Genomic DNA, 136,594 nt, shown 5'->3' with positions numbered 1-136,594 from the left:
AACCATCCGATGTTTTTCTTTTTCCTTCTGGCTTATTTCACTGAGCATAATTCCTTCTAGTTCCATCCACTTTGCTGCGAAAGGCATGAGTTTATCTTTTTGATTGCTGAATAATATTCTCTTGTGTATATATGCCACATCTTCTTGATGCAAGTCATCCATTTTTGGGCATTTGCGTTGTTTCCAGGTTTTACCTATTGTAAATAGTGCTGCAGTACACATAGGTGTACAGGTGGTGTTTTGAATCAATGTTTTTGTGTCCTTTTGGTAGATCCCTAGCAGTGGAATTGCCCAGTCTGTGGTAGCTCCATTTTTAGCAGGCTGAGGAATCTCCACATAGCTTTCCATAGTGGTTGGACCAGTTTGCACTCCCACCAGCAAGGTAGAAGAGTTCCTTTTTCACCACATCCTCACCAACACTTGTTGTTGAGCAGGCTTTATTTTGTAATCCAAAATGTACTACGTAATCAATACATTAGATTGTTACTGTGTTGATATTTAGCCTAAATCTTGGTAATATTTCCTTGCCATTTGGATTGCTATCTTTACTAGGTCTTTGTATTATGTCAGAATAGTGTTTAGTCCAAGTTATTTATTTTCTAAGATTTATTTCTTATTACAAACCCAAATTGTTTTCTTTCCCATAATAAATAAATGAAGAAAATAATAGCAAATAAAAGATAAATGAGACATTGATATAAAAACATCCCAAAATATTGAGGAACATTATGTGCTATAAACAAAGGAGAAAACATAATATTTTCCTTGAACAAAACATTGGTCAGAACCTATAATATTTATTACAGTTCTGGTTTCCAGATAGTAAAAAAACATGAAACTGGAAATTGTTCCCCTTAAAATGTGTGACTAAAATGAATGAGGTGAAATAACTCAAGGTATTACAAAGACTTGATGCAGAAGTTACTATTAGAAGAAAGTAATACCATCTGCCACTGAAAAGACAGACTGCCCTCTTCATGGTTGTTCAGAAGATAAAGTAGAGGCAAACCATTAATGTCAGTGGTACTAAAGAATTTTACATAAAAGTTATGATAGTTTTAAATGAGCCATTGACATAACTGTTTGTTTTCAAATTTTTTCAATTATCAACTAGAGTTATTTAAATAAAATTTAAACATTTTATTTTGGAATAAATTTTAAATTTACAAAAAACATTAGAGGTGACCCGAAGAGTTCCCATACATCCTTTACTCAGCTTGCTCTAATGTTAACAGTTTATGTAACCATTTATCAAAACCAGTGCACTATACTATTTTTTTTTCTTTTTTTCTTTTTAGTAAACCAGGGGAGAGCGCGAACACAGTCCCCCACTACCACAAATTATGCAGTCGGGTTTCCCACATTTGGGGAAATCGCAGGGGTCAGCACATCCAGAGTGCAATGGATAAGCCTTGCCCTGGGAAAATCACCTCCATGATCATGGTATCTCCCCTAAACTATATTATTAACTAAATTAGACTTTATTAACTGGATGGAACTTTTTTCTGTTCAATCCAATCCTGGACACTCCATTACATTTAATCTAATAAACATTTGAGTGTGTGTTCATTAATATGCCTAAAAATTAACAATTAACAGTGCTTAGAATTAACAATTCTAATATATTATGATATTGTAGTGTTTAATTTTCTCAGCAGCCTAAAACATAAATTGTTTACATTGATTCTCTGCTCTATAGACTACTAAATTGATCTTCTGTCTTCTCATCTTAGATTCCCACATTTTGTCTACCATGCTTTTGGTTCTACCTAAGAGGAGTCAACATAACCAAGATAGAAGATTCATATGTGAAACTGCAAAGGTAAAGTCTGTCATCAGTTTCATACTGCTCCTTCTGGTGTTCACTCACTTCCTGCGAGTGCCAACCCCTTTCACACCACATCAAACATTCATGTTCGAGGGCCCACAAAGAAAGTTCTCATGTGATTTTTCTTCCTAAACAGGCATCTTTAGTTCCCTCCTTTTCTAGCATATCAAAACTTAGCCCAAAAAGATTAGGAATAAATTCATATCCATTTAGGGCAAATGTTTCTAATTAATTAATTTATTTTTGATTAGGGTAATACCCCCATAAGGTATTGTCAACATAGTGCACCTGCCACCATAATGCACCCACCCAAATTATCCATAGTCCACCATCACAGTCTATTGTGATTCCTTCCCTTTTTGTTCCTATCCCTCCCCCATTTCCTCTCCTGTCTGGATGCTTCAGTTCCATAGTCAGCTTTCAAGTGTTAGTTTTTAAGTTTGTCTTTATCTGACCGGTAGTTTGGTTTCTCTATATTCCACATATTAGTGACACCATCTAGTATTTATTTTTTTCCTTCTGACTCATTTCACTTAGTATTACCCCTTCTAGCTCCATCTATGTTGTAGATGTTTCCTATAATATTAGGACCATAGACCTAAACTAAGAGTTGGAGCCAGGAGAGAAAGACGGAGGTTAAGTGTATAAATAAATAAGCTAGGATACGTGAGTATCAGGTTTCCTTTTATGCGATAACAACTATTTTCACATTCTAGGAAGTTTCATATACAACATATAAATGAAAGTACAGCACTGCATTGAGAACCATAAACGTTTTTATTATCTTATATTATTCCACTTGTCGCTATTAATATATTTGCTCAAGAGGTAGTTTACTTCAGCATTTGCTAAGAGATTAATTTCTGATGTTTCAACATCTACAATTTTTATTATGACCATTATAGATTAGCAAGAGGTAATAATTAAATTGGATTTGCTAGTACTAATTAACAAAATGCTTCCTCTCCATAGTTCCTCTGCTAGAGCCACCCCAAAGACAAAATGTTAAAATAATAGCTTGTTTTTATCATAAATAAACTTTTTTTTAAAGATTTGTTTATTTATACAAGCACTGGGTACAGTCAGAAGCACGGGAGGGTGAGAGAATTCACCAGAGCCAGAGCAGAGAACAGAACAGGCAGACTGATGAAATACACTGCTGAGGGGAGCAGCAGGTGCTGCAGGAGAGGTCTGTGCACCATGTGTACCATGTGGGACCCTCACTGGTGGCTGGGGATCGAACCGGCACTACAGAGACTGCGGGCAGCTTCGCAGCCCAATGCTCAACTGCTGCACCACCGGGAAGGCCCCATACATAAACTTTCTTTTCTGCAATCTGTCATTTCCACTTAAAATTACTTTTTGCTACAGCTACTAAGTCCCCTTCCCCTTCTGTTGTCATTTCACAGTACCCATCAAACTGGGTCTCAGTCATGGATTTGATGCCTGCGTTTTATAATATGACATGAGTATAAGTCAGTGTGCTAACTATCTCAGTGCATTTACTTTGGTTTTGGTTTTTTTTTAATCTCTAATGTGGAGTGAATAAAAGATCCTACTTTCTACTGAAAAAATTTCAATCTTTAGAATAGGAAAACTTCAGTGGGGAAAATAAGTGGAAACAGAGGGACCTTTTTAGTATCCTTAGTACAACAGAAGGGCCAGCTTACAGAGCTTCTTTAGGATTCATTCTAATGTTAATTATTTTATTAATTCTATAATCTATTCTATAATCTATCTAATTCTATAATTTTTTAAATTTTATTAATTCTATAATCCAGTTGTTATCAGGCTTCATCAGTTGTCATATACAAAGAAAGTAATATGACCCAAAAGTACTGTTCACCATAACCCTTTATCCATATTATCTTCAGAGTTGGTTTTCACCTGTTAAATATGTAAATCTGATCATATCAGTGTATTGAAGATCTTCCTACGTTCTCAGCGTAACTGCTATAGTTCCAACCATCATATCCATGTTCCAGACGGAAACCTTTAGTAATTTTTTTCTTTGACATTCCATCTGATATCTCATTACCACCTCAGTCTTGAAAAGATCTTTTTCTTTAAAAAAAAAAATCTACATACATTGCCATCTCCAACTATTTGGATGCCTACATCTTTTCCTTTTTCATATTTCCTCATAAGGTCCATCTGCTCAGGCTTCAGACTCAGTAGATACTTTCTGAATATTTGTTATTTTTAAGAAAGATGAAAGCTAGATTGCTAACGCTATGACATATGAATAACCTTAAGTGGGAAACAGAATTATTTTCACACATTAGCCTTAAATTCCCAAAAGTAACACAAAATATTCTTTTAGTTTCATGCTATTCAAAGTATTGTGACTCTGAGACCCATTTTAAGATTGGGTCTTACACTCTACAATTAAATCGAGTTCTCTTACATGATAAATTAGTTAATAAATAGGACTGTATACCAGCCAAACTCGTCATCTCTTTAAATTAAAATGTAGCCTTGTAAAAATGAGGGTTTTATGCTATATAATTAATTGTCTAAAACAGATCTATGTGAAGGGAAAGGAAGTAGATTTATCGTAATGCTTTTATTCCCAAGGATTTACAGTTTGTTCATTCATTCATTCATTCATTCATTCATATTTTCATATAACAATTACTGAGTTCCGGATTTGTCCCACACTTAATTATGTGCTGGGACTCTGCTGTGATTTCTGGACTAACTGAGCAAAAATAAATTAAGCAGAGTAGTTGTGTTTTTGTTTTTATTTATTTATTATTTAATTTTTTTTAGAGTAGTTGTTTTAAGGGAAGAAAGAAACAAATTTTAATGTTTAATTCAGAAGCAAACCAGAATTCATAGAGAATGAAGAAAACTTACATCTATTAAACATGGTTTTTCTGTGCTCTTCGTGCACCCCATTTTTAGTTTAAAGGATATCATTGAAAGGTTACTTTCTTAGAAATAGTTATAGAAATCCTAAGAATTAGCTGAATCACTTTTTAAGATCTCCTTGTAGACCTCTTATACTAGAGGAATAAATTTTTTAAGGGGCTTCTATTACACTGTGAGTCATTGGTTGCTCTCTCTCTCTCTCTCTCTTTTAAAGATTTAATTATTTGTGCATACAAGAACTGGGGTACAGGCCAGAGGTGTGGGGGGTGAGAGGATTCACCAGAGACAGAGTTGGGAACAGAACAGGCAGACTGACTGAAATACACTGTTGAGGGGAGCAGTGAGCGAGACAGTAGAGGTCTGCTGCACCATGTGGGTTGCTCCCTGGCCGGCTGGGGATTGAACTGGTGCTGCAGAGGCAGTGGATTGCTTCATAATGTGGTCCTTAACCTCTTGTGCCACCAGGAAGGCCCCCTGATTGCTCTCTTTTTTATACTTTCTTTTGATCATCTAAAATTCAAATGGCCAGAAGTATCTTTGATAATGATGCTACCTGCTTGTCCAAAACAAGAATATTCATACATCAGGAAAGTTGGTATTCGGGATTCTCATTTACTTAACCATTTTTGTGGCTTATTAATGACATTTCGTAAAGCAATAATCACTTATAGTAAAATAGAATTCTTAATTTGAATTATAATTCAGAATAAGAAAATGAATGTTTATAGTAGCATATTCATGTACAGTTTTTAAGTCTTTTTTTTTTAAAAAGATTTATCCATTTATGCATACAAAGACTGGGGCATAGGCCAGAGGTGTGGGGGTAAGAGGATTCACTAGACACAGAAAAGGGAGCAGAACAGGTGGATCTACTGAAATACACTGCTGAGGGGAGCAGCTGGTGAGACAGGAGAGGTCTGCTGTGCCATGTGGATTGCTCCCTGGCCTGGAATCAAATTAGTGCTGCCTTAATTGCTTATAGCTTGATAGTGCTGGGACTTAACCCCTTGCACCACCAGGGAGGCCCTCATAGAGTTTCTGATGAAGCAAAAAGAGGTATCAGTAATTGAACAAAAGAGAGGACGTATCTATATTAAGTGAAAAAATAAATTGTTTATTCTCAGAAGCTTTATAGGATGCAGTTGGTGTAAGGTTTGCATATAAGTACATTTTTTTGTTACTTTTACATTGAAAAACCCTAAGCAAGAGACCTAATAAAACATGTTTTTTTTCTTTCCTTTTATCTCTTTAAATCTTTTCAATGGTGGAAGCTTTTCCTCATCTCTGAATTAGAGTTCCAACATTTTCTACTCAGTTTTAGATAATAAGCATTCCAAAAGCCCAAAACACTGCCTGGACTCAGAAACTAGAGTGTCGGTCCCTAGGTAATAATTATTGAAAGTTATATATTTTCCCTCTCTCAGCTAGTGCTCACCTTGGCTTCTAGCCTTTCCAGATTTTGAGCACTGGCAGGAGGGAAAGATAATAAGAAAAAAATTTTTAAAATTTTTTTATTATTTTTTTATTTTTTACAATCATTGTTCCTTTTTAAACAATATTTGCTTACCCCCACCTCCTCAGGTGTAGTCCCCATAGAGTTACCTTCCCCAAGGCACCCATGCACCATCACCTCAGTCCCCTGTGTTATTCCCTCCCTCCCTCTGACCCCTCTCCCTCCTCTTCCCCTGCAGTATGTCTCTGATTTATAATTGTCCATTTTTGCTTTGTTGTGTTTTGTACTGTTATTATTTTTTACATGATGTCTTATTTGGTTCCCCTATATTCCTGCTATAAGTGAAACCATCCTATATTTTTCTTTTTTCTTTCTGGCTTATTTCACTGAGCATAATTCCTTCTAGCTCCATCCACATTGCTGCAAATGGCATGAGTTTATCTTTTTTGATTGCTGAATAATATTCTATTGTGTATATATACCACATCTTCTTGATCCATTCATCCATTTTTGGGCATTTGAGTTGTTTCCAGGTTTTGTCTATTGTAAATAGTGCTGCAATAAACATAGGGGTGCAGGTGTTCTTTTGAATTCATGTTTTTGTGTCCTTTGGGTAGATCCCTAGGAGTGGAATAGCCAGGTCATGTGGTAGCTCCATTTTTAGTAGACTGAGGAACCTCCACAAAGCTTTCCATAGTGGTTGGACCAGTTTGCACTCCCATCAGCAATGTAGGAGAGTTCCTTTTTCACCACATCCTTGCCCACATTTGTTGTTGCTTTTTTATTTTAAAGATTTATTTATTTTTATACAAGAGCTGGGGTACAGGCCAGAGGCATGGGAGGGTGAGAGGATTCACCAGAAACAGAGAAGGAGCAGAACAGGCAGAAGGACCAAAATACATTGCTGAGGGGAGCAGCGGGCATGACAGGAGAGGTCTGCTGCACCATGTGGGAATCTCCCTGGCCAGCCGGGAATCGAACCCGCACTGCAGAGGCTACGGACAGCTTCATAGCGTTGTGCTCAACTGTCTGTGCCCCCAGGGAGGCCCTGTTGCTTGTATATATATATATATATATATATATATATATATATATATGCCATTCTTACTGGTGTAAGGTGGTATGTCAATGTAGTTTTAATTTGCCTTTCCCTGATTATAAGGGATGTTGAACATTTTTTCATATGCCTATTGGCCATTTGCATTTCCTCTTTGGAGAAATGTCTTTTTAAGTTCTTCTCCCCATTTCTCGACTGGATTGTTTATTTTGTTTTTGTTGAGTGAGTTCTTTGTGATTTTTGTGATCACTCCCTTATCAGTTGACTGGTGTGCAAAGATTTTTTTCCCATTCAGTGGGGTGTCTCTGTTTTGGTTAATCTCTCTTTTGCTGTGCAGAAGCTTTTCAGTTTGATGTAATCCCAGGTGTTTATCTTTTCCTTGACTTTCTTTGCTTTGGGTGATGAGTCTTTAAAGATGTTATTGTGATGTATGTCTTGTAGTGTTTTACCTATATTTTCTTCTATATATTTTATGGTTTCAGGTCTATGTCTAGTTCTTTTATCCATTTTGAGTTGATTTTTGTGCACGGTGAAAGGTAGTGGTCTAGTTTCATTTTTTCGCATGTGGTGGTCCAATTTTCCCAGCACCATTTGTTGAACAAACTGTCCATGTTCCATTGCATATTCAATGAGAAAATTTTTACTTGAATTTATCTTTAAATTCCTGGGGATCACAGATATTTAGGACTGACTATCTCATGGATAGGTGGAAGAGTCCCATCGCTGGAAACTCTAGTAGATACATTTTTATTGAGTAGATGCTTTAGACTATCTACATCCTTACTACCTCCAGAACTTTGGGGTCCACTTAGGTCCCATCTTTCCTTGTAGATGGGTCCCCTTTATCCCTATTGCTTGTCCCTTTGGACTAAATTCAGGGCAAGCACTTTTTCTTATACTTCCTACCTCCTGCCCATAGAAAACCTTCATGTAGATATTTCCTGGACAAATTTGAAAGTGAAGTCTAATTTCCTAACAGTAGAAACTCTCCTCTTTTAGCATCAAAGCAATTGGTGAGCCAATATCTTGACTCTTAATTTCTCTGGCTAGCAATCAGACTACAGTCATTATGCCTCACCACTGCAGAGGGAAGACAGTGAGCTTTCTTAGTGGGCTTCTTGGAGGCCTCTGTACATCCAAATGAGAATGAAGAAAGGGAACAGGAAAACCTTATTCCCTATCCAATGGGTATGAAGGACCCGAGAAGTACAAAAATTCTGGGATTGTTTCCTTTAAAAAATCTGAATTTGATCCTCAGGGAGAATGCAAATGAAAACCACAATGAGATGCCACTTCACACTGTTGAGAATGGCCGTATCAAAAAAAACTGGCAACAACAAATGCTGGCAAAGATGTGGAGAAAAAGTGACCCCCTTACATTGCTGGTGGGAATGCAAACTTGTCCAGCCACTGTAGGAAGCTGTGTGGAGGACCCTCAAATAACTAAAAATGGAGCTACCATATGACCCAGCAATTCCACTGCTTGGAATCTACCCAAAGAACACAAAAACATTAATTCCAAAGGAATCCTGCACTCATAGTTTATTGCAACACTATTTACAATAGCTGAGACATGGAAACAACCTAAATACCCCAAAACAGAGGACTGGATCAAGATGTCGTATATATGCACAATGGAATACTACTTAGGAATCAAAAAAGGTAAACTCATGCCATTTGCAGCAACATGAATGGAGCTGAAAGGGATTATGCTCAGTGAAATAAGTCAGAAGGAAAAAGAAAAATATTGCATAGTTTCACTTATAGAAGATATATAGGGACATCGAACAAAGGCTCAGAAATAAAAGAAAATACTAGCATGCAAATTATATATCTGAGACTTAAAGCAGAGGAGGGAGAGGGAAAAGGGTTAAAACAGGGGAGGTGTGCCCCTTGGTGACGCAAGTGGTTAAGCACTGTGAAGCAATCCTCAGCCACTGCAGCATGACCTTGATCCCTAGCCAGGGAGGCGACCCACATGGTGCAGCAGACCTCTCCTGCCTTGCCCACTGCTCCCCTCAGTGTATTTCAGTCAATCCACCTATTCTGTTCCCCACTCTGTCTCTGATGAACCTCTCAATGCCGCACCTCTGCCCTACACTCCAGCTCTGAATGCATAAATAAATAAATCTTAAAAAAAGAAAAACGGGAGGGAAGAGCACAAGGGACTATGGTGATGGTTCATGGATGACTTGGTGGTGGGAGATTTATGGGGATTACACCTGAGGGGAGAAAACAAATATTGTACAAAACGAACAACAATGTAAGAATAAAAATCTGAATTTGGTTCTGGCATCTTTGGTGTGAAATATTTATATATGTATCATCTGTAACTTTTCATTCAATGTCCTGAAATATTCCCTTGTTGGGAAGTATGACACTGGGATTGGGACTGAATTTGACTAAAACATGAACGTATTATTTCCTATTCTTACTTACCTTCTCTGAATGACCCGAAACTCTTATAATTTCTTAGTAAATTAATAATTTATTTATGGGGATCTAGAGAAGGTATTAATATGAATTTTCACTCTTTATAACTTTTCTATTATAATAACTCACATTTATTCAGGGATGATTTTTTCCCACCTCTTTTTTCATTTCTTTTTCCCTTTTGAAATGTAAATGAAATAATAATCCTTCAAGTAAACTTCTAAGTAATGATCTTGGACTATGAGAACTGCTCTCTTGTATTCCATTAAATTAAAATTTGGACTTTACCTGCTGTGTAAATTGTTTCCTTCTTCATTAAGGAAATCTGCTCTCACATGAAATGTCATCTTTCTAACATTTTTCTACAAAAAGTTAACATTGTCAGTCTTGCCATGCAAGACTTCTGACATACTTTTTTCAATGATAAAGGATAGTTTCTTTCCTTTTATCAAAGAAAAATGCTGTCTTATTGGTCAATGAACACTCATTTTGTTGAAAGAACATGAGATCTATGATGTATGGGAATTATAGTTCACAGAGAAAAAAATCAGTAACTACATCAATTTCCTACTTCATTATAAGACATTAAAGTGTTGCAACAAGAAAGCAAGCAAAGATTACTTATAAGAATATTATTGTGGGGCTAGATATAAAAGGATGTAGTAGAATAAGTAAGAATATAAAATTATAATTTTGAACCATTTTACTTATAACCATGTAAGAATTACACTAAGTCAAAGCTATGATCCACGTAGTCCCACATTTCATTAACAGTAGCTCAAGCTTATAAAACTACAGTCATCGGAGATTTTTAGGTGAAATTGTTGGGTACTAGGAAAGTTGAGTCACTGAGGTGTTTCGTAATTTCATGTACTTAGGTCATAAATACATTCAACATAATTTCATTTTTTTTTAAATAGTGCTATTATTGGGTCAAGGTGAATCCTCTTTTCATGATATGTTTGATGAACAGCATGACTGATAATATTGTACTGTGCAAATTAAACTGTTTCCCAAAATTTCCTTTCCTTTGGTAGTTTCAGTTTACAGTTGGCCATTAGAGAAATTTGTATGATATTTAGAAGGTAGAAACAGCCACCATTATGCTCTGAATATTGGTGTAGTGCCCAAGATATTGCTCATCACATGCTGTGTGTATGCACGTGCATGTGTGTGTATGTGCGTGTGTATGTGCGTGTGTGTGAGCGCCTGTGCTTACTGATGTTTTGGTTCCCCTTTTCACATGAGCAGCATGCAAGTCCACATCTTCTCTACTTTCCATGCATTTCCTCCTTTAGCACTTTTAATTCCTGGGCCAGTAACAAGATTTTGGTAAAAGGTACCAAATTTTTCTGTAGTGACCTGCGTCCTTGGAGTTTGATGTAATAAATGATCAATGTAGGTTCCAGTTTGTCCTTGTGGGAGAAAAATGTGACCTTGTCTGTCCTTCCTGACTCTCTGACCTGCTTACTTAGAATGACTTCAGACCCATCACCAGGTAGAGAGGCCTTCTGTAGACTTCTCCACACCTTTTGTGGCCTGTTGTTAGTGACTTCTATAAACATAGTCAAGGACATTAAAAAAGATATGTGCATCATGAGTGAAATACAGAAAATATAGCAGAGAAATAGAAATTACCAAAAAGAAACAAATGGAAACTCTAAATCTAAAAAATAAAGTACATGGAATAAAAACTTACCAAATCGATTCAGCAGCAGAATTGTGATGGCAAAAGAGTTAGCAAAGTTAAAGAAAAATCAACAGAAATTATTTAATCTGGGGAACACAGAGAAAAAATATATTGGAATTATAACATTGTACCATGGGGTTTAAAAAGTGTGTAAATATAATGCATTTGACAACTACAGCAAAAAGGGTGAGAGTGAGTAAATATACTCATCCCTTGAGAAATTTCTATATTTTGCATGAGTGGATTCAATGTTACTGCTAAATATATGAAAATTTGAGGATATATGGCATGATTCTTAAAGCAACCATTAAAAATTAATGCAAAGATGAAGGGTCCTAGGCTACACGATGCTTATATTATTCAATTTCTGTTTCAGTTAAACTAAAGCTAAACTAAAGTTTTATTTCCACTCTTCTTAAACAACACACAATGACAACAAAATATTTCCTATTAATGGTCTTTTTTGGCAGGAGTAAGGATTAATGATCTTTTTTTAACTTCTCATTTGAACTTTTTCCTTTTCTCCTGTCTCTGAGATAGTATTTTGTTTATCTTGTCTCCTGTGTCCCAGCAAAAATAATGCCTCTTTCCCTTCAATTAATTAGCAGTCAAGGAGTACTTGTTTTCTCTGCAGGGTACTTATTTGTTTCAACTTCATTTCCTGCTCTCTTTCTCCCAAGGTCATTGAATCTCACTTTAGTAAATACATTGTTATTAAGCTTTACTAGAGGCAATTGCAACTGTAGATATTTTAAATTAATGTCTTTCATTATAATGAGTCAGAAAGTCAGTGAATTGAAAAAAAAAAACATTCTTTCTGTTGATAGTAAGCATTAGTCAGTCAACATGTTCCTGCTGTGTATGGAGTGCTCTTCTGAATTCTGTGGGGTGTGATGATAGCAATATTTCCTGGAGAAGCACGCAGAGAGAGAGAAGTTGGATAAACACAAGTGACAGAACTGAAACTAAGTGATGGAAGATAGGAAGCATGAACAGCCTCACTAAATCAGGACTTCTTTGCAAGCAACCTTACAGTTCTAGAACATTTGGATTTACCTTGTGGGAAGCTGACAAAACTTCCTAAGTGTAGTGAATGTCATTGATATCAGTAGAAATTAGTTAAAAATATTTATTGTGTGCCCATTGTATTATCTGCCAGCCACTATAATAGCATAAAATAAAGATCATAAATTTAAAGCCAATAAGAAAGATAACATTTGGAAATAACAACAAATGGATGCTAAGTAATGTCGTGAAAATAAAAATCTAATTGCAGAAGTAAGGCTGAATTAAATGGAAGGGACAATTTTAATATTTTGGGGATGCTCCACACTGTTTTCTATAGGCTATTCCTGTCTACATCTGTCCTTTCTTCACTGATTCCACTTTTACGTCATAGACTCCTAACTTTGCAGTCTTCTGTCAGCATCTCAGCTTTCTTTTACCAATGTATATGTTTATAGCAACAATTGATGACGGTGTAAGACAAAGATCTCTCAACTTAGTTATATGCTGCAGGAGGCCTTGTTGCTCCAGCCAGATAGGATACTGACAAGCAGCTAAGAGAAAAGGCCTCACACCATGGGGCTGAAGATCTGGCATCCCTTTGCTTTTTGTTCTTGGTCATAGAGAGAGAAAAATTTATCAAAAAGTATATTAGGCAATAAATTATATGTATCAGCATATTGTAAGTAAATAGCATGAAAAATTGTCTGTTTAGAAATTAGTTGTTGGGCAGTTTGGCCCACTTGACAATGGAAAATGGTTTGTGGTGCATGCCTGACAAGCAATTCAGCACAACAATTGTAGTAGGTCCTTCTATTTTGTTTTCTCTTGAAGTTTCTTGGGAAAGTTTTTAATATGAAGCTATTTGAGTTAAGGAGTTTCTAGGTAGAAAAAGTTCTGATAGCTGAACAGCAGCTGGTCTCCGGCTGAAGGTCATGTGAATAGAATAGTCCTTTGATGCTTAGGCTTTAGCTGATAGGGATGCACTGGTGGTTATTCACTGTTTTAAATAATTGTCTAAATGAAAAAATAAGTAGCTTTAATGTTAGGTCTGGTTTATTATCTATTAACCTTGAAAGCTGCCGTCTAGCTGAGACCTGTAGGGGCCAGTAGTCTATGGGAAACATAATATACTAATTGTTTTTGCTTTACACATGATAATGTATTTCCTTATTATTATTCCTAATAATGAATAAAAAAAAGACCTGCTGAGTCTCTCAGCAGAAGATACTAGCACCTCACCAAGTGTCAGTGTCTCCTCATTCTACCTCATCCCCTTCCCCTCAGCCCTTAAGTTTCAGATCTTTCGTTTTCGCCGACGCCGTCTCATCCTTTCAGGAACCCTGACACGACGTTTTGCCGGAGGCTGGTCCCCGGCAGTTATATTTCTAACAAATTTTAGATTCTCCAGAAGATCTGGAATCATTTCTAATACAACACATGCTGAATCAAATTTATAGTCCCCACTAATCATCTTCCTTTCCAACTTTCATATGTGCCATTGTTAGCCCATAAGCAAACATGCTTAAAATGTTTGTTCTCTTTTTTCTCTCCATCTAGTATCACTGTGACCAGTCACCAAGTTTTGTCTTTCTATGATTGTAATATATCATTCTGTTACTCCCTTTAAAAGTTTGTTGTGCATCATTTGATAATAGAAATATACGTAACATATATATGTTGGCATATGTAATCATAAAGGAGTAGCCATTCATCAACGCTCTCTATGTACTTTTTAGATATCCTTTCCTTATACACCCAATCTTAACCACTCTCTTGAATTTTCTGTTAATCACTTCCTACTAAAAATACACAGCCATATATCTGCCCAAAAAGTGGTTTTATTTTAATTATCTTTGAAATTTATAAAAATGCTATCTTCTGAGATTGTTTTATTCATCTATAGTGAGAATAGCTGTAGTTTATTCACTTTCACTATTGAATGAAGGCATTTTATATCACAGATATATGTATCTGTGATAAATATATTTATCCATTCTCCTGTTAATGGTCATTTTGATTGCTTCCATGTTTTCTGCTTTTGTGAACAGTGGTACTATCAGCATTCCATTCTAGTATATATTTTCTTGAGAACCACAGAAGAGTTTTTTAATATATATGCCTGGGAGTGAAAAGACTTATTACAGGTTACATGCTTCTTCAGAATTATAGGAGAAGTCAATTTGTCTTCTAGGCTAATTGAAATGTTTTACTTTCTTCCTAGCACTAAGTAAGAGCTCCTGTTGTTGCATGCAACAGTTAATTATATGTGCTAACTTGGCTGAACAACAGGTGCCCAGATACTTGGTTAAAACATATTTATGGGTGTATCAATGAGAGTGTTTTGGATAAGAGTAGCATTTTTTTTTTTTAAAGATTTATTTATTTATTTATTTATACAAGCACTGGGTATAGTCAGAAGCGAGGGATGGTGAGAGAATTCACTAGAGCCAGAGCGGGGAACAGAACAGCCAGAGTGACGAAATACACTGCTGAGGGGAGCAGTGGGCGCGGCAGGAGAGGTCTGTCGGCAGGAGAGGTCTGTCGCGCCATGTGGGACCCTCCCCCGGAGGCGGGGGATGGAACTGGTGCTACAGAGGCTGCAGGCAGCTTTGCAGCCCAGCACACAACCGTGCACCACCAGGGGAGGCCCAAGAGTAGCATTTGAGTTGGCAAACTGAGCAAAGAAGATTGCCCTCCCTGATGTTGGTGGACATTATCTAATCTGTAGATGGCTTGGACAGAACAAAGAGGCAGAGGAAGGGGGAATCTGCTCACTCTGCCTGACTGATTGAGCTGGGACATTGCTTATCTCTTGATTTGGACTGGGACCTACACCAGGGACTCTGGTTTTCAAGCCTTTGGGCTTGGATTGGAATTATAATTCCAGATTTCCTGCTAGCTTGCAGATAGCAAATAATGGGACTTCCCAATCTCCATAATCATGTGAGCCAATTCCTTATAATAAATCTCTGTAAATATATATCACATATATTTTAATGTATACATTTAATTTTACCATATATTAATATGTGTATCAAGTTTAATACACATATATTTTAAATATATTTTTAGATTATATATGTATTTTAAAATATATATTTTTAGATTATATATCACACACACACATTTTCCTCCTTACTTTTTTGGAGGAGCCTAATCTACTTCATATGCTCTTGCTATTGCTGACTTCTTCATTTTTGACAACCTGATGGGTTTGAAGTTATATCTCATTGCCATCTTAATTTTTACTTCCATGTTTACAATGAAGTTATGAATGTTTATGCATTCATTCATTATGTTTCCACATTTATGAATGCCTCCTTTAGCCTTTTGCCCAATATCCTATTGTATCTTTTTCTTGCTGAGTTCATGAAAGATTCTTGGATACTAATTCTAATCCATTCATGGTTATATGTGGAATATCTTCTCTCAGGCTATGGTTATCTTTTATCTTTATTTCTACTGTCTTGTGATTAACAGGACATTAATATTTATGAAGAAATTAATTTTGATGTACTAAAAGTATTAATTTTTCTCTTACAGTTAGCACTACTTACATTTGTGTAAGTATTCTTTGCCAACCTCAAGATCAGAAAGATCATCTTTTGAAATTCTTCTTAAAATTGTAATGCTTTGCTTTTCATTATTTTTTTTAATTTTAGTGGAAAATAAATGTTTTTACTATTTTTTCATTCTGCACACTGACATACAGGTAAATGAAAATGACTGAAACTTACATATGAAAAAACTCTTATAGTTAAATCAATAAGGTTATACCTTTATCTTACTTATATATCAGTGAAAAATGACTGTTATAAAAGTAAGACAAATTATGTCATAAGGAGAGAAGGGAAAGAAGAAAAAGGAGAGTGAGGAATAACCTGAGCGATTGTAATTTCAAGACTTTCAGGTGTCGGGGTGCCCTCAGGTCAGTGGACTGGTTTGGTAAGCCAGGTGAAGGCGGGGCCTGGGAAGTGTGGCCACTCACTCTGCTCACGCCGTCCCTAGGAAAGGAGCGTGGTGCCGGCTGCGGGGCTGATTTCGGATCCCGGTGCATTCGTAGCAGCGCGGGTCGCCTTGCCCTTCCCAAGCAAGAACCTCCCAGCCCCGAGCGCCGCGCGGCGGAGACAACTGAGCCCTACACGCCTAGGGTGCCAGGTGACGCCGCCGGGGGCAAGGCGCTGATTCCCGCCTCTCGCGGACCTTTGGAGGCGGGTTTGGAAGGCAGTTTGTGGGAACCGAGAGCATCAGAGGTGGTACAGAGCGGGCGCTGAGACCTCTTCTCGCTCGCGAGCAGGAGCCGTGCGGGTCCCCCATCCAGCGGAGCGCACGCAGGACCCCGCGCCCGGACGCGCACGCCCGGAGAGCCGGCGAGAGGTGCTTCATTCCCGCGCGCGCTTCGTCCCCTTTCTCGTGACCGATCGGGCTGGGGGCGCTGACGGTGGAGTTAACCTGAAGTTCTTGCGGAGAAACATTCCTGTTCCCATCCAGTCCTTTCGGAGATTTTAGAACTCGTATATTGACCACTGTCAGTTCAGTTTGGGGAATCTGCACAATTTTTGACGATACGAAACGAACCGAATAACCAGAGTTTCAATTTGTATCCTTTGATTTGTCTCGTTATCCTAAGTTTTTTGTTTTTTTTTTCTCTCTCTCCCGGGAGCTTGAGGTGAGGGAGGTAGTCGCCGGCGCTATACCGCGAAGGTGTGTCCTATCTCTTGGCTCTGCCATCCGAAACCCACGCCTCCCCTGTGACTGCCAAGGTTATATTAGAGACTTTTCCAGTACTAGCCTGGAATAGTAGCTAACTCTGGGCAAGTCAAACCCAATGTAGCCCTTGACTTACATTTGTGAGCTTGAGACCGGTTTACTGAGCTATCAAATGCCAGAGACAGGTGTACAAAGAAGTATTAGAGAATTGAGTGATTGACTGACTTAAGTGACCTGCACATTCTCATAGTAGGTTAAACCACCCTTTTCGTCTTCGTGCTTCTTGTATGTTATGTTCATCTCTACAACCAGCTCCTGAACAACCTGAGAGAAGCCAGGGATACAGCATGCACATCAGAGCTTAACAAATATTTTTCTAAGAATAAAAATGGAAGCAACAAGTAATTTTTATACTTAAAACTGTGCTTGAGCAAACACCATATGTGTTAGTAGATCTGTACTATCTCAAATTAAAAAAAAAAGCAACCTTTTCTCATTTTGATTCATTTACTTGAAATGTGCTAAGGAGTCTTGCATAGGAAGGTAAGAGACTTGAGAACTCGCTGGGACACACATCACTGAAATTTTTTTTCCAATCTGTAAAGGAAGAAGGTTGGACCAGCATATGCTATTAAAAGGTTTCTTCCAGCTCTGTATGTCTATGATAAAATGTGCCCATCACATCTTGATAAATACATGTTGAATTTCAGTGACTCCTGGAGACTATCAGAACGTTGGAAAACAACTTGGAATTTTAATATCCTTTCAAAAGTAGGTCAGAGAGATAGCAACTTAGAAGAAAACCAACAAATACATAGTAGGCAAGTTTGGCTTCATCAAAAACATGGATGTATAATTTTCCAGGCTTAGGTCATTGATTATTTGAATTAATTTTTTAATAAGTTAATAAAAAATTACTTCTTTTTTCTGTGTAGGATATGGGTTTTGCCACAAGAAGATGGTTCTACCTAACACTGGCCTGTATGATGCTGATCAACCTGATAAATGCTGATTTTGAATTTCAAAAGGGAGTACTTGCCAGTGTGAGCCCAGGGATCACAGAAGACATTGATCTCCAGTGCTGGAATGCGTGCTCTTTGACATTGATAGATCTCAAGGAACTCAAGATAGAGCACAGTGTGGATGCTTTCTGGAATTTCATGTTGTTTTTGCAAAAATCCCAACGACCTAGACATTATAATGTCTTCTTAAGCATAGCTCAGGATTTCTGGAACTTGTATGTAGACTGCTTGCTTTCAAGATCTCATGGAATGGGCAGAAGACAGGTGATGCCTTCCAAGTATAATTTTCCACAGAAGATAGCAGGAGGTAATCTAAATGTGTACTTAAGAGAGTAGCAATTTAGTTCTCTAAAAAATAAATATTTAATCCCTCTAATTTTTCATGTTCATCCAAATTAACAAATATTGCTATTTTAGCTTTTCGTGTCATGGGCTTTGGTTTTTTCCTTTTACTTATTTTACTTTACCTAGAAACTACAGTTCTTCTGTATAAATACTTGATTTTGAATGATCTTGGAATATAATACAATTTGGTAGATCATTAAAATTGTCTTATTTTCCCCCCATGTATAGTTCATAAGTAAGTTATTTAACGCTGTAATTTTTGATTTTGTAGTTGTTGGAAGAGATTTTTTGAACATTGGACCTGTATTTAGGCTTTTGAAATTGATTTTTATAAAAATAAGCCTACTTAGAAGCAGGAGTCTTAAAAGTCATATTAGAATAAATATTAACAATCTCTCTTCTTTAACCTTACAGGACTGGGTTTTACAAAACGTGAGTTTTACATTTAAGAGAGAACATGGAAAGTACCTCAAGCAAGATGACACCAACCTGAGTGTTTGTCAGTATTCCTGAGGTCAAATATTTCCTGAAGCACTTATCAAAATTATTATTTCTAATTCTTTAATATTGGTGAAGGTTGTATTTTTGTTGATGTATAATTGCTTTATGGCTATTGAATTTTCATTTCTATTGAGGTACTTTGTTAATTTTTTTTATTTAGAAGGCATCTTTGTAAAGCATCTTTAAGAAAAGACCACTTATGATGCAAATGCAATATAGTTTTTAATATAACAGTCAATGCAGTAAAATTGTAGCCAGTTTTATAAGGTACCTTATTAGTAATATTGAGTTTTAAACTGTGCCAAAACTAAAGTTAGTATTGTCTCAAGAAGTAATATTTAATCTTGAGGTAGTGTGCTGTGTGGCTTCTTAAATGTGCATTTTATCACCAAACCTTATATATTAAAGTATTTTTATGCATTTTAAGGACTAAATTTTTTTATTTTCTCATTTTTATTGACTTTGTCTTGAAAATGGAATAACATGTAAGTGAGGAAATTGGGATGATGAGAAATGAAGATAGGAAGCTAATGATATTCAGTTATAACCTATATTAATACTTTTAAATGTATGCCTATACCACAAGGCTATATCCTAAAGGGTAATTGTAAATTTGATCTCAATTTCCTACTTCTCAAGGTAGAGAGGAATGCATGAGCAGTTTCAGTATTCACAATGCTGATAAGAACCAAACAATATGTTTAGGAGAAGTCCTGTCTTTCCTAGAACTAAGAACCAATAGATAATATCTTAAAATTTTTCCCATTTGGTTCCCCTATATTCCTGCTATAAGTGAAACCATCTGATATTTTTCTTTTTCCTTCTGGCTTATTTCATTGAGCATAATTCCTTCTAGCTCCACCCACGTTGCTGCGAATGGCATGAGTTTATCTTTTTTTGATTGCTGAATAATATTCCATTGTGTATATATCCTACAGCTGAGGGGGTGGGGGGGGGAAGCAAATGTTGTTTAAAAGTGAACAATGATGTAAAAAATTAAAAATTATTTATTAAAAAAATGGGAAAAAAATAGACAGCAAAAAAAAAAAAAAAGAATTTCCTAGTGACAGCACGGTTTGTAGCACTGTGTTTCTAAGTATCTCGACAGTGACAGATTTCCTGCTCTGCAAGCTGATGTCAGCATACCCAAACGTTATGAAATACAAGCAATTTTAAAAGCAGCAAAAATAATACTGGTCAAGTGTGCAACTCTCTTATGGTTTGACTTGATCAAAAACATAAATTTTGAATTAAAGAAGCGGCCTGACATTCTTTGAGTTATGAGCCACCTTGAAATTCTGATGAGGCTATAGAATCTTTACTAGGGTTTCACATATACATAATCTCCATTTTGTGTGTAATTAAGAAGATCTGTGAATCCCAGGTTGAGATCCCCCAATATTAATGAATGGACTACATAATTTTCAGGTATTCTCTTACAAATATTTTCTATAACTAGTTTTGAATAATGATAGGTTGTAGATAATATAAGGTTATAAATCTAATGAATCCCTACATTGAAAATATTTTATCTTGTCAATTGAGAATGGATCCTTAAGCTCAGAAAATCAATTGGCTGAGGGAACAACTAATATTCTTTTTAAAAAAATGACCAGATGGGGCCTCCCCTGATGGCGCAGCAGTTAAGCGCTGGGCTGCAAAGCTGCCCCCAGCCTCAGCAGCGCCTGCTTAATACCCAGCCTCCAGCGAGGGTCCCACATGGCGCGCAGACCTCTCCTGCCACCCGCTGCTCCCCTCAGCAGTGTATTTCGCTGGTCTGCCTGTTCTGTTCCCCACTCTGGCTCTGGTGAATTCTCTCACCCTCCCATGCTTCTGACTATACCCAGTGCTTGTATAAATAAATAAATAAATAAATCTTAAAAAAAAAAAAAAAAGACCAGATGTACCACAAAATATGCCTAATTCATTTCCTGCAGGCACACTGAAAGGTATCTAGCGGCACAGTTTCATGATTTTCTTTAGAAAACACTTGTTTTTTTTACAATCTTTGTGCAAATGATTGAAGGTCAAAAGTTCAATGCCATAAAGCAGAAACATGTAATTTTATTTTATTTTGTATTCATTATTGAGGTAACATTGGTTTACAATACTGTATGTGATTCAGCAGCGTAGGATTCCACCTCCTAGATGATGTCACCACGCCACACCCACCACTAAGGCACCCACAGACCTTCATAATCCATTGTGCCCCCTCCCCACTTTGATCTCTTTCCTCCCTCTCCCTATCTTGTAGTCGCAATACCAGATTTCTAGGGTTTGTTACAGATTTTGTCTGAACCTTGGTTTTTGTTTCTCTATATTTCACATCTAACTGAAACCATTTTTTTTCTTCTAACTTATTTTGCTTATTATTATCCCCTCCAGTTACATCCACATTATTGCAAATAGAAAGATTTCATTTTTTTAATGAGTAGTATGCCATTGAGCACATTTTTCTAATTCACTCTTCTGTACTTGGTTTCCATAAATTGGCTATAGTAAATAGTGCTGTAATAAACATAGGACTGCCTATAACCTTTCAAGTTAGTGTTTTTTCTTTCTTAAGGTATATACATAGGAATGGATTGATGGACCATATGGTAAATCTATTTTTAATATTTTGAGAAACATCAATACTATTTTTCACAGAGACTGGAACAGTCTACATTCCTACTAATAGTGTATGAGTGTTCCTTTTCCTGAAAATCTTTGCCAACAATTATTTCTGGGTTTTTTGATAGGGAAATTTCTCATGGATGTGAGATAACTCATTGTGGTTATGATTTATATTTTCCTTGACAAGTGATGATGTACATTTTTTCATGTGTCTCTTGGCCATCTGTATTTTTTTTTTTTTGAGAAATGTTGATTCAGCTTTACTGCCCATTTTTTAAATTGGGTAATTGTTTTTTTTGTTGAGTTTTATGAGCTCTTTATACATCTTGATATTAACACCTTTTGTGATGTATTATGTAAAAAGTTTTCTACCTTTTAATAGGGTGTCTCTTTGTTTTACTGATAGTTTCTTTCACTGTAGAAGATTTTAGTTCAATATAGTCCCATTCATTTGTTGTTCTCTTGCTATTGGATACAAATTCACAAAGACATCACTGAAGCCAATGTTGTGGAATGTTCTATGTTTCTTCAATGTATTTTATGGTTTCAGGTCTTACTTGTTTTTAATCAATGTGAATTAATTTTTGTGTAAGGTGTGAGATAGTGATCTAGTTTTGTACTTTCGCATGTGATTGTAACACTATTTGTTGAAAAAAACTCTCCTTTATCTAGTGTTTATTTTTTACTCTTCTGTGGTATAGTAACTGTCCATAGATGTGTGGGTTTATTTCTGGGCTCTCCATTCCTTTCCCTTTGTCATCTGTTTGTGTTCCAGCACCATACTGTTTTAATTACTATAGTTTTGTAGTATAGTTTGAAGTCTGGTACTCTGATATCACTGCTCCTAACTCTTTTTCGTCAGGATTGCTTTGGCTATTTGGGGTCCTTTGTGGTTCCACATGAATTTTAGTAATGTTTGTCCTATTTCTTTGGAGAATGCCACTGAAGTCTTGATAAGGATTGCTTTTAATCTGTATATTGCTTTGAGTAAGATGGCCATCTTAACAATGTTAATAATTCCAATCCATGAGCAAGAAATAGCTTTCCATTTTTTTGCACCCTTTTCTTTTTTTTAAAAGATTTAAAAAATTTATTTATGCATACAAGAACTGCGGTACAGGCCAGAGTTGTGGGGGGAGGTGAGAGAATTCATCAGAGACAGAGTGGAGAACAAAACAGGCTGATTGATTGAAATACACTGCTTAGGAGAGCAGTGGGTGAGTCAAGAGAGGTCTGCTGTGCCATGTGGGTAGCTCCATGTGGGTAGCTTCCTGGCCAGGGATCAAACTTGTGCTGCAGTGGCTGTGGCTAGCCTCATAGTTGCATCTTAACCTCTTGTGCCACAAGGGAGGCCCAGCACCCTCTATTTCTTTGAACAAGCTCATAGTTTTCATTGTATTTAGGTCATTCACCTATTTTGTTAATACTCCTAGGTATTTCTTTTTTGATGTTATTGTGAATGAAATTGTTTTCTTAATTTCTTTCTCTTCTGATTCACTGCATATTGAAACACAACTGATCTCATAAATTGATTTTGTAATCTGCTACTTTACAAAATTGATATATTATTTCAATTATTTCAATCAGTTTTTTAGTGACATCTTTGGGAGGCTTTACATATATTATTTTGTGATATGCAAATAGCGATAGATTTTCTTTTTCCCCCCCAAATTTGGAGTCCTTTTTTATCTTTCTCTTGCCTAATTGCTCTTGCTAGGAATTCCAACATAATATTGAATAGTAGTGGTGAAAGTAGACATCCTTGTACTATATCATAGAGGAAAAGCTTTTGGCTTTCACCACTGAGTATGTTAGCTGTGAGTTTGTTGTATATGGCCTTTATTATATGTGCCATTTATCCTCATTTTATTGAAATTTATTTAGCATAAATGCTCTTGAATCTATCAAATGTTTTCTCTGCAACTAATGATACAATCATCTGATTTTTATATTTCCTTTTGTTGATATGGTAGATTACATTGATTAGTTTTTGGATGTTGAACCATCTTTGTGTCTCTGGAATAAAATCCTAATTGGTTATAATGTATGATCCCTTTGATATATTGTTGAATTTAGTTTGCTAAGAGTCTGTTGAGAAAGTTTACATCTATGTTCATCAATAATAATGAGGACCATGTAATTTTACCCTAAAAATTTGTTCAACCAGTTGTCAACAATCACTCATGAGTGTCAAAAATTTATTGCAGTAATGAAGAAATTTTAATTTTAATCAATAAAATTGTTTAACCTTTCAAAAAGTAAGTTAATTGCAAATGGTTTTCTAATTCTCCTAATGGAATTTATATGCTGCATTGGATTATTAAAAATATTTAAAATAAGGACATCTGCCAAAATGGGCTTTCTGGTTTTTGAGGCTTTTCGAATTAAAAAGTCTTTTTAATGGTACTCAGATATCATGTTCTATTAAAATTGCATGCAGTTTTTGGCACAAATCATGTCATCTTCATGTAGAAAAAATATTCTTTGTTTTCATCATTCACTCATTTAACAAATATTCATTAAGCTGGGAGATACACTGGAAGAACAATCACAACTCCTGTAGCGTCATTGTAGTGGGAAGTAATTTAACTCAAAAGTAATTCTATGACACGAAAATATAAGTAAAAAGAGAGATGTGGTGGCAAGAAAGAGGTTGAATAGGGGAACATTACATACTTCTTTTTCTCCCTATTCAAAATCATCTGACTACATCAGTCAAGAGACCATTTAAGACAAAATAAACTACCAATTCTTACTGTGGTATTGTGATCAAGATTCTCAGAATTGGGTTTATGCTAAGCTCATTTAGCTTAATTTATAGCCTGTTATTTTCCACAGAACTTAAGTCTGAGCAGAGGGAAGGCAATAAAACATAGTATTATTCCCCTAAAATTTCTCCAAGAGGTGATAAAATGAGACAATTGAGAATCAATGCCTAATGTTCCTGTGTTCTTCCTATATAATTCCTTACTTTTTTGTTTCACTTTAAATAAACCTTTTATTTTAGAATGGTTTCAGGTTTGCAGTAAAGTACAGAGAGTTCTTGTATAGGCCTCATCCATTTTTTCCTTTTGCTAACATGTTAATTGGTATGGTACATTTGTCATGACTAATGAACCAATATGGATGCATTATTAACTAAATTTTGATTTTCATTTGGATTTCACTATTTTTTTCTCTAATGTCTTTTTTTCTGTTCCAGGATCCCACTGAGGAAACTACAATGTCTAGTCTGTCTTCTTAGGCTAGATGAAGCTATTTTTGATGACTTTGACAAGACTGGCTAATGACAAACATTGCACAGTGTTTGTCAGTTCGAGTTTGCCTGATGTTGTTTTCTTGTGGTTATCTAAGGGTTATAGGTTTTTTGGATGAAGACTACAAAGGTAAAGTACCAGTCTCAATACTTTCTATCAATGTGACTTACCACTTATCATGTTTAACCATGCCTCAGGTGGACTTTGACAGGTTTTCGCACTGTAAAGTTCATTTTTCCCCTGTATTCTTTTGAAGCAAGTCATCAAGATGACTGACTCTTTTGAGAACTGAGAGTTATATTCTATCTCCTTGAGGAGAGAATGTCTACCTCTATATATAATGTCTACATAAATAAAATGTAATTCTTTGTATGGGCAATTTCTCTATTTTCCTTCCCTCCTTCCTTCTTTCATCATTGTTTGTATCTGTATGAACTTATGGACATTAATTTATATTTTGGGCTATATCCAATACTATGTGTTAATTTTGGTTGCTTAAATTGTTCTATCTTTGGTCATTGGGGGCTTTGTAAGATACTCCAAACTCCTAGAGACAGCCATTTTTTCAAGAAGGCCTGGTTTCTTTGATTAGAGAATATTATTAAGAGACCAAGATATGGGTACATCAATAGAATTTTGACCTGATAGTACCAGGCCAGTTCCTGGATATCAGGGGCTGCCTTTCTTTTTCTCCTAAAGCATCTTGACATTTTCCTTGACTGTAAATTAAATACAAATAAAAATACAATATGCTTGCTAATGAAGCTTACAAATTTAGTCTGTACTGGCAGAAAGTATGTAAAAATGAGAGGGTATGTAAAAAAAAAAAAAATACCCTCCATTGGGTCCTGCTACAGACAGAAATCTTTTTTTCAGTTTGCTTGGTCACCTTATAGAGAAATGTAATAAACTGTAGCACTTAGGATGATTAAATAAAAACAAAGAAACTAAGCATGTAGAGTGGACATTGGCAATTTTTCCTGTGATGTGAATGTATCTTGTGCTCCAGAAGACAGACTGAAAACCTGAATAACAAAAATTATTCACTGGGTTTCTTGCAATATAAGCAAGCGGCTGGTTACCAATTAGATTAACCATATATGAACTACCTCAAGTGGAAAAAAACAAACCTCGTGACTGAATAGTATTAAAGCCATTTTTATCTGTGCTCTCTGAACTCCACTTTCCTCCACTTTCCTTCCATGAGGAAATAACACTATCTACCCCTTGGTTAGGCTGAGTATGCTAGCTCTTCCCTAGGGCTCAGGAGTGGTGTAGGAACAGAGGAAGAGGAGAAGAGACAGAAATTCATTAGATTTTAGTAACACTGTCAAACAGATATGATTCACTGTCTCATTGTGGGATGGCTGGAATTGTAAAATACAAAGTTGGGTGATATCTTTCTACCAAGTGCAAGTGTCTGGGTTAAGCAACATTACTACCCTCCATCAACCTTGAATGACTGCTGGAGAATAACCTGCTCAGTTTTTTTTTTTTTTTCCTATTCTTCCCGGTGGCTCAGATCTACATAGCAGGGGAAGAAGCTCCATAGACACCACATATTTTCTTGATTGTCATGAATTCTAATTAACCTGGAGATATCACATTGTAATACATACAAACGATATTCAATAGAGTAATAGCATTTTTTTCTATATGTTGGCTATAGTCATGTAATAGTATTTATACCTCTTCATTTTAGAGAAATTATCAGTGCAATGAAGTACATACATCTGAATGACTTTAAACAGGTGCATGTTTAACATTACTTGTATGGTATTTTGTTGGCTGACCTGTTCCATTGAGCTTGGGAATTAACAGCATTTGCAGAATTCAGGTAAAGGCTGTTGGGAATTGAGGCCAACATCACACTTATTTAAAAATGTATTTATATTGGGGTGTTGGTTACAATAATGAATGAGATATGGTCTCTACTTTGTCCTTAGAGAACTTAAGAGTCTGAGATAGGAGCCTATATTCTACCAAATAGGGCAAAGATTCATTGTCCTTGGCCATGAACACTTCATTTTGATTGTGTTGGCAAATGTACCTGAGGTGTATCTGGTGCTTTTCAAAAAATGGGCATCTTATCCTTGTGGGTTCCTAACCATATCCTTTTTTGTGTCTTAATAGCTCCTTTTTTTTTTTTTTTAAAGATTTGTTTATTTATTTGTACAAGCACTGGGTACAGTCAGAAGCACAGGAGGGTGAAAGAATTCACCAGGGCCAGAGCAGGGAACAGAACAGGCAGAAGGACCGAAGTACACTGCTGAGGGGAGCAGCGGGCATGGCAGGTGAGGTCTGCATGCCATGTGGGACCCTCACTGGTGGCCGGGGATTGAACTGGCGCTGCAGAGGCTGCAGGCAGCTTTGTAGCCCAGCGCTCAACTGCTGCGCCACCGGGGAGGCCCCTTAGTAGCTCCTTTTTATATCAAATCTTTGTGTTAGAATTCCCTGTGAAAGAGAACAAATTGTGCCTTCTAATATGTTGTTGGGGTTGGTGGTAATAAAGAAATGGATGCAGGAGAGAGCAGCAACCACTAATAAGCTGATACATATTACCTACTCCTGTGGACCTCAAGGAGAATGAGCATCTGGGCCAGGGTAAGAGGCTGCTGGCCAGAGGTGAACTGGCAACTCATTCTGAGTACAACATTTTCAATTTCTCTCACTGCAGATACTATCCTCAGGATGATGGAAAATTTCCGAAAGAATGTGAGCATGAGAGGAGGTAGTGGAAGTAGAGGTGGTGACGGTGGCCATGATGGTGGCAAGAAGCAGCAGCAGGTCAGTCAAGTGGGGTGTATCATTTCTTAGTTGTTAATGAAAATTGATTCTATCCCTGTATTCTATTCCCAAAGGTAGCATCATGTAGGTACCTTGAAATTTGTTATATTGGGAGTATTTTTACTATGCAAATTGACAAATGCTACAAATGAGGGCTTTTCCTCCCTGGAGCAGTACACTCTAAATCTAGAATTCAGACTTAAATTCCAGCATATTTTCCTGTCTATAAAAACAGGTTTTTGTCCCTTCCAGCCCTGGACATGGATTCAATTTTGATTTCCTGGATGGAAGAGGGGGCTGATGAGGATGGAGACAGACTAAGGGAACCTTATAATGACTTAGGGACATACAGACACTTTGCTGTACATCCAGCATTAAGGTATCTTACCTCCTATTCTTTGGCAAGCTACCTCCACCACCAAAGAAGGAAAATACTTCCCCCTCTCTCCCTCTCCCTTCCACATTAAAGAAGAGAAGTAGAATAAGGGATTGCTAAGCATATTTGAGTATTAAAAATAAAACCATCTCTATTTTTACTTCTTTAATCTTGTGAAAAATTGTCTTTTTATTAGTATGTCTGTTTGATGACAAAATAACTGGTTTAAGGATGAACTTTTTGTCAAATGGTTGCTTGATGTCAGGATACAAAACAAGCAAATGTGTGCACATACAAATACATACATACATATATGTATATACATATATATGTGTATTTTTACTTGGTCAATATATTTGTCACAAACTTCTTTATTGCCCAGTATTTATATACACTCCTGATAACAATATCCTGATTCCCTACTCTATCCATATGCTGTGGGTGGGGGTTGGCCTGCTTCTCATTTCAGACATAAATAGTTCTCAGATCTGACCAAAGCCATGCTGAGTGGCTAAGAAATGGGTATCTGTTTGGCCAGTCAGGCACCCCAGGGTGCAGAGGCAATTGCATAGAGTGTTGACATGCACCTTTCCTACTAGATGTCCACCTGGGAGAATATAACCCAGGAGCTGCTAGGGAAGGAAAAGATCCTACTCACATAGTTTCAGTCCCTAGCACCAACAATACCTATATAGTCTTAATTACCCCTAGATTTCAAAGCTGTAAGAGCCTGTAGAAGTTTTATTTTGCCTTAAGCCAGTTGGAGCAGTTCACATCAATGAAGAGTCTTAACTGATAGAATATGTTCTAAAACTTCAGTTAAGATAATTAGTAATATTTCCAAAGAAATGATGACAACTCTTCTGACACTATATGTTGATATTTTCCATAAAAATAAATTATATGTGTGCTTTTATTTTTATATTTTACTAAAATATTTATGCTAAAATATTTGCTTTACATTTGCATATAAAGATATATTTAACTAAAAAATTATAAGCAGGATTTATTTCAAAAAGTCTCTAGGGTATGTTATGTAGGAACACTCTTCTTTGACTCATCCACAGTTTTTGCTGCTTTCACCCTCTGTAAGGCTCCTCCTCTAATAGGCAGCTTTCTAACAGCCATATCTGTATCAGCCAGAGGTCCTCCCACCAGTCGGGCAGGAGTGCTTTCCACTGTTACCACCCGGCCAGAGGGCACCTAAAGAAAGCAAAAGGTAAATATCTAAGAGACTGTTGACAAAATTTTTCAGTAAGAGAAAAACCTACTCAACCATCAGCTTTATTTGGAAATGACACAAAATGTATATATAAGTAAGTAGGAGGCATCAGAGCATTCTGGAAAGGTAAGGGCCCTGGAACTAGGAAAAAAGGGTTTGAACTCTACTTCTATTGCTTATTAGCTTTGTAAACAGGGACACATGGTGCTCAAAAGAGGATACCATATTCTGGAATATGGCATGGATCTACTTGCCAGGCAAAGGCAGCACTGTACATTTTCTGTCAGAGATAGAGATATAGTCTGACTAATGATTGTAGCAATTTCTTAGAAATCCTGGGGGGGGGCTCCCCGTAGCGCAGGGGGTTAAGATGCAACCTATGAAGCTATTCACAGCCACTGTAGCACCAGTTCAATCCCCAGCCAGGGAGCTGGGCGCAACAGACCTCTCCTGACTCTCCCGCTGCTCCCCTCAGCAGTGTGTTTCAGTCTGCTTGTTCTGCTCCCCTCTCTGTCTCTGGTGAATACTCTCACCCCCACACATACCTCTGGCCTGCACCCCAGTTCTTATATGCATAAATAAATAAATCTTTAAAATAAAATCCTGGGGGGTTGGTTCTGGCTGCTTCAACCAGCATTAGGTGAGAGTGGAGGTGCCTTGGAGATAAATATGCCCAACTATGTAAAATTTGAACAAAGAGAAAAATATGAGACAAAACTTTATGGAAATAACATTCTTTGAAAACTAAAGTCATTATCTACTAAAAAATTTATGGAGAAAAAAAATTTTACCGTAGTGTTTAGGCCTTTAATAACTGTCCGGTGTAAAATTGCATTTGATGGTCGCTCATTGTATCTGGAGGATTCTATAGCTTTTTCTTGGAGTCTTTTTGCTTTCTAAATGTGTAAATTAGAAGAAAATAATATCAATTGCTATTAAAGCATTAACTATTAAGTATATTCAAATACTTGCAATGAAGTATGCAATGTACGCTTATTTTCTTAACACTTAAATAACTTGAAGCTCTGAAAAACAATTCCTAAAAGAATGACTTTTCCAGAATACTCTAGCTACACAATGCCTTGTGTTGATCATGTTAAAACAGGAATTAAACACAAATACAAAAACCATGAAACAAGACACTTTCTTCAAAAATCTGAGCAAAGAGAACATGATGAAGGAGCAACATGGATGACTTGTAAAGGGTAGGCTCTTTAAGCTCCTTTAAAAAAGGAGCACAAATGGGTAAGTGTGTTCCATTACTTACACTAAATCAGATTATTGGCACTAGCAGTTGGAGCATTTGTCATTGAGCATTAACACTTAAAGGTGAGCAGTGTCAAAGGAATAGAACCACTAGCATTTAAAAGAAGCTTTGTCAACTAGGCAATGGAATACTACAGAATGTGTCTGTTATCCATCATTGAATACACTGGTAGCAACTACAAAATGATAAAAGAAAAGAGAGAAAGAAAAGAAAAAAAGAATTTATAATCACTCTTCTTTGTTTAAAATCAAAGAGAAGGCAATACAGATCTTTCTTCTAGAACTGGGATCAATATGATGGCAGAGAAACACTACGAGTAAGTTCTCCTATAAAAATGATTAATAGGGAGGAAAAGCAGCAGGTCTCTGTGAGAACCAGGACACGGAAGATAAACAGGAGACTGGCTAACTTCCTGAAGAGGAAAGTTGCAATAAAAGAGGACAAGAAGAGAGGAAAGCATCAGAATCCTGCTACCCTCCCCCACCCACAAAGCCGTCACTCTCCAACCAACAGAAGGAAGAAAGAAAATAAAAATCCAAACAAAAACAAAAAACAAGAGCAAACTAAAGATCAGGTGAGGTGGTGAGTGGAAAGGAACTACTGCAGGCCCCTCACCCCGCCAACGGAACTGTGGAGAACCATATGGAGGTGAGTGGACTGCCTCTGGTGCCATGGGAGGAAGATAAGGACTCCACTGAGATACCTGCAAATAGCCCAAGGCCAGCCAGTAAGCTTGTGCGGAAAAGCACACGCTCTGGAAAAGCATACATGGATCCTGGCTGCCCAGGTCCCCGCAACCTAGGTTTGTGGGGAGATGAGCGGGAGCCGGCACTGAGGTGAATGACCCTCACTAGGTAATCAAAAACCAGGCGCCCAGGCACGGGAGTGGGGTGCAAAGGTGCCATTTCTGTGGACACAGCTGGGCTACCACCTGCATCTCGGATCTGAGGACTTGGCATGAAATTCGGGGCGTGGGATCCCCACGACGCGCAGCACAGGGCAGACACAGCACCCCACACCCTTGAGCCATTCCACACCATCCCCACTCAGTTCCCCAGAGACCCACGGGGGAAAAGCACAGGTCTGGAAGGATACTAGGAAACATCTCTGGTGCCACCTAGTGATCAGAACAAAATCACCAACTTCTGATAGTTGGAAGCCTGGGTTTCCAAAACCACCCTCAGGCTATGAGAGGGAGTGGGCCACGCAAATGGGGGTAAGAAGGGAAACAAGGCATGGAGCAAGACCCCATTCTGGAATTGAGAGCTAGGCACAGGATCCAGGGAGTGAGACATGCCACAACAGTGGCTCTGCACAGGGTAACAGCTGGCGTTTTGGATCTGAGACCCTGAGATTGAGAACTAGAGCACAGAATTCAGGGCATGGTATCCACACAGCCTTGGGCACAGCAGTGGATTAACACGGGGGAGATACAACACCCAGAGTGAGCAATAGCCCTTGTGTCAAGCTGCTCCCCTCCCCTACTCCATTTCTCAGAGAACTATAGGAGAAAAGCACAGGTACACAACTAAAGGTCTGTAGCGCCACCTAGTGACAAGATCAAAATCATCAACTAGCTGTTTCCCTGCTGGAACTGAGTAAATACAGAGGGAGGGAACTGTAAGAGACAGTGCCCCTTAACATAGCCGTGGCATCAACACCCTGGTGGAATTTGGGCCTAACAGTGCTGGTCTCAGTCCGGTAAACAGTTTGCGACACCCCTGAAGGAGCAATCCAAAGAGATACCCACCAACACCAGTGGCACAATGTCCCAACGCGTAGAACTAATTAGAAAGCAAACAGCAAGAAGAAGGAAAAATATAAATAACCAAGCAAGCCCACAGGAGGAGGACCAACACAAAAAGAAAATCAGTCAGCAGAACTCAACAACAATGAGATGGAAGAACTTCTTGGCCTGTCAGATAGAGAATTTAGAATCATCATGATTACAAAGAGAAAAGAATACAAAAAAGAAAAAATGATATGAGACAAATAATCAATGAACTGAAGAACGAAAATGAGACCTTAAAAAAGAAAATAAAAAGAGAAGACTAAAAGATTACTGGAGGAGACAAGAGAGGTCCTGGAAAAGCATTGAAAACAGAATCAAGAAATGGAAGAAGGGATCAGTACTCACAAAGATACAGAAATAAAAAGAACCAAAAGAGAAAAAGTGAGAAAATTGCAAAGGAAGAAGAATGAGGATACCCTTAGACAATTATCAGACTCCATGAAGAGAGAAAATATAAGTTATAGGCATTCCAGAAAGTGAGGAGAGAGACAAAGGATCTGAGAAATTATTCAAGGAGATAATTGAAGAAAACATCCCAAGCATGAAAAGGAGATGAATATAGACATACAAGAAGCAAAAAAAACACCCAATTACCACAATGAAAAGAAAACTACCGCATGACACATAATAGTAAAGCTTGCAAGAGTCCAAGACTAGGAACAAATAATGAAACTGGCAAGGGGGAAGAAACAGATAACTTATAAGGGAAAATCAATCAGGTTAACCTCAGACTTCTCCAAAGAAACACTATGGGCAAGAAGAGAATGGAGTAACATATTCAACAAACTTCAAGAGCAGGGCCTCCCCCGGTGGTGCAGCAGTTGAGCGCTGGACTGCGAAGCTGGCCGCAGCATCTGCAGTGCCGGTTTGATCCCTGGCTGCTGGCGAGGGCCCCACATGGCACGCAGACCTCTCCTGCGGCTCCCGCTGCTCCCCTTAGCAGTGTACTTCGTCAGTTTGCCTATTCTGTTCCCCGCTCTGGCTCTGGTGAATTTCCCCACCCTCTCGTGCTTCTGACTGTCCCCAGTGCTTGTATAAATAAATAAATCTTTTAAAATAAACAACAAAACAAGAGCACAACAAACCAAGAATACTTTAAGCTGCAAAGCTCTCCTTCTATGAAGAAAAAATATGGACCTTCTCAGACAAGCAGAAACTCCAGAAATTCAACTAAACCCCCATTCCAAAAAATTCTACAAGAAGTCCCAAAGCCAAAACCAACAGAATGATCAAGAAGAACAGAATACAGCAAGGAATAAAAATCACAAAAAAGACAAACAAAATGGCAAAGAAAGATGACAATGTATCAATATTAACTCAAAATGTAAATGGATTAAACTCATCAATAAAAAGACACAGAGTAGCAGGCTGGATTAAAAAACAAAATCCAGGGACTCCCGGGTGGCACAGCGGTTGAGCGCTGGGTTGCGAAGCTGCCCGCAGCCTCTGCAGTGCCAGTTCGATCCCTGGCTGCTCCCCGGCCACCGGAGGAGGATCCCACATGGTGCGCAGACCTCTCCTGCCACTCGCTGCTCCCCTCAGCAGTGTACTGGTCCTTCTGCCTGCTCTGTTCCCTGCTCAGTGCTTGTATAAATAAATAAATAAATCTTAAAAAAAAAGTTTACAAAAAAACCAAAAAACAAAATCCAACCTTCTGCTGTCTCTAGGAAACACATTTAACCACAAAAGATAAACATAGACTAAAAGTAAAAGGTTGGAAAAAACAATTGTACAAGCAAATGGACCAAAAAAGAAGGCAGGAACAGCCATACTTATATCAGATGAAATAAACTTCAAATTAAGAAAGGTAAAAAGAGACATAGACGGACACTACATTATGTCAAGGAGACCATACATCACGAAGATATAACACTCATCAATATATACTCACCAAATGAAGGAGCACCAAAATATATTAGACAATTATTATCAGCTCTGAAAACAGACATTAAAGAGAATACAAATACAGTGGGAGACTTCAACACCCCATTCTCACCAATGGACAGATCAATGAGACAAAAAATAAAGACACTAGCACCTAAATAAGGACATAGAATACTCATGGACTTTACAGACATCTATAGGACACTGCACCCAAAAATATCCGAGTACACATTTTTCTCAAGTGTGCATGCATCATTCTCCAGAATCGATCACATACTGGGCCACAAGACAAACATCAACAGATACATGAAGATCAAAATCATTCCAACTATCTTCTCTGACCATAAAGGCATCAAACTAGAAATCATGAAAAGAAAACAAGGAACCCTCTCACTCCATGGAGATTGAAATCCACACTACTGGAAGACTACTGGACTAATGAGGTGATGAACAACAAGGAGGTCACCACTTTCCAGAATGTATGGGATGCAGTAAAAGCAGTAATAAAAGAAAAATATATGGCAATACAAGCTCACACAGAATGAACAAGAAAGAACTCAAAGAAACAACCTTATCTCAAATCTCAAAGAGCTAGAAAAAGAACAGCAAAAAAAAACCCTAAAGCCAATAGAAGAAAGGAAATAAAAATCAAAGCAGAAATAAATGAAACAGAAATTCAAAACACAATCCAAGAGATCAATGAAACCAAAAGTTTGTTTTTTAAAAAAATAAAGAAAATAGACAAACCTCTAGCCAGGCTCACAAAGAAAAAAAACAGGAGAAGACAAATATAGATAGGATTATAAATGAAAGAGGAGAAATCACAGCAGACTCTGTAGAAATCAAAAGAATAATCAGAGATTACTATGAACACTTATATGCAAACAAATTCAACAATCTGGCAGAGATGGACAAATTCCTAGAACAATATAATCATCCAAAGCTGGATAAAGAAGAAATAGAGCACCTAAACAGAACAATTACAGTGAAATTGAGGCAGTAATCAAAGCACTCCCCCAAAACAAAAGCCCAGGCCCAGATGGCTTCACAAATGAATTCTACCAAACGTTCAGCAGTGAATTAGTGCCTGTCCTACACAAACTCTTTCAAAAAATTGAAAAAGGATGAATACTGCCAAATACATTCTATGAAGCCAACGTTACACTAATAGCAAAACCAAACAAAGAAAGCACACAAAAAAGAAAATTACAGGCGAATCTCCCTAATGAACACTGATGCAAAATACCTCAGCAAAATCCTTTCCAACAGAATCCAACATGCATCAGGGTATAATAACCACGATCAAGTGGGATTCATGCCAGGAGTACAAGGATGGTTCAACATACGAAAATTGATCAGTGTAATCCAACACATTAACAAAAAGAAAAATAAAAACCATATGATCATATCAATAGATGCTGAGAAAACATTCGACAAAGTCCAACATCCATTTATGATGAAGGCCCTTGAAGTTCTCGGGAAAGAAGGAACATATCTTAACATGATAAAGCCATATATGACAAACCCACTGCCAGTATTATCCTCAATCACCATTGAAGACCTTTCCTTTAAGATCAGGAACAAGACAAGGATGTCCTCTTTCACCACTGCTCTTCAATACAATACTGGAAGTCCTAGCCAGAGAAATAAGACAAGAGAAAGACATACAAGGAATCCAAATAGGGAAAGAAGAAATAAAACTATCACTGTTTGCAGATGATATGATAATATACATAGAGAACCCTAAAAAATCCACAGAAAAATCCTAAAAACTACTCAAAATAATCAACCAGTTTAGTAAAGTAGCAGGATACAAAATCAATACACAAAAATTAGTAGCCTTCCTATACACAATCAATCTGAAGAAGAAGAAATCAAGAAAACCACCCTTTTTATAATTGAAACAAAAAAAATCAAATACTTGGGAATAAACCTTCACCTAAAAGAGGTGAAGGACCTATACAAAGAAAATTATAAAACACTGTTAAAAGAAATAGAAGACACAAAGAAAAGGAAAGACATCCCATGCTCATGGATTGGAAGAATTAACATTATTAAAATGGCCATCCTTCCAAATTCAGTGCTATTACAATAAAAATCTCAATGACATTCTTCAAAGAAATAGAACAAATAATGATGAAATTAATATGGAACCACAAAAAATTGTGAATAGCCAAAGCCCTACTGATGAAAACAAAAGAGAAAGGAGGTAGCACACTTCAAGCCATACTACAAAGCCGTAATAATTAGAACAGTTTGGTATTGGCACAAAAACAGACACACAGACCAATGGAACCGAATAGAGAGCCCAGAAATAAAGCCACATTTATATGGAAACTAATCTTTGACAAAGGAACAAAGAATATGCAATGGAACATGGACAGTTTGTTCAATAAATGGTGCTGGGAAAACTGCAAAAAAATGAAACTAGACCACTACCTCTCACCATGCACAAAAATCGAACACAAAATGGATAAAAGAATTGGATATAAGACCTGAAACCATAAAATGCATAGAAGAAAATATAGGTAAAACACTACACAACATACATCTCAGTAACATCTCTAAAGACTCATCACCCAAAGCAAGGAAAGTCAAGGAAAAGATAAATACTTGGGGTTACTTCAAACTGAAAAGCTTCTGTACAGCAAAAGAGACATTAACCAAAATAGAGAGCACCCCACTGACTAGGAACAAATTTTTGTACTCCATACAACTGATAAGGGACTGATCACAAAGATGTACAAAGAACTCACAAGACTCAACAAAAACAAAGTAAACAATCTAGTCAAGAAATGGGCAGAAGAACTTAAAAGACATTTCTCCAAAGAGGAAATGCAAATGGCCAACAGGCATATGAAAAAATGTTCAACATCCCTTATCATCAGGGAAATGCAAATCAAAACCACACGGAGAAACCGCCTTACACCAGTAAGAATGGCACATATCAAAAAAACTAGCAACAACAAATGTTGGCAAGGATATGGTGAAAAAAGAACTCTTCTACCTTGCTGGTGAAAGTGCAAACTGGTCCAACCACTATGGAAAGATGTCTGGAGGTTCCTCAGTCTACTAAAAATGGAGCTACCATACGACCCAGCAATTCTACTCTTAGGGATCTTTCAAAGGACACAAAAACATTGATTCAAAGAGCACCTGTACCCCTATGTTTATTGCAGCACTATTTACAATAGAAAAAACCTGGAAACAACCCAAATGCCCCAAAATGGATGACTGGATCAGGAAAATGTGGTACATGTACACAATGGAATATTACTCAGCAATCAAAAAAGATAAACTCATGTCATTTGCAGCAACATGGATGGAGCTAGAAGGAATTATGCTCAGTGAAATAGGCCAGAAGGAAAAAGAAAAATATCGGATGGTTTCACTTAGAGCAAGAATATAGGGGAAACAAAAAAGACATCAGTGTAAAAAAAATAATAACAGTACAAAACACAACAAAGCAAAAACAGACAATTGTAAGTCAGAGACATCCTGCAGGGGAGGAAGAGGGAGAGGGATCAGAGGGAGGGAGGGAGGAGCACAGGAGACTGAGGTGATGGTGCACAGGTGCACTGGTGAAGGAAACTCTATGGGGGCTATGCCTGAGGGGGTGGGGGGAAGCAAATATTGATTAAAAATGAACAATGATGTAAAAAATAAAAAATGATTAAAAAATAAATAAAATGAAATGGAAAATAGACATCAATTCTGTTATACACTAACATTTTCAAAGTATATCATTTGTACAAGAGAAAGACCAAGAATAAATATACTTTTACAGAGGTATCAACTTAAAGTATGTCCCATACTGCTTTCCAGTGGTAGTTAGGAGGGGCCATTTCATAATTGCTGGCATTAAACAGCTGTGCAATTCTCTACCAGATATTCTAGGAAATCATAGGCTAATTCAGTAAGAAAGCATGGCTGGTCTCTTCCAGAGACGTAGAGGCCAACACTGCTCCAATAAGTTGGACCCCAGCAGGTGTGCTCCATACATCTGGGACATCAGGGTCATCTGCCAGGATCTCAACTACTGCGGTCTCTCAAACTTGAGAAACAGAGTGCTCAAGATGACAGGGAAGTATTCTTGTATCCCCACCACAACTTCATTAACAGCACACTCCTTATTATCTATGTTTCCTTGAGATTTCTTGTAATTTGCATAATCCTCTACAATGGAATCCACGTTCTTGGCAGGAAGATGAAAGCACTGCTTTTGCCTGTAATTAAATCTAAAAGCCATGATTTTAATTCTTCAGGAGTTTTTACTTTAACTTCAATGCTGTTTATGAATGTTTCCTCACTTTCAACAATGTGATCTATTTGGGCCCTTTTCTTCTGAGAAGGCTGAGGTGTCCCATTGGTGCTGCCAGCCTCTCCATTTGCAGTTTTCTAATTGTTCTTTTTTATTTTCATTTCAACATTTCTCTGTTGCATACTAGATGTCTTCTTTCCTGGGGCAGCCCCTCTCATCTACTTCTCTGCATGCTGTTCCTGATTAGCTTCTTGCAGTTCTTGCAATTTCTGCTCATTGATGTCCACATATTTGAGCACTCTGCTTTATGGCACCCACCCATTCAAGCCACTTCTTATTCCAATCACTGTAAGGTATAAAGTGTTTCACTTGTTCGTCTCTCTGGCAACCTTTACCCACTTTGCTTCATAAAGAAGAGGCCCATGAAAGCACATCACTTACTCACCCTCCTGGAATTAAGGGTTTTGGTCCTATTTCAGGACCATTTATATGTTATTCACCACCTCTTCCTTCTCCACCACCCAAATACAGCTCCCTACTTGCCACCCCACCCAGTAGCCATGCGGTGAACCCTGCCTGTTCTATATCCTGGTGCGATTCACAAATGACACCTACCTCCACAAAGTACATTAATACTTTGTTAATTTGGTAGCACTGAACCTGCATTTACTCATTGAGGCTAAGAAGTTGGTTATTAGTGAGGTACATCTTTTATACATGGCAGAAAAATCAGTAACTTGAAAATGCCATTGAAATTTCCAGCTATGCAGGTCACATATGACCCAGGAATAAAGTAGGTCCTAAGGAAATCAGGTTCAGTTTTTCATAAGCATTTAATAAGGTTTTAATAATTAAATACTAATTCAGTTCACCTAATTTGCTGCAGTGTATTCAAGTCAATATTTGAAGCACTAGAACAGATACAATGTGAGGTATCACATGATCTGCAAGGAAGAGCCTAGTTTTCAGGAAATATTCCTTTAAAGTGCAGGCAGTTATAAGAATATTTTATAAGTTAGGAAGAACTTGTAGTGAGAAGGGGGAAGTACCATGCGTGAGCTTGTTTTACTTTCTTAATATAGTTCTATTATTTTTCATGGATTAACTTTACATCTAACAATTTTATTCCTAGAGGAAGAATCATAAATTAATAAAAATATATTAAAGTTGTAATTAAAAAAGTGGAAAATAGTAATGAGATCTTGGAAACCATGGTGCTTCTCACAAATTTCAACTGAAAAATTAACATTTTTAAGTTTTTTAGATTAGTTTCTACCTTCTAGCTGAAACAGATTATCATATTTCCAAAGGGCTGTTTACTCCCCATACCCATTGAAGCTTTTTAATATATCATTTCTTTTGGTGGACAGTGGAGGGAAGAAACCTTTGGAGGCTATGGTAATGAGAACTGTTGTTTTTTTTCTGTCCTCCAGCTTCTTACAGAAAAGAATCAGTGAATAAGAAGGCTCAAAATGGAAAGTAGGAGCACATTTCTCCTGTTCAGTCCTAGGTAACTATCTTCTCCTTTATGCAAACCAGGAAGACCACTTTTGCTTCCTACCACTAAGCTAAATGAAACTCGGCAGCATCTTCTGTAACTGAAAATGCATGGTGTTGATTATTCTAAATCGCATATGAAGTTCTTAAAGTGTTAGTACTATACCGAAAGATCAGAAGAAAAAAGCGAATGAATATTTATTTCTTAAAGAGTCTGTCAGAGTTAGCCATTTGTTGTGGACATCATATTTAAAAGATCTTACCTTTAAAGTTTTAGCATTTGATGTTCTAGCCAAGAAATTTTCCCATGATTTATTAGCCAATTCTCTTTGCTTATGTGTAGCTTGTATCTGAAATGAGAAATATTTTTTTAGAGTTCCAGTTTCTATGGAAGCCTACAAAAGGCTTACGAATCCTTATTTGAAGGAAAATCTAAGACTGATACCAAAAGGATTAGAGTATTCATGGAATTCAACAATTAAAAAAAATAAGTCTTAAAATGGAAAAAAAAAAAACCTTCCACCATATGAAAAATGCTTTTCATGAAACACTAAACTGTTGTAAAAACATAAAATATAAAAATGACAATACTCATCCTCAGCAATCATTACATGATTATCACTTTGTAAAACAGATTACCTAATCCAGAATAAGCTATGTAAATGACCCAGCAGCAGATTCACAGGCGAAAATGAAGAGATTCCTGCTGTCACTCAAGATTATAATGGTAAAACTATTTCTAATATGTGACTGCAGTAAGAGAGCAATTTTGTGAGAGTGCTGAGTTTGTTGTGGTGATGCAGTCTAGGGAATTTAATTTAAATTATGCATCTCAGAACATTTAATTAAATTGCAAAAAAAAGGTCGGTTTAGAATCATAACAAATAACAACAACCAACCAATTAACAATAGCTAGTCAACACAGCATTCTGCCATTCGAACTGTTACTATTGAATGTAGTGATTAAATCTCAAACTCTTGGGCCTCCCCGGTGGCGCAGCGGTTGATTCCCGGCTGGTCCCCGGCCACGGGAGGAAGTTCCCACATGGCGCGCAGACCTCTCCTGCTGCCCGCTGCTCCCAGGAGTGTACTTCAGTCCTTCTGCCTGCTCTGCTCCCCGCTCTGGCTCTGGTGAATTCTCTTATCCTCCCGCGCTTCTAACTGTACCCAGTGCTTGTATAAACAAACAAATAAATAAATAAATAAACGAACAACAACAAAAAAATCTCAAACTCTTACTTCAATGGTTTCTTTAAAAACTGCACAAAGTCACTGAAAATAGGGGCCTCCCCCATGAAGCAGTTGTGAGCGCAGCGCTGGTTGAGCGCTGAGCAATGGAGCTGTCCACAGCCTCTGCGATGCTGGTTCGATCCCCGCCTGCTGGCTAGAATCCCACATGGCGTGGCAGACCCCTCCTGTCGCGCCCCCTGCTCCCCTCAGCAGTGTATTTTGTCAGTCTGTCTGTTCCCTGCTCTGTCTCTGGTGAATCCTCTTACCCTCCTGCGCATCTGGCCTGTACCCCAGCTCTTGTATAAAAATAAATAAAAGACACTGAAAATAACTTCAAGAGAATACTACAAAATAATTCTAAATGCCAAAACATTCACAAATAAGGCAAATACATTCTATGGCTAACTTCAGCCGGTTTATATTAAAATTATGATCTTGTGCCTTAATGGTATCCATGGCTTACTTTTGTATATACTTTTTGTTCATTTTGCACATCTTGGCGTACTTGGCTTTCGATCATCTCAGTTTGCAGGGAAGCAACCATCTTTCCAATATTTTCAGATGCTGTTGTAATAGCCTCCAAATTTTTTCTATCTGTAGTGACTGGTCTTAACTTTTCCAATTTTATTTCTTCATATATTTCATTCCATATTTCTCCAATCTGTTATAGCAAAATTTAAGTTTAAATTAACCAAAAATAAATGATACAATTTTAGGTAATCCTTTGTCTGGGTGGTCTTTCAAAGTTAACAATTACTGATCTAGCTTTTCCTAATTTACTTATTGGGAATTAGTTAAGTGCAAATATTTGGGGCACCAATTACATTTGAGTCTTTGGAAGTAATTTACCAAATGTTTTTCAATGACAAGGCATTCATTGATGAGGCTCTAAGTCTAGTTCACTGCCATCATCACTGCCCTCTGGTTTATAGTCACTATTTTCACAGGTGCAAAAATTGCTGCTTCACTCTCATCCTCTTGAAATACTGGTATTGAAGGATAAGTCAAGCTGAACTTGTAGGATAATGAACATGGGGATTCCTGGAACCCGAGGGCCCCCTGCCCGCCTATCTGGGGATATATGGGCTATATGGCCCTGCCACTTACATTCTAGTTAAGACAATCATTGAATCTCAAGCTCTTAACTCCATGGTTTCATCATGGCGATAATCCCATCTCATAATCTGGGTTATCTAAAAACTAATTGCTTGATTATGCTTAAGTTTTGAGAAAAATCTATATATCCAGGATACAGATAAAATTCAGTTCTGTTTTCATTTCACTTATATTTAAATACACAATACTATTATTAGTAGAGAATGTTCACTTAAAAAGACTTTCCTTAAGCAAGTAATAAACCCACTGAGAACTAAATACTCAAAAGCATTTAGTTTCGTAAGATTATAACCAGGGACTCCCTGGTGGCACAGCAGTTGAGTGCTGGGCTGCGAAGCTGCGCGCAGCCTCAGCAGCACAGGTTCGATCCCCAGCCACTGGGCTAGGGTCCCACAAGGCGCGCAGACCTCTCCTGCAGCCCGCTGCTCCCCTCAGCAGTGTATTTAGTCAGTCTGCCTATTCTGTTCCCTGCTCTGGCTCTGGTGAATTTCCTCACCCTCCCGTGCTTCTGACTGTATCCAGTGCTTGTATAAATAAATAAATAAATCTTTAAAAAAAAAAAAAGATTATAACCAGCAAGATCAATGACCTAATATCCTTCAATTTTTGACAATCATATAAAGTAATGACAAAATACTTGAAAAAAAATAGTATTTTGATTAGAATAATAAGTAATAATTCATTTAATGATAGCTCCTAAAGCTCTCTAAAGAGAAGAAATTGTATTAAATTTTTTTTTAGGTTTTTGAATAGTTATACATCAATAACATCCATCCATCTTCTTTTATAAATGCATGGTTGGATGAAATCTCATGCCATGGAGAATACCCAATTAATTGGTTGTGTTTCTTGATTTTCTAAGTGCAAAATGGAAAATAAAAACTGCATAGTACATGAATGATTGCTCAAAACTATGAAGACATTATTTCACAGTTGATTTTTTGCCAACTAGAGTTTAACAACAGTTTAATAAGAAAGTACTCACTTTAAAATCAAGATATCTATGTATGATACAGAGGGTGACAAAATCTTCTGCAGATAGGCCAGGTAAATTTTCAAAATCTAAACAAAGTTTATAATGTGAGAATTACTTTAAGAAAGCAAGTGATTCCAAAAGCTGTATCTCAATCATTAAAACAAGTGCAAACAGTGGGCCTCCCTGGTGGTGCAGGGGTTAAAGTCTCACCACTATCAAGCTATCATCAGCCACTACACTATAAATTTGATCTCCCAGCCAGGGAGCAAACTGAGGTAGGCCTCTCCTGTCTTACCTGCTGTTCCCTTCAGCAGTGTATTTCAGTAGATCTGCCTGTTCTGCTCCCCACTCTGTCTCTGGTGAATCCTCTTACCAGCCCTTCCCCCCACACACCGCATCTCTGGCCTAGACCCTAGTTCTTGTATGCATAAATAAATAGATCTTTAAAAAAAAGATCTATTTAGGGGCTTCCCCGGTGGCGCAGCGGTTGAGCGCTGGGTTGCGAAGCTGCCCGCAGCCTCTGCAGTGCCGGTTCGATCCCCGGCTGCTCCCCGGCCACCGGAGGAGGGTTCCACATGGCGCGCAGACCTCTCCTGCCGCCCGCTGCTCCCCTCAGCAGTGTCCTTCGGTCCTTCTGTCTGCTCTGCTCCCCGCTCTGGCTCTGGTGAATTCTCTCACCCTCCTGCGCTTCTGACTGTACCCAGTGCTTGTGTAAATAAATAAAAATAAATCTTTAAAAAAAAAAAAAGATCTATTTATTTATTTATGCATACAAGAATTGGGGTACAAGCCAGAGGTGTGGGGGAGGCAGAGGGAAGGATTCACCAGAAACAGAGTGGGGCACAGAACAGACAGAATGACTGAAATACACTGCTGAGGGGAGCAGTGGGCGAGTCAGGAGAGGTCTGCTGTGCCATCTGGGTTGCTCCCTGGCCAGCTGGGTATTGAACACGTGCTGCAGTGGCTGTGGACAGCTTTAAAGGTTGCGTTTTACCCCCTTGCGCCACCAGGGAGGCCCAATAGATCTTTTTTTAAAAAGTATTAACAACTAGTTTTGATTTCATCTCGATTTATAAAAAGGTTACCTCAATAGTTACTTCAGCTGGCTTCTTTCTATGACAAACATCCACCAGGTCATCCTATCTAGTTATTAGAAAAAAAATTCTTCCTTTGCTGTAGACAATGATATTGTACTTCCAGAAGCTAAAACATGCTTAAGAACTTTTTCCTTAATAGGAACAAGGACTTAAAAAAACTCAGATGATTCAGAATTTTAGTGTTTAAGCCTAATCATTAATCATTTGAACTAACTGCATCTAATCCTATCTGCACACAGAATTTCCTGGGGAACTTTAAAAAATATGAATGCCTGGACCTTACAATCAGAGATTTTGATTAATTGGTCAGGGATGTAGCCTGGGCAATAGGGTAACAATGGAACATGCATCCATGCATGCATACAAAGGGACTTCTGTTCATGCTTGAAAAATGGATTCCAAAGCAAAATTAACTTGTGCATTCTGCAAAATAGGGAGGCTCTTGTGAATTTGTAAAATAGCTTCTTACCTAGTTTACCCAACACAGCATAAATTTTTGCCCTGATATTCTCAGCAACATCCATAACTGCTATAGTTGGGCAGTTAGCAGGCAGTGGCATGAATTTTTGCTCTTCTTGAAAACTAGTAAATAGAGGTTTCTTTGTATCTATCCATTGGACAACATGACAACATTGAAGAGAGAAATAAAAATCATAGCAAATTAACACTTAATTTTTGGGTTTTAGATTAGCTATTATAATATATATTAAAATACTTATAATTCAGTAAAATACTGCCTTGTACACTATTATCAGTTATATAAGAAATAATCACTTATTTCTTCCCTATTCTGTGACAAAAATTAAAGCTTTTACTTGTGTTATTATGTAAAATTTATCTAAAATTTAGATCCAGAAATCTAACAACATTAATGGAACAATGTAATCTTTGCTTTTGGTTTCTGGATGTAATGCTATAGGTTTAAAAGCTATTTTTTGATTTATAGAAAAAAAATAAAACAATTAAAATGGATTGAAGATAGAAATTGTCAGAATTTCTGTCATTAATTGTCAGAATTAAAGAGGAAGTATATTCATTTAAAAAGAAATATTAATTACAGTTTATTATGTATTTTAAAAATATTTTTCTTGTGTTAATATTGTTTTACAGCTTTGTTTCCACAATAGGATCCCCCCTTCAGGCATTGTTGCACCCACCATCAAAGAACTCATAGTCCCCCGCCATAGGCCTACTGGCTCCCTCCTTCTTTGTTCTCATCCATCCTCTTCTCCCTCCTCCTCCCCCTCTTAAGCCCCCTTTCCACAGTAACTTTTCAAGGGTTAGTTTTTTTATTTTGGCTTTATCTGACATTTTGTTTTGTCTTTCTATATTCTACATGTAAGTAACACCATATGGTGTTTGTTTTTCTCCTTCTGGCTGATTTTGCTTCAATATTAACAGTTTAGATGAAACCATAATAAGAATCTTAAGACATTTAGAAAATGTAATGTTATCATTGTAGAACAGATAAGTGAACTATAAATACTGATGCCATCAACCTCATTAATTTAGAATCTAGTGATTAAAATTTATCAGTGTTTGATTTTTATTTTGGAAAACAGTTTCTCCTTTCATATATAAAAAGTAAATTATATATAAGGGGCCAGGAAAATGAATAACTATAAGAAAGAAAAAAATCAAAATCAACAAACAACAATGAACCAGAGACACACTTTGGGGGGGTGGGGGTGGGAAGGAGGGAATGGGGTCAAAATCAGGGGGTTGCAATTGTATGGGGAATATAAAAATAAAAAAGTAAATTATATAAATATGAATCAACAGGTATGTACAAAATACTATAAAAAGTGTTTTCAAGTACTCTTATTACATCCTAAATTTTATTGGTAAATGAAATACTACTGAATCTATTGGTAAAGGCAATTAACACAAAGAAACTTCCTTTGGAAGTACTGTTAGTTTTTCTGAGTTAAAGAATATAATACCATTTCCTGAAAATATTCTATAAAACTATGAACTAATTGTTGTGAAAAGAACTTAAATAATATGAAATTCTTCATAATCTCCTAATATCTCTTAAAGAACTCTTCTTAAAGATCTCTTTTAAAAATATGCAGCTAGTTGCTTCTACTAACAATTACAAATATACTTACCAATGATCTTCCCATATTTATCACGTTTTACTCCTAGTTCTTTTTCTTCCTTTCTCCACAATTTAATTAGAAGACTAGCAGCTGTCTGGTCCTTTTTCCCTCTCCAAGCCTTGACATGAGCCGTAGTTTTGGGATTATCACAAAATTCAACCATTATTCCAAGTATTAAATTACAGAATTTTTTTTGGTTCAACTTTTTCAAGGAAACAGAAAAAGAAAGCAATTGCAATAATATTAAGAATTACTGCCTTAAAGAAAGGTAGAAACATTTTTATTATTCAGTAAGTTTCTACTAAATGATTGTATTATAAAATTCAGAATCTATAATTTGGGGCAACCTATTAAAACAGATAATGAGTACATTTTCAAATATTTGGAATTAGGGGATTAAAAGAAAGATTCAATATAATTCTAATGTGGTCAATATAATTCTGATGTGGTCATGAGTTGGAAAAAGGGAGATTGTAAAAGTAAGTGAAAGTATTAATTTTAAGTGGAGCAAGGTCAGCAGTGCTATATATATATATGTCACTGTAATTATAGGAAAAAGCCAATGAGGGAGCCAGGACTGTCCTTTACTCATCTCTCTGGATCCATAGAGAACCTGCCCTGTGCTTTGCTGCCTCTACACAAGTGATAGCTTTGTTTTACAGGTGAAAAAATCGGTAACAGAGATGTTAAGTAACTTATTCAAGCTATGCAGCTAACAAGTGTTGGAGGCTCTGTCAGACTGATTCCAACCTACATTCTTAGCCACTATGCCATATGGTTTCTCCTACCAGGCTGCTTCATTCTTTTGCATCAAAGATATTCAAATGGCAAAGGAAAGTGAACACAATGAATAATGTCTTTGAAGTTTTCTATATAATCTTAAATAGTAATATAAGATCTAATTATTTAATATATAAAATTTAATACTTCCAAATACATATATATGTATACATATATATTACATTTTAAAGGGATAGGTTTATTAGGAAAAGGAGAAAGAAAAAGAGAGGCACCTGTTTAGTCACAGGTGGGCAGGAAAGCTACTGCTCCTCTTTGCAAAGGGAAAAGTTTTGTGAAAATAAACACCTGCGGAGTCACAGGCAGGCAGGACAGCTGACTTCCAAATCTTGAAGTGAAAGCAAGATTCCAGAAAGATGTGCCAAGTTAATTTTGTGACTTTGAGAATTCTCTGACACATCACTGTGTCTCCAGACATTCTTGTACTTAGCGAGGGAAACATTCTGAGCTATATACATCATTTAGGACTACATTAGTAAAGCTATATCCATCTATATTATGTTCAATTTTCTGAACTTTCCTAGGGTTTCTGGTTATGACTCATTCCTGTTTATCAAGTTGCATTATTATTAACTTATTTATAGTGTTTTATAGCTAATAAGTTTGCTTTCAGACAAATGAGGACACAATATTAGTATTACCTTTGCTAATTTAAACTAACAGTAAGTTTATTTTATTCTGTTAATAAAATCAAGAATGGTGGTCACAATGACATATGTAGAACTCTGAGTTAGAATTGAGGCCAGTAGGAGGTAACTTTGAAGAAAAGTGGTGGGTCTTTGTCATTCTTCACTGCTGCTAGAAGCAACAGTCATTAGAAATTAAGTATTCTCGGGCCTCCCCGGTGGCGCAGCGGTTGAGCGCTGGGTTGTGAAGATCCCCGGCTGCTCCCCGGCCTCCGGAGGAGGGTCCTGCATGGCGCACAGACCAATCCTGCCGCCCGCTGCTCCCCTCAGCAGGAATTAAGTATTCTTAATCCATTTTGTAAAATGGTGGTCCATGACATACCTGCAAAATGCAATTCTTTATTTTGTCTAATGTTGCCCTTAACTTTTAAGAGAAGCCAGAAGTTATTAATATATTCTAGCACCTGACAAACTGTTTCTTCTAGGTTGGTAGGGAAAAAAAAAACAAAACAGCATGAAACAAATTCTCTTCCAATATGTGCTGGTAATGTAACAGGGTGGTCCCCAGGAAAGGGGGAGGTTCCAGGTTCCCCAAGGGAGGGTGGAGCTGAGCAGGAAAAGAGGCTGCAGAGGAGACTGAGGAAGGAAGGAAGCAGGATGGAGCCAGAAGGAGACCTGGAGGAGGCGCATGGAGCCTAGAGACACGTGAAGAAACTGCGCTCGCTTGTCTTTTGGTCGTGGACTAGGTGACACAGATGTGGGTGAGACCCGTGAGGAGGAGACAATGGCAGCTTTTATCTTGATGTTGATTTTGCTCTTTTCCTTCCGGGCTTGTCTGGTTGTTTCTGACCCTTTTCTGTGGGTCCCCACTGGAAGATGCTTTAGACTTGTGGCAGGCTTTGGGGCCTTGTTCTGGGCCAATTGTATATGGATGGACTTTTACCCACGAGGGGACGGTTAACTTTGGGTGCTTCATTTGGAAACTAGACTCTTTACCTTTCCTGTACTGTTTACTAATTGTACTGATGTTCCTTTTCATTAAAATCTCATATGTTTTGTGTTGATGCGGTGGATGGCAGAACCCATTTAGAATAGGCAGGTTTGCAGGGTTTGGGCTGCCCCTCTCCCTGTCCTATAACAGTAACACTGACCTAATTAAAAATTTCTTTGCTGGAGGAATTTTCAGTGCCTTTAATATGCTAAGTATCTCATGAATCTCCAGGAGGGATTTTGTTTAAAACAAATATTTGAACATGATTTATGGGCAAATTTAATCACAGAATAGTGTTCTGTGCTACTCGGTTTGGAAAGACAAATCTATCTTTTCTCTTATAATTGTTATAATAATACTTACTGCTAATAAATCCAAAAGGAGAAAAATTCCTTCCTTCTCAAGAAAGTAATCCTCTGAAGAATAACAACCCAAAATGCAGCACCTTAAATAAAAAGAAGCTATTCATTTAACAAGCATTTATTGTTAAACTTAATTTTTTACTTTTTTCCATTGAAAAACATTACCAATGAATATATTTCTCTCTTCCCTTAAATCAAGTAACTATTCTTCCTTTAAAAATGAACTTTGAAGGGCCTCCCCGGTGGCTCAGCGGTTGAGCGCTGGGTTGCGAAGCTGCCCGCAGCCTCTGCAGCACCGGTTCGATCCCCGGCTGCTCCCCGGCCACCGGAGGAGGGTCCCGCAAGACGTGCAGACCTCTCCTGCTGCCCGCCGCTCCCCTCAGTAGTGTACGTTGGTCCCTCTGCCTGCTCTGCTCCCTGCTCTGGCTCTGGTGAGTTCTCTCACCATCCTGCGCTTCTGACTGTACCCAGTGCTTGTATAAATAAATAAAAATAAATCTTTAAAAAAAAAATGAACTTTGAAGAGACTTTTCCAGTGTAGTTCCATCTATTGTTAACCACTAGCGATTCTTTTACATAATTGCCTTTTCCCCCCCCTGAAGATGCAATATTCTCCTTTGCTTTCATGATGTTAATTAATCTTACAAGTCTCTGGTTATTCTCTTCAAGGTTTATCCACTTATTTTCTCTTACAGTGTTGGCATATCTCAAACATTTGATGACTTTTAATTACATCTCATCTTTGTAGTTGATATTATTTGCTAATGTGCCTGCTGCTTAGCTTTGTGCAACTCACATAGAATAAGGGATTGAAGTTGGTGCCATAGCTACTTTCACTGGTTTGCAGGTGGGAGATGGATATGGGCTGAAAAAATTGTTAAACTGGTGGGTATGGTGAGGTGGAACATAGTCACAGAGGTTAATCTCCTTTATTCCTCTCAGGTATTATAAGCCTTCTGGGGTCAACTTCCTGTGTCCCTTTTCTATTTAACATTGCTGTTATTTAATTATTTGTGTTTAAATAATAACAGTAATTGTTTAATATGGTTCCCTCTGAAAGGAGAGCCTTGTTTCAGCTGCTGTTAGGTAATGGCAGTTGCTTGAGTTGTGGGGAGTGGTGCATCAAGGCCATTAGCTTGGCCCCTCCCACTTAGATGGTGCCACTTTTTACCATCTCTGGGTATGAATCCAGCTCATTTTGTTCCCACTTTTGAGGCAGTTCCAGGCCAAAATGGAATGGTTTCAAAACACCAAACCAAGGATTTATGTTTAGATACAAGAATAATTTTGTATTTGAGTGATGGACAAGGTTATTTTCCAAAGGATAATGGTAAATGTCATTTCTAGACTACTGAAAGTAGAATTGAGAGAGTTATCTTTCTGTTGTAGTTTTGAAAAAGAGAATTGGCATACATAGCTGTGGAGGTAATTTTCCTGTACTGTGATTCTAAGTTGGGTAAAGTAATACTCACCAAATGCTGTCCAATGTGCTAAAAAGGAGTACATTATAGCCTAATCCACTCTGTAACTTCTTGGGGTCTGTTTTCATTACATGAAGAATCATATCCACTCCTTCAGTTCCAAAAATTTCCTAAGAGATTTATTTTACATTATTTCTTAAATGAACAGTGCCTTCCTTTCTCTACTTTATTCTATCCCCTAAAACTTATTCTATCACAGAAATAAAACATTATTAGGAAAACAGTATATTTGATGCAAATTTTAAAAAATTTATACTTGTTCTTAGAAATTTAAGACAAATAGTATAAAGCTAATCATTTAAAGAGAGGACATCAATCAATAAGCCAGATTAATATTCCTTTGTATTTTTTTTAATTACTTTTTTTTTAAAGATTTATTTATTTATTTATACATCCAAGCACTGGGAATAGTCAGAAGCGCGGGAGGGTGAGAGAATTCACCAGAGCCAGAGCGGGGAGCAGAGCAGGCAGAAGGACCGAAGTACACTGCTGAGGGGAGCAGCGGGCGGCAGGAGAGGTCTGTGCGCCATGTGGGACCCTCCTCCGGTGGCCGGGGAGCAGCCGGGGATCGAACCGGCGCTGCAGAGGCTGCGGGCAGCTTCGTAACCCAGCGCTCAACCGCTGCGCCACCGGGGAGGCCCTCCTTTGTATTTTTGTTCTTTCTCCTTATTACAAAAAATAAGACCTATGCCATGATTTCTTCCATGTTATAATGAATATAACCTAACATCTTGCCAGATAAATATTAGACAGCAACGGCTAATTTAAGAGAAGTAAGTATACAAATAGTTAAAACCTTTAATAATTTATATGAAGTTATTACCATTTAATACTTGTCTCCTACCAGTTACCATTCTCATTGCCTCTTGTTCAGTTTTAGTTTCCAGAAACAAGACTGAAAACTATTCTAGAAGAGCCTAGGTACAGGGCTTCCCCGGTGGCGCAGCGGTTGAACGCTGGGTTGCGAAGCTGCCCGCAGCCTCTGCAGCGCTGGTTCGAGGGACCCACATGGCGTGCAGACCGCCCCTGCCGCCCACTGCTCCCCTCAGTAGTGTACTTCGGTCCTTCTGCCTGCTCTGCTCCCCACTCTGGCTCTGGTGAATTCTCTCACCCTCCCGCGCTTCTGACTGTACCCAGTGCTTGTAAAAATAAATAAACAAACAAACAAACAAACAAAAGAGCCTAGGTAGAGTATCAATTATAAGGAGAAGCTGCATCAAAGCTTGGAGCTAAGTGTACAGTTACTGTGTTTGGTGCCTCTCCCTAAAATATCCCTATCGAAACTGTCAAATTTTTTAAATATTTGTCTTTCCAATTCTGTCTCTTGGTATTGAAGTTATCAATCCCTAAGACACAGAGTTTGCTGTGGAGTTAAAAACTATCAAAAGGAATTACACTTTTATTTTTAACTTTTATTTTTAAGTATGAACTCAATTAAAAACTGAAACATTGTTTATAATGGTATAGCCCACTTTGGAAAACACTTTACCAGCTTCTTAAAAATATGCATCTACTTTATGATGCATATTGACCTGTTGATTGTACTCCTAGGTATCTATCTAAGAGAAATAAAATCATTATGGTAACACATAGATTTACAAGAATGTTCATTTAAGCTTTATTCATAATAGTCCCAAAAGGAAATAACCTAAGTGACAATGTGGGAATGGGAAACAAGTGTAGGTCTATTCATTCACTACTATTCAGGAATGAAAAGAAATAAACTACTGATACCTTAACAACATTGATATATTTCAGAAATATGCTGGATGACAAACCACATATAAAAGTAAATATGTGATTCCATTTACAAAGTTAAATAAGCAAAACTAATTTATGGGGATAGAAATCAGAATGTGGTTGCCTCAGAGCTAACAATATTCTATATTTTAATTGGGTTATAGTTTAAATTTGTCAATACCTACTGAACTATATATTGAGATCTATACACTTTACTGTACATATTTATAATTATAAGAAAGAACACTAAATTACACATTCACAAGGCTAAAAAACCAACATTTATGGACAATTACTGAGAAAAAGTTCATAATGTTAGCTGATTAGAAGATCTAAACAAAACTTTCATATACAAGCATCCATACCTTTCTAGGAATGTGATGTTCACAAAGACCAGATAAGATAAGTAATATATCAGACTGAATTTCCAAAACAATGGCCTCTTCCTTATCATTAGACTTGTTTATTGTGTTTTTAAACATTCCTGTATGAAAAAATTTACAGAATACTGTTATTGGACCCTGTTTTAATTTTGTTTTGAAAGCTTCATAAAATTTCAGTTAGATAAACCATTTTAAAAGGTGCTTTCTTAATTGCATAGCTACTTTGGTGATGTAGATGAAGATGATAAATGGATATGTTGAGCTCTCAATATAACCAGACCACTACTTCACATCATACAAAAAAATAAGTCAGAATGAGAAAGATAAATACTAGATGGTGACACTGATATGTGGAATATAAAGCAACTGAATTGAGAATCAGATAAGGACAAGTAGAAAACTAACCTTTGATAAGTGACTACAGAACAGATAGATCTAAAGAACAAGGGGGAGGGGCTGGGTACAGGTAAGAACAGAGGGAAGGAAGCACAGTGGACTATGGTGGTAGAGTATGGATGATTTGGTGGTGGGTGTACTATGGTGGAAATACCTAATAGGGTATCCAAATGTTACCTCAATTAAAAATAAAAAAAATATTTAAAAAATGGATCAAAGACTTGCATGTAAGACTTGAAATTATAAAATACATGGAAGAAAACACAGGCAAAACACTCTGACATTGGTATCAGTGATGTCTTTTGGGATATGACTGCTGAGGCAAGGGAAACAAAAGCAAAAATTAACAATGGGGACTTTATCAAAATAAAAAGCCTTTGCACAGAGAAAAACTACAGAAAAACTACTAAAATGAAAAGACTCTACAGAATAGGGTGTCCAAGCAACTAAACTAAGAATCAGATAAAAACAAGCTAGAAAACTAACCCTTGAAAGCTAACATATTTGCATATTATCATACATCTGACAAGGGGCTAATATTTAAGATCTACAAAGAACTCATACAACTCAACAAAAGAGAACAAATGACCCCATCAAAAATAGGAAGAAGAACTAAATGGGCACTTCTCCAAAGACAATATACAGATGGCCAACAGGCACATGGAAAAATGTTCATCACTTGTCATAGGGAAATTCAAATGAAAACCACAATGAGATACCACCTCCTAGCCATGAGAATGGCCCAAGTCCAAATGAACAGAAACAAGTCTTGGTGAGAGTATAGAGAAAAAGGATCCCTTGTACACTGTTGGTGGGAATGGAGACTGGTCTAGACTCTATGGAAAACAGTGTGGAGTTTTTGCACGACATTAAAAATAGACCTATCATATGATTCTATTTTATTTATTTATTTTTAAAGATTTAGGCAGACAGACTGAATGCACTGCTGAGGGGAGCAGCGGGCGAGACTGGAGAGGTCTGCCGCACCATGTGGGAATCTCCCTGGCCAGCCGGGAATTGAACCCCACACTGTAGAGGCTATGAACAGCTCCACAGTGCAGTGCTCAACCCACTGATAGGGTGGGTTCTATTTTAAATATATACCCAAAGAATATTAAAACACTAGTTCAAAGGGACTTACGCACATGTATGTTCATTGCAGCACAACTCACAGTAGTCATGCTATGAAAACAATCTACATGCCAAATGAGTGATGAGTGGAAAAAGAATACATGGCATATTTACACAGTCAAATACTGCTCCACTATTAAAAAAGGTCTTGCAATTTGTGACAACATGGACGGAATTAGGGATTATGTTAAATGAAATAAATTAGAAAGAAAAAGACAAATACTAGATAATTTCACTCACACATAGGGTATAAAGAAAGAAGGTGAAATAACAGACCAAAAAAACAAACCAAAACAAACCTTTGAAATCTTACTGCAGAATTGAGGTTTCAGAAGGGAAGGCTGGGGGTGCAGAACAAAGAGGGGAAGGGATCCCATGAACTATGATGGAGGATGATAGGTGCATTAATGTTGGGCATGGTGTGATAACATACATCTGATGAGATGTGAACCCATACTCGGTGTTGTAAACCAATATTAGCTAAAAAAAATAATTTCATAGTTAAAATAAGAAAGTGAATGTTTCTGCCTACCCCCCTTTTCAGTATCCTTATTTTGCTTACTAATATTATTAGAGGGCACCACTCCACTAATGATGGAAGAATAGACACTTAATAGGTAGAGGAGTTTTTGAGAACTTGTAATTTTACTATCTGGTAAATTTTATCACTCATGAGGCAATCACTGAAAATAAATATAATTAAAATAGTTCTTTTCAAAATCAGGTAGAGTTACAGCTGGAAGACTATTTTTTTTTTTTAAAAAAAGGTAAAAGGCTTTTTTTTAAGGCATTCTGAATTTACACTGATCTCACATATATGTACTTTGGAGATAAGGTGACTAACATAGTGAATTCTAAGTTGAAAATCAAGGATATTGGATATTTCATATCAGAAAGAATCTCCTCTGTACATGCCTATATATATCATCATCCCAGTGTCCTGGTATAGCAGATATACTGGAAAATGTAATGTTATCCTCTTTTAAGATGACTTTCAAAAGTTTTATAAAAAACTGGTCATCTTATTAGTAAAAACAACAAAACAATAATTCACAATAATTCATTAAAAGAAAATAATCCTAAATGAAATGGTACCTGAATTGGTAAACAATGTTAAAAGCCTGAATGATCATGATATTTCAGTAAAGACAAATTGATGTGTAGCAACAATCTGAGACAAAAATCAAAATATTTAGGAGTTTCTCAGGTATAAAGATAAAATACATTTATAGAAAAACACATCAAACAAAACTTCCAATATTACAAATATTCTTTCATCAGTCCATAAACATCTTATGTTTTACCTATCAGTTGCTGAATTGTTCCCTTTTCACAAAGATCATGGTTTATAGTGTCATCCTCAAGGTAGACCATAGCTCTTAGGAGTCTTAAACTGTAACGCATCTGGGCAAACTTGTTGCCACGACCACCTGTCCCATGAAAACTATTACCATGACTAAAGAAGGAATCTGTGGGAAAATATTAATAATTTGTATTAGGAAACTTAAAGCATTAAACATTTCAAATAAACGAAACAGAATATCAGACATTTTTGTACTAACTGCAAGTCTAAGATGATGATTTTATCACGCTTGCTCTAGTTCATGTTCTCTTATTCCCAAAGAGGAGTTTCCCCATGTGACACCAGAATCACATAGAGTATACCCACCTTACATTTTATTCAAGTTGCTAAATTGTTTCCCAAAATGGTTATAGGGCTACATAGTGTATAAAACTAGTAGATTTTTCCACAATCTGTTAAATGTGAAATGGTAAGTTTCATTGTCAAATTATATTTCTGATTGTACATGGGGTTGAACATTTAAAAACATTTTTTTTAATCTGAGATTTTTTTCTGACTTTGTCTACTTCTTTACTTATTTTGTGTTTGATATGTAGGAGTTCATTATGAACCTCAATTCTAATCCTAATAAGTCTCCAGGTAGTAAATGTCTTCTCTCAATTTGTAGATTACTATTGAAGTCAGTTTTTATCTACAAACATCTCAAAGTCTTATATTAGTTAAATTCATCAGCCTTCTTTATGGTTTAAGGTTGTGTCTTTCAAAAATCTCTCCCTTATAAAAATATTTTTTCATGCTTTTTTCTAATACTTTATAGGTTTACCTTTTCATATTTAGGGTTTTGATTCATTTTAAAATTATTTCTACAAGGTGAAAGGATCTAATAATTTTTCACATGGAGGGTCAAATACCCCAGCACCACCCTTATCTGATTGATTGACAATCTGATCTCTGAGAATGCCAACTTCCCATTCCATTGGTCTGTTTCATTCCATTGGTCTATTTCTGGCTTAGTGCCACACAATTTTATTTACTATAGCTTTATTATGCCTTGTTTTTTTTGTTTTTGTTTTTTAATAGTTTATATGTAATTTTAATTCTTGTTTGCAATATTTAAACGAAAAGAAAAATGAAAGTTTTTTTTTTTGCTTGTTTTTTTTTTATTTTTTTTTTTTTATAAATTTTATTGTTATATTCCCCATACAATTGCAGCCCCCCATTCTGACCCCAATCCCTCCCCTCCCGCCCCCGCCCCCCTAAAAGTGTCTCTGGTTCATAGTTTTTTGTTGATTTTGATTTTCACTTTCTTATAGTTATTCAGAAAAATGAAAGTTTTTTGGGAGGGATTTGGATTTAATATAGGTATATATGGAGTAAAAAAACTTTTAACTCCTAATTATAAAAAATAACCTTAATAAACTATTTTAAACAACTTCCTTAATAGTATTAAGTATTTCACAATAAATAGATAGTAGTCTTAAGGTTATATAGTGCTTCACAAATAGAAAATATATTTTATTTACTCATTTATGACAAAGTTAAATTAAGTAGCATTGTATACCTTACATGAAAACAAAAGTAAAACATAAATTCAGAAGTGAAAAAGAACCTTCTAATTTTAGGCTTGTTCTATGATGTCATGATGTCTTGATAAACAGGAAGGCAAGGTCTTCTGTCTTCTTTGAAGAAAATTTATTTTTTAAGATGTTCTTGTAAAAGCAGCTTTATGTTTAAAACATTAAAAAGTTCAAAAAACTGTTATGTGTATTGGTTAAAAATGTGGGTTCTGGATCTAGACTGCCTCCATTAAATCCTGGCTCTGCCACTTAGTGTGTGGCCAGGAACAAAGTATTTAACTCTCTGACTGAGTTCTAACCATCTGAGAACCTCTACCTATAACTTCTCATTTTGTTGTGAAGACTAAATGAGGTAATACCTGTAAGGTGTTTAAAGCCTACCACATAGTGGGTACCCAGTAACTGTTAGCTATCTGTCTTCCACTCACTTGCCAGTATTTCCTCTTCTATAACACAAATGATATTTTATCACCTTCCGTAAACATAAATGATATGTAGACAAAATAATTGTTTTATTTAATGCATAGTAACTTAACAAGACTAAATTTAGCAACTCAGCATACTAGAAACTAGAGAAAAAAATAAGCGGAAATGTTTTCCTCCATGGACAATATTCTTGGTTTAATGAAAATGCATCATACAAAATTATTTCCAGAGCAAAATTAATACTAGAAAAGATGTAATAGCTTCCTTATAATATTTTTTCAAAATTTCTTATTCCTTTCTAAAAATTGTAGACATTGAAATAAAATAACCAAACAGATTGGGACTCTACTAATTTGATAGACTCATGTAGAGTCTTACTTCTAGCTAGAGATCTAGATTTTAAACTCCAAGAAGGGAGATTTATTTTGAATATAAACATCTTTAGCAGCTAAAACAGTATCTGGTACCTACTAGGTATTCAATAAATATTTGTTGAATGAATATTTAAAATGTTGCCAGGACCCAGTATAATGATAAGCATAACAATACAAATACTGAAATCTTATTATATATATGTATTCTTTTATTGAGAAGTATGCATCAGCTATAGTTACTATATTTGCTAATGTCTTATTTTAAATGAAATCTCAGGGTTTTTCCTGTTTAAATAATATGTAAATATATTAACATTACTGGAAGACAGATTTGTATGCTTTTTTCTCTGGTTTATTTCTTTTTCTATACATATATTGAGAGTTTAACTGAAATATGTGGACTAAAATTTTGACAAAAATCTTGAAGGACCACTCACCTTCACTATCACACCATTCTAGAAATGCAAGAATTCGAGCATTTCCCTGGCACAACATGTATTCGTCTACTAACAAAGGAGCCACTGATGACAAAGTGGCAATTGCATGCAACTGTAATTCTTCATACTGTGCAGCAGACCATTCAACTGTTTTTTGTTTCTCCGGCTTTTTAACATAGGTAAACAAAGCCAAAGTAACTTTGCCATCAATTAATAACTATGAGAAAGGGCAAAAAAGCACTTTGTTAGAAACATAATTCAATCAATTTTATTTAATCTAAGAAAGTTATATAAAAGATTTCAATATGATGTTTTATTGATGATCCTTTCAAAATACTTCCTTCCTAAAGGTCCCAACCCAACTTAAGCACAAAAACAAACAAGCAAGCAAACAGAAAAGCAACTTAATAATAACAACGGTTTGTTATATTCCCATTTTCTGTAAGTACTTTTTAGCTGATAATTATATAAAATAAGTATTTGGGTTTTTTCTATGCTGCCCGTATGTATAATTAAGCTTTGGGTATGGTAAGATCACAGGAGTAGAAAATTTGGGACAAAAAACTGCTGGCATTTCTTTCTTCCCACCCCTTATTTAAAGAAAACATTTTGCAAATTTAATCATATACTGTAAAAATCAATTATGTAAGAAACAGCTATGGCTAATTTTTGAGCACACCAAACAGAAGATATACATACATATTCTATTGAGTGAATAGGACTCAAATCACAAGCCATATTTAATTATAAGCCTAGAATTTAAAAATTGTATTGAATCCATGATTTCAATAAAAATAAAATGAAAATGAATAACTATTAAGACAAGCAAGTTAAAATTATTATAGATGATGCTGATTTATGCATATGTATGGTTTACAAGGTAGTATAACCATGTGCTATGTTGTATTCAATTTTCCTTTCATCTGGTATTATTCTATAAAGAATATTTTTCCTATTTTTTTCATAATAACACCTGTGAATTTCTCAAATCTCTAGTAGTCCACATGGAAAGAATATATTTAAAATTAAGAAAACAGATTTAAGAGTACCAACTACTTTTAGCATTACTGTATTAAGTGAATAATATTTTGTATATACTCTGTGACCTGAAAATAATACACATATTCACAACTATTACTAGGCAACAAATATATAACACAAAAAATTAGTTGATTCCACTGTTCCTATAAAATGCCTGATAGGGCCTCCCCTGGTAGTACAGCAGTTGAGCACTGGGCTGCGAAGCTGCCCGCAGCCTCTGCAGCACCAGTTCGATCCCTGGCCACTGGGCGAGGGATCTCTCCTGCCAGACATCGCGCAGACCTCTCCTGCCGCCCGCTGCTCCCTTCAGCAGTGTACTTCGTCAGTCTGCCTGCTCTGCTCCCCACTCTGGCTCTGGTGAATTCTCTCACCCTCCTGCGCTTCTGACTGTACCCAGTGCTAGAATAAATAAATAAATTAAATAAATAAATAAAATGCCTGATGGCTTTGTGACATTTGATTCTGCTATCCACTAAAATTGGCTTATAAACTGTAGTGTAAGTTCTTATTATTGTCTATCATTGTATATTTCATGTTTTTCTATTTGGAATTTCAGAAAATACATTTAGGTCCTTTAGACCCATTCCTACCTATAGTGTACATCCTTGCCAATACTTGTTTTTCTTTTTTTTCAATGATAGCCATTCTGACAGATATTATCTTCTCCCAGCCAGTAGATTATCTTTTTTGTTTTGTCGATTTCCTTTACTATGCAGAAGCATTTCAGTTTGATATAATCCCATTTGTCTATTTTTTGCTTTTGTTTCCCTTGTCTTTGGAAAAAGCTCAAAAAAAGCAGCATCAAGATCAATGTCCAGGAGGGCCTCCCTAGTGGCCCAAGGGGTTAATAAGCACAGCACTGTGAAGCTTCTGCAGCCTCTGCAGGATTAGGTCATCCCGGGCCAGCCAGGAAGCTACCCAAATGGTGCAGCAGACCTCTCCTGCCTTGCCTACTGCTCCCCTCAGCAGTGTATTTCAGTCAGTCTGCCTGTTCTGTTCCCCACTCTGTCTCTGGTGAATCCTCTCACACCCCGCACCTCTGGCCTGTACCTCAGTTCTTGTATGCATAAATAAATAAATCTTTAAAAAAAAAAAAGATCAATGTCAAGGAGTTTACTGCTTATGTTTTCTTCTAGGAGTTTTATGGCTTCAGATATTACTTCAGGTAATCAAGTCTTTGATTCATTTTCAGTTAATTTTTATGTGTGGTTTAAAATAGTAGTCCAGTCTCCCCAATGCCATTTATTGAAAAGACTTTCCTTTCCCCATATTTATTTCTTGCCTACTCTGCCATTAATTGCCCACAAATACAGGGATTTTTGGGGGGCCTCTCTATTCTGTTCCATTAATCTGTAACTCTTTAATGCCAATACTACACTGTTTTGATTACTTAGTATATATATTTTTGATGTAAATAATAGTTAAAACTGCAAAGATTTTTTTCTTAGCCTTTTTTAGTATATACAGTGCTCAAAGTGTCATTACGAAGGAAATCCTGAGCTTATTTACTCCTCATAATAATCCCATAAGGCAGGTGTTATCCCTATCTTGAAGTCGAGCTATCTGGGATTTAGAAAAAAATAAACCACCTATTCATGTTTATATAGCTAGAAAGTGACAACAATGGATTCCACATAATTAAAGCCTTAACTAATATACTATATCACCTTTATATTATCAATGATATTGATAGAAGGAATTTCCACTTATTTTTCATGGTAACCTATTGGAATTTGAGTCTTAGAACAAAAAAGAAATTTCACTTGATGCAGCAAATAACTAAACCAATGAAGTTGTTTTTTGTATCATGTTATAAGTTACAAAGCTCACACCAGCCTTGCCAGCCATGCAAAAATATTACAACCATTCTTTTGCAGAGTAGGAAACAAACTTCAGAAAGTTAGGCGATTTTAGCAAGGCCTCATAGCTAGTAGATGAAAAGACAGAAATGAAATTCCAGTATTCTTCATCATGGTATAACATCATGCTGCTATATAGGAAATAAAGCATTAAGATACGTTCATGAATAATAAAAAAAAGATGGTAGGTTTGTGTGGAGGAAACACCATGTTCATAAAAGTTTGAGATTGGCAGCACAGAAGTTAGCAATTTCCTTCAGTATTAAATCATCCCTTATTACTATGTTCAGAGATAAATATTTGGCTGGAATGTACCTAGATGATCTTTTTTCATTTTATGTTCTCTTATTCAGGAGATCTAAATATATAAGTAAATTGCTAAGGTTTTTCTGTTTTTCTTTGGTTTATATGGTTTAGATTTGGGCAAGCCCAATGTTTATTAACAGATAAGGAAAGGAAAAACAGATAAGCAAAAGGAAAGGTAAAATTCTGACCAATGAAAGATTGCTATTTTCTATGGCCAAAGAAATATATGCCTGATAAAAGATTTGCAATATGACTTTAACGAAAAGCTGTACTACAAAATGAGGTGATTTTAGTTTTCATTTTAATTATTCTTTACCTGTACAGTAGTCAAATCTCTACATAAGATCACAATTATATTGAACAGCAATTTCTTCAACTCAAAATCTTCATAGCAATTAGAAAGTTTAATACCTTTTACCAAAGGATTTTGACTTTTAACTGTGAGGGAGAAAAAAAAAAAACAAAAAAGCTAAAATCATGAATAGGACTTATCAAGATAATCGTAAGTTGAAAGTTTTTTGGTTTTTACCTTCAATAAATGTTGCAAATAATATCAAATCCCTGGTAAAGCCACATTCCTAATATAAATACAAAAAAAAGGATGAATTAACTAGATGAAAATTAAGACAGATAACCCATATTTATGAATATTTAAGAATCTTTATCAGATTTCCCTATTGTCACTCATTTGAATTCCAAAAACATGAATAATAGCAAGGAGTAAAAGCCAGAAAAAAGCATACAGCCAGATAACCTGTATTTGTCTAGTTTTTATTTTTTTTTTTATTTTATTTTTTTTTTAAATATGTATTACTATGGTTTTTTTTTTTTTTTAAAGATTTATTTATTTACTTATTTATACAAGCACTGGGTACAGTCAGAAGTGCGGGAGGGTGAGAGAATTCACCAGAGCCAGAGCGGGGAGCAGAGCAGGCAGAAGGACCGAGGTACACTGCTGAGGGGAGCAGCGGGTGGCAGGAGAGGTCTGCGCACCATGTGGGACCCTCCTCCGGTGGCCGGGGAGCAGCCGGGAATCGAACCAGCACTGCAGAGGCTGTGGGCAGCTTCGCAACCCAGCGCTCAACCGCTGCGCCACGGGGGAGGCCCTATTTGTCTAGTTTTTAACTTACTTCTGTAGGTTCTAAGAAAAATTCTATACTATTCAATGAATATTTCATAAGATAGAGGAGATCATTTCTCAATGTAATAAATAGTATTACCAGAAAGATGAGAACTACATGTTAGGCAGGCAAAATAAGAGATATCCAACTGTAGCAGAGAAACATTTTTTGGATAATAGTAGTTTCAACTAGGTTGTAGTAGAATCATAATAAATAATATATTTTAAGACTTAATTTAGTTTAGCTAGCAGTTAGCACTCACAAAAAAAAAAAAGATACTGTTTAAAACTTGGTAAGAGCTCAAAATATATTAAACCTATAGGTTACTTATGTTATTCATTATCTTTACCTTCAAGTGGCAAAATAAAGGGAGGGTAACACTGTTATTACCAACAGATTTTCCTCTTAAAGTTCTCCCCAAACTATCCCTACCTAACCACTGTCATTATAGTGTCAAAAGTTAGAAACATTTTAGCATGTGGGAACTCCTTCTTGATATAGATATCTTAGTTGGACTTTGTATATTACATTATTCATTACATAGTAAAAAGCATGCCAACCAACACCATGACAGAGTAGGTCAAGACTAAAGTTGGAAGAATAAGGGGCATGAATGCAATCCCTAGAATTCTCTATCTATTTCTCTGAAATCTTGCTAGCAAAGACCTGTAGCCTCTCCTCTGTACTTAGTACTCCCCCAAACAAGTCCCTGCTTTCCCCCAGTTCAGAGAGGTGGCCTATGATTTCAGGTTGGCTGACTCCTGATTATACCTGATTTCTTCCACCAATTCTTGTCTCTCAAGTTTTGGTAGCCAGACTCAATTTTCTCACATTTGTGCAGTATGAATTCCTTGCCTCTTCTCTATTTTTGGGATCAATTGATGTCTATTGATAAGGGGTTGGGACTTCACTGCCAAATAGCCTTTAAATATAACTTAGAAACTATCAATTATGTGATTATTGTTGCCAAAGATCTCAACTCTAGAATGTCAATCATACCATGGCTTTTATATCATAAAATATGAGGAGGCTTAGTTTCTAATATTGCTGAGTAGCTCCTCTAAGAAATCCTTTTGCAGGTAACAGCTATAAACTCTGAACAAAATATAAAAATATCTTATAACCAAAACCAAGCAGATACTGGAATAGAGTTAGGACTTTGAATAAGGAAATGGCACAGCATAATAGCCCCCATTTATTTCTTTTCAGTGGTTTTTAGAATGACACAAGGCCTTCATCTGCACCTTTTGGGAATGCTAAAACTCAGTGGAAACCTGTGATTTTAGGGGCTTGAAGAACCAAATACTGTGTATAACTTCCCAAATCTCTGGTTAGTAACTGCAGCAGGCTAGGCCAAGAAATACTTAAGCATTCCAGGTAAGACTAAAAGAACTGAAAATCAAGCTGCCATTTACTATAAGGATGAGTCTAGGCAAACTAATTACCTAATAATACAAAAAGCAAATAATTACTTTTCAGAGGAGTAAGCAAGAAACCACAGTGAAGATACTCATCTTAAATGGAAAGACAAAAACTCTCAGCAGAAAAGTAGAAACTATACAGAGGAGCCAAAAGGAAATTCTAAAATTGAAAAACATAACATCTGAAACAGAAATGTACTGGATGGGATTAATAACAGAATGGAGATGACTGAAACAAAGGGCAGTGAATTTAATATGTAGACCAATACAAAATATCTAATCTGAAGAATAGAGAGAAAAGTGATTGAAAAAACGGTGAACATAGCCTCACAAATCTGTGGGAGAGTATCTACATGCACACATGTCATCAGAGTTCCAGAAGAAGAGGAAAAAGAAAATGGGGCTGAAAAATACTTGAAAAACAAAGGCCAAAAATTCTCCAAATTTAGTAAAAGATATGACTTCACAAATTCAGGAAGTTCTATGAAACTCAAGCAGGATAAATACAAAGAAAATCATAGCTTGACAATTCACAGTAAAAGTGCTAAAAGCAAAAGATATTGTGGAGATCATGAAAACCAGAGAGATAACAAAATGATATACTATGCCCAATATTGAATATTGATATACTAGGCCCAATATTGAATATACCCAATATTGAATATTTCTCTTTAGAAACAATGGTGACCATAAGACAGATCTCCAAAGTGATAAAAGAAAAAAATCAACTTTGAATCATATATCCTGTGAAAACAGATTTCAAGAATTAAGGAAAATTAAAGATATTTTCACATAAAAGAAACTAATAGAATTTGTTGCCAACAGTAAACAGATCTGAATCACAGGAAATGGCAAAGAAGGTTTTCAGAGCAAAGATAAATGATACCAGATAGAAACCTAAATCATCAGGAAACAAAGAAATACATCAAAAATGAGTAAATGATAAACTACAAGGAGGATCTCAAGCTTCCAAAGGAATGTAAAGAATGAGTGACGTAACAAGTATACCGGGGACCACTGTGACACTACAACAGAACTTGACATTAGGATAAAGTGCATAAAAGTTATAATATAGTTTATGACTCTCCCCATATCCACAATTTTCACAATTAAAATTAATGTAATTTGATTAATACTTACAATCATTGGTGCTCCGGGGTTTTGAGCAATAATTGTAGTGATCACTAATATATCGTTTCTAAGCTGACGATCGTAATGACTAAAACCTTTTATAATCAGATTTCTAAATACTTCCTTCAAAGCCCTAGAAAGTAAAATTGTACCTTTAAAACCATATTTCTACATAAATACAACTTAAGTGTCTATCAACAAAATCTCCCTTTTTATATTATACTATTCATTTCGATGTATTTCCAATTTTTCCCATATTTCCATTTGGAATCTGGAAATTCCTGATTGCCTCCAAATTCACCTTGTATCATATTAAATATCCACCAACCCAATCTATACATTGTGATCAAAGTGACTAATCTAAAATAAAGATTCAATTATATCACTTTCCTTCTTAAAATTACTATATTCATAAAGACTTTTCTTTGTTTTTAGAATAAAGTTCTCCAACTCCTTACCAAGACGTATTAAGCCTTTCATGTTGTAGTCCTTCACTAACATTATTAGCTTCATCTCTCACTATGCTACCCTGTATTTTCTGCTCTCACAATATTGAATGTCTTTCAGTTTTTTGATTTGGCTAAATTCTATTCTTGTCTTTCTTCCACATTTGATCTTGTGAAGGGATCTTCAGCTCCCCCTGAGCTTTTGTTCTCTGTGACTAGTAATTCACTTTGAAAATGGCACATGGCCAACACTAGACCACTCAGGGCCAACAGGGATTTAATTTGAAGTTTACTTTTAAGAACAGCAAGTCTTCTGCTTGATTTGGGTTGAGATGATGTGAACTTAGGTCTCATCACATGAACCTTTAAAATAAAGTCAACACCAAAGAAGACAGTGCAGAGAGATAGTCTGATATTTGCTGAGTCTTGGCTGTAGCTGTGCCTGAAACTGTTTTATTCTTAACTTTGTAGTTCCATGAGCCTATAAATTTTCTGTATGGCTTAAATCAGTTAGGTTCAGCGTTTAGTCACTTGCAAACAAAAATGTATGATTCACCCTCTTCTGGAGAACATGTAGCACCTTGAAAAAAAAATCTCATAACATTTAATGTGGTCTCCTGTAGTTGCCTTATTTACTTGTCCATCTCTCCTAATATAATGTAAATTTTATGAAAGTAGAGACTACGTCTGCATTATTTCCAGTTGTATTTATACAGCCGAGTGCTGATGTTGGCACAGAGTAGACAATAAATGAATAGTAACTAAAAGGCTCACTCATGTTTTATTGCTAATGGCTACTATACTATCTGCAAATCAGCAAGTATATTGAAGGAATACATGAAATAGTTCTTTTAAATGCCTGATTTTACTTCTATTCAAAGACACAATTTAATCTTGTTAACAAGCTACTTTAAAAGCCTCCCACACAGGGGAAAAAATGGTATTATTGTGTAGATGCATTTTTCTATCATGGCACAAAAAAAGATGTTCTGAAACATAGCCATTCCATGAATCAAAAGCACAAATGAATACAAATTCAAATAAAGATGTTAGTTATGTCACTAGCTATCATTTTAAGCTAAAGTCTATTTGTATCTAATCACATATACTTACAGCAAACATTCCAAGTTACTGAGTTGCTGTATGATTTCTTCCTTTGAAGACTTTTCCAGTAAGTTCCACAGTATTTCTGATGAACGAAACAGGAGCTGTCCAGAGGGATCTGGGTCATTGAGGTGAGCACAGATTCCACTGGCTGCTTGTGCTTTCATCATTAAAGTACAATTAACTTCTGAAATTTGAAAATTATTTATATTGTATACTCTTGACATTGTCAGATAGTAACAAAAATAGTAAAAAATAAAACTGTTCAGATTTAATAATATACAAACCAGAAGTTGAGAGATGTTGCAGAGCTTTAAGTACCCAAAGTTTCTCAACAAGTTGATTTTCAAGCAAGGCCAATGACTGGACCATTGTTTTTGCTAATCCTCCAACTTCAGCCATTTGTATCTTATATGAGGAACTAGCTTGGTGGTAACCTAATGACATTAAGTTAATAAATATGTACAGTATTTCAGTCATAATAATTTACATTAAAACAAAGGAATGAGTAATTTACAACAGCAGTAACAACGAAAGTTTTTTAAAGTATACGGTTTTTTAAAATGGTGTAGCACAGGGATAGGCTGACTTTTTGTATAAAAGACCAGGTAATAAATATCTTAGACTTTGTAGATTGTGAGGTTTTGGTCTCAATTACTCAACTCTGGTACCATTGCATGAAAGCAGACATAGAAAATACATAAAGAAATGAGCATAGCTATGTTCCACTAAAACTTTTTTACAGCAGGCCAATTTTGGCCTGGGTTTATAGTTTGCTGATGTCTGGTGTATCATTTGAAATAGGACCACAAATTTTGGGGGGCATATCTTACAGTTTAAAAAGAATAATGCACCTTGTTTGTGAGTAGATATGTCTTTCAATGATGGAAACTGGCATGAATGCAAATACTGAAAGATTTCACTATTGTCAGTACATTACTTAGTGCTTTCAAGGGGCAGCAAGTATGTGATGAAATACTAAGGCAATGAAATACTAAATGAATATGTAATGCTGTTCTAATATATACTAGTGACTGTAAAAGTATTTTAGGGAAGCTTGATTCCTGGAGACATGTTTTATAAAAATTTCCTTCTATTTTATCACCCATGAGAAACACAACCTCTCCTTTTGATACAGCTATAGCCTGCCCGACTACATTCAATGTGAGAGATTAAATTCCAGAGCATTCTTGCACACCTGAGATGTGGCTATTTTCTCTCAGTGATATCATTTAATCTAACTTCCTGACTTACTCATTTTTGAGACCAACTGGGTTCTTTAACTTTGACATAGTCCTGAGATGTCTATCAATTTATCTTAGTGTTTTGAATTTGAGACCTGGCTTGAGACAAGGTCCTATTCATTCCTGTGATGAGTTCTTTATGGCATGTCCTAACTACCCTATCTAGGCATTTACAAAGTACAAAGAAGAAAACATAAATTGTAATTTCACTATTTAGAGATAACAACTTTACAACTTTAACATTTTGGTATATTGCTTGCTGATATTTTTGATGTATAATTTTAACAATATACTATATGCAGAATTTTATATTTTGCTGCAACCACTAAACATTTTATTGTAAGCTTTTCCCCGTGCTGTAAAATATTTACCAAGTCATGATTTTATTTGCATAATAGACGTTTAACAGCATGACTGGACCAAAATGTGTCCGCAGCCGCCTGGAGCATGCGCCGTGTTGCGCAACACAGGTGCCATTAATTAGTTTTCGCTTTACCGTGTTGCCTGCTGAGAAACCACAGGTGTTTCCTATTAATCAAATGAGACTGGGAGGTACGATGGGAGGAGCTACCAGGATAGAAGAGAACCACGAGAAGGTCAGGAGGTTATTGCGAGAGAGGTTATTGCGAGAGGAGCAGAGAGAAGGTCAGGGAAGGTAGAAAGACAGGGAAAAGGAAAAGAAAGGAAAAGGAAAAATAAAGAAGCAAACGCTAGCGTCGTTGTCTCAAGCCCCTCATTTCAATCCTCAGCCCTTCTCTTTTCGTGCCTACGAATCCCACGGGTCGGGACAAAAATGTACTTTATAATTCCTGTATCTTTCCCTGTTGACTTTACATTTATAGAAGGATGTAGCAACATTAAGGCTCATGGATTTGATTATTGTCTCCAGGGCTACATTTCTTACTTTTTTCTCTACTGAGAACTTTTCAGCTGTGGTCCCAGTTGAATGCCCAGCCATACCCATCACTTGAAATTAACTATGTGACAGTTAATGAGGACATTGCCTCAGGCTCCTCATTTTCAGAGCTTGATCAAATTAAGGGAAAACTCATTCCTCTGCATCTTAACTCCATGGTCTTACATTATGTAGCATTTGTCTCCCTTTCTGTCTTAAAGAAGAATGCCTGTGTCTTACCAGGATTAACCCCACAGTTGTGCTCTAAATTCCATTCTCTTCTACTTTTTTCAGAAATTTTACCCTTGTATTTCCCACTAACTAGCTTCTTGTTCCTTTGGCTACAAACTTAATTTTTCCTTATCTGAGAAATGACAACAAAATCTAAATATCGGGCCTCCCTTGGTGGCGCAGCGGTTGAGTGCTGGGCTGCGAAGCTGCCTGAACCTCTGCAGTGCCAGTTCGATCCCCGGCCTCGGGGCGAGGGTCCCACATGGCGCACAGACCTCTCCTGCCACCCGCTGCTCCCCTCAGCAGTGTATTTCGTCAGTCTGCCTGCTCTGTTCCCTGCTCTGGCTCTGGTGAATTCTCTCACCCTCCCGTGCTTCTGACTGTACCCAGTGCTTGTATAAATAAATAAATAAATATTTAAAAAAAATCTAAATATCTTTCTTTGAGCTTGCTATCAAGTGAGCTGTTCTCCATCTTCTTTCTTTTTTTTTCCATCTGATCTTAAAATATTAGCCTCTATTCACTGACTCTACTCCCTCCCTTCCACCTCCTCTATTCTCACAGTCCTTCTAAGTACCAGGGCCACTTCACGATAATTGATCTACCAAAGTTTAACTACAACTTTTCAGTTAGCACATTAACTTGATCTTTTCATTTCCTCAATTACAGAAGCCTCTATGGTATTTGACACTGAGACCATCTCATATTTTCCTGCATCAAACATTTCACTCGTTAACACTCAATGCACCACAGTCTTTAAATTTTCTTCCACCTCTTTGAATCTCCCTTCACTGCCAATTTATTTGAATCATTTTTATTCCAGACCTCAACTGGGCAATTTCCATCAACTGGGCAATCTCTGTGATGGCTTTCTTGGTCCCTCATTTTATATATACTTTCTCTCGATAAATCTAACCATTTCAATAACTTCAATTTTCATCTCTATTTGGATGAATTCCAAACTGCTATTTCTGGTGTTTACTTTTAGTATCCAATGTCTATTATATTTCAAACACTTGCAACTGTTGACATTATCAATAATTCAGACTTGACATTTTAGTAATCTCTTTAAACATTTCTGAATTCCATGCCTTTTCATTTTTCCCTAGTTATAATCTTTCTTTTCTACCACAGTGTCTTATCCACCTCTCTTAAGGAACATAAAACTTTTAAAATGTTAGATTTTCTCTCCCTTCCTGATTATAAATTAAAGAAACTATAAATTACAGAAACTATTATAAATTACAGAAACTATTTAGGTAAGAAGTATGTCCTAAATAACATGTCTTCCACACATGTATCACACATTTCAATGTGATTAATTTTATTAATAAGATTCCTTTGCAATACATGCAGAAATCTTTCCAAGCATGATGGGGACTATTATTAGCACTAGGAATTTAACAACTAATGGGTGGGACAGATGTCATAAATAATTATAAAATGTTAGAAAAACAATGATTATATCAACATTACTAAGTAATATTAACTAATAGTAATAATTGCAATTAAACTAATTTGGGTGTGACTTTAAAATCTCTTAAAAATATTTAGCATCAGAATAAAAACATCATGTAAATCTTAAGTTGAAAAAGTACATATATACATTTTTGTTTGAAATGAATAAAAAGCCTAATACTACAAAAAAGCATTGTTTTTGAAGTGTTGCATTTATAATTCCACTGTATCTTTCCAAGTTCAAGGAGAAATGAGATGGGTTATTCTATTTTATGAAGACATTAGATATTACTGAAAGACCACTGAAAACTTCACCTGTAATATGCTTCTTTGGTGGTTCTGCATGATAAAAATCCACAATACACTTACAAATTTGTATCCTCAATTCAGAATTTGGTATTTTCATTAAATTACCTGCCAGAAAGATACATGAATGTTATTTAATAATGCTGTCATAAGTTTATTTACAAATTGAAGCATAAAGTGTTAGTAATATGATTATTAAAAATATAATCAGAGAGTCAAATGGGCTGTGTAATTTTATACACATACACGAATGCACACACCCATAAACACACATATTCACAGAACATACCAGCTATACCTTTATAATACTTGGCCTCTCAGTCAACTCAGTCTTTCCCAGAAAGAAAAAAATGTTGATTAACAGTATAAATGCTGGAACCAGACTATCTGAGACTACATCCTGGCTCTGTCACTTCCTACTTGTGTAAACTTATGTCTTAGTTTTCTCATCTATAAAATGGGTATAACAACAGTTACTACATTTAAGAATGATAGGCGGAGTGACTGAATTAATATGAGTAAAGTGCCTGGCATCCATTAAATTATTATTATTTTGGCAAGATATGGGTTAGCATTTTTCTCCCTAGTTAGAGTCTGTGTAATTTTTTGCCTTTTCTTGGGGAAATTCCAAGTTTGTTCAATTTGCTGACAGATTGAAAGACAGTGATTTTCTAGGTAATCTGTGCCCTACAGGTAATAGTTTTTTTGTGTGCAAGTTATCTGAGCAGTGATGGAAGACAAAGGAGGTTCCTTTGTAGTTATAACTAAACTACTTTTGAATGATCTTCAGCCTTATTTCGATTGGGTGGCATTTGCCCTAGTGAAGTCCTTGCAAATATAATCCCCAGAGAACCTGAAAATTATCTGTGAGTTGCTGGAAATATATATATTCAGCATCAAGATTATTCTCTTAATTTTAATTTTGGCACCCTTCCTTTGAAGCTGAAAAATCATTGTTTTTAAAAAATGACTAAAATAGGACCAATTAAACTTTTCTAACAAAACTAGCCAAAATGTTCAGATTTATAGGAAATTCTATAGTATCTCATCTCCTTCTGCACCCTTTTAACTTCTGTAATTTTAGATCATTTTTTCCACAGTTTGTGTTTCATAATCTCAGGACAGAGTACCAACTGCTTCCCTGATCCATTTCCAGAACGCTGTTCTTGAGTCAGAAATATCTATCATTTAGGGCCTCCCTGGTGATTCAGGGGTTAAGTCTTAGGGCTACCAACCTATTGCCAGCCACTGGGGCTTAAGTTCCATCCAAGCCAAGGAACTAATTCCCATGACTTAACAGACCTCTCCTGTCTCGCCCACTGCTCCCCTCAATAGATCCCCACCTGTTCTGCTCCCCACTCTGACTCTGATGAATCCTCTCACCCCATCACATCTCTGCCCTGCACCCCAGTTCTTCTATGCATAAATAAATAAAATAAGTCTTTAAAAAAGAAATATCTATTATTTAGAAGAAAAAGTAATATACTGGAAGTTATAAATAAAAATGAATAGCCTTTGCTCAACATTTATACTATAAATAATTAGTTTAAATTCATGTTTCCAGTAATTAAAAAAATAAGGACAGTACAGCAGTATTTACAGTCAGTAATCAGTGATGGGAGCTCATTTTAAGCTAAGAGTTCATACTTCCTCAAATGAGACAGTACCGTGCAGAGATAGGCAGTCATTCAATGAAGAGCAAACAGTAAGAAATAGGTCACATATTTATTATATAAATGTATGCTGACACTCTTTAAGAAAACATTCAAAAATTTAAAAGGGCAAAAAATAAATAAAGGGCAACAGAGGCATGTCATCGTTAAAAATTTTATCAACCAAATTTATACTTTTAATCTGTCAATACTACTGTTTTCTTTGGAGCTAGCTTCCCATTGATGAAAGAGATTTATAGAATTAGTTTTCCAATTAGTTTTCAGCCTATTTGCTCTTAGGTCATTTATTTAACTTCCATATTCATTCTAATTTCATTAACACCTTACCTATTCTAGCTATACTTATTCCTCCCAAAATAGTCACAGTTAAAGACTTGGAAACTTACTTTGATATAAAGAGTTAGCGTCTGTATTAAAAAAAAGTTTTGTACTCATTCCAGTTGGATTTCTAACATCTTTCAGTATAGAGTATAATGCTGGGAACAAATGCTCATTTTTCCTATGTTGGGTCAATTATTAAATAATTGCTCAACTATTTCTCCTTTATAAATAAAAACCTAAATTAATCAGAGTATAAAATATAGGATTTGTTTTGGGAACATGCTGTCATATCTCAAGGACTGCTTCAAGGAACTAGTGTTTAATTCATCTCATTTTCTAGGAAGTTATTGTTTTCTTTCTCTAGGAAATCAAGTAATAACCCAAACACAAGCATCTGTTCTTTTATGATACTTTTTCATATTTTTATAAACACAGGCACCCACACACACATATTATGCTAGACTTCTTAATATTCTACAATTTATGATGTTATTTTAATATTTAGATTATTTAATAAACAATTTGGTTCTCAATGACTAGCTTAATTAGATTCTAGTAATTACTAGACTTCAGTTGAAAACATTTTTGTGATACTGAGAGGGACACATACGTATGACTTATAAATATGTAAAATATTTCATCAAACTAAATAATAACAGGACAAATAAGCACAAAGAATTATCTGTCAGACCTTATAAATAAAAAAGAATCTTGTTAGTATAATGAGACACCTGAGTGGAAAACAATATAAAGTTTCTCATCAAGCATGCTATGATTAATTCCCAACCAAAAAATTAAACCCTAAATTTAGGGGCATATTCTTAGTGAAATTTAGTGAGAGAGGAGTTCCTTCTTGTCAGTATGATCTGTCATTTGTTAAACCCCTCTATTTTAAGGAAATCTTTATTTATTTATTTATTTACTTATTTATTTACTTATTTATTTTAAGGAAATCTTAACTTACCCAGAAGTGCAATTGAATTAGCTGTATCTTCAGCATATGTTATTTCATCCGATGCTTTCTTTTTCAAAAATGGCAGGCTTCAATAAGAATGTAAAATGTATAAATTATGTCTAATAAGTCTTTAATTGAAGCATTATTTACAAAGGGAAAATTTTCCTTTCTAAGAATAAAGTGAGGGTAGTATCCTATTCTCTAGCCCTGGGATATTGACAACTCTGGAGAGAAGTTTTGTGTTTCTAATTAGTTGACCAAAAAGAAAAGAAAATAGATTTATAAAAATGAAGAGAGATGGATATAAAGGCATGGGCTAAGAAAACTATTTTACAACACTGCATAGAAAACAAAACCTTAATTCGCTTTCTCTCTAAGGGCAAAATAATAGTGTATATTCATAGCACAATAAAAAATATCTGTGGAAGACATTAGATAATTTGATGCAAATCATATATCTAAGCTTGGTTTCAACCTAAAATTCGTTCAAAGGCTTTTCCTGAAGTTTTTGTAACTCTAGTTCATAAATCAATAGTCTATTTGTATTAAAGATCAATGCCACTTTCCTTATTAACTGAATCAGTTACCAAAAAACAATAACATATACTTTCTGGGAGACTAAGGAATTCCAGCTAAGTATTAATTATATTAGAATTACATTTCACAAATAATCAAAGTTATTTGAAAGTAACATTTACAAATCACCAAAGACAGGATACTCAAACTTAGGTTCTTAGTCTAAATGTCAAAGAAGAGATAAAAATTATTTCTTAAATACAAAATACAAACTATTTTAGCATTTCATGAGTTCAAAATTTGAAACTCTTGTGCTATTTAAAATATATCTTATATATATAACTTTAAATTCTTTTTTTCAAGAAAATTAACCAAGTGGTTGAAAAGAACATTTAGAACTATTGCATGTGGATAAGGGAACAATAGATATATATTTGATATATAACATATATGTATATATATTTGATGTATGTTTTAGATATGTACATATAATTTATATATGTGTATCAATTAAAATTTAAAGATAGTTCATAGACAAGCTATGAAAATGACAATTTTATATATGCAACAAGATGTTAGAATTTTAATTTGAAACAATTTATTTAGCTCATTGGTGGATTTCTAAAGTGAATAACTCTGGAACTAGTTCTTGTTCCCAACCTTTTTTCTTTTAATACCACAGGAAACAACCAAGAAGATAAAACATCAGTAGAATTCTTGACCAAAAAGTTTACCAAAAGGAAAAAAAGGCATACTTCTGATGCAGTGAAAAAGAGCGTGTTTAGAAAGACTTTTTTTTTTTTTTTAATTTATGCATATAAGAACTGGGGGTAGGCCAAAGGTTCTGGTGGAGGGGGTGGAAGGGAGGGTGGTGATGAGAAGATTCACCAGAAATAGAGTGGGGAGTAGAACAAGCAGATCTACTGAAATACACTCCTGAGGAGAGCAGTGAGTGGACAAGACAGGAGAGGTCTGCTGCGCCATGTGGGTTAGCTCCCTGGCCAGGGATAGAACTCATGCTGCAGTGGCTGGCAATAGCATGACAGTGCTGAGACTTAACGCCTTGCACCGCCTGGAGGCCACAGAAAGACTTTATTTTACTTTTCAAAAATTTCAAAGTTTTTATCTCCCAAAAAATATTCTAAAGAGGGACTCAAGTGAGGGTGAGTTGTGCAGAAATTAGGAAAGTAAAAAAATTAAGTAATATGAATAAATTGGAAATATGAGGAAAAGGGGTATAATTTTAAAAAATTGTCATAGCATGCAATGAAACATTCAACACAGCATTCACAGAAAACAAATTCTTGAGAGATGTGTAGGAGTATTGATATTAAAAGTAATGCATAAGGGGCCTCTTTGGTAGCACAGGGGTTAAAGTCTCAGCCCTATCAAGCTATCCAGCCACTGCAGCATGCATTTGATGCCAGGCCAGGGAGCTGACCCACATGGCACAGCAGGCCTTTCCTGTCTTTCAGCTGCTCCCCTCAGCAGTGTATTTCAGTAGATCTGCCTGTTCTGCTCCCCACTCTGTCTCTGCCCCCATACCTCTGGCCTACACCCCTGCATCTCTGGCCCATACCCCAGTTCTTGCATGCATAAATAAGTAAAAATAAATCTTAAAAAAAAAAGTAATGCATAAGAACCTGGTATTCCAGGACTTGCACAGCCTCAAAACTTGGAATTGTTTTCATAGTACACTCTCACATCAGTAGGATGGTTTCTAATTGGTATATTAAGTTCCTTGAAAGTACCAGAGGAATAATTTCTTTTTTCCTTTTTCTTTTTCATGGTCTCTTTTTTAAAAATTAACTTTTTACCATTTTGTTCAATATAAAAAAATAAATGTAGTTACAAAAAGTTTATACAGTAATTTTGAATAGATTGCCATATCTAAAAGTGAGAGTTAAAAATCTACCATGTATCCATAGTCCTACAAACCTTATTATTTGTATATTGAAAGAAACATGCAATTTAAAAAGTTAAATTGTAAAAGGTTTGCAAGACTAAATTGTAAGAAAGGTTTATTCCTACTTCAAGAAATTTCTTTTATTATATTGAAGCTGAAAATGAATAATTTATATCCTGATTAATTTATATCCTGATTTGCCACTATGTGGCAGCAAAGAAGCAGAAGAGTATCCTAGTTCCCCCAAAATGGTTGGAGAAACACTAGCATAGGAGAAGGAACAAATTAATGTTATAATTCTGATCTCTAACTTACATTTAAAAAAATGCCAAAAGTAACTAGTGGCATTTTATTTTTCATTCAAATTTGGAAAATCAAATCAAACATGACACAGAACCTAGTGTAACTTTTAGAACTGAATCTTCTAATGAGGCAGAAAAAAACTAGACAACTATTAAATACTGCTCATAAATTTATTCAATGATACTCTAAAAATATAAAAATTTCTTGGTTTTAGCTACCATTTATCATTTTTTATTTAGAGAAACTTATGATCATGGAGAGTTATCTCTGGCTACAATAAAAATTGCTGACCTTTAAAATAACCAACTACTAGAGTCAAGTAGTCAAGGGAAGTTAGTTCAGTTCTTTATCACATTGCTACAGTGCATAACATCTTTGTAATACAAAATAAAACATAATAAAATACTACACGTTACTATAAAATTAAAGAAGAATAACTTACCTGCATAATTTTAGAATATCATATGTAGATTCCATAAAATTAGGCTGGTTTTCGATTTTTCCTGCACACAGCTTCAGAATTTTAAATATCTGTGCTAAATCCCTTAGAGGCTTTAATATTATTAGTTAAGAAAAAAATGAAGAATATTTTTATAACTTATTCTTTATAACATCAATTTCATTAAATGTAGTTGACACTATTTTAATAATACTAATTTTTAAATTCTAAGGAGGAAAACATAGAACCACAATTTCTAAAGGAATATGGTTTTTGTCTCAGTAACCTTTTATTCAAAATAGTTTTTCTCCTCTGATAACATCTTTAGAATTTGCTTACCAACTACTACATCAATAACTTACTAGTGGCAATGAGTTATAACACATTGAAAAAATTAAGACTCAATTATATACTTCCTTTCCACCCACATGCAAAAAACATACCCTGCTCCAGAATTAGTAAACCAGGTCTACTGTACTTTTCTCTATTATTTCATTAATGTTTTCAGATGTACTTTCTTGTTTTTAAGGTTTAGATTAAGATTTTATTTCATTTAAACTAGTATGAAAGCAAAATGCACCAGCTCTAGATCATTAGGTAAAAGTACTCTCAATTTTACCTATTCAAAAAACCTCACTGGTACCCAAACAGATATACCAGATTTTGTTTTACAGCTGAGGGAACATGTTAATTGTGACTTTCATTTCTTGATTGAATCCTATGATTTATAGTCTCATCCTAGGAGCTTCTTAAGCAAAGATGGGAGACTGGGTACATTAGAAGTACAAATCTCTTGTTAACTTCCTAGAGAAGTGACCAAGATAATAACTTATCTTTGCTTTACATTTTACAACCTACTAAAGACAGATTACTAGACACATTCAGTAATAGAGTCATTTGCAACAACTCGCTAAACTGAGGCAAAAAAAAAAAAATGATGGAGGTAGTGAGGTGTTAGGTTAAGAGAGGAAAAGAAAGCACTTGCTAGTCAATTTTCTTGGCTATTGGTAAACAGTGTTTGCTAGTGACAAAACCTTAGACAACTCACTGACACCACACACCCATATACAACTCAGGCTAAAATAAAGTAAGAAAATATTTAGATAAAATTATGAAGCATGTTTCCCTGTATGGGAGGCTTAAGATGTTTTGAAATACCAGAACAAGAGACTATTAGACTGTTGTCTTCTTTGGAGCAGGCTAGAATCAGTGCCACTGAAACTGTGGCCTGTGGGTCACTGCTAGTTCTGTGACAAGATGACTACTGAAAGTGAGAGTTCTCCAGGACATATTTATTGTATTTTACAACAGCACATATATGGGAAGGTTAAAAAACAAACAAAAAACCAAGAGCAAACTGGTTAAGTAAAGATTGTTCTGAGAGGCACTGGCCTCCATATATTCTGATCAGATCATGTATTCAGGGTGGATAATATCTTAATTTATATGTTGTATAGGTTATCAAACACTTGAATGTACATTATCTAATGAGGTGATATTATCCCTATTTTATAAAGGTGAAGAAGTTAAGATTATCAACAGTGGAAATACTCAAGTAAATTGGTTGAAAGAAGGTTTTGAATTGGCCTTCCTAGCTATACCCACTGTCCCTCTGAATCTATAGAAACTGATATTATCTGCATGGTTAATTACATTTATACTGGTTTCTTCAACTTTATAGTCTCTAAAAAAAAAAAGCCCCACAATTTTATTAAAAACACAAAATGTTAGATATTTTAGTGCTAGGCAGAATATGGTCTGTTTAAAGATTCTAATCCCAGAAGTTGGGAATATGGTACCTGAAACGACAAAGGACTTATCAGATGTGATTAAGTTAATGATCTTATGATGGAGTTTACCCTAAATTATCCAGTTAGACCCCAGGTAATCACAAGGACCTTATAAAGGAAAGAGAGAAGCAGGAGAGGATTAGAGAAGACGTGATGACAGAGGCAGAGGTGAAAGTGATGCTACTTAGAGGAAGGAACCTTGAGTCAAGGAATTCAGGCAGCCTCTAGAAGTTAGGGAAAGGTAGGAAGTAGATTCTCCCTTACAGCCTTTAGAAGGAACCAGTCCTGCTAACACCTTGACAGATCAGTGAGCTTGATCTTGGACTTCTGACCCCCACAGCTATAAGGTAAATGTTGTTTGAAGGCACTAAGTTTGTGATAATTTGTTATGGAAGCAATAGGGACCAAGTACATTTTCTAATAAATATTCTCCATTTTAGGGTAAAGGAAATGAGTAAACATATATATGTAAAGGATACAAGTCCATTTTGATAACACTGCACCAGTTTCTTGACAGATTTAAGTTGTTTTTCTTCTAAATCATCCTAAAACAAATGGCCTATTTTAGTTTTTTGTGCAATTAAATCAGTAGAAATTTTTAAATTTTTAAATTGATATAAAAAGAAAGTAGACACATTAAAATATCAAGTAGTTCTTAATTATTATAATGTAATCATTATATATTTCCTGAAACAGTAAAGGTAAACATAAGCTACTATTTAAATTTGATTAGGAAATTGAGACTCAAAAGTAGGTTTATATAAAAGCAGTAATTTTTTGCAGAAATATTAACAATACCTGAATTGTTGAACATTTTTCTATGCCATGTACCATATTTAGGTACTATATATACATATCATTTCATTAATCTTCAAGACAACCCTATGAGGAAGGTATTGTTATCATCCCTCTTTTCCAGAATAGGAAACTCAAGCTGAAACACTTAAGTAATTTATCCAAAACCACACTGAAATTTAAGTGGTGTTGTTAGGAGTCAAACTTGGCAATCTGAGTCCAGAAATTATATATATATTTTTTACTTTTAAAATATGCCAAGGGGCCTCCCTCATGGCCTAGGGCTGTGTCAGTGGTAACACTGGTATGGCCTAAGTTCTATCTCTAGCCAAGGAACTAACTCACATGAGGCAGCAGACCTCTCTTGTCATGTCCGCTGTTCCCCTTAGCAGTGTATTTCCATAAATCTGCCTGTTCTGCTCCCTACTCTGTCTCTGGTGAATCCTCTTACCCCCCAAGCCTCTATACCCCAGTTCTTCTATGCAAAAAAAAAATAAATAAATAATAGAATAAAATAAAATACGCCCAGTATATTGTTATTACAAACCAATTATCTTCAGCCAGTTAAAAACAAAACAAAACAAAACAAAATAAAACAAAACAAAACACTGTTCCTTTAATTTTCTTAAACTGCTTGTGAGAAGTCGTGGCATTTTCTATACTTTTTTTTTGGTTTGGTGACCCTCATTGAACACCTAGGTGGAGCTCTATATAGGTGGATTCTCTTTTTAAATATGCAGATATATTCACAATTAAAATAATTTTCACAATAAACTTAGTGAAAGATATATTATTCTTAGTCATTATTTTTATTGTGCTTTTTCTTCTTTCTATGTAAAATTATAGAGCTAAAAATGTTAAAACAATGACATTTTGTGCTTACTATTCATAGGAAATTATTTTATTTTGATAGGTATCTACCACCCATTTCCTCCCTTATTAAATGTATAAATCTCCTTAGTTCTATAATAATTTTATAGTGTGTGCTGACTTTTAAACCAGTTAATACTTGGGTAACCTCAGGAGAATGTGGTATGTGAGCATGTATGCATATGCGCTTATTATCCTAAGCTGTCCATTTTGAATATTGTGTCTGAAATATATTTCTATTACATTCTGTATAAGAGTTCTCTCAGAAAAATAGCCTATACATATATATGTGTGTACATATTTCCTAATTACATATAAAAAAATTTTAAATGTACCTCATAATACACTTATCTACCTTTACTCCTCCTATCCTACTTGCTGACAAGAGACTAGATTCTTTCTCTATTCATATAATTCCTTCTGTTTATATCCACTGTGGATTTGTCCATGCCACAAAACCAAATCTATTAATCTCCTACAACCAACCTATTAGGTTAAATATATTCACATGAAATTGAAACAGTCTTAGAATATAAGCCATATACTATTTGAAAAGTTTTCAACAAAACAATGGATATGAAATTTACATTTGTGGCAAAATGAGTTACTTTTCAGGGAAATCACCATTTAGAAGTCTAGCAGAGACATTTTCTCTCAACACTTACTCACTTTATCAGTTTCCTCTAGGAGTTTGATGACACGATTTAGGTCCATAGGCTTAAAACTACTCTGGAAAAAAAAGCAACAACCCACAACTCTTAGTATTCTATATCATGAGAATCAAGAAACCACATCAAACACACTACTTTTATATATTGACCCCTAAACAAATCTGTGACAAAAGGACAGTAAGAGGAGAATGAAAAGCAGATTAAATCTTGTAGGAGTAAATACATTTTGGAGTTTAAAAAAGAGAAACACCTCTTGAATTCTTGTAGTATCTTAAAATCTTTGCCTTTACATTTCATTAGTCCTAAAAAGCCTAAGAGAACATTGGCTATAATAGAATTTCTATGTTTTGGAAAATAAAATTATCTTGTACATACAATTATATATCGCATGCATACATATTACACTGAGTTTGCTCTGTGTGTGTATGTGTGTGTGTCTGTCTTTCTCTCTCATACATAGATAGATAGATAGATAGATAGATAGATAGATAGATAGACAGATAGATAATGTCAGGTAGGAGATCACCTTCCTGAACTATTATCCCCTCTCTCCGTTGGCACCAGCACTCTTACAGTCATCCACATCTGAAAGCATGAACCTCCAAATTCTACAAATTTTACATCTTAATCATTCTTGAGCCTATTCCATCTTACTCATTTATTCAGTTCTCATTTCTCATGCAGTTCTGAAGGATTCCTACTGTGCTCCCTACCTCTACTCTTGCGTCCTTCAACTACATTCTCTGTTCTCTGGCTGGAATAATAAAACTCGAGTCTGAACATAATCTATGTGAATCTTTCAGTGAGTCTTAGCTCACACCACTTCTCCCTTCTCTATTCCATTTATATTGTTACAACCCTGTTTCTTTCCTTGGTTAACCCCCATAGGTCCTTCAAGAAACAGCGCAGGTGTCACCTCCCTGAGGGATTAAAAAAAGGGTAGAACAATGGCCCTCCTCTGTTCTCCCATAGCAGCCTTAAGCATATCACAATTCCCATTCCAGTGTTCTTTTTTTTTTTTTAAGATTTATTGTTTATTTATTTATTTATACAAGCACTGGGGACAGTCAGAAGCGTGGGAGGGTGAGAGAATTCACCAGAGCCAGAGGGGAGAGCAGAGCAGGCAGACTGATAAAGTACACTGCTGAGGGGAGCAGCAGGCAGCAGGAGAGGTCTGCGCGCCATGTGGGACCCTCACCCGGCAGGGGCGGGTATCGAACCAGCGCTGCAGAGGCTGTGGGCAGCTTCTCAACCCAGCGCTCAACCGCTGGGACACCGGGGAGGCCCCCCCATTCCAGTGTTCTAAAACAGTTTATCCCCACCACAGTCTGCCCCAAAGTTCACTTGACTTTTCTTTTCCTGTATCCCCAGTACTATCGTAGCATTAGGACCCAGCATACAGTATCATTAGTGACTCAAAAAATGCCTATAACACTACCCAAAAGAGGTCATTTTATAATAAATAAAGCGGGAGAGGAAAACTGAAGGTAGTATTCAAAGTTTAAGTACTTATGCACGATACACAAATCTCCAAATTCTAAATGCAGTTTGGCTACATTTACTTGGGAGATGAATGTTATGTTGTGTGTCATTTTCTTTTCAACTCAAATATTATATCAATATTGTTTACTCCCATCAGACATGTTAAGTAATCCCAGGCTACTTTGTGCACACCTTCCTGACTGTCTAGCTTTCTTTCATATTTACTTTTACTTTAAAATTGCTGTCTGAAAAGATGATATAGTGATAGTACAAAAAATACTTAAAAGGGAAAAGCATCTTACTTATTCCTATCATCTAAGCATTTATTTTTTAATATACTTTTTCTGGTTCTTTATATTTTTTATCTTATTTTCTTTTGGTTTAGAAAATACATAATTTCACTTAGTGTTAACACTATTATATTTGCTGGCTTTTAAAATCTGTAATACATGTCTTTCCATACTTCTACATAATCATTATTTTATTGCCTGCTAAGTCTATAATTTCTTTTTCTTTCATAATTACAAATTCATATATTCTGATCACAAGACATGTCTTTCAGAAACAAATTTTGCTAAGCATTCTAACTTTAAATCCGCAGAATAAGTATTTGAATGAGTTTTGAATGAGTTATGTACTCAGACATTTTTACTTTTAAAATTAACAATCCATTTGTTCCCCGGCCGCTGGGCAAGGGTCCCACATGGCGCGCAGACCTCTCTGGCTGCCTGCTGCTCCCCTCAGCAGTGTACTTCATCAGTTTGCCTGCTCTGCTCTCCCCTCTGGCTCTGGTGAATTCTCTCACCCTCCAGTGCTTCTGACTGTACCCAGTGTTTGTATAAATAAATAAATAAATAAATCTTTAAAAATAAATAAATAAAATAAAATTAACAATCCAAAAAGATTCACTAAATACTTATCTATAGCTGGTATTATGGCTGCCATTAAAATTGGTAAATTGTACTATTGAATTGTTTAAATTATATATTAAGCTTATTAGTTACCAAAATTTTTAATAAATAGAATTTTCCTTTAAAGATGTGAAATATCGGGCCTCCCGGTGGCGCAGCGGTTGAGCGCTGGGTTGCAAAGCTGCCCTCAGCCTCTGCGGCGCCGGTTCGATCCCCGGCTGCTCCCCGGCCACCAGAGGAGGGTCCCACATGGTGCGCAGACCTCTCCTGCCGCCCACTGCTCCCCTCAGCAGTGTACTTCGGTCCTTCTGCCTGCTCTGCTCCCAGCTCTGGTGAATTCTCTCACCCTCCCGCGCTTCTGACTGTACCCAGTGCATGTATAAACAAACAAACAAGCAAACAAACAAATAAATAAATAAAAAACCATGCCTCTCTATAAAAAAAAATAAATAAATAAAGATGTGAAATATCATGTCACTGCCTTAATTGTCTTTTCTCTTTCCCTTCTATGTTTTCTGAAAACAAAATAAAAACATATATTACATAATTTTTATTTTCTGATTTTCTGTTTTTGAGGGTTGCAAAGGATATTGAATTGAAAAATCAATTTGGGATTTTCTTTTTAATACCTGTATATATTATCAGGGTCCCCTTCTTTACCTCACCCCCGAAGAAGGTATAACTTTTATAAGAAACAGAGCATAGATTAAAGCATAGATTCCTGTTAGATTTATTTTGCATTGTCATTTCATGTTACCTTATGTTTTGCTTGCTTTATATATATTATATTTTTTAGATTGCTCCCTCCCTCACCTTAGTCTGTTCTTCCTTCCACAAATATTTATAATCAGTTTCTGTGTTTCAGGAACTATGTTAGGTGTAGGGTATACATTACCCTGATCTCAAGTAGCTATCAGTCTGGCATAGTATGAATATAATAGAAATAATATGCTACATAATGCTCCAAAATATTGAGGTATGCTCTAGAAGCACATAGAAGAGGCACAGAGTAGCATGTGGAGAAGAGGACGGAACCCGGGGCAGCTTCTGAAAGAAGTAATCTTCAAACAGGTGAGATTAAGTCGAACTGGTGAGATAAACTGAAAGAAGGTTTACTGGTCCAACCACTGTGGAGAGCTGTGTGGAGATTTCTGGACCTACTAAACATAGAGCTTCCATATGATCCAGCAATTCCACTCCTAGGTATTTACCCAAAGGACACAGAAACATCAATTCCAAAGAGCACCTGCACCCCTATGTTTATAGCAGCACTGTTTACAATAGCTAAGCTTTGGAAGCAACCCAAATGCCCAAAAATAGATGACTGGATCAAGAAGATGTGGTACATATATACCATGGAATATTACTCAGCATTCAAAAAAGATAAACACATGCAATTTGCAGCAACATGGATGGCGCTGGAAGGGATCATGCTCAGCGAAATAAGCCAAAAAGAAAAAGAAAAATACCGGATGGTCTCACTCATAGCAGGAATCTAGAAAACTTAAATAAGGGACCAGGAAAATGAATAACTATAAGAAAGTGAAAATCAAAATCAACAAAAAACTATGAACCAGAGACACTTTTAGGGGGGCGGGGGTAGGAGGGGAGGCATTGGGGTCAGAATGGGGGGGCTGCAATTGTATGGGGAATATAACAATAAAATTTATAAAAAAAATAAAATAAAATAAAACTGGTAACCTAAAAAAAAAAAAAAAGAATTAGAATTGTTTTCCTAAAACTGACTATAAACTACTTTTATTAAATCAATTAGCTATGAAAAAAAAAATAAAAAAAAATAAGAGGTGGAGGCAAAGAGAGAATAGCATGTATGAAGGTCAGAGATGAGAAAAAAGCAGGACTTTCAGAGGATCAGTGAGTTGTTTGGTGTGTTGGAAAGGATAATGCAGGAGCTAGGGGTTACAGATGATGCTGATGATGTAAGCAGAGGTCAAATCATAAATTATAATAATGATGTTGCTAGCTAACACTTATTAGTGTCAATTTCTAGGTACAATTATAAGCACTTTACATGCTTATAACTAATTGAGGTCTGTGAGGTAGGTACTTTACTAACTCCATTCTACAGGAGGCCTTGTATACTATACTGAGGATCTTTAGAATCAATAAGATGGCTCGAGAGATGGGATATATAAATAGACAGTGGCCAGACTACATATGTCAATAGAACTCGGCCTACAACTTTTGCAATGACCAACGTGGGGGGCCACGTCCCAACTTCTGAAGCAATTGGCTTAGAAAGTTAACTGACCACATTCTGGTCTTTGACGGCCAGATTCCCCATTTACAATGCAGTACTAAGTAGAAAAATGCAAATATGCTTCCCAAATCAATAAAACAGGATGTTGTTTTTCTAGACAGCCTCCCCCTGGCAACACTCTCTAACCAGAATATATCAGTTAAGCTTTTTTTTTCTATTAAGCTTTTTTTTTCACTATTTTTTCACTATTAAGCTTCCCTGTGTGCCGTGGAGTCCCTGCCAAATACAGTGCTGGCTATTTCTAAAGCAAGCTCAGAATAAATACCCTCTGTTTGTTCTCATTGTAATGGCCCTTGTTTATTTCCACGTTTTACTCAGCCTGATGTAAGAATAAAAAGGTAATTTTGTCTGCTGAATAGACTACTGAAAAGTTCCAAACTGAAGGTAGGTGAGAAATCAGTATGTAACTTCAGGCCTTGACTAAGGTGGTGGCAACTGCAAAAGACAATAGTGAATGGAATGAAAAACATCAAGGAGGTTGAATTGGTGAAAAGAGAAGGAAAAGGTGAGTATGACTGACTCCTGGGCTTAAGAAATTATGTAAGTGATGCCACCTTTTGTTGAGAGGGTAAAGTTGGAGGAAGAGGCTTGTGTTGAGATTTGAAAATGAATTAAAACTGGGGTTAAGATTTTTACATCATAGGTTTAAAATAATAATTGGAGGCATTTGAGTAAATGAGATCACACAAGCATTTGAGTAAATGAGAAGCAAAAGAGAACACCCAGATGTAAATATAAAAATAATTGCTGTTGTTATTCATAAGCTGTTTATGGAGCAATTATAAAAATATTTAGCAAAACATATGATCAAAAGTTTAATAAACTGCTTAGGAGAAGACTTTAGAAGACCTTAGAAGACCTCCAGTTCAAGCTAAGGAATGACCTTATGTTCCAATTCTTCCAAGGGATATTTCAAAGGGGAAAAATCTTGCTCATTTGCTACTTTAGTTTAGAGATAGGAACTAAAATTTACTGTGCTCCTTTTATGTTTCTGGTACTTTATATCTTTTTTTTTTTTTAAGATTTATTTATTTATTTATGCAAGCACTGGGTACAGTCAGAAGTGCGGGAGGGTGAGAGAATTCACCAGAGCCAGAGCAGGGAGCAGAACAGGCAGAAGGACCAAAGTACACTGCTGAGGGGAGCAGCAGGCAGCAGGAGAGGTCTGCGCGCCATGTGGGACCCTTGCCCTGAGGCCGGGGATCGAACCATCGCTGCTGTGAGGATGTGGGCAGCTTCTCAACCCAGTGTTCAACCGCTGCGCCACCGGGGAGGCCCTGGTAGTTTATGTCTTAATAAATCCTCAAATATTTCATATAAAGGTGGCATTATTACCTCGATGAGAAACTGGGGCCTTGAGACCTCACCAGTTAAGGTCACATCGCTAGTAAATGTGCCCACAGATAGGTTTGTCTGATGCAGGAACACTAATTCTCACACCACACTTCTCTGCCTGACTCCTAAACTGACCAACGAGGTTCTCTCTAGCCTTTATTCCAAAACAGGGGCAGAGGATTTTAAGGACACACAGTCCAGGGCAGTATGAGATAGCGGCTGGCTGTGACATCAATTAGCAGATTGTGGAGGTTCCCAGAGGCTCTCAGAGGGAGAGCAAATTTAGCAAGCAAGCTCTGCCTTGATATCTATGCAATTCAACCACAATTTTATATTTATTCTATAAATATTTTTGAGGGCCTACAGATATTTATTGAATGTCAAGCATTGTTCTGGGTGCCGAAGATATGGTATTGGGTGAAATTAAATAAATTAACTCTGCTTTCATAAAGAATTTATATGCTTTGGGGAAGGAAAAAATAGTAAATTACAGAGTCAGTACAATATAGTAATGTTTTGTCCAAAAAGGAGTAGGCAGTAGTGGTCAGCAAAAGATTCACAGAGAAGGTAACATTTCAGCAAAGTCTTTGAAGGGTAAGGGAACAAGCAGTAGATATCGAGGGAAAACTTCCAGGAAGTGATGCAGCAAGTGCAAGGGACAGGGGCACAGCCGACATGACTGAGAAGCCAAGGGGCCAGTGTGGCTGGAAACACAGAAGCTCTGCAAACTATTTCCTAAGGACTTAAATTTTTACTGTGAGTTCAAAGTAGAGGAGGGAAAGGACAAGATATATTTCCCACACTTAAGGAACCATATTCTAGTGAAGAAATGAAATTCAGACAAATGAAATAGTGTTCAACATAAAATAAGTGATAATTAGGTGAGAAATGGTAACTCAGACCTAGGACTTGACCCACTTGTGAGAAGATCTGTGAGGGTGAAAAATGGGATGTGCTTCCTATTTAGGAGTACTCTACAGTAGATCCTATAGGTTGGATAAAATTTAAGTTCTAAGGTAGGGTAAGATTCAAATTCAGAAAAGAGGAAAAGCGGGCCTCCCTGGTGCTGCAAGGGGTTAAGACACAGCACTATAAAACTATCCACAGAACGAGTTAGATTCCCGGCCAGGGTGGTGACCCACATGGCGCAGCAGACCTCTCCTGACTCTCCAGCTGCTCCCCTCAGCAGTGTATTTCAGTCAGTCCGCCTGTTCTGCTCCCCACTCTATCTCTGGTGAATCTTCTCACCACCCCCATCACTTCTAGCCTACGCCCCAGTTCTTCTATGCATAAATAAATCAATCTTTAAAAAAAGAGAGAAAAGAGGAAAGGGCATTCATTCAATAAATATTTAATATCACCCCTGCATAGAAGGCATGGTGCTGAGCACTATTAGAGTACCCTGCATACAGGTATTGGGATACTTGGAGATTATGGGCAACACTACAGAAAAAAAGCCACAAATAAAAAGATTTCTGTCCACATGGAAGGGGTACTGAGCAGCACACACACTACAGATACAGTACAGATTATACACCGGAAAATCTTAAAACTAGGACAGGAAGTGAAGTTGAGGCACTATAGTGATGGCAGAGATAGACTTTGTCTATCATCTAATTTAGCGGTTATAAGGTTAAAAATCATTTGCAGGAGTTTTCTAAGAGTCCCAGGCTCCACACTGGGGATTCTTATTGAGCAAATCTTGGGGAGGGCCCAACTATCTAGTTTTAAAAAAAAAAAAAAAAAAGCTGCTCGATGTGTCTGTGAAAGTACACCAGATGAGAGGTGGTAATGAAAGAAAAGAAAAAAAAGGGGGGGGGGGAAGGGAGAAAATAGATAGATATGCACAAAGGAATACCTGTTTTGTTTCATTTAGAATATTGTGGGCTGTTTTGGCAATGGCCTCTTAAAATAATCACATTGTCCCCCACCCCATCTTTTGTCTTATTAAGCCAGGCTTGCCTACCGCATATAACCTTGCTCTCCCTCCCCTCCCCCCCCCTTTTTTTTTTAACACATCAAGTATAAAAAGAATAAGAATCATCAGGCACCAAATTCACCTGCTTGTCAGGGGCCATGCTTGGGATAACAGCGGTCAGTGTTGAGCGCCCTTGCAGCCTTGCAGGAGTGGAGAGCTAGTTACTGTTCCTCAAAGTTCTCCCCACCCAGATTGGAATTCTTCCACAAAACCGATTAGATAAATTCCCCTAACACCTGCTCCTCCTCATGCATAAGTGTTGTTGCTGCACAGGTTATTGTGTAAATGTCTGGCTGTCCTCAGAGAACTCAACGCTGTTCCCAAAGTACAAGAGGTCCCCAGTCAACTGACCACTCCCCGGGAACTCTCCAGGGCTCAGGATGCGGACGCAGGAGACAGGGTTCTTGACGCAGCCTGAGACTTGCGAATCCTCAACGGAAATTCCCAGAGTGGCCCCACGCCATTAGTGTGGGGAGGCAGGGTGGATTCCTCCGTAGAGTTCACATTTTAGGGCGCGATCATTACTCTTTGGCAGAAGCCTCAGAACCCGAGTACGAAACAAGAACGACTTGGAGTTTCTAAGTCCCCTCGCCACAGAATGGACGTACAAATGAGAGTTCCGAAGTGGAATGTCTCAACAGACAACACTCAAAAGAATGAGTTATGGATTCATAACAAAAGTAACTGAAAACCAAACACAAGTACAATACAATCCGTTTTATTCCCTCCAACTCTTCCACCCGGGGCCCCACAACTAGCTTCTATTTTCATATAAAAACGAGATGTTTAATTTCTAATTTAACAGCGTTTTCCTCCTTCCCGGGCTTCAGTAGCAACAAATTCCGGATTTTAGTAGCAACAAATTTGGACATGGGAGACAATTCACGTTTATATCAAGAACATCACTCGAGAATGGGGATCTCCATGGGAAAGCTCAGTGCAGGCAAACTGGTCATCAAATCCTTGTTTTCGCTAATTACGACTCCTTCCTCCCAGGCCCTCTGTGGTGACACCTTCCTTGGAGCTGCAGCAGCCCTCGCCTACTCAGTTTAGTGGGGAACTCCGGGAGGACGACGCGGCGCGATTCCCCAGACAGGTGGGTGACGACAGTCAACCCCCTCGCAGGCGGCGCGGTTCTCTAGGGAACCTGCTTGCGCTGGGAACGGCTGTCCCGCGAGCTACCCTGGATTCCAATCGGACCCCAATTCCACCTCAGTCGCCCCCAAGCCTTGTCCCCGCCTCCAGATCGCACCTTCCCGGCCCTCCCCAAGCCCCGCTCCTCCTCAAGCCCGCCGCTCCGAAGCGCAGACGCCGCCCGGTACCTGCGCCTCTTCGCCTTCCGTCCCCACTCCGACCACTGGGATTTGGCGAGGGCTGCCGGATTTGTTCCTGCTGCCCTGTTCCTGGGCCTCGGCCGTCTCCGCGGCCTCTGCTGCTGCTGCTGACATGGCTGAGGCGGCCGCGTGAGGGATGCGGGTCCTCCTGTCCTACACGATGCCCGTAATCTCGGGGCCCGGAGACCCGTCCGCCGGGAAGGGCAGGTCGCCCGAGAGCCGCTAGAGTCGAGGGAAGCCCCGGGGGTCTGACTGTGGCCTCGGCCACCACGACACGGCCCTCATCGCGCAGCCCCAGCCCACCCACCGCCTCAGGTGCGCGCGGGCCGTCGGGTTGTCAACACAGCCCGCGCGTTGCTAGGGGCGGGGCCGGGAGCCGGCTCCTACGGAAGCCCTGGAGGCCAAACTACGCCCACACCGGTTCCGCTCCTCTGACGCTGGGAATGGTGGGTGTGCTTGCGCTCTGGAAGACCTCGGTAGGTAGTCGGGAGGGTTAACTTTAGGTTACCTTAGCCTTGGTGGTTTGCGCTGGGTCTCCTTTTTTTTTTTTTTTTTAAGATTTATTTATTTATGCATACAAGAGCTGGGATACAGGCCAGAGGTGTGGAGGGTGAGAGGATTCACCAGAGACAGAGTGGGGAACAGAACAGGCAGACTGACAAAATACACTGCTGAGGGGAGCAGCGGGTGAGACAGGAGAGGTCTGCCGCGCCATGTGGGAGTCTCTCCGGCCAGCCGGGATCGAACCCGCGTTACAGAGGCCAGGACAGCTTCACAGTGCGGGGCTCAACCGCCTGAGGCACGGGGTGAGGGATGAATGATGGACTGATAATACTGGAAACAGAGCGAGTTTTTTTACCCTAACGCAGTAACAGTGGTCACCTACATTCCTCTTCTGTATTTTAATGGCCCTAACGAACAGTGAAATAAACATGCTTTGCACACGACTTTAGAAGGCTCTTTAATCAAATCACTGGATAGAGTTGTTTAACTGTTAGAGTCCCACTTTTCACATCTGTGAAGTAGTATTGTTGTGAAAAGACTGAATGAGATAATTTTATAAAGTGGTGCTTGGCACACAATGCAAACCTAGTAAATGTTTAAGATTGTCATTATCTTTACTATTACTGTATTATACTGAGTAATACTACGAGAAGAGACAGGACTGTAATGGAAAGCTTTCATAATCACCAGTGTAACTTAATCACTTAAGTTGAAGGCTTTGAAAACTGATTTTAAAATCTTTTAAGTCTTTTTTCAAGCCTCCCAAACTCGTCAAGATTAACATGTGAGCTTTTCTATCTTCTATAAAATTTATGATTTAGAAATTATACAAATGCCATGAAAATAAATTTAATTTCACCGCTCAGTGTTTCTCTCCCCATTTGTAGAATGAGCAGATTAATCAGTGAGCTTGTTGCCTTAACTAGTACAAACACTAAATGATGTTTTTGGACCTTCAAGTAAATTCCAGTCCTCTCCTCTCAGAAATCTACTCATTCTTCCACTATCCTCTTCCTCATTCTCTGAAACTGCTCTGACTCAGGTAGCAACACTTGTGGTCATAATCTGTGGGCACTTTCCTGATATCGTCTTCTGTACTTGCCTGTAGTATTTTACACACTTGACCACACTCTCCCCTTCTTGAAAACTCTCTTGCTTGAACTTTAGCATTCTTTTTTTTTCTTTACCTTTTCAGCTACACATTGATGTTTTTAGAGGTGCTGTCAGACCTTACTCAGAGGTGGGTTCACTGGGTCTGAGTTTGCTATCACACAGGGAGGATGCAGAAGGCAAGTTAAATGTATTACCAGTAGGACTTTAATTGCTGTTACACATTCCTATATATTACATCAAAAGAAGACTGAAACCATTTGGTTAAATACATGCAATCCTATGGAAATGGCACTTGAAAACAAGACAGTGGCAGAGAGCTGACAAGCAAATGATTTTCTTACCCTTTGTGTGCTTATCCTAGGAACTCAGAACAATGGAAGACAAAGATGTAGGGTTTGCCAGAGAAAATTTTCCACTTGAAACAGAGCTTACCTGGTGGATGACAACTGACTTACTTTGGTGTTTCAGCAACAGAAGCTGGTAAGTGTTCATAAACTTCTGTGACCCTGGAAAGACAGACTCTTTTCTTCTTTTTTTTTTTTTAAAGATTTATATATTTATTTATACAAGCACTGGGTACAGTCAGAAGCACAGGGGAGGGGAGGTGTGTGTGTGAGAGAATTCACCAGAGCCAAAGTGGGGAGCAGAACAGGCAGTCTGACGAAGTACATTGCTGAGGGGAGCAGCAGGTACGGCAGGAGAGGTCTGTCGCGCCATGTGGGACCCTTGCTGGCGGCTGGGGGTAGAACCAGCGCTGCAGAGGCTGCGGGCAGCTTCGCAGCCCAGCGCTCAACCGCTGCGCCACCGGGGAGGCCTTCATAGGACTTAACTAAAGATATTTTCCAGAACAATGAGCAATGGATTTCTAATTTATTTTACTTGATTGTGAACAGATCTATATATTCATTTTGTCTTATATACAGAGTACTAGTTTTTTCAGTGTTCAATAGCCAAATCTCCCACGAACTACCCACCCCCCCTTTTTTTTAAGCACTTAAAAATCCTTGAATTTTTCCTTCTGGGTGAAATTCTTCATAGAATAGCTTCCTTTACTTGGCAAGTTAATAGATCCAACTTTGTAGTGGTTTTTGTTATTGTTATTTGTTTTTAGCTCAAATGGTGTTTTATTTTTTGACAGGTAAGAGGTGACCAGAATGGAAGTCCTCAAACCATTTTGAGTGAAATTCCTGCAGTTTTAAGAAGTTGTCAACTCCCTCCTTTGCTACATTTGCCTATGTTGTACTTTGATTGTCTTTACATATCTAACTCCCAATGAAATTCAGCTCATGGGCCTCCCCGGTGGCGCAGTGGTTGAGCGCTGGATTGTGAAGCTGCCTGCAGCCTCTGCAGCGCTGGTTCTATTCCCGGCTGCTCCCCGACCACCGGAGGAGGGTCCCACATGGCACACAGACCTCTCCTGCCGCCCACTGCTCCCCTCAGCAGTGTACTTCGGTCCTTCTGCCTGCTCTGCTCCCTGCTGTGGCTCTGGTGAATTCTCTCACCCTCCCGCACTTCTGACTGTACCTAGTGCTTGTATAAATAAATAAATAAATCTTTAAAAAAAAAAGAAATTCAGCTCGTGACCTTTTCTAGGAAGTCTTCGCTACATCCTCTGCTGTGTGTCCTTTTGTTTGCCATCTTGTTCGTCCTTCTGTTTTTGTGCCACACATGTTGAATGTATTACTGGCTAAGCATCTCAAAGTCATCCTACTGGACTTTGATTTTTGAAAACTAGCCCTCAGTGTCTAAAGCAGTGGTTCTCAAAACTTAGTGTGCATCAAAATCATCTAGAGAAGAGGTTAAAACAATGTCCTGAACCCCACCTCCATAGCAAACTTCAGTAAGTCTGGGTGGTGTCCAAGGGTTTGCAGGTATAGCATGTTCCCAGGTGAAGTTGATGGTGACTAGACTTTAGGACCTGCTGGTCTAAATCATACCAGATTCTCAATAAATAGTCATTGAAATTTCAAAGATTATAAATTACTTATTTGATTTGAGGCCAAATTAAAGCATCTCAGAAGTTTACCCAAAGTAAGATAAATGCTAAGTTCAAGCTTCTCCATATGGGGTCCTTGACTACAACATAGGTAGAAATGAGGAATGCAAATTCTCAGGCCACGACGGACCTACTTAATTAGAATCTCCATGTGACTAATATGCACATTAAAATTTGAAAAGCACTGCTCTAGTGTGTATATTTTCACTAGGTTTTTTTTTTTTTTTAGTATTAACAATTTCCATAAAGCTGTCTTTCACTCTAAGTATTCCATTTGTTAAATTTCTGTATCTTTTGTTTCCTCAAAGATGATAAAATTACGTGAATTTATTCATTTTTCTTCTTGGTAAGCACAGCCAGTTTAGGCTCTTAAAAGCTTTAACTGTTTAGGGTCCTCTCTGGTGGCCTGGTGGTTAATTCTTAGCTCTATCCCTGCAAACTGGCCTGAGTTCTATCCTAGCCAGGGATGCCGTAGCAGACCTCTTCTGTCTCGCCCACTGCTCTCCTCAGCAGTGTATTTCAGTAATTCTGCCTATCCTGCTCCTCATTCTGTCTCTGGTGAATCCTCTAACCCCTCGCATCTCTGGTCTACACCCCAGTTCTTCTATGCAAAAATTAAAAAAATTTTAACTGTTAAAATTAGGTATTGGATTTAAACTTAATTACTATTCATTGAACCTTCCTTAGTATAGCTTTTTGAAGACTCTGTTAAGAGCATAGGAGACATTTTCATGACACAAAAGAATAGGAGGATGTAAAGGTAAAATAACTGTTGAAATGATATATTATTTCAACAAAAAGATAAATTAATTGTGGAGAAATATATGAGAAACAAGTTACACGTAGAATAGAAATGCTTCAATCTGTTAACAATTTTGTAGAATTTACCATTTCTTTATAGTCACAAATTGTAACTTTTTTTTAAAGATTTATTTATGCATATCAGAGCTGGGGTGCAGGCCAAGGGTGGGTGGGGGCAGAAAAGATTGCGCCATGTGGGTCATGCGCCACCAGGGAGGCCCACAAATTGTAATTTATTTTTTTAAAGATTTATTTATTTATGCATACAAGAGCTGGGGTACAGGCCAGAGTTGCGGGTGGGTGAGAGGATTCACCAGAGATTGAGCGAGGAACAGAACAGGTAGACTAACTGAAACACTGCTGAGGGGAGCAGTGGGCGAGACAGGAGAGGTCTGCCTCGCCATGTGGGTTGTTCCCTGGCCGGCCGGGGATCGAACTCGTGCTGCAGAGGCTGTGGATTGCTTCACAGCGTGGTGCTTAACCCCTTGAACCACCAGGGAGGCCCCCAAATTATAATTTCTTAGAAGGACTTGTGCCTTTAAAGATTAAGCTATATACATTTTTTACTTTCAAATGTAACAGAGCTAACGTAACAAAGCTGACTATATCCTTAACATGAATATAATATTTAATATTATTCTTCTGATTTTTTTCTGATATAGTTTTGCACTCTGCCTAATTAGTAGTTAAATATTAATTATTCATTAGCATACATTAAGAATGTTTCTAATAAGTACATGTATGAATTTGGTAATCTTGAAACTAATGCTGAATGTTCTGAATGTTCAAGCAAATGTTATTCTTTTCCACATCAGAATAATTTATTTTAAACAAGAGAATTTTTATAGCACATACAAAAGTTAATGAGTAGGTTAGCTTTAGGGGAATTAGGTAATAGAAGAAATACATATAAAGTTGGAATGTAATCTACTTTACGCTTTAAAAAAATTTTTCAAGTTAATTGTTATAGAAACAAAGCCTAAAAAGAAACATAAACTATATCTTTCCAACACAATCATTAATGCAAATTTGGAAGAAAAAAGTATAGGGCACAAAAAAACAAAGTACAGCCACCCCGAAGTCAGTTATTCTAATAAAAAGTATATAAGTAATCCAAATAGCAAGCGACTTTCACATAGGAATATGGAGAAGGTATTCATATTTTGTGGAGAAACTAAATAGTAGTAAATAAAATGAACTTACAAATGGTAACTTTTAACTCATGAAAAATTCAGCTTCATAACATGGGAAAATTTCCAGGAAATTAAAATGTTTTCCAGCTTTTAGAACTAAAACCTAATCATTGTGTTTACATGGCTGGAGGCTACAGTGAAGACTGCTAGGCTAGAACTGTCCTTATGGTGGTCTAAGATGTATCAGATAAGTTTATTACATTGACAATTATTCAGATTACATAACTTGACTTGTTCTAATTTCATAAAACCTGCATTAGTTTACTAGGTCTGCTGGGGCAAATAACATAGACTGGCTTGCTTAGGCAATCAAATTTTATTTCCTCATATTCTGGAGCCCCACATCAAGGTGTACAAGATTGGTTTTATTCTGAGGCCTCTCTGGTTTGTAGATGGTCATATTTTTTTGTCATCACTTGGTCTTCCCTCCATGTCTTAACTTCCTCTTCTTATAAGGACATCAGTCATATTGGATTATGGCCCATAATACCACCTCATTTTGCCTTAATTATCTCTTAAAAGGCTCTGTCTGCAAATACGGCCACTCTGACTTACTGGGGGTTGACTTCAACATATGAATTTTAGGAGGCTACAATTCAGCCCATAGCAGGCCCCAGCAGCCTTTGGGTTGTAATTTTACTTCTTAAAAAGAACAAATTCAGGCCTCCCTGTTGGCATAGGGGTAAAGTCTCAGCACTGTCCCTGCAATGGCAAGGCCTGAGTTCCAACCCCGCCAGGGAGCTGACCCACATGGTGCAGCAGACCTCTCCTGTCTTGCCCACTGCTCCCCTCAGCAGCGTATTTCAGTAGGTCCACCTGTTCTGCTCCCCACTCTGTCCCTAGTGAATCCTCTCACCCCCTGCACATCTGGCATACACCCCAGTTTTCTGTGCATAAATAAATCTTTTCAAAAATAAAGCAGTAGATCAGCTTTAAAAAAAAACAAACAGGGGCCTCCCCGGTGGCGCAGCGGTTGAGCGCTGGGTTGCGAAGCTGCCCACAGCCTCTGCAGCGCCGGTTCCATCCCCGGCTGCTCCCCGGCTACCGGAGGAGGGTCCCATATGGCCCGCAGACCTCTCCTGCCGCCCGCTGCTCCCCTCAGCAGTGTGCTTTGGTCCTTCTGCCTGCTCTGCTCCCCACTCTGGCTCTGGTGAATTCTCTCACCCTCCCGCGCTTCTGACTGTACCCAGTGCTTGTATAAATAAAATAAATAAATAAATCTTTAAAAAAAAAAAAGTACATAAGTAAAAATTTTTAAAAAAATGACAATTTCAAGAAAAGAATATGCTTAGTTAAGGCAATACTGGTATTCTTTAGAATATTGATATTTCTCACAGTAGTGATGTCACTGTTCTGATTTAACATGCTATCACTGTACATTTGATTAATGTGAATCTGTTCCTGAGAGATGTATTTACTCTCAGGGTCTCAAGCTATCTGGATTGAGTCTTCAAGACCCTGCGCCTGACTTTGTCAAAATCAGTATTTCATGTTTCATTTTCTATTTGAAGAATCTACCAAAAGCACTGGAGTAGCCTAGGTTCCTTAGAGCCTGACATATTCACCTGTTGCTATTTTGGGGGGCCGGGGGAGGGGTTGCTATCTCTGGGAAACAGTGAGGAAAAGATGGAAATGATGCAGGTAGTGGAGGAGGTACACCATATTGGTATCATTACACTGGTCAGTTTTGGAATAATTACTCGATCTTTTAGTATTATCTTCATGGGAGCCTTAGAATGATCACACTTGGGAACAGGCATCTGGGGAGAGGGAAAGGAGAATTTATCTACCAGCTCCCTCTTGTACTGCATTTCCTTGCCCAAAGTTCATGGCTAAGGAGGATTCCCAAAAATAGCTAAAAAAAAAGTTACATGCAATATTTGTAATAGACTTACAGAAGTTATTTTTTGTCTGCAATTTAAAAGAATTGACTGTCCTGTATTCGATCTGGCATCCCACTCTTAGGACCCAAGCACTTCTGGGGCAGCTGTGGGTGAAGCCAGAGCACCCACAGAAGCTCTGCACAGCAGGAGGTTGACTTTTCCACCTCACTGTAGCAATGTGCTGGCAGTGGTAGCTGCAATAGTGTGACTTCCTCTGGGATCACCACATATCTGTATTTTTCATTTGAATATAAAACAGGTATCATCTCAGTTTACTGGTAGTTTAACATAATGAGAAGGTTGCCATCCTTAGCACATAAAAATTGTTTGAAACTGTGATGGTTTGAATACATGAATTAGTCACTTCTCTGAACTAATGATGGTAGCATTCAGCTGATAAAAGGAACATTTCCCTTGGGTAAAGTGTCCAGCAAGATTAAGTATATTTAATAAACAAACACCATGAGGCAGCCACCCTGTCGGGTTGGTCTGTGTTTCGGTGTTCATCATGTACCTGCCATTGTGCAAGTTGATTGCATGGTTTTGTCTGACTTGACAAGACAAACATTTGTTACACTCTCAAGAATGATTTATCTACAGTATAATTTCTAACACATAACACTCCTTCATTGCAATAATGGGTGGTATACTTGACAGTCTCCTTTCCTTTTTCTTGCACAACAGGACTTCAATTTTAGACCCAACAGGACTTCAATTTTAGACCCCTCAACCCTTTAGACATCAACTTTAACACCAAAGATGACAGTAAAGAAGGAAGGGGTGTGGGCAGAAAGATATACACATGGCTGCATGGACATGGGTAATAAATAATTTTCTGTTAAAAAAAATCCTTTAAAATATCTCATCATTATTTGTAATATGATACTGTTCTTGATACTGGGAATACACTAGTGAATAAGACAGAGTTCCTGTTCTCAGAGTGCTTACAGAATGTACAGTAGGCTCTCTCTATTGGGGTTCTGCATCCACAGATCTAACCAATCTTGGAAGGACTGAAACTAATGCCCCATGCACATCACGCATCTACTAGAGCTTGAATATTGTATTGAATTATGGCTTAAAGACAATGAATGCTAGTGAAATGAAATAATTTTAAGAACACTGACTCACTAAATGGAGATTATTCTAAACGACTGCTGGTAAAACAAATAAATGATCCCTCCAACCCCAAATTATTACATGTCCTACTTTCAGAATATAAAAGAGAAAGAAAAAAGGAGAAAAAGTCAGAAAAAGTATTGGATGACCTCTATCTTAAATGAATTAAAGTAAGGAAGAAAAATCCATTTGCATACAATTCAAAAGACAAAACATATTAAATAGTACTTTTTATTTAGATGTTTATAAGGCAAATCTATGAGAATGATGTAAAAACATGGTATGTAATTCGATAGCTATATTTTGGAGATTACAGAATTTTAACAAATATCAATTACACAGTTATAAAGAAGACAGTATTTTCTAAGCACATACAAAATTTTTAATGAAATATCAAAGCAAGAAAATGAGTATAAATTAACAATGGAAAAATCAATTCTAATGTGAATTGCACATAATCCTTTAAAAGCTTTTAAAAGTAAGAATTATTGCAATTTAGTTTATTCAAACAGTGTTAAATAGCATCATGACAAAGAACTGAAGGCCAGACATGAATAGTTACGACTTTATACAGGAAAACTCAAATTTACAGTGGCTTGCATACAGGAAAGGGCAGTCGAAGTAGTAAACTACTTAAGATTTTTTCAGTCTCTAGGCTTCCTCCAGTAGGATGTGACTTTGGTCCTCTCTTGGCCTTACAGAGTTGCCAGGACTCCTAGTATCATATGCACATCCTGGCAGCAAGATGGAGGAATAAGATAATGAATAGCCACTGCTTTCCTTTGAAGAGACTTGTACCAAGTCACACTTATATCCCAGTCCCTGTACATTTCACCAGCAGAAACTTAGTCTCCTGGATACACCTAACTTCAAGGACAGCTGAGGAATGTGATGGGTGGCAGCTTTTAAAGCAGAGTAAATAGACATTAGTAGACAACTTTCAGTACCTGTTCAGACTGGATATCTGGAAAGCTGTGAAGGACCCTTAATAAAAATCTTGAAAGAATACCTTTTTGAAGCGGACAATTTGGAAATCAAATAAAGTACCTGATTTGGATTTAATTTTGCACATGCAGCTACTGGATGATGAATCCATGTAGCTTGCCCTAATTTTGGATGATTACACAATGGAAATCCAAAGACTTGTAAAGTTAAAAAAAAAATCAGTATGTATGTGCGTTAAGTTGAAATGAACATATCATATGTACAGAATCTGAACAGCAAAAACTTCGTAATTTTCTCACATTAAAAAAAAATTGAAGAAACTATCATCCTGTAAAATTCACTGTTTAAAGGTATGAATAAATTGTGTTTCCATACTGAAATGAATATATGCTGACTTATGAACAATTTGTTTTACTAACTTATGCACAATTGAGTGTGGAACATCTTGTTTTCAAGACAGTATCACAAATATGATTCTTAACATTGGACTGTGTTGGGCCAAACTATGTGTAACACTGGTTTAAGTAATGAATTTACAAAATAAATTCAACATGACATTTTAGGCTGTTTAAATACTTCAAAACATTTTATAGGCTGGCACAGGTTCAGTGTTCATAATATTCCTGACGAAATACTGATGAATTACGTTTTTGACACCTATTTAAAAAATCATGTAAGAAACCTTAAATTTCACAAGCCTCTCTTTTGGGGGAAAACACTGTACAGAATTTTTATGAAATAACTTAATGGCAAAAGACAATTAAAAAAATTAAGGTTTTATCATATTACATGAAATAAACTACAAAAATTGGATATGATATATTCTTGAAGCCCTTTTTACACAAATAATTTTTGTAATTTGACTGTAGTGTAAATATAAATATAGCTTCAGTTTACTATTATCAAATTAACACTGAAAGTAAAGTTCCTTAATCAAGTCAAGATTATGCTAATTTATAAGAAATTAATCAGCTCAACACTGGAGCTTATTAGCCAATCCTGTATGTAGAACAAAATAATTATCTCCAATAAATACCTATAAATATAATTTATTCATACTTTAAAATATTTTTAAATCTAAATAAAAATCTCTACATGTAGACAGTCTGGGCTAAATTTCCATATATGTTCTGAAAAATATATGTCAGCATGAATATATTCTTATTTAAACATGAATTTAAATATTCTTAATACAGGAGACAAAATCTGTACACAAAAGCTGAGAAGCATGGTTTAATCCATGGTTATTTTCCTCTTAGGAGAAATTACTTGTTTTTTTGCATAGGATTAGACTGGGTATAATTTTTACATTCTTATAATTTTCGCAGGGGTACCTCTCCAGTACAGATCAGCTAACAAATTCCTGCTATTTGAATGTTCCAACATTTCCACATATAGCAGGAGCAGAATTCAGTCGTTTTAGGCCACAATAATGACTTAAAAAAAAGATTTTGAAAAATAATGAATAAGAAAAATAATCAGGTAGGAATTTAAAGTCAATAAGTAAAGCAATTTCTAAAAATTTTGCGTTTGTCAAAAAGCTTTTAAACATTTAGAATTATAATGGGTAAATTACATTTAATCTAAAACTTCAAAACTGCTTCATTTTTGTAACATGGAAAAGAAGGTATTACCATTTGAAATAAGTTATGTCTTTCATACATTTTCATAAACTCTTTGCATATTTTCAAAGAGCCCATTTATCTGTAATAATAATTTTATATGTATTATTGGATACTTAATATATGCATGCAACAATATACTTCAATAGTCATCTAATTTTTAAAAAATATTTCACTGTATTTTCACATTAAATGTTGAAAGCATATTCTTAAGAGAATAAGGAATAAGAAAGCATTGGAAATACGCTGTTAGTTCACTAGTTCACTAGTCCCCTACAGTAGTTTATAGGTGTTTACCTTTAAACTTATCACCTAATGGAATTCCTAGTAAAAACTGACAAATGATTACTAAGAGAATATAATTAAAATGAATAAAAGGAGTGCTCAACTTTGAAGTGTAAGATATTAAAATCCATCAACATAACAATATCAGAGAATCATGTGTGATTTACCAAAGTGACACAACGCAAAGGCAGAGTAAGAAACATTGGTGGGAAAGTTGGTCTCCACTAAATAAAAGTCCTTTTATTTTTGCAGCTGGATTCAGTAGTACCTCATTGAGCAAATTTAAAAATGTTATAATATCAGGAAGAGAAATACATAATATTGTATCTTGTCTCCAACTTTATTTTTTAATAAGGAAAGAGCAAATGGAAAGAAAGTTGTAAGGTATGCTAACCAAAGTTTGAGCATAATGCAATATTAATGTGGAATGTCAGCACTGAAAAATTTTAAGAATAATTTATATGATTATATGTCTCCAGAGTAGGTTATAATTAACCACTTATCCTAATATCCTCTATGCTTGCAAATTGTTTCCTAATGAATGGTTGAGCAGACAGCAGAACTTTTCAGGAAGAAAAAAGGCCAAGACCAACTGTACAGGGACTTTTAAAGATTCTACAGAACCTCAGCAATTTATTAAAACTACTCATTGTACATGGAGACCTATGGCCTACCATGGGTTTCTGGGGTCATGTCCCAGGCAAGATTCTCCCCCAAGGTAATTAAGGATTAGCTGCTGAGCAATAAGACGTTTATATTGCAATGTGTTCACATATCTTTTGATGCCCACTACCCACTCTTAAGTCAATGCCTTTTTATAGAGGAGGATGCATCTCGATGTGTCTTCCTGGACCTAAGCATGGGGATGAAGCAGGGTCCAGTGATTAAAACTGTAGCCTCTGATGACTGCCTGGACTTGAATTCTGGCTTTTTCACTTACTGTGTGACCTTGTTCAAATTACTTAACTTTTCTGGCCTTCAGTTTTCTCATAAAATAAGCATAGGCAGGGCCTCCCTGGTGGCACAAGGGGCTAAGAAGCAACCTGTGAACTATCTGCAGCCACTTCAGCATGAGTTCAATCCCGGGCCAGGGAGCTACCCACATGGCGCAGCAGACTTCTCCTGACTTGCCCGCGGCTCCCCTCAGCAGCGTATTTCAGTTGATCTGCCTGTTCTGTTCCCTGCTCTGTCACTGGTGAATCCTCTCACCCCCACACCTATGGCCTGTACCCCAGTCCTTGTATGCATACATAAATAAATCTTTAAAAAAGAAAATAAGGGGCCTCCCCGGTGGCGCAGCGGTTGAGCGCTGGGTTGCTAAGCTGCCGGCGACCTCTGCGGCGCCGGTTCGATCCCCGGCTGCTCCCCGGCCACCGGAGGAGGGTCCCACATGGCGCGCAGACCTCTCCTGCCGCCCGCTGCTCCCCTCAGCAGTGTACCTTGGTCCTTCTGCCTGCTCTGCTCCCCGCTCTGGCTCTGGTGAATTCTCTTACCCTCCCGCGCTTCTGACTGTACCCAGTGCATGTACAAACAAAAAACGAACGAACAAACAAATAAATAAAAATATGCCTCTATAAAAAAAAACAAAAACAAAAACAAACAAACAAAAAAAAGAAAATAAGGATAGGCAACTCTCCTGTCTGCCTGTGACTCTGCAGAAGCCTATTTTTCTTTCTCCTTTTCCTAACAAACCTGTCCTTTTCAGGCTCTTACTGCCTGCTTGTGTCTGTGCAAGTGTCCTGTCCTTTTCTTTCCTTTCCCTTTTTACTTATTTTTTATTGTTGGTGTAGCTTCTTTTTTTTTTTTTAAATAAAGATTTATTTATTTATACAAGAACCAGGGTACAGGCCAGATGTGCAGGAGGGTGAGAGGATTCACCAGAGACAGAGCAGGGAACAGAACCAGCACACTGACTGAAATATACTGCTGAGGGGAGCAGCAGGTGAGACAGGAGAGGTCTGCTGCGCCATGTGGGTATCTCTGCGGCCGGCCAGGATGGAACCCACACTGCAAAGGCTGCAGACAGCTTCACAGCGCTGTGCTCAACTGCCTGCGCCACCAGAGAGGCCCATCTTCCATTTTTAATATAATAAATCTACCCTTTTGGATAAGGGAAAAAAAAGATAACTACCACCTCTGTCACTGGATTAATATAAGTATTAAATGGGATAATACAAGTAAAGTACTTAGAACAGTCCCTGGCCTGTTGCAATCTCTCTACGAGTATCAGGAAAATCCTACAGCAGAGTGCTGACAAGGCTAAGGTACAGCAACATAGATTAATTGACAAACAACTATTTGTATGTAAACTTAACACTTTCCCTCTAACTAGAACAATGAAAAGATACTCGGGATTGGTACTATATTAGAAAAGTCAGTTCTGTAGGTCAAATAGTACTGCCTTTCTTGATTGATTTGCTAATTTAATTGCAAATTATTAATTTGCAATAATTAACATGCAATGAAACTGCTCTGTAACAAGAATAAAATCTTTGTAATTATTATTAGTATATATATTTTAAATATAATTTCAGGTTCAATTTGTCTTTTTAACTTGTGGTTACTCATATATTCGCATTGGCTCAGACAATTAATTACTTTCTTCAAATTCTATCTTACGAGAAAAATATAAGAATGTATATCATTACCTAGATGCTAACGTAATGTATCCCTTCTTAAAAGTGATTTATACATTTCTATTTCTAACATTGGATAATCAAAACATTACTTAAGCTTCAGGAAAAAACCCACATCCATCAAATTATGTTAAAACTTAAAGTTCTGCTGGTTTGTTACTTTTTTAACAGATTACCTCTATATTATTAGTTATAGATACTTTTGCCTGATTATGGATGGTAGTTTGTTCAAACAACAATCGTGTTACAATTTTCCAAAACAAAACATACCTAAATTTCAACAAGTTGATTACAAAATTGCATATTCACAAAGTGACAGTTGTGAAAATTAATTTGGAGAAAATTCTACTGCTAATTGAGTAGAGAGCTCATTGAACAGGCTTCAACCCATATCAACAGTGCAATTGCAACATAGAGGAAGTCATAAAAATAATGGCATGAGGAGAACTTTATATGACCTCAGTGAGCACCATTTATTATCACATTACTGTAACCCTCTCTGGTGAGAGATGAGGAACTGCTCCTCCAATCCCTTCTTCTAGAAATTGGCTTTTTTCCCAGCCTTTTTTAATTCTCTTCAGCTTTCGGTTTATACATGGAAGAAGTAAAATAATCTTACCCAGAATTACAACTGAGGGCAAAACAAGAGCAAGAACAAAGTTTGGTGGTGTATAAAATCTGTAGTACTCTTCTTCAAAGGCTCGTTTCCATCCATAAATTAAAACATGGAAAGTACTTATGAGCAGAGCGACATAGCCAAGTGTGGACTTGGGGCAGGAGAAAGAAGAAAAAGAAACAAAGGATAAGAAATAAATTCTTCAAATTCATACATAACCCACCCAGCTATACCATGTTTATATTTTGATAACACTATTTTATCTTAAATATTGATCTGCTCTTTGTTCTCTACAGAATTAAACATTTTAAATATTTTTAATATATATTTATATGTACATTTTAGTTTTTACATACTAGGTCATACTGCATATAGTTTAATTTTTTTAAAAAGATTTATTTATGCATACAAGAACTGGGGTACAGGCCAAAGATGTGGGGGAGCGGGGATGAGAGGATTCACCAGACACAGAGCAGATAACAGAACAGACAGATTGACTGAAGTACACTGCTGAGGGGAGCAGCAGGCGAGACAGGAGAGGTCTGCTGCACCATGTCAGTAGCTCCCTGGCTGGGGATTGAACTTGGGCTGCAGTGGCTGTGGATACCTTCATAGGTTGCGTCTTAACCCCTCGTGCCACCAGGGAGGCCCACATATGTTTTAAAACTCTAGTTATTTCATTTCATATCAAGAACTTTTTCCTCAAGGTGTTGTTGAAAAAAATGGATATATTTCTTTATAAAGGTTATCCACATTTCACCAATTGTGAACATTAAAACAATGTGTATACATATATTCAAAATGTACATGTAGGGCACCCCCCCGCCCCCGCCGCCCCCGCGGCACAGTGGGTTGAGCACTGCCCTGTGAAGCTGTCCGAAGCCTCTGCAGTGTGGGTTTGATTCCTGGCGGGCCAGGAAGAAGCCCACATGGCACAGCAAACCTCTCCTGTCTCGCCCACTGCTCAGAGGGCGTCTTGGGTGTGTCTGGCTGTTCAGTGTCTTGGGTCTGTCTGGCTGTTCTGCTCCCCGCTTTGTCTCTGGTGAATTCTCTCACCCTCCCGCACCTCTGACTGTACCTTGTATAAATAAATAAATAAATAAATCTTTTTAAAAAAAAAGAAATCTGTGATTATAAAAAAGTATGTGTATATGTACATGCAAACATACATGTATACACAGACATATATAATAAAATTAAACACTAAAAAGCATTCTCATGGGTGCATAAATATACACATATATTAGTTGACAGTAAATATGAAAACCCTATAGTGTTAATATAAAAAGCATTTCAAGCATGTGGCTTTACTGGCACTATTAAATGAGTTTATGAAGAGTACTTCAGTTAAGCATTTTACAGGTTAGAATCTAAAAGGTCAGCATTTCAGTTCCCTTAAATTATCATGTTCAACTGCTTACTTTAAGAAATGGTCTATGGGGCCTCCCTGATGGCATAAGGGGTTAAGAACTACACTATGAAGCAATACGCACCCTCTGCAGCACAAGTTCGATCCCCAGCCAGCCAGGGAGTAACCCACATGGCACAGCAGACCTTTCCTGACTTGCCCGCTTCTCCCTTCAGCAGTGTATTTCAGTCAGTCTGCCTGTTCTGTTCCCCACTCTGTCTCTGGTGAATCCTCTCACCCCCTGCATCTCTGGCCTGTGCCCCAGCTCTTATATGCATAAATAAATAAATCTTTAAAAAAAAAAAAGGAAATGGTCTATGTCAGAAACTGTAAGTGTTAGAAAGGGTGTGGAGAAAAATGAACCCTTGTATACCATTGATGACAAAATAGACTGCTCCAGTCCCTAAGGAAAATAGTATGGAGGTTTCGCAAAACATTAAAAATAAATTTACCATATGATTCAGCAATTCCACTCCTAAGTATCTACCTGAAGAATGCAAAAACACTAACTCGAAGGGTATACATACTCCTATGTTCACTGAAGCACTATTAACAACAATCAAGCTATAGAAACCACCTAAATGCCCAAAGACAGCTTACTAGATAAAACTAGCTTATGAACTACTATTCAGCCATTAAAAAAAAAAAAATGAAAAAATATGAAAAAAAGTTCATCATCACTTGTAATCAGGGAAATGCAAATCAAAACTACAATGAGATACCATCTTACACCAGTGAGAATGGCACATATTAAAAAAACTAGCAACAACAAATGTTGGTGAGGTTGTGGAGAAAAAGGAACTCTCCTGCACTGTTGGTGGGAGTGCAAACTGGTCCAACCACTATGGAGAGCTGTGTGGAGATTCCACAACCTACTAAAGATAGAGCTTCCATATGATCCAGCAATTCCACTCGTAGGTATTTACCCAAAGGACTCAGAAACTAATTCCAAAGGGGTACAGGTGCTGTTTATAGCAGCACTATTTACGATAGCTAAGCTATGGAAACAACCCAAATGCCCAAAAATAGATGACTGGATCAAGAAGATGTACATATACACAATGGAATATTACTCAGCAATCAAAAAAGATAAACTCATGCCATTTGCAGCAACATGGATGGAACTGGAAGGGATCATGCTCAGTGAAATAAGCCAGAAAGAAAAAGAAAAATACCAGATGGTCTCACTCATAGCAGGAATCTAGAAAACCTAAATAAGGGACCATGAAAAAGACTAATCCATACAAAGTAAAAATCAAAATCAACAAGCCACTATAAACCAGAGACACACTACGGGAGTGGTGGTGAGGGGTGGAAGGATTAGTGTCAAAATAAGGGGGAGGGACAATTGTATGGGGAATATAACCAAAATGAAAATGCACACATTGTGCTAAAATGAAAAATGATGTAAAAATTATATAAAATAAAATATTAAAAAAAAGAATATTTAAAATAAAAAATGATTTCCTTGGGGAAAAAACAAGGTAAAATTTTGCCATTTTCAATGCAATATGGATGGGACTGGAGGGGATTATGCTAAAGGGAAATAAAAGAGAAGACAAATAGCAGATAGGTGGAATGTAGAGAAATAAAACAAAGGGTGAACCAAACCCCAACATACTCTAGAAAATTGACTGTAAAATTAAGGCTACCAGAAAGGGAGGCAGAAGGTGGAGAGTAAGGGGGGGGACAGAGATCCAATGGACTATGGTGTTTGCATGTTTTTGGTGGTGGGTGTGCCACGATAACATACATCTGATGAGGTGTGAACCATACCTCTGAATCATATACATTGTTGTAAACCAATGTTAATTTTAAAAATGAAATGTTCTAAGTTACATAAAACATAGTATTACATCAGCATTTATAATTTCTAACTTCACTGGGAAAGGATCAACTCTCTAGAAGAAAATTGTTTGCAATTGCTCATCTAAATATATAATGATAATTTTCAACCATCCAGCACCTTTTGTCAGAGGGCCTTATATTTCTTTTCAGGTGTGATTAACTGGCAGTTGGGAAAGTATCCACATTATCTTTCCTTCAAAAAGGAAAAATGAATTAACTTGAATGAGACTTTTTTTGATGTTTTAGTAAGAAAGCTCAGACATAGTTAAAAAAAAAAACCCACAAAATTCAGTGTACCACCAAAAATGCTCATTCATATATAATGTTATAAATTACTTGGATACAACCCACATAGATTTTGTGACACTATCGATAGGATCTAAGTTTAAGTTATACAGTTTTAACATATGCAAATTTATTATATATCTTTTACTGGAGAACTTGTATGTTTAATTTATTAAAGAACACAATGAATTGTGTTTTAAAACCCCTTTACAGATATACATCTGTATATAACTGATCCATATACAACAAGATTCATAAGGCTGGTTGCTTGTCATAATTCATTACTCTAGTTACCTGTGTGTGTGTGTGTGTGTGCGCGTGCGCGCATGCATGCACACACACATATAGGCTGATTTTCCCACTTGAATTCAAATTAAGAAGGTATCTCTGGGGCCTCCCTGGTGGCGCAAGGGGTTAAGTCACAGCACTATAAAGCTATAAGCAGCCACTACAGCACGAGTTCCATCCTTGGCCAGGTGACCCACATGGCACAGCAGACCTCTCCTGTCTTGCCGCAGCTCTCCTCAGCAGTGTATTTCAGTAGATCCGCCTGTTCTGCTCATCACTCTATCTCTGGTGAATCCTCTCACCGCCCATACCTCTGGCCTACACCCCAACCCTTGTATGCATAAATAAATAAATCTTTAAAAAAAAAAAGAAGATATCTCTGAACTCAAAATATAAAGGAATTCTTTATTCATCTGGCTAATAGTAAGTTGATTTTGCTTTATTCATCTGGCTAATAGTAAGTTGATTTTTGGTATTAAATTTGATCTAAACTCATTTATCCCCTACTTTCATTTTATTCTTTTAAAAACAACCTTAATTCTTATAACTCAGCAGGCATTGTTATCACAGCCTTTCAGTAGAATCCTCTACTTAACTAAACCAGAATGGTTCTAAACTGGCTTCCAGCAATACATGTTCCCCAAGCTAGATGAATAAATGCAGCCCTCAAAGGCTTTCCTTTTATAAGGAGCATATTTAAAATTCAACATAACACTTAAATACTTTGCTACCTAATCCCTCACCAAACAAAACCCCACATACCTGAATAAAACTGAATTCTCTCCAGTTTAAAGCATTGCTCACTGAAGGGATGGAAGTGATTGCCAGGAGGGAAAGTAAACCAAGGCTCATTATGCCAAAGGAGATATACATTTCAATTCTCCAAACTTCTTCCTCATTCCAAGAGTTTTCAATGTTTGCATGTACCTAAGAAGAAAGTAATGTAAATTTCCTTTATTCAACAGAAATATAACTGATTCAGCACAGAGTTCACTTTTGGCATAAGAATACATCATATCTGGATATAATTAAATCATATTAATTAAGTTTTCCAACTGTTATGGAGAACCTATTACTGGATGATATTGTTGCAGGTATGGAGGAAAGAGCAAGGAGAGGTAAGCAAAACGACAAAATTCTGTCCTTTGCATATATGTGTGAAAAGTTCAGTAAACATACGTCATCCATGAGGGTTACAGGGACTCCCAAGGCCATGAAATACCCAGTGGTTGGTTCCAGGGTAACACAAAAGAAACACTGGCTGTTAGACTTAAGTTTAAAGGTACTTTTGAAAATTGATTTAACCTTGGCTGAATATTTTGGGTACATTCGGGCTTTAGTTCAACTTAGAATCCAGATAAGGAATTTCTAAACTACTTCAGTATCTTCCTCTCTCACATAAAGAATATTTATGTTTAATTGGCTTTCTTCTTTCTATTCCCTAGGAAGCTGGGACTTCCCTGAGGATAAGCCCTAAGGAACTCAAATATTTATACACTTAAAACTGCTTCATTAATGTTATTTTTCCAACTGTTCAATTGCCTATTCCTATACATTATTTTTTTAAGTGTCTTTACCATTTGTTGATAATGTATATATGATAAGTTAGACTAGATTAACTGTGTTATATTCTACATAGGTAGTATTTTTAGAATTGTCTATTTGCATGCAAACAATATAATTTAGAATACAAATCAAGGGTTTCATGCCGTGAGCTAAAGCTTTAATTTAAATAAGTATCCATGTGCAGCAGACCTCTCCTGTCTCTTCTGCAGCTTCTCTTCATAGTGAATTTCAATAAATCCACCTGTTCTGATCTCTAAATAAATAACTAACCATGGAAACCACATTTTAACTTAACACCAGTTAAGAAAAAAAAAAAAAAAAGGAAAGCTACTTCTTAGCCATCAGTTTCCTGGAGCAATCATACCAATATCCTAAAAAAGAAGCCAAAAATGCTCCTCTGTAGAAAAAGGTTCTATCTTGTTTGATATCTGTATAGAGATATAGAAAAAAGATATAGAATATAGAATCTCTCCCATATCCAGAGATTATAACCTGGATCTACCTACCCTCCTATTTAATTCATTTATTCCACAAGTATGCTTGAATGTCTACTATGTGCCAGGCACTGTTTTAGGCATTAAACATATATCAGTAAACAAGACAAATGCCTCATAAGCCTCCTCTCATGAACTTACTTTTTACTCAAGAAGGCAAACAACAGTAAATATAATAAGCAAGGAAAATATTGAGTGTGTTAGAAGGTGGTAAACGCTGTTGAAAAAATTCAAAGTAGATGGGGTAAGTAACAGGGGTTGAGTCAGAAGCAGGCAGCATAATTTAAAAGGATGTCCAAAATAGGCTTCATTGAGATGGTGAGATAAAAGTAAACCGCTTAAAGGAGGTATCAAATCACATGAAGCAGATATGAGAGCCAAAGGATCCAATTAAGAGAAGTCGTATGTGTAGAAAAGAAAATGGTTTAAATAAAGAACATCAACCTGGTAAATTTTTCTCAAAATATTTTAGGTTTTACTGTTGAAATAAAAGTAGTAGGTGCTACCATGATGCCTTGGTTCCGCACAAAATGCAAAAGCTTTACACATTTGTTTGTCTCAGCTTTCAATGAAATACAATGTCAAATGACTTCAACAAAACCTCTCACATTTGCTGAGTGGGAATTACTGAAGAAAATCAGAGTCTACTTCATCATGCTCCTTCCATGAAGCTCCCTCAGATCTTGAAGAGCTAAGGGTTAGAAAAGTTTCACTTGAGGAACTAGTCTCTTTCCTGTTCTTTGGTAACAAACATCTTTTAAGTGTCTCCTAATCTTGACTTCCTATTTTGTTTTGTATTTTAATTGTATATGTTTACTGAGAGTTGCCTTATCATTTCAGGGAACATGAACAATTTAAAAGTATTAAAGTAATTGATTGCTTAATGATGAAAGCAATAATTGCCTACCGTGCAATGCAACTGTAACTTTTAAGAGGAAAAAAACCCCAGCCCTTTACTTCTCTTCTCTTCTCTTGGCAAAGAAGGGATGGTAGAAGCTTTCACCTTAAATAATTTTGAATTACCCATAGGTAGAAACATTGTTTAAATAACAATTCTTTCCTCTCCCTAAATATGCCAAAATTTCTACCATATGTAAAAATTTACACTACTTTGAACCTTACATTTTACAAATTATACTAATAAATTATTTTACTAGCACCAGGTAAATAACAAGTATGTTCCATACCTGTTGGTAAGCCATGTTGAGAAACAGGTATCTCTCTGACCGCCGCATTGGCAAGCAGAGGCTGTATGCAACATGGACCGAAGCAAAGAAAAAACTTAGTAATCCAAGCTGTTTTCTACACTGTAACCAGGTCTCCAACCATGTTGGGAATCTCCTATACTTGGTGCCATAATATAGCTGATAAGCAGCTGCCAGGAGACCAGCGAGGTATACCAGGGATAGCAAAGTAATGGCAACTATGGGCAAGGTTTTATTCACAATCTCAATAGGAATCTTGTAAAAGTCACTCTGCTGGTTTCTAGCATAAGGATGTATCACATCTCTGACGAAAGAGTAAAGAAAGAAAAAGGTGGCCAGGCTTATGGCTACTACCACTGGCCCTCTCCAGAGAGTGAACAGTCGCAGGGGTAAATTTTCAATCTCTCTGGCTGCCGATAATGATCCCAAATCAACGGGAATGAAATTTAGCTGTCGGGCAAGTTCAATAACCTGTTGTCGAGCTTGAATATTGTTGCTGCATATATAAACCTGCGGGGGAAAAAAAAGAATTACCCTTACTAATGATGTTATAAAAATGGCAATGATCACAGGCTCCATTTAATCACTTACATGCTCTTGAGGATCATACCAAAAAGCATTTCACACAGAAATGGGATACTATGTTACCAAGTAGCTGCAAAGATGGAAGAAGGAGGAAGAAAAGGAGGGAAGGAAGAAGAGTTTGGAAAGAAAGGAATGAAGAAAAATGTGTGCTATTGTTTCTATTTTTGAGAAAGCAAGGAGAGGCTCAACTTGGTGAGTATCACTATTCATCAGCCAACCTTGCCTTTTCTTGAATTAACTGTTATGACAGGAAAGTCCAAGTTATTTTCTCAGCTTCCCACATTATTTTGGAAATCGAAATATGCCATTACAGATCAATAAGTGAATTTTCAGGGGCTCATACATATCAAATGATAATCACCAAAGAGTGTCAGAATTTGGTTTGAAATATGTTATTTGTTTAATTGTTTATTTTTTTATTTTTTATTTTTTTAAAGATTTATTAATTTATACATGAACCAGGGTACAGGCCAGATACGCAGGAGGGTGACAGGATTCACCAGAGCCAGAGTGGGGAACAGAACAGGCAGACCGACGAAGTACACTGCTGAGGGGAGCAGCGGGCAGCAGAAGAGGTCTATGCGCCATGTGGGGGAGCCTCACCCGGGGCCGGGGACAGCGCTGCAGAGGCTGCAGGCAGCTTCGCACCCCAGCGCTCAACCGCTGCGCCACCAGGGAAGGCCCTGTTTAATTGTTTAAATATAAAATACCAGATAAGTAAATAAAATTTCAAAATACATACCTGTCGGCTGGCATCCTTAGGTCCTAACTGAAGCGCCCAAGCTGAGACTACATTAAATCCTTTGACAATCAAGGAATCCGGGAATAATGAAGCCAAATATTCAGCATTAGATTCTGGGTATTGGTTTATTCTCATGTTATTGCTCACATCAATCAGAATTTTACCCACAAGCAGATGTCTTAGATCCCACAGGGAGGTGTAATGTTCTCTATGTATTGCAACAAATATTATATTTGTTTTTGTTAGAGCATCTTCATGATGAGTGACATCTACTACATGAGGAAAAAATTCAGAGGCAAACTTAGGATTTCTGCTTCCTATGACCACATGATAGCCACATCTAATAAGTCGAATGGTGAGGGATTTAGCAAAATCCCCACTTCCAATTACACCTACAGTGACCTTCCTTGCATCTTTGATACCATTTATGCCATTAGGCAAAAAAGTTTCACTCAGGCTCTTAGGGCTTCCCATCATAGAGATTGATTCCATGATATAATCTGTTCCAAGACCAACCAGGAATATCCTAGGGGAGAGAAAAGAAAATCAAACACTGATCAATTACCAATATATCACCAAATAGGAACACACTTGTAGATGTTAAATAATGTCCCTTGTTTCTAGAAGTAAAATATTTTGGCAAGCTATATATCCTAAGACATAGCCAGACAAAATTCGTCAGCTGAAAAGGATCTCTAAATAGAAAAATGAACTGTCACAAAGTTGACGTGCTAAAGTGGAACTTCTCAAATTTTAATGTGCACATGAATCACCTGAGAATCTTGTTAAAACACAGATTCTGCTTCAATAAGTCTGGAGCGGAGCTCAAGGTTATGCATTTCTAATAAGGTGAAGCCAATACTGCCGGACTGTGGACCCGTCTTGAGCAGTAAGACACTGGAACATAAAGAAATTGAAGATTTTACTTAGATCATTTTTTTTTTAAAAAATCACAGTTCTAAACAAGTGTGATTACCCAGCTACTCAGCGGATCAGAGGCAGTAATCAGAAATGCTGCTGAGGAAGAGAAGGCCTGCGATATGACAGACAAAGGCAGAAAAACCATACCAGACAAAGAACTCCGTCCTGACTGTCTGAGGTCATGTGGGGTAAAGCCGATAAACTACTTTGTGCACCTCCGTAGCTAAAGCATGGCTTTATTATTAAACCAGAATAAGATAAATCAGCTAATAAAAAAGGAACCCTGGCACTTACATCATATTTTAAGAAAAAAGACATCAAAATGGAACAAAGGATTAATTACCATAGACTTTCATCATTCACTCTGTATCCTATAAATCACCAATGAGAAAGTAATATCTATGGCTTTAAATTACACAAACTTATAAAATCTTTTCCCCCATTTTATTTGTAGGCTGCACAGAATGTGATGCAGTTATTCTCTCAGAAATAAAATTTGTCAGATTCATTTTTATTTAACTTAATATTAAGACTGACATTTAAAATGTTCATGTTTGTACTAACTTGTTCAATATTGCAAATCAAATTGCCATGAAACAGTGTCACTGTTGGTTCCGAATGAAAAATATGCTTTCATGCCATCCCCATTGCATAATTTCTTTTATGCAAAAAGCAGATGTGGATCAATTCAGAGGAGATAATGTATTTTACAAGATAGGTAGAATGTTACAAAAGGCATTTTTGGGTTTTAAATGAAATTTAAAATTACTACGGAAAAATTCAACCTTTTACATCAGAAATGGAACATATTCAAAGATTCCAAGAATATCAGTACATTCCTTTAGAAAGATAATAACACTACCTGATAACTAAATAGCATATACTATGTGCCAGTTCTGTTTGTACTTCATCATTAGCTGACTGAATCCCTGCAACAACCTAAGATTGCTAGTAATACTGTGCCCATTTCATGGGTGAGGAGACTGAGACACTTGACAGGTAACTGATTTATCTAAGGTCACAAGAAAGTGGGGGAGCTAGGGTTAGGATCCAAACAGACCATGTAAAGCATGTGTCATTTGGATGCATGCAAGAAATTTAAGAAAGAGCTTTCTTTTGGGGTGTGGAGGGCAAGGTGGGAGATAATTATGGTTGTGTTAATAATAATACATTCTTCCTTCTCTGGCATGTCACTGTTTCTCAGCATTACCTAGTGACCTTAAGATCCTAGGAAAAGAGAAAATTCACTATTTTTTAACCTAATACATGTTTCATTTCACGCGTTTCAATATAGAAAGCACTTCTTTCTCTATAAGTAATCCATGCACCCAAAAGGCCAGGCAGGAGTCAGTGGCATAAGGGTAGTACAATAGGGTGTGTGTATTTCTGAAATACATACATACATATATATCATTTTATAAACCAATGATAAATCAACAAAAAAAAATAATCCTCTTGGACTTATCATTGGCTATCCTGGGAATCAGGAGCAGTGAAAAGAATCAGGAGTAATCAAATCAATGCTGATTTCATTTGCTGGTGGGTGTGGTATAGTAATATACACCAGAAGAGGTAGGATCCTATATTTCTGAACCATATACCTGTACTGTAAGCTAGTAAACTTAACAAAAGAAAATTTGTCTGTCTGTCTGTCTGTCTGTTTGCCTGCCTGCCTGCCTACCTACCTATCTACCTAGATAGGTGGACAGAGATATAAAATAAGAAAATTAAGGGTGACCTCCCTGGCGGAGCAAGGGGTTAAGTCTCAGAGGTAGGAAGCTATCACCAGCCTCTGAAGCACAAGCTTGATCCCCGGCCAGGTTGCTAACCCACATGGCATAGCAGACCTCTTCTGTCTTGCCCGCTGCTCCCCTCAGTGGTGTATTTCAGTAGACCTGCCTGTTTTGCTCCCCAATATGTTTCTGGTGAATCCTCTCACCCACCCCGCACCTCTGGCCTACACCCCAGCTCTTGTATGCATAAATAAATAAAATCTTTGGAGAAAAAAAAGAAAATTCAGGGAGATAAGGGTTACTAGACTCACACACAGGAACCCAAGAGTCCTATGTCCTTGCCCCAAGTTATTGTAAGTAGAGATTGCAGCATCTTCCAAAATATAAAAGCTGTAAAATTCTTTAATCTAAGAATCATGATCAAGCCTTTCAAACTAAAAACAAGTAAAACAGTTATCTACTTATTTTACAAAACAAGTTCAAACTCCTCCTGCAAATCAAAATGTGAGCAGGTAAAAAATATATTAGGACCTAATAACATCACGGACAGCCCCTCATTACACCATACAGTTTTACAATTTATACATATTAATAGTTGGCTCTGCTCTAACACGTTAGGACCTTGTTCACATTATATTTCTAATGGCAAGTTCTAACCAAACCCTTTAATAGTATGACTGTGGCTACAAATAGAAAGAAGTTGGCCTAATAAACGAGACTCTTCATTATAGCTTTGAGGAATGTAAAGGTACTCACGAGAGAAAAAAACTGTAAATGGATCTGAGAAATGGATTATGTACGTATTCTAAAAGCATGTAATAATAGTGTACACTTGTGTGCTACTTCATGGTTCACAATATTTTCCTTTATATTAACTCATTAGATTCACAAATGTTTATGGAGTACATGTTATATCCATCTAAGAATGAGGATACACAGGCTCAGAGAACTTTAACAGTCTGTCTGCTGGTGTCTGAACAGTGCAGTGTGTGACACTATCAGGATTCACATACGAATCTTCTGACTGCTCATTCTAAAATCACAAGTATTATATGGCAAATATTAAAACTGGATTTCCAAATGGCATTCAGGACTACATTCTCTAATAGCAACACTAACTTTAAATAATTAAACTACAGATCTCAATTTAGGTAGTTTTAGGTAAATCAAAACTATAAACTTAGGAATTCTAGCTGCAAAACAGATAATATTAAAACAATTCCATTTTTTTTATCAATCCCAATCAATTGAGGGGAGGAAAGAAAAACGGGTTAAGAAGTATGCTCCCTCGCAGCCTCTGGAGCTCCAGCGAGGGTCCCACATGGCGCGCAGACCTCTCCTGCTGTGCCTGCTGCTCTCCTCAGCAGTGTATTTCGTCAGTCTGCCTGTTCTGTTCCCCACTCTGGCTCTGGTGAATTCTCTCACCCTCCTGTGTTTCTGACTGTGCCCAGCGCTTGTATAAATAAATAAATAAATAAATCTTAAAAAAAAAAGAAAAAGAAGTATGTTCCCTGGGTCTTACCCAAACATAGATCTAAGAGCAACTTCTCTCCACAAGGAAAAGATAACTATCTGGTGCAGAAACACTGAAGAGACATGTCATCAATGAATTTATAATTTACTAAGCTACCTTTCAGATCACTTGGTAAAGAGCTAAGCTGAAGTTAACACTTGTAATAGCCATAAAAAATGATGTTATAAAAGTGAATAATGCCAGTAGCTGAAGGTTTACTATTTACCAAAAAAAGAACACTGAACACCTTACATTTTACATTTCCATTGATGAGGAATGATGCAACTGTAATCTAAAGATCTATTGTGCTGTGACCCAGTATGAATTTATCCAGGCCACTGCGTGCTCTTCATGAGAGATAAAGGACAAGAAAAGCATTATGCTTACACTCAAGGAATTTACAATAGTTAGGAAGAGACATAATGTACTTAGAATAAAAAAGCAGAAAAAAAAAATCCTCACATCAGCATATAAGAACTAAATTGTATGATCAGAGATTAGTTACTCTACTTCCCTTATCTCAAGTCATTCTTCCTATAGCTAGGCAGGTAGGTAGATAGGTAGAGGATAGAGAAATAAAATTGTACTTACAAAGTAATCTCTACACTACACATTGAACACAGTGCAATGCACATTTATTCTAAACCTTAAAACTATAAAGATCCCAAATTAAATTTGGCTTTCTATGATATTACCTTGAAAGTGCCAGGATAGTGGTTCCCAAATATGAAGTTATCATTGGTTTAGAACAATTAGAAAGTATTTGAATACAATAGAAAATTATTTTTAAGTTTTAACTACTTTATTTTTTATCTTTTACATCATTGTGTATTCCCTGTAAAATTCCCACCACCAAGTCACCCGTGAACCATTACCATAGTCTGATTCCTCCCCACCCCCATAGACTGTCTCTTATTTATGGTTGCCTGCTAGTTTTTATTATTTTTTTTAAGATTTATTTATTTATTTATTTATACAAGCACTGGGTACAGTCAGAAGCGCGGGAGGTTGAGAGAATTCACCAGAGCCAGAGGGGAAAGCAGAACAGGCAGACCGTCGGCGTACACTGCTGAGGGGAGCAGCTGGCGGCAGGAGGGGTCTGCGCGCGATATGGGACCCTCGCAGGCGACTGGGGATCGAACCAGAGCTGCAGAGGCTGTGAGCAGCTTCGCAACCCAGCTCTCAACCGCTGCGCTACCGGAGAGGCCCTAGTTTTTATTATTATTGTTATTATTATTGTTATTTTTTTCCCCTGATCCCTTATTTAGTTCCCCCTATGTTCCTCCTATAAGTGAAAACATTCGATATTTTTCTTTTTCTTTGTGGCTTATTTCACTGAGCATGATCCCATCTAGCTGTCCATGTTGCTGTGAATGGAATGAGTTTATCTTTTTTGATTGCTGAGTAGTATTCCATTGTGTATGTATACCACATCTTCTTGATCCAGTCATCTATTTTTGGGCATTTGGGTTGTTTCCATATCTTACCTAAAATAGGGATTTTTTTTCATAAATTATTCAACTTAAAGAATTGTCCTTTATTCTAAGTATGTTTTTCCTATTTCTGAGGATCAAAATGTCCTTTTCCATAAAAGGAGACTGATAATAACAGTTTAGTTGACAGTCCTATATAGACCCCGTCACTCTCTTTTTATTCTACTGGTCTGTAAAATCTAGTCTGGGGATCAGTGATAGAGCAGCCATAAGGTGGCTCTTTATAGGAAAGTTTTCCTTACAGGTGTTGGGGTGTTAGAGAGAAAACCTTTCTGAAAGGAGAGAAAAGCACCCTGGAGCAAGCTCCATGCAACTGGAGATACTTGCTGAATGATGATGAATACAATCTGTAGATGAAATATCAAATATCCCAATCTAATTTTCTGTAACTAAAAGGTGATTTTTTAGTATCATGATCTTTGGGCCACACAGAGCAAACTCGAAATTCTCTTGGTATTTAAATACACAAATAAAGCCCAACTTTGTATCTTTGACAATAAAGAATTTTCTTTGAGGGAAGAGGTGAGGGTTTTATGTTCTGTTTTATTTTTGTTTTTGAGGATTTTACTTTTTCGAAGTGGTACTTAAAAGGTCTTTATAAAACCCCAGCAGCAAAGCTGCAATTCTGCTTGAAAAATAAGAATGTGATTTCCTAAAGCAGGGGTGGTCTAAGTGTGGTCCCTGAGGCAGCAGCATTAGCATTACCTGGTAACTGGTTAGAATTGTAAATTCTCAGGTCCTACCCCAGATCTCCAAAATCAGAAATTCTGGGGGTGGAGCTCAGCAGAGCGCATTTTTACAAGCCCTCAGGCAATTGTAATGCAGGTTAAACTCTGAGACTAACCGTCCTTTGTATCTAACACAGCCTAACCACTGTTTGCTATTTCAACATTAAAATCTACTTAAATCAGATTAGTAAATTCTTTCCCTCAGCTGAAATTCTTGGGTAAAAGGTATGCATCCTATTTGAAAATTATTTTCCAAAAATTATGAAATACTCGGATCTGAGTGTCCTTTTTAAAGGTTTTTATTTTAGTTATTTATGCATACAAGAACTGGGGTGTAGGCCAGAAGTAGGGGTTGAGAGGATTCACCAGAGACAGTATGGGTAGAAGAGGCAGATCTATTGAAATACACTGCTGAGGGGAGCAGTAGGAGAGACTAGAGAGGTCTGCTATGCCATGTGGGTTAGCTCCTTGCTGCAGTGGCTGGCGATAGATTGATAGCCCTGACACTTTAACCCCTGAGCCACTAGGGAGGCCCCTGCAGAGGGTACTTTAACATACGGATGCCTATATTTATTGGTTGGCAAATACAAGTTTATCTCTATTGTAGTAACTCACTTGTAAATAAGTAATCTATGGAAGACTGTTACTCTAGCCTCTATACAAACCCATCTCCAGAATTTCAATGCCATTCCAAGTAATAGGTTACAAATGGCATCAATGTCTCCACTGGATGCTATGAACTCTAGGGATCACTAGTGGCTCACATCAATTTAGAAATAAATTCACAACAAAAGATCATAATGCTATCATTCACCCTTATCCAGCCATTCACCAATCTGGTATCTTATTGAGCCCTGTCCACCAGTCATTCAGCTAGGGGCTGAAAATCTGTTGACACAAAACAGAGCACTAGTTTCCCAGCCAGCTAATCAACATGATTAAATGAGTGCAATGCATAAAAGCAACTAAAACAAGAAAAGCTCTATGGAGGTATAATTTATTTATCATAAAATTTACCCATTTTATGTGGACAAAGTAAAGATTTTCAGTAAATTTACTGCTTTGCAACCACCACCACAATCCAATTTTAGAACATGTTCATTAGCAGCAACTGTTATAACTCAAATTTCAACAAAACTAGCCAAGAGTAAACCCATCTTTAAAAAATCCTACTTTCCTCCAAATGGACTATGGCTCAGGATTATTGGAGTTTTGGTAGTGGGGGTAGCATGGTAACATTTGCAGAGATGTAAACCTATATACCTAAAACATTCATGTGTTGTAAATCAACATTATCTCAATAAACATAATTTAAAAAATCCTATGTCCCATAATGGTCTCTAAGCCCCACCAATTTTCAAGCACAGAGCAGAGTGTGACCTGAGTTCTGTAAGCTGTGCTTGCTGCTATGCGACTAACTGGGATCCTGCCAGGGTCTCTGAGAGGCAGAACTGCAGTCTCTCTGCAACTGTGGACTCTTCCCACAAGGGTCAGAAACAACCCACCAGGGCCTCCCTGGTGGCGTAAAGGGGTTAAGTCTCAGCACTATGAAGCTATCCACAGCCACAGCAGCACAAGTTCGATCCTCAGCCGGGGATCCCTACCGACTTGGCGCAGCAGACCTCTCCTGTCTCACCCACTGCTCCCCTCAGCAGTGTATTTCAGCAGATCTGCCTGTTCTGCTCCCCACTCTGTCTCCAGTGAAACCTCTCACCGCCCCCACCTCCATGCCTCTGGCCAACATCCCAGCTCTTGTGTGCATAAATAAATTAAAAAAAAAAAAAAGAACAACCCACTAAAGCAACTGTTCTTAACCTTAGTACAACACTGGAATGACAAGAGCTTAAAAACATAGTGATACCTAGTCACCCTCACCCTTCCACCTGGATTTTATTTAATTGGTGTGGGTTCAGCCTGGGCATGAGGATTTTTTTAAAGAACACTGCAATATGCAGCCAAGATTAGAAACAGCTTAACTAAAAGATTCAGGATTCCACCTAATATTTATTTTGGTATTTGGAGGTAGCAGATGTGATATTTTGTTCCTCAAATACACTCATTTTCACATCATGGTCTGTAATAATGAAAAATAACACTAGCGAGAGAATAACAATTGCCAGGAAGCTTAAACATATGCAGATAGTCTTCCTTTTCCCACTGAGGCAGCTCAGATATACTCACTCTTCTGCAATTTCCTCTTCATTTTCAGGAAAGGGCAGTGTCATTCCTCAAGATGTGTCACCCCACCACACAACACACTTTGCTCCTGTTCTTTCACAACATTCAAAATTCAGAATATCCCTATGGCAGAAACTCTTCTTTCTGTTTTACAAGGGCTCCCGCCAGTCAAGCTCTATGCGCATATAACAAGAGCATCTTGTTAAAATGCACATTCCAATTCTCTACATCTGGAAGGAGACTGGAGATTCTGAATTTCTGCTTACTTTCTGGGGGATGCCCAAGGTCCTAGTTCAATGGGCCAAACTTTGATTAGCAAAGTCCTAGTGACTCTCTAGCTTTTCATTTGATGTTAATCAAATGTAATACAGACTAAATAAAAGAAAGTGTTGTTTATAGAAAGTGTTGTTAATGTGGTGCTGAGAAAGAACAGGCCTAGGTTTCTGAAATCACCTTTATTTCCTGGGTCTCAGTTTCCATTGCTAAATGGAAAATAAAAGTTGTTCCTCACTCCTGACGACCTTTCCAATGCAAAAATTATTATTTTTTAAACATTTATTTATTTATCCACATAAGAACTGGGGTACAGGCCAGAGGTGTGAATGGTGAGAGGATTCACCAGAGACAGAGTGGGAACAGAACACGCAGACTGATTGAAAAATACTATTGAGGGGAGCAGCGAGCGTGACAGGAGAGGTCTGCTGCACCATGTGGGTAGCTCCCTGGCTGGGGATCGAACTTGTGCTGCAGTGGCTGTGGACAGCTTCATAGGTTGCGTCTTTGCCCCTTGCCCCACCAGGAAGGCCCAAATTATTATTTTTTAAAAAGATTTATTTACTTATACATACAAGAACTGGGGTACAGGACAGAAGTGCAGGGATGTCGGGGGTTAGAGGATTCACCAGAGACAGTGTGGGGAGCAGAGCAGGCAGACTGATTGAAATACACTGCTGAGGGAAACAGCAGGCAAGCAGGAGAGGTCTGCTGAGCCATGTGGGTAGCTCCTTGGCCAGCCAGGAGTTTGGGGATCAAACTCGTGCCGCAGAGGCTGCGGATAACTTCAAAGTGCTGTGCTTAACCCCTTGCGCCACGAGGGAGGCCCCAACACAAAAAATTATTTCCCCTCAAGTCTTAAAGCTGTGTAATAATGGTACTATCACTACTTTATATATTGAACACTGTGATACTTCACAGTCTAAAGGTGTGATTTAAGTAGCATTTGGGCTCTTTGAAATTTCAAAGTCACAGTTTTCATGAGGGGGCATTTGACTTGATATATGCATTTAATACTTGAAGTATACTTATGAGATAAGAGAGTTCGATTACACTCAGATTTTCAGTTTAGAAGGATTTCCTTGACATTCCTCTGGCTGCATAGCAGCTGCTGTGTTTGTTTGTTTGTTTGTTTAATTAAAAAAACAGAACCTAATTTGTTTTGTATATAAACATACATGGCACTAATTACTGGATGATAATAAATCTGATAGGGCTGTTCTCAGAAATCTTGATAACATTCAAAACTTGCTGATTTGGATATGGTATCTAGAAAATGTCACTTTCCAGGGCTGTGAGGTGGGGTAGGTGTACTTTTGACCTTGCAAGGTCATATCTAAACCTTTCTTCTTCATTTCTACAAACACCCTCCTCCCTTGAAGCTTATGGCACCCTATAACACCCTCTCTCCGTTCTTCACTGCTGTCCTCGAGTAGTTTCTTTTGTATTACTGGAGACTTTGGTCCCAAGCACACACAGTCTTCTTTCTACCCTAACAGCTGTCATCCTTCGCTCGACCTCATGACCTCTTGCTTCCTTTACCCCACCCCAGTCACTCACTTCCTGACATCTCTAAACACTATTTCCCAGCTTTCTAATAACCTTAGTCAAATATTTATACTGATAATTCTAGACAGCAGAAGAAATCTGATTAATTTGCCCCACTAATTTCTCACTCTCCATTGATTTCGTTCCCATTTCTCTTTATCCATCAGAGATATCAGAGTGCATATCATTTAAAATGACTTTCAACTCTTGTTAGGGCCTGAATGTTTGTGTCCCCTGTCTCCCCAAATCCATATGTTAAAATCTTAACCCCCAATGTGTAGTATTAAGAGATGTGGCGTTTGGCAGGTGATTAGGTCATGAAAGCGAAACTCCTATGAGTGGGGTAAGTGCCCTTATAAAACGACCTCAGAGAACTCTCTCCCCTTGTGCCATGGTGAGGACACAGGGAAAAGACAGTTTTCTATGAATAGAAGTAGGTCCCAATCAGGTAGCAAATCTTCTAATGCCTTGATCTTAAACTTCGCAGCCTCCAGAACGGTGAGAAATAGATGTAGTTTAACAACCCCTCACCCCTACCCCCTGTCTATGGTGACCTGTTTAGCAGCATAAACTAAGACAATTCTCTTGCTACCTATCACATCCATCTGGCAAAACTTCAGTCCTGCGAGAACATGGTACCCATTTTCACTGATCTGTATGCAAGTTAGTGAAGTTTGCTGAAGAAAAATCAGACAACTAAGCCCATTAGTTTGACCTTAAATTTGTGGCCATCAATTTCATTTATCAAGGTGGCCAGTCTGTCTACTTTTGTCCTGGAGACCAACCTTTTCTCTTATAATCTCCTCAGGATCATCTTAAATTTAACAGGTTCAAACCTGAACTCTTTTTTTACCCAGACCTATTCTTATCTCAGTTGATGGAACCATTACCCTCCAGTTGCTCAACGTCAGGAATCTGGGAGTCATTCTCCAGTCCTTGCGTTCCCTTACCTTTGACATAAAATCCAACACCAACACTTATTCTTCAAAATATTTCTTAAATCTTTCTCCATTGGCATCAGCCTAATTCAGGTCTGCATCATCTTTCATCCGAACTCTGCACACATTTTCCAACAGGTCTCTCTCCTTTCTCTTTTGTTCCTTCCCAAACTATTCTCCACAAGGAACTGAAGGTCATCTTCAAATAGGAATCTGATGATGTCTCTTTCCTCTTTAATACCAACTGCTTCCCCTGGCAGCATCCATCTGGCAAAACTTCAGTCCTGCAAGAACATGGCTACCCATTTTCACTGATCTGTATCCAAGTTAGTGAAGTTTGCTGAAGAAAAATCAGACAACTAAGCCCATTAGTTTGACCTTAAATTTGTGGCCATCAATTTCATTTACCAAGGTGGCCAGTCTGCAGCAGCGCTCAGAACTGCAGTCACTTTCCTAACCCTGACTTAAAAGGTCCTGAAGGATGTAGTTAGGCCCTGCTTACAGTTCCATCCTGTCCTGCTTGCCAGTGACTACCCCTTAGGCCCAGCCACAGTATCCTTGTCTAGGAAGTAGAAAAGACCACTTACTTTCCTATCTTGGGTCCTTTAACAAGCTATTATGTTTCTTCAGTAGAAAGATCCACTCCAGTTTTATTTTCCTGTCAGCCTTTAAGTTTCCTTTGCAATTGCTTTTTTACTCATTACTATTTCCTCTATCTCACAGTAAGCCAAGTGAGGGCAGAACTATGTTTGTATTATCCTTTACAGCCTCCACAATGCTGACACATAGTAAATAAATAAGAAGGCAGGAAATAATCTTTGTTATAGAATGCATCAAAAAAATGTCAGCATGGGCCTCCCCGGTGGCGCAGCGGTTGAGTGCTGGATTGCGAAGCTGACCGCAGCCTCTGCAGCGCTGGTTCAATCCCCGGCTGCTCCCCGGCCACTGGAGGAGGGTCCCACATGGCGCGCAGACCTCCCCTGCCGCCTGCTGCTCCCCTCAGCAGTGTGCTTCCGTCTTTCTGCCTGCTCTGCTCCCCTCTCTGGCTCTGGTGGATTCTCTCACCCTCCTGCGCTTCTGACTGTACCCAGTGCTGGTATAAATAAATAAGCAAATAAATCTTTAAAAAAAAAAAAAAGTCAGCAGACCTCCCTGGTGGTGCAAGGGGTTGGGCACCACACTATGAAGCGATCCGCAGCCTCTGCAGCACAAGTTCAATCCCTGGCATGCCAGGGAGCAACCCACATGGCACAGCAGACTTCTCCCGTCTCACCCGCTGCTCCCCTCAGCAGTGTATTTCAGTCAGTCTGCCCGTTCTGTTCCCCACTCTGTCTCTGATGGATCCTCTCACCCCCTGCATCTCTGGCCTGTACCCTAGCTGTTGTGTGCATAAATAAATAAATCTTTTAAAAAAATGTCAGACCCGAAAGAGATGTAATGAATTTCTAGGTAAGTTTCCCCCTCCCTTTCTTTTTCCTTTTTCTTTTTGCTGATCAAGGCATATGGGTGCAAAGGGTGTAAGGAATATGTCAATATGGTTATGTCAACATCATGGTTACTGGCTGATGTCCTGACTTCATGAAGCTGCAGTTCTAGTCATTCAAACCCTTGGCATACTCTCTTTCTAACTTTTCTAACTCATTTATGATTTTTTCTTCACAAATTTGTTTGCCTTCATCTGTGCTACATTTTCAGTATTAAAATATAATAAAGGTCGTTCAATTCGAGTAGAATTTCCACATCACCAGTACAATAAAAAGTGACTTGGATGAAAAATTCCTTTCTGCACAATTAGCTCAATTTATAATTATTGGTACTGTCTCATTCTCACCTCTAAAAAAATGACTAGCTAAGAAAAAGGGACTACAGTTATCTCAATTATGTTTCTAAATATCCTGCAAAATGTATAGGGTGAGTATTTTTCTTCTGTAATAGCTCATAAGCTTTGAAACAACAGGGGGAGAAGCAGAGTGAAGAAAATGGCCTTAGTGAAAGAAAAAAAAACAGAGATCAACACATCAAAGAAATAATAAAGGTGGAGAAAGTGTGTGGGGAGGTAGTTGGCAAACTGAAAAGGTTACAAACAGTGAAGATGTTAATAGGACCAAGATCTGGTCCGTCAAGAGGGTGCGATGAGAACAGGAGTCTGATTCTGTTTCTCCCAATTTTTACCTATTAACCATGACCTGGAATATGTTTTTCCACCTAAAAAAAAGATCTGCCTGAGGAGCAAAAACTGACACCAATCCTTCTCCAAGGGGTGGGGGAGATAATAAATGGAAATCTCTCGACAAAAATTCTCTTTATCTCTCTGCTCTATTTTAAGAGCAAGATTTTTAGGGCATAATTTTCAACAAGTTTTGGCTGAGGCTGAACACAGGGCTCAAGGATAATTTAGGGCACTCAAACACGAGGCAAATTACTTCCTCAACACATAATGGCCTAAACACACCACGGTCACATACATAACCGGGTAATAAACAAAATGACCACTAGACATACTTACCTGTTCGCAAAGCAGCGCTACGGCGATCTTCAACAAAAGGCGCCGCAAGAACCCAAAGTGCTCGGCGTCTCTCAAGGAGATTAAGGTAACCCGTCCTTCCTCTGCTACAGGGCACAGCCTACCTGGGACGAAGTCGCTCCTGGCCTCCTTCCTCCTGGGCCCACCTCGGGACTTTGTCTAAGCTCGGGGCAGTCCGAGAAGAGTCGAGGGCGGAATCGGTGGTACCGACACCCTCTACCCTCCCCACCTCTAGGTGCCAGGAGATGGGGAGCCCCGCGAGCTCGTGGCGGACGTCCGCAGAGGGCGCGGAGCCGGGGAGGATGGATGCAGCGCGTGGCGCGGCTGCATCTCGACCCGTAACTCCGGCGCCGCTACCAGGTCTCGCCCTCCCTGACCCACTCACCTCCGCGCCCTCCGCGCCGGGCAGAGGCGAGCCTGGCAGCTCCGCGGGCGCCGCGCCGACTCCCCGGGCTCCTAGGCCTAGGGACTGCGCCTCCGACCGGCGGCTGCAGGGAGGCTGCCGCGGCGGTCGCGCTCCGGCTGCTTCCCCGCCCCCCCACCCCCGAGCTGGAACGCGTAGGGCCGGGCGGAGGCGGAGGCGGGCGGGAGCGCGGGGGCCGGCCTCGCCGTGACGCGCCGCCGGGGGCAGCGCGCGGGGAGGGCGCCGGGCGCGCGGGGACGAGGGCGCGCGGCGAGGCGCCGGGGGCCGGGAGGAGGTCCGCGGGAGGCGGGGGGACAGCCGGGAGGAGGGGGGGCGCTGAGGGCGTGAGCCCTGCAGCCCCGAGCACCCGCTCCGGGGCCCTGCAGTTTTGAGCGCCCCCTCGCCCCCCAGCACTGGGGGCAACTGAGTAGCCGGCCCGCTCCCGCGCGCCCCCTCCCAACCCCTGCGGGGCTCCCCCAGGATTCCTTCTGAAGCGGCTCTGGAAAAATGAAGCCCGCTTCTCTACTCCGCTGCTTGGGTGTAGTGCTGTCGCTTCTCCACTCCAGACTTTGCTTTTTATCACACCGCCCCTCCCCGCCCCTCTCGCCCACTCTCAGGTCCGAAGTCTCCGAGAAACTGCGCCGCTGCTTCGGTGCGCGCTGCTTCTCTCACCTCCAGCCGCCCACGTCCTCTGCCGGCGGGGCTGCGCCCTTGGAGGAAATGTTCGAAGTGCCCTTCGATAAGCTCCCCAACCCCTCCTTGGGGGGACCCCCACAGCCCGCCGGTTTCACGATTGTTGCCTCTGACCTTCACTCTAGGTGGTGCTGCGGGAGCTTTGTTTTGGGAAGAGAGTGAGGCCCCGAGCTGGACAGACCTGTGCCCTGGGGGAAAACGCTGAACTCCCAGGGCCGCAGAGGCCTTGAGTATTAAGGGGACTCGGAGCTGGAAGGGCACCTTTGACTCTAAGATTCTGTAAATGTTCTCCCAGAAGGTTACCAAGTTGTCGGATATCCTTTACTTTTGTGTAAAAGAACCAAGAGATCTTTATGCTCAGATATGAAAATCAATTTACCGAAAATTCTCAAATCTGGGGAAAATTTTTCCATGTGTTCATAAACTTCTATTTCAGCAAATGAAGTTTAAACATTGTCTCATTAATTATTAATTAATTAATTTATTTTTAACTAAAAAAATTATCTGGTGGTTTATTAACCAGGGAAAAAATCGAGAAGGGGGGGGGCGTCTTACATCGACCATTGGACACTGCCCTTTCCCCTCCCCCACGTAGCCCAGACACGGATTAACCTTTGCAAACGCTGCTTTGAAAGTGCATCATTTGTTTGACTCGACAAGTACCCCATCCCCCCACCGAATACTATTAAGGTTTAGAATTTAGGCATAAGCTAAGCTTTTAGTGATATGTCATGTTATGGGAGACATTGACAAGTGGTGAAAGAAAATCCATTATGGTAACTGGAAAAAATTAATTTTGATATCAGTTTTTATTATTTCGTGGTATACTACTGCTCTCTAATGATGAAATTAACATTTTCGTAGCACTTCATATGGGGGCAAGGGGAGGAAATCCATGAATATTAACCACTAATATAAAGTAGGTAGCTTAAAAAAACACAGCATTATATAAATTTCACAAAAGGTTACTAAAAGAATTCCCTAATTATTCTAAGATCATAAATTATTATAAAAGCAGGTAGATAATCCATGTACTTTTAAAGCCAAATATTTTTAAAAACTATCCAATATGATTCTGGCTATTCCCCCAGAAAAGAAATGTGTGAAATCCCTTATTCTAAAACAGAATCCGTGAGTCAATAAAAGTGCAATTTCCAAAAGTATTATCTGTTTTTCATACCTGAACTACAAAAGGAAGCAAATGTCTTTGATGGAAAATCTTGTGTCACCAAGTGTGTTCTAAAACGATGTTGCTGTTGATGCAGCAACAAATGAATCCTTTCAACTCATTCCATGATAATAGTCGTTTTTACTATTGTTTTTCAGCTGGAGTTCAAAGTATAAAAACATTTCGCAAGATTTTCCAGGTCATGACGTGCTCTCTGAGAAATCTCTTTAGTTCCCTGAAGTAGTAATTGATTCCACTGAAGCACAGCAATAATTTATTAAATGGATCTCTAGTGGCCTCGAGGTGTTAACACAATTTTTTCTTTGAAATTATTATACAATTGAATAACTTTAACGTGGTAGTTCCCAAAGTGTGTAACTTTAAGCTTGAGTTCTTTCAGATGCTCCCTGTAGTAATTTATTCACCACAGAAATACTTATTGAGCTCCTCTGTATTCCCTGCCATAGGTAGAAACAATGATGAAAAACATAGATGAATTTACCTGATAGAATTTATGGTTTGATGGGGAAGATAAATTAGTAAACAAGTGCAAAAAAGATTTATACAAATTTGTTTACACAAGTAGAATCAGTGTAAATCATGATGCAAATAAAAAAACACTGAGATAGATAATATTTTCATTTTAGAGATTCACAGTGCATATTAATGAAGTAAAGTCTCCCGGAATTTCTGCAGTTAAAACATTTACTAAATCTGTTCCTAACAAATTCCCAAGTTGTCTTAAGCACTGAAACTTCAATTGTGAGCAATACTTGTTAATATAATAAAATAATTTTTTATGAAACATTGCTCTTTTGAAACCAAAGAACATTACCTCGCTTTGTCAATGTACATCCATACATTTTAATAGATTTGAATATATATGTAATCTGACATAGATGTTGTTTGAAGACAAAATGATATAAAATTATACATTCAATATTTTAATAGATTTATAAAAATAAATATACTTTATAATTGGTCTGAAGACAAAATGACATAGAAACATTTACAAATCTCTTACAGTATATGGAGGTACAGCTGTACAAACAGGTATTTTATAGTTAACATTGCTTCATGAACATATTGCCATATATAAAATTTTCCAGATGCATATAATTCTTAATCTCTGTGTAGTGCATAATATTGGCATACAATAGTTGTCTTAATCCTAAGTTTTAGGAAAATGTGTTTTCTTTTTCTTTTACCACTATAACTAACACTGCTTTATTTGACCTCTTTGAAAGAGTTGCCCTTTAAGGTAATAAGTGAAGGGAATATTTCTCATACCAGTTCTCTGTTGAACATTCAAAGCGTGTATTTTTTTTAAAAGATGATTTAAAAAATTTTCATTATAAGGGCCTCCCTGGTGGCGCAAGGGGTTAAGACGCAACCTATGAAGCTATCCTCAGCCACTGCAGCTTGAGTTCGATCCCCGGCTAGGGAGCAACCCACATGGCATAGCAGACTGCTTCGGTCTCTCTCGCCTGCTGCTCCCCTCAGCAGTGTATTTCAGTCAATCTGTATGTTCTGCTTCCCGCTCTGTCTCTGGTGAATCTTCTCATCCTCCCACACCTCTGGCCTATACCCTAGCTCTTGTATAAATAAAAATAAAAATTTAAAAAAAATAAAATTTCAGTATAAGCAAATTTGATTCTGGATCTCATGATAACAACCTTGTATCTGAGCTATAAGTTGCAATTTCAGAGACTATTTTCTGTTTATTGTTAAAACAATGCCTAGCAATTTTACCCTATTTAATTTTAATGAGGAAAATAACTTTTATAGTTGAACAGTAAAAAGAAAATTCACCCAATTATAAAATGGTAAAATTATCTGAATATGTATTTCTTCAAAGAAAATATGTAAGTGGCTGATAAGAACAAGAGAACAACATAATTAGTCCTTAGAAAAATGCAAATCAAAAAACAACATGAAATATCCCTTGGCATCCACTAAGATGGCTATAATCAGAAAGTAGGTATTACAGCATTGGTAAGTGGAATAATTAGAATCCTCATACTTTATAGTGAAAATGTAAAATGGTGTGACTGCTTTGGAAAGTAGTTTGACAATTTTACTCCTAGCTATTGAAAACATGTGTCTACAGAAAACTTTGCACTTAAATGTTCACTGCACATTACACTTAACAACTCAAAAGTGGAAACAACTCAAATGTCTATCAACTGATGAATGTATAATGGCATGTAATATATCCATACAACAGAATATTATTCAGATAGCGTTATTATAAAAAGGAATGGAGTACAATACAGACTACAACATGGATGAACATGAAAAATTGTGCTAAATGAAAGATGTAAGACACAAAAGCTTATATAGCAGGTTTGTTTAACATTGTTGTCCTATAATGTTGATTAGTAAAAGAAAATTCCTGAAAGTTGTTGAACGTTGAATGAAATGATATTATATGAGGCACTGCTTTCGGTGTATGCTAAAGTTGCAGTTACCAAGAACCTATTGATGATGTTTTTATTTTATATAATTCTTACATCATTTTTCATCTATTGATGATGTTTAAGTGAGAACTAACTGTATACTTTATGATTCTAGTAGACAAGATATCCAGAGTAGGCAGAGCCATATGGAGTGAAAATAGATTAGTAGTTGTTAATCTACTGAGGTAGCAAATGGGGAATGACCATTTTAGGGGTAAGGAGTTCCTTTTCTATATAAAATCATTCTAGAATTAGTGGTGATGGTTATATAACTTTGTGAATGTATTAAAATCACTGAATCACATACTTTAAGAGTGAATTTTATATTATGTGAATTATATTTCAATAATAAAGTAAGTAGTAATCAGGAATTATCTCAAATATAAAATTTAATGAGTGAGCAGATATAGTCTTAGCAGTCTCCTCAAGTAAAGACCAAACAAATCAATTTGTGCTCTACCAATGTATATTTAACCATTGACCAAAGGAAAACATAATGAAAGAAATGAACCACTGTCCAGCTCATTTTAACTTAGGTATACTAACCCCAGAATATTTATATATAGTTACTGAGTGCCATACAGTTACTGAGTGCCATACTCAAATCACATCCAACAATTTAATTTCTTGATTTCCTCATCTGTTGAATGAGTGTGATAATAGTATCTGCCTGATAAGGTTGTTATATGAAATGAGTTGGTATATATAAAGTACCTAGTACTTATTAAATAGTATATTTGTTAGGTATTTTTTTTAAAGATTTATTTTTATTTTGTTTATTCATATAAGAACTGGGGTCTAGGCCAGAGGTGCAGGGGGTGAGAAGATTCACCAGAGACAGAGTGAGGAGCAGAACAGGCAGAACTACTGAAATACACTGCTGAGGGGAGCAGTGGGTGAAACAGGAGAGGTCTGCTGTGCCATGTTATTTAGCTCCCTGGCAGGGGATCAAGCTAAGGTCACAATGGCTGGGGTAGCTTGATAGCGATGACACTTAACCCCTGTGCCACTGGGGAGCCCTTTAATGACTGGGACTAGTGGGCATTTGCTTTGCCCCTTTGTCATTCTCTCTTAATCAATTTGAAAACACAATTAAATTGGTCAAAAATAGAGGTTATAGGGATTATCTAAATATAGAAAAGCTAACTGGAAAATTCATATTGGCTACACAGTATTAAAGAATCATTCCTGGTGATATTTTCTCCCCACCTCTTTAAACCTACAGTATTTGTTTGATGTCATTTTGGGCATCATTTTTGTCAGCCTTTATGTAAAATGTGGTAGAAGGTATTTGTGATAGTTGGTCTCCAAATACGGTCTCCCAGTAGATTACACCTAGTAGTATTCATGCCTTTGTAGTCTCTTCTCAATCAATCAGTCACATTAAATCCAGTCTGGCTCCATATGACAAATAGCGTGCAATAGTAGCAATGGTTTTAACTTCCAAGGATAGATCACAAGAAGCCTTATAGCTTCTGCCTTGGTCTCTTGGAATGCTTGTTCTGGGGGATGCAAGTAGCCATTTGAAATTTACCTTGAAAAGCACCATGCTATGAGGAAGCTTAAGTTAGCCTCACAGAGAGGACAGAGATCAGCCTACTCAGTTGAGATGTAAATCATGTGACTTCAGCCCAGCTCCCATCTGATGGCAAAAGCATGAACGACCCCAAGGTCATTCTGAAGTCATCAACTCACAAAGCTGTGAAAGATAACAAATTGTCAATTTGGGGAAAATTTGTGATAGATAATCTTGTTTTGAGGTCATTTTTTTCTATTGAGCAGTAATATCTATTCTCTCTCTCCTGATGAACTACTTTTAAAAACACAGTTACAGGGCCTCCCCGGTGGCGCAGCGGTTGAGCGCTGGGTTGCGAAGCTGCCCCGCGGCCTCTGCGGCGCCGGTTCGATCCCCGGCTGCTCCCCGGCCACTGGAGGAGGGTCCCACATGGCGCGCAGACCTCTCCTGCCGCCCGCTGCTCCCCTCAGCAGTGTACTTCGGTCCTTCTGCCTGCTCTGCTCCCCGCTCTGGCTCTGGTGAATTCTCTCACCCTCCCGCGCTTCTGACTGTACCCAGTGCATGTATAAACAAAACAAACAAACCAGCAAACAAATAAATAAAGCATGCCTCTATAAAAAAAAAAAAAAAAAAAAAAAAAAAAAAAAAAACACAGTTACAAACATTTTTTCAGTACACTAATGCCTTTTCTTTTTTTCAGTATTTAAAAGAATCACAAAGACATTATTTCATGGTTTCATAACATTTCATCATGTTTTGGATGCCTATTTTAAGATGAAGTTTCTGGGAATAATTGAGTCAGTCATTGCTAACATTACAAATCTACTTAGATCTCAAACATTACAAATCTGTGAATAAGATGTTAATGTCTTGCAAAAGAAACCAGCTTTAAGAAACAAACCCATCTGCTATTTCTATACACGTAAATGTTTGGCCTTCATGAATTTAAAGAGATCAGAGAGGATTAGAAGTGGAAGAGATATGAAATAGGAGTCTATTTTAATCTCTATGTTATTATTTTAAATTATATTTTACCAAGTTAATTTATTTTAAATACATTTGAGTAAAATTTGAAATGTTCTTCAAAATATTGGAATTTTATGACTCAAAATCCAAGTTTCTCTGAAAAGACATCGCCACTTATTTTTATGTAAGTCTTACAAGAATTGATCAGTATCTATAAAAAACAAACTGCTTTGTTTTTGCACTTGAGTTGACGTAGAATTGTAAGATCATAAGACCTTGCTGACTCCATCCTTGGCTAAATCATAAAAAAACAGAAGAGAGTCATACAGGCACGGTGTTAGAAGAAAATTGAGAGGAGCCTCCCTGGCTGTCTCTGCCCACTGCAGCATGAGGGCGATTCCCTGGCTAGCCAGGGAGCTAACTCAGACCTCTCCTGTAGCACATGCTGATTCTTTCAGCAGTGTATTTCAGTCAATCTAACTGTTCTGCTCTCCACTCTGTCTCTGGTGAATCCTCTTACTGCCCCCCACCTCATACCTTTGGCCTACACCCTAGTTCTTGTATGCATAAATAAATAATTTTTTTTTTTTTAAAGAAGAGACTTGAGAGCCTATGAGATTCATCCTGCCACCTAATGTAGGACTCTCTTTTTTTTTTTTTTTAACTTTTTTTTTTTTTTTATAAATTTTATTGTTATAGTCCCCATACAATTGCAGCCCCCCATTCTGACCCCAATCCCTCCCCTCCCGCCCCCGCCCTCCTAAAAGTGTCTCTGGTTCATAGTTTTTTGTTGATTTTGATTTTCACTTTCTTATAGTTATTCATTTTCCTGGTCCCTTATTTAAGTTTTCTAGATTCCTGCTATGAGTGAGACCATCCGGTATTTTTCTTTTTCTTTTTGGCTTATTTCGCTGAGCATGATCCCTTCCAGCGCCATCCATGTTGCAGCAAATTGCATGTGTTTATCTTTTTTGAATGCTGAGTAATATTCCATGGTATATATGTACCACATCTTCTTGATCCAGTCATCTATTTTTGGGCATTTGGGTTGTTTCCAAAGCTTAGCTATTGTAAACAGTGCTGCTATAAACATAGGGGTGCAGGTGTTCTTTGGAATTGATGTTTCTGTGTCCTTTGGGTAAATACCTAGGAGTGGAATTGCTGGATCATATGGAAGCTCTATGTTTAGTAGGTCCAGAAATCTCCACACAGCTCTCCACAGTGGTTGGACCAGTTTGCACTCCCACCAACAGTGCAGAAGGGTTCCTTTTTCTCCACACCCTCGCCAACATTTGTTGTTGCTAGTTTTTTTAATATGTGCCATTCTCACTGGTGTAAGATGGTATCTCATGGTAGTTTTGATTTGCATTTCCCTGATGACAAGTGATGTTGAACATTTTTTCATATGCCTGTTGGCCATTTGCATTTCCTCTTCAGAGAAGTTTCTTTTAAGCTCTTCTGCCCATTTTTTGACTGGATTATTTTCTTTGTTGTTGTTGAGTCTCATCAGCTCTTTGCAGATTTTTGTGATCAGTCCTTTATCATTAGTGTTGGGTGCAAAAATGTTCTCCCAGTTGGTGGGGTTTCTCTTTGTTTTTGTTATTGTCTCTTTTGCTGTGCAAAAGCTCTTTAATTTGATGTAGTCCCAGCTGTTTATCTTTGCCTTCACTATCACTGCTTTGGGTGATGTGTCTGTAAAGATGTCTTTTGTAGGACTCTCTTATATAACTTGTATGACAGCTGGTCCTCTGGGCTCTGCTTGACATGTTAGAGATGGAGCAATCAAGAACCCATAGGGTCCCAGAATGTCCTTTGAGGCTAATCTAGTAATAATAAAACAGCAGCAATACCACCACC

At 37.4% G+C, this 136,594-nt stretch overlaps 3 protein-coding genes across 5 annotated transcripts; 1 reads left to right on the top strand and 2 right to left on the bottom strand.

Annotated features, from left to right (window-relative positions):
- Positions 1-17,991: 17,991 nt before the first annotated feature.
- Positions 17,992-18,869, top strand: FAM237B (family with sequence similarity 237 member B; the record flags this gene model as incomplete). The annotated part of the gene is made up of 2 exons (XM_084229815.1): positions 17,992-18,382; positions 18,835-18,869. 2 exons carry the CDS (start codon positions 17,992-17,994, stop codon positions 18,867-18,869), a joined length of 426 nt encoding a protein of 141 aa, XP_084085941.1.
- Positions 18,870-28,989: 10,120 nt separating this feature from the next.
- Positions 28,990-90,912, bottom strand: CFAP69 (cilia and flagella associated protein 69; the record flags this gene model as incomplete). 3 transcript variants are annotated; one of them, XM_084230036.1, is made up of 23 exons in its annotated part: positions 90,538-90,912; positions 81,227-81,286; positions 79,372-79,437; positions 77,106-77,215; positions 73,948-74,024; positions 70,999-71,097; positions 67,143-67,292; positions 66,865-67,042; positions 65,315-65,438; positions 62,162-62,210; positions 61,949-62,070; positions 58,427-58,643; positions 55,614-55,778; positions 52,765-52,883; positions 50,651-50,769; positions 49,180-49,261; positions 46,411-46,603; positions 44,769-44,906; positions 43,212-43,288; positions 41,574-41,771; positions 40,144-40,230; positions 29,971-30,075; positions 28,990-29,160 (listed from the first exon to the last, which is right to left on the bottom strand). In XM_084230036.1, exons 1-23 carry the CDS (start codon positions 90,661-90,663, stop codon positions 28,990-28,992), a joined length of 2,832 nt encoding a protein of 943 aa, XP_084086162.1. In that variant the 5' UTR covers positions 90,664-90,912. The 3 variants fall into 3 exon arrangements, with proteins under 3 accessions (XP_084086162.1, XP_084086163.1, XP_084086164.1); XM_084230037.1 differs by having other exon boundaries at positions 71,053-71,097; XM_084230038.1 differs by lacking the exon at positions 41,574-41,771.
- Positions 90,913-105,125: 14,213 nt separating this feature from the next.
- On the bottom strand, positions 105,126-114,175 carry STEAP2 (STEAP2 metalloreductase; the record flags this gene model as incomplete). Its single annotated transcript, XM_084230252.1, has 4 exons — positions 105,126-105,413; positions 109,854-110,018; positions 112,339-112,866; positions 113,684-114,175. The coding sequence occupies 4 exons, from the start codon at positions 114,173-114,175 to the stop codon at positions 105,126-105,128; spliced, it is 1,473 nt and encodes a 490-aa protein (XP_084086378.1).
- Between the last annotated feature and the right edge of the window lie 22,419 nt (positions 114,176-136,594).

Source organism: Talpa europaea (genome assembly GCF_964194135.1).
Source record: "Talpa europaea genome assembly, chromosome: 3".
NCBI lineage: Eukaryota > Metazoa > Chordata > Mammalia > Eulipotyphla > Talpidae > Talpa > Talpa europaea.
This window is presented reverse-complemented; position numbering and strand designations above follow the sequence as displayed.